The sequence below is a fragment of the Aphelocoma coerulescens genome, chromosome 17, assembly GCF_041296385.1.
Source record: "Aphelocoma coerulescens isolate FSJ_1873_10779 chromosome 17, UR_Acoe_1.0, whole genome shotgun sequence".
Lineage (NCBI taxonomy): Eukaryota > Metazoa > Chordata > Aves > Passeriformes > Corvidae > Aphelocoma > Aphelocoma coerulescens.
In genome coordinates this window covers 7,727,370-7,868,518 of record NC_091030.1, presented here as the reverse complement: position 1 = coordinate 7,868,518, position 141,149 = coordinate 7,727,370, and the positions used below count along the sequence as shown (strand labels likewise).

The 141,149-nt window shown below is 55.1% G+C and overlaps 1 protein-coding gene and 1 long non-coding RNA gene across 2 annotated transcripts; both read right to left on the bottom strand.

Moving 5' to 3' along the window:
* Positions 1-31,766: 31,766 nt before the first annotated feature.
* Positions 31,767-133,012, bottom strand: RXRA (retinoid X receptor alpha). Its single transcript, XM_069031663.1, has 10 exons — positions 132,663-133,012; positions 66,305-66,570; positions 61,334-61,484; positions 60,384-60,563; positions 50,592-50,761; positions 45,583-45,712; positions 42,247-42,379; positions 41,120-41,211; positions 39,449-39,554; positions 31,767-36,159 (listed from the first exon to the last, which is right to left on the bottom strand). Exons 1-10 carry the CDS (start codon positions 132,688-132,690, stop codon positions 36,012-36,014), a joined length of 1,404 nt encoding a protein of 467 aa, XP_068887764.1. The 5' UTR covers positions 132,691-133,012; the 3' UTR covers positions 31,767-36,011.
* A 710-nt stretch (positions 133,013-133,722) lies between these two features.
* Positions 133,723-139,602, bottom strand: LOC138119726 (uncharacterized). Its single transcript, XR_011155596.1, has 4 exons — positions 139,520-139,602; positions 137,029-137,076; positions 135,899-136,425; positions 133,723-135,114 (listed from the first exon to the last, which is right to left on the bottom strand). It is a non-coding gene; the product is annotated as an uncharacterized lncRNA (long non-coding RNA).
* Positions 139,603-141,149: the final 1,547 nt, after the last annotated feature.

The window sequence follows — 141,149 nt, the reverse complement described above, 5'->3', positions numbered from 1 at the left end:
TGCCCTGCAGCTCTGCCAAAGCAGAATTCCTCAAAAGTGATCCAGTCTTATGGTGGGAAGGAACAGGAGTTAGATCTGGCTTTTATTTTCAGCTGTGCTTTGGCTGGGTTTGCTTTTGCCTCTGTCGGTGGGTCAGAGCAAGCCACCATCAGTGAAAAGCCCCCCAAAATCTGTTTACAGTCAAAATTCAGAGGGAAAAAAGTGCATGTCTGGAAAATCCTTCATTTCTTTAGGAGTTAAACCCCTTCTGTTCCAAAGATTAAGTCAAAGCCTTGGTGACTGAGGAAGCAACTGCACCTCTGGAAATCTCCCTGAAAAGGCATCTCAGCATTATTTCCATCAGAAATCCACCCCAGGTCCTGGGATTGCTGCAGGGATTGTCCACCTCCAAGCTCTGGTGGTTTCTCCCTCCCTCCTGGCTCCTGGGTGTTTTGGGATCAGTCAATTCATCTCTTTGTGCTCCTTTCTCGCCTACAGGGACCCTGATCTCCTGTAGCTCTAGAGAACAGGCAGTGGGAGGAGCAGTGCTCTGCCAGGTTCAGCTGCCTGAAACTCGGGATACTGAAATTTAGGGACCATCAGTCTCCTCCAGCTGGGCCTCATCTCCAATATCTCACTGAGAAAAACGTCCAAGGTGTTTAAAAGCAAGAGCCTTTACTAAATTTATAGAGATGCAGATTTTCCTGTGTCTAAAACTGACCAGGGAGCGAATGTTTGATCTGGGTTCAGCCTTCCCCCACTTTATTGGAAGACGCTCACATTCGGGGCTCTGCAGTCTGGATCTAATACACAGCACGGCATTAATAGATGTTGGAAAGGGCTGCTACAAGCTATTACTGAGGCAAAGTAAAAGAAATCAGATGTTTATGTACAATTATGCTTTTGTACAGAGCCGTGGCCGGGAGAGAGCAGAGACAGTAAAAAGGAAAAGTGCCTTTTTCCATTTGGGGACGGCGGCGAGATGGATGGATAAGGATAAGGAGAGAAGGCACCAGGGGCTCAGGTTTCCCTCACATCCCTCTGGCAGAGCAGTGCAGGGAGCAAACAAATCCCAAATCTGCTGACTCTGCCTCGGGGAAGGCAGAAGGGGTTTTGCAGCAGTGCCTCTGTTGAGTTTTGTGTCAGGAGGGGAAGTGCAAGCCCACGGTGACATCTGTGCCCCACCCATGGCACGGGCAGCAGCCCCTGCTCTGCTCCCTGTTGGCTGCAGCAGCAATACATCCATTTTCAGACATTTTGCTCTACTTCTCCATCAACCATCTGGCTCTGTAACCCACCCTGCAGACATCGAGATCTCCAGCAAAGCAGAGAAGGTTCATCTCCACACTGACCCTGGAGTTGGCAACATCTTCCTGTAGCCAAATTTCCCTGGGCACACCTAGAGCAGCTCCATCCAAACCCCCTAACAGAGGTTCCCCAGGCATTTGTGGGGCTGAGCCAAATCCCATCAGGGTGCTGGCCCTGCCCGGTGTCCTTCATGGCACCCAAACCCAGGGACAGAGCCACCCGTGTCCCAGGGGAGCAGGATTGGTGTGTCACTGGGCAGAAGGGGCCATGCCACCAGCAGAAAGGGCCAAGTCACCCAGCAGAAAGGGCCATGCCACCAGCAGAAAGGGCCATGCCACCAGCAGAAAGGGACATTTCATGGTCTGCAGTTGCCCTCTCTACAGCCACAGCTGTAAAAAAAACCCCGCCAGCATCCCCAGAAAATTCCCATCGCCAGCGCCCCGGCCATCCACGCAATCCGTGGGAGGATAAAGGCACGGAGAGGGAGAAGGGGGGCAGAGATAAACAATTTCCTACACAGTTGTGGCTCGAGCCCGCCTTACAAGAAACACATGGTCCCTGACACAATATTTAGCTCTCCTGTAACATGGTCCATTTGGAGGCTGGTGGCTGTGTGGAGAGCTGTAGTAAAACATTCCTTGCTGGTAACACACACACACAGAGACAGAAAAACCCAACCTCAGGAGGAATGATTGGGGTTAACTCCATAAAGGCTGGACAAGGGGACGGCAGGGAGGTTCCTCTGGAGCAGGGATGTGCCTCAGCATCTCCTCAGGAGGAGGAAAACCCAACTCCATTGGTTTGAAACCCTTATCATGATGGGTGGTGACCCCTTGGCTTTGCCCCATTAGACCCAGAGTAGAGTAGTGTTTGGGGCTGGAATTTTTCCCTCACTGCGCTGTTCTCCGCTCAGAAAACACTCCCGGGGAGGATCGCTGTGTTACGCCAAAAAAAAGCCTCATTTCTTTATTATTTTTATTCAACTTTTGTGCTCATTAGCTCAGGAACTTACAGTTGGAGTTGTCACTGGGCTCCTCCTGCCAACATCTTGCAGGGCTTCGCGGGAGTTACATCATTTGGCCTCGGAGGAGCAGCTAAGTGGAAACACATTTGGGTTCGCTCGTGTTGCTCCGGCTCCTTTTCCCTCTCTCCCTGGATTCCTGGAGCAGAGCAGGAGGTCAGGCAGCTCTCAGTGCCCACGGAGCACCCCTTGGGATGCTGCATCCCACGGGCATTGCACTCCCCAAAACCATCCCAAATCCTGCAGTTGTTCCAGAAATGCTCCAATTCTGGGTGAAAGCACGAAAAGCCGGGTATTTAACTCATCCTGGCTCATCCCTTCTGCCTCCTTAGGTTTTCCCTCCGATTTCTCCTGGAGCTGTGTCCTTCCCCTCCCAGCTCGCTCTGAGCCAGCGTGTCCCCATGGCCAGCACTCTCTGCCCTTCCCACTCCGTCTCTTCCTGCTCTGCCCAGACTCAACATTTTTAGTGAGGAATTGCAAACTGTCCCAACCCCAGCCCAGTCCTGCCGTAACCAAGGGCAAATCAGATCCCACAGCAGGAAATTTGTTGGTGATGTAGCCTGAATTTTTTCCTGACCGTGACAGGGCTGTGAAGTGACAATTTTACCTACAATGGCTTCATTTGCTCCTCAATCCATCCAGTAATAAAATTCCAGGGGTGGCTGACACTCAGCCTTGGCCACCAGAACTCCAGATCTTGCGTGATGCTGGTGCTTTTCTAACCCTCAAAGCCATGGAGAAAGGGGATGATGAAGCAAAATGAGGGTCCCAGTTGCAGGCTGGAGTGGATTTTTAATTAGTCACAGCCTGTGGGCTGGCAGCCACTCGTGCTCTGCTGTGCCCAGCCTGCTCAGGGAAGGGGACTCGAGGACTTGCCGGGAGCCAGAGCTGGTTTGGAGCTTCCCACCAGCTTTGCGTGTCGGTGAAATCCCAGCTGCTCCTCTCCCTCGTGCCCCGACGAGCTGCTGAGAAATAGCTCATTATTTATAAGAATAAAGCCAAGAAGCTGTCCCTGCAGAGGCCACCCCAGCGAGCTCCCTGCCACCCAGGTCACCAGCTGGACACAGGGAGCTCCTTGCAAAGGAGCTGCTTTGGAGCAGCCCTCGCCAGCACACCCAGCCCCTCTCCCTGCAGCTGCTTCACGCCACGACACCCACACCAGCCTTTCCTCTGAGCTGGGGACTCGCTGATGGGTTTGAATTAAATTTATGGCCATGGTTCATTTCTTTTCTGTCCGTTGATGCTTAGTCTTGAGGAAGCAATTCCTTGTGAAAATGCCCTGAGCGTGTGTGGGTTTGTCCCGCAGGATGTGGTGGGTGCAGGGCTGCCTGCACTGACTCAGGGCCGTGGGAGCCCCGGGGAGGTGCCGCAGTCCGGGGAGAGGTGCTGATCCTTGGAAGGAGCGGCAGAGTTCCGTGAACACCCCAGGGACACATCCTGCAGCACCTCGACCCCGTCCCTCCCCGCTGACAGCCTGGGGACAAGCGGAGAGGTGGGAAACATCTTCCTCATCATTGTCATTAATGGCAACGACACCCAGGAGCCCCCTGAGCATCCCCGGGCGCGGCTCCGCTGCTCCGGGAGCTCGGGAAAAGGCAGGCGTGAGCACCATCTAGTGATGCCGGTGGCGGGCTCGGGGCTGTCTCCTCCTTGGGGGCCCCCACGGGCCCCAAAACCCCCGCACGAACCGGGCTGTGCAGGGCCGGGTACCCCTGTGCTGGGTTTGGTACCACTGAGCTGGGTTTGGGTCCCGTGAAGGGTTGGGGATCACTCTGCAGGCTGCTGTGCACAGCATTCCACCCCCAGGGAGGGATAAGAGGAGTGCTGGCAACAGGGAAATTAGGGAATCCTATTCCTGGGTAGATCCTGGGTGGTCCAAACCCTCTGGATCAGATCAAGCACTGCAGCTTTCCATCCATCCCTTCAGGCAATGGCCACCCTTTCACATCAGCCCGTGGCACAGCCCTTCCCGGGAGCTCATCCCAAGGCTTCCAGCAGCCTTTTGGCAGCAGAGACTGGGGAACTCTGCAGGATGCTGGAAATTCCTGCCCTGGAAGTGCAGAGGAGGCAGATGGCAGCAGGACCCTGCACTTCCTAGGAAGGGTTTTGGTGTCACAGGTCCTTTTCCTAATGATCCATTTCCCAGCATCATTTAAATGTACGAGAAACTCAGGGTTTTTTTAATAGTATTCATTTGAAACTTGGGAAAATATGAGCTAAGAGAGAGGCAGGGCTTCAGAAAGAAACTGGAAAAGCCAAGCAAAAGTTGTGCTGCAGATACTGAATTTTAGAGATGAGTGTGAAAAGCACAATCCCACTCAGTGAAAGTTTTCAGGGTACTGAGGGAAAATGTGGCCTGTTACATATTGAAAAGAAAATGTTTAAAAGTCAGGGTTTTGCCCAAAAAATCGACCCTGCTTGGGACAGGGATTTCTGATCCTGGAGCTTCTCCAGGCCCAGTTTTGCAAAATCACGTTTTGAGCAATGCAGAGACACCAAACCCCTGCTTTTCTCCCTCACAAGGAGCGAGGTTGTTGGTTTATTTTGTTTTAAAGTCACGGCTTTAAAGAGAAACCTCCTGCTTTCTGGTACCAGCCTGGAATCAGCAATGATGCATTTTGCTACCAAAGCCTCATTCAACAGGATCTGAACTCCTAACACAAAATATTCACCACATTCCTGCTTTTTCCCCCCCAATTCCAGCTGAGGATGTGCCACACACCTTGTCCCACGTGCCTAAAGCACACCAGGGGACAGGCAGGCAATTTGTGGATCGTGGCTATAACACAGATCACTGGAGTTAAAATAACAGGAAGCATTTGGGAAGGGATTTTCAGTCTCACTCTTCAGGGTTTAGGTTGATCTGTTGTTCCTCAAGACAGGGATGAGACTCAATAAGGGCAGAAACAAAATAATTTGGGCTGTGAGAATCCTCCAGCTGCTCCAGAGCAGCAGAATCTGCAAGAGACCCAGATGGGTTTGAGGTCTCTTTTCACCTGGGATTTCCTGGGCAAGGTCTGGTTGTGTCCCTGAGCCCTGCTGCTGAACCCAAGCCTGTTTTTAGGGTGTGCCTGATGCCCTCAGCCTCTTCGAGAGGTGAGGTCTTTGAAAGGACAGCTGCCAGCTCCAGGGATTTCCACTTCCCAGGTGGTTTGGGGGCAGTGGGGGTGGGGAATGGCTCTGTTCAAGCCTCTGAAGGTGAAGGGAATGTGCCAGGGAGGCTCCCCCAGGGCAGGGCTGCTGCCCACAGCCCCCAATCCCGAGCTGTGCTCCCTGTCAGCCCAGCTCCATCTCTCCCTTTTCTTAAGGAATACACAGCCTGTTCCCAGGCTGGGCTGAGGACCAGTTTTCCCCGTATCCAGAGGCCCGCTGGCCCTTTCCTAGGTGAGCTCAGCAAGCACAAATGTCCTCCCTAAACAACAACAGAGAGAGGAGACAGCTGGATTTGAACCCATTCTGGTGCAGGCTCCCTTTCCAGTGAGTCACAAAAGTTCCTTGGCAGCTGCCTGTGTGTATCTAACGGGGATCAGGCTGGGGGCAGTGTGGAGAGCTGAGGATGGAAAATATGTGTTGAATTTACTCCTCTGTCCCACTGCTGATCCGAAGGCTTGGGAGCGCTCCTGCTGGAGCCCTCTGCCACACGCCAGCTCTGCTCCGAGCTCTCTGGGACTCGTTCTCCCTGCATTTCCCTGTCCTTCCATCTTCTCCTACATGCCCCTCTGCATTTTCCTCTAGAACCCAAGACAGGAGCATCCTGAGGGGGGCAAGGAAGTGGCAAGCCAGAGTGCCAGGGGGGACAGCAAGCAGCAGCCTCCAGGCACTCAGCATGACTCACATTGTCCAGGCCCCAAAAAAAGCCTGAGGACTGAGGCTTTTCCATCTTTTTTTCTGTCTGAGCAGCAGCAACTGGCAAAAATTCCCATCTCCTGCCTGCAGCACCCTCCTGTCTCTCTCTCTGAGAGCCCTGGCTGGTGCAAAGTGTGGTAACCCCCACAGACCTTGTCTCAGCCTTGCTGGGTGTTGGACCAGGCTGATGCTCCTACTGTGTCCTGACACTCACCTGCTCCGTGGTTATGGAAACAGGAGCTGGATGTGCACACCCCAGTGGGAAACACCCAGTAGAAAACGCTCCCAGTCCTCTCCAGGCTTTGTTTTGCCTCAATAAAAGTGGCAGGGCCTGGAGGAAGCACCATGTGGAGGCCCAGCTTGGATGTGGTTCCATTGCCCTCATCCCCAGCCCGGGAGTCTCGGTGCTCACCCCAAACACCCACAGCGAAGGGAAGAAGGAGCAGCACAAAGTTCTTGGAAAGAGATTCCCAGGAAATGGACTTGCTGAAATCCTGGAGGAAATGGAGCTCTTGGCATGGAGCAGAGCCGTGGTTTTTTGTAGATCTGTGTTTGGTTGAGAGGAAGAAAAGCCCCTCTAAGGAGCCTCTGCTCTCAAGGCAGAAAGCAGCACCCTGGTTTGAGCAGAGCCTGCAATAAGGAGGGAAATTCTCCCAAAAACATGAGGAGAAGCTGCCAATTCCCATCTGCAGCCCTTCCCCTTCCCTTGTCACGGCATCTGAGCCCTCAGTCCCACCAGCAGCTGTCAGACACTGCTGTCCATGTTTGCCTCCCACTCCCACTTCCAAACACAAACCAGGATAAAAGAAACCTTGGGAAGGGCCCCCCAAACCCCCAGCACCCACAGCCACCAGGCAGATCCTCTCCAGCTCTGCAGCCAAAAATGCTGCTGGTTCTTCTTTTCCCAGCCATTTCTCTGCCTGAAGTGGACACTGAGAAAGGAAAAAGTGAGAAATGAGCAGGGAGTGCTGGGCCTGCAGATGTGTGGGGCTTCCCTGCCAAAATCCCTGCTCTCTCCTTCCCCTGCATCCCAGCTTGAGGAACAATTCCAGGGGCTCCTCGGGGTGGGAGGTCACATTTTCTACTTTTTCTGCTGCAAAGTGGCCAAGGCCAGGTTGGACAGGGCTTGGAGCAACCTGGGATAACGGAAGGTGCCCCTGCCCGTGGAATGGGATGAGCTTTGAGGTCCCTCCCAGTCCAAACCAGTCTGGGATTCTGGGCTGTGTCCATATAAATCCCATTTCTCGTGGCCAGGACCACAGAAGGAGGTCTGAAGGGGCAGGAAGGGCTCATCCCAGCAGGGAGGATCCCTGTGGATGCTCACGCTGGGGGATGTTTGCAGAGCAGTCTCAGCTCTTGTGTGTTATTTTTGCAAGCATCCCCCTCACGGGGTGTGAAGGATCTCTGCCCTCTCTCCGCTCACACTTTTCCCTCAGAAAATAAGTTTGGCTCTCTGCCAAAAAGCTGAAAATTAAAAAACTCATCTTTGAAAGTTAAATTTCTTGTTGATTTTTGGCGTTCAGAGGAAAACTTCAAACCAAAAACATCTCCGCAGAAATCCTGAAGTTGTTATTTTGCCAGAAAAGTTGGCGCTGCTGAAATTCCTCGTGGAAAAAAATAAATATTGAAGAGCCATCCCAGCAATGATGCTGAGCCTGAAGTACCACGAGAGGCTCCCAGGGCTTGATTTCCAGCTCAGGATTTCTTTAGAATGAGAGATTTTCCCTTTGCAAGAAGAAGGACTGAAACAAAAGCAGGGAGGAGCTGCAGTTCTCTAATTTTAGGACACTTTCTCTAATGGATGAGGACTTCTCCCAGGCAGTGAGAGGTCACTGCTGGGGTGGGATGTTGGGTAATGGGGACCACTGGGTTGATTTCAGATTTTCTCAGCAATTTTATGAGTCCTAAATTCCTAAAATTACCTTTCCTACCCCAAACCAACCCAAAGCTGAGCCAGCCCTGCCACCACTCAGCAGCCACACGCTGTGTCAGGAGCCACAAGAGGGCATTAGATTTGTATTTTTCCCTATCCAGAGAAATCCAAGATATTTTCTGGATCACACTCCATTTCCCAGTGCCCAGGTAGGACTGTGGGAATATTTAGTGAATCCTAAAGCCTTAACAAGGCAGCTTGGCTTCCTTTTCACTCCTGCAATTTGGCTTTTTATTGCCTCTGTGGAGCAGGAGGAAAGGCAGGGAGTGGGAAAAGCAGAAATAATGAAAAACACAAACAAACCCAAGCCACAACATTTCCAGTGCCCGCAGGAATTGAATGGATGTGAAAAAAATTGAATAAATGTTAAATAAACCTTTGAATATGGTAAGGGAAGCAGGTACAGGGGGTTTTCTGGGATGCAGGGATTCCTTGTGAGCCTGGATTTCATGGAGATATTTCCTGTCCCGACAGCAGCTGTGCTCAGGCCTGTCTGGTGTCACTCCAAAGTGTCCCCCTGTCCTCAGCTGAGGTCATTCCTCCAGTGAAATGACATTTATAGGACCAGGGCCATGTGCTGGGGGTACCCTTCAAGCATGGAGGGACACTTTTCAACCCTAAAGCGCCATTAGGCCTCCACCCCTTAATTAAAAAAATCATTCAAAGCAGCTGAAAATAAATCAGCAGAGTCCCTTGGTCTTCAAAGTTGAAGTCTTTTTCAGCAACATCAGCCCTGAAACAGGTAAAGAAATTGATGTAGACCAAGGTGTGTAAACATGAACCTGCCAGGGTGGTGTTTAGGGGAGGAAGGTGCTGTTCAAAATGTCACAGCTGCTCTCTGCATCCACACAGGAGGGAGAACATTTGGTCTGCAAGGAGCTGAAAAAAGAGAAAAAAATAAAATCCAAAACTTGAAGCAATTAAAGGAAGATTTATTCCCTTTTTGTTCCGTGCTCTCCTGGGCTGCCTGACACCACTGGGAGTCCAGAGAGAAACTTCCCAGGCCAGGAGGGAAATGCAGATGGAGTCAGGCCTGACTTTGCTTTCCCGGTGTGTGGCAGTGGGTTGGCATTTCAGATGCCAAAGTTTGCTGCTAAAACCACGTCCTAGGGAAGTGTGGCACCAAATCCAAGGCCTGGATTCAGCTCGTGGTGGTGATGCCTTAGGTTTTAATTTTTCTATTTTTCAAATCCTGCACTGCCTGGTGTGTAACTCTGGAGTTCCTTGGAGCCTGTTCATTTCTGCTCTCTGGTGCCAGGCAGACATAACAAAGCCTCTCCAGGCCTGCTCTCCAAGGACACCCAGACCGTCCTAGGCCCAAAAACTATAAACCAAAAGCTTCTGAGAGGGGGGTGAGCTGAGGGGAAATTACCTCATTAACTGAAGCTTTAATTGGAGAATGAACCCTGCTATGCCAATGAACCAAACCTATAAAAGTGTGAAGAACTCGTGCCCTGCCGTCCATCTCGGGGTCCATGTTGAGAACAGCCTCAGGCTCCCCAGGGGTACCTTTGAAAGCCTTTCAAATAAATACCTGCCTTTATTCCCTTACTCCTGTCTCCTCTCTGTTTCTAAGAGGTCTCTTACGGCATCAGTGGCCTCGCAGTGCCTGGTGCAGACACAGCCCTGACCCAGTGTCCCCAACTTCCTCATGGACTGAGGAAGCTCAGGAGCTGAGAACTGTTCCACTGAGCAAACCTCTTAATCCTCAGCTGCAGGAAGGTGGAATATGAGCCCTGTGGGCAGGAGGAGCTCAGCCCCCCGTGTGTCTGCAGGTGTCTGGGAGAGGAACCACTCCAAACCCTCTCGAGCAGCAGCAGCCCTGAAGTGGTGAGGGAGGGCTGGAGCTCTGTCTCCCTTCCTTGGGGGATTTGATGTTCTTCCAGCCCATCCCGAGGCTGCCAGGTTCTGCAGCTCGAGGGGAAGCAACAACAACAACAACAACTCTCATTTATCAAACGAGCCTCGGGTTCCTGCCGCCAGCACGTGGCTGAGACACATCCACTTCCCCAGCTGACATCTGCCATCCCGGGGAAAAACGTGTGGATTCCAGCCCAGGAATACCTCCCACAGCAAAAATACCTCTCACAACCCTGGATGGAGCTGAGGGAACTTAGCTGGGATGGAAAATAAACCCCAGCAAATCCCAGCGGGGAGGGAACATCCCTGGCCAGCCTCTTCCCCTGATCCTTTCCTTTCCCAAAGGCACTCTCATCCTTTAAAACACGTTAAGCACTGGCACCCCCGGTGTCTCCTGTGTTCCTCTCCTCTCTAATATGATTTATTTTGCAGGCCAGATAATAAGGCCATTAATTCTTTGGCTCCTGCTGTGAACAGTTTAATGGAACATGACAAGAAAACAGCGTTTCTTTCGTGGGAGTAATTATTGGCTGATTTTAAGTCTTTACCTACAGCAATAGCCGTGAGGAGAACAGTCCCATTAAAGGCAGGTGGAAACATTAAATCCTTGGAAATGGTGAGTGTTTTTTAACCTGAAAGCAGAAATGACCAGAGCTGGGACAGTCCCCTTAGTGCAGGTGAAATATTTTCCTCAGGTCAGAGTAGCTGCCCTGGCCGTGGCAGAGGATCCACCCTGTGCTGAAGGAGGGGATCAAGGATAACCATTTATTCAAATTTTTCAAGGAGGAGCTTGTTTGTGGGATGCACTCGCCCTGACCATTAGGAAAAAATCTTTAATGGAAGGAGATTAAAGGAGGGAGAACAGTGAAGGAGAATAAGACAGAGGAGGCGTGAGAGCCACGGGCAGATGCAGCCCTGACCTCGGGGCTGCCTCAGACAAATGGTTTCCCTCTGCTTTCCCTGCAGGACCGAGCTGGAAAATCCTCATCAGGCAGGCTGAGTGGATGCAGGTTTGCTGTCGGGGCACTGGTCCCACTGGTTTATTGTGGTGGGGTTGCTCCATTGCTAGGAGACGCTGTGTTGCTGTTGGCACTGGGGGATGTTGGCTGGGTCCGAGCCCACGTGTGCAGGGGGAGGGGACTCATGGGATCTGGATCCTGACTTTCAGGCTGCCTTCAAAATGCTGGAGAAGAACATTCCCTTCTGCTGACACGCGGCCACGGCAGCTCCCAACAGCCCCCCCAGAACCCCACGGGGACCTGAGCACCTGCAGGGCTCCCGAATCCAGGGTGAAGAGCCCTGGAGGGACTGTCCCATCCCTGGGAGTGTTCAAAGCCAGGTTGGATGGGATTTTCAACAACCTGGTCTAGTGGAAGGTGTCCCTGCCCATCAGAACAACATCTTTAAGGTGCCTTCCAACCCAAATCCCCCCCAGATGCCAGGTCTCATCACAGCCCCCTTTCCATGCTCAGAAACCACTGCAATACCAGTGGATTTCCCTTTTTCTCTGCATATCTCACACTAAATATTGCCTGAACCTCCCTGGAACTGCCCAGGCCGAACACAGGCTTTGCCATCACTGTTGGTTGTTTGGATGTCTCCTCCTCCAGCTCCTGGCATCCCAAATTTTGAGGTCCAACCCCTTGCTTTGAATGAGCCACGGGTGAAAAAACCATCCCTGAGGAGCCACATCCCCAATGTCCCCAAGGCCAGGCTCTCCTTGGAGCCAGGGCTGGGCTGCAGCTCTGGAAGTGTGGAGGAGTTCAGGAGTTCAGCCACGGCTGCATGGCTGTGAAACGTCTCCAAGCTGCAAAATCGGCCTGGAAAAGCCACGTCCCAACCCCTGGCTGCTCTTGAAAGTCAAAGTCCCAAGAGCAGATAAAAACCTCAGATCCAACCCCTCTCCAGGAGGGTTTGCACTGAACTCAGCCCCAAGCTGAGACCCAGCACCCCACAGCTCCCACCTCCTCCAGTTTGATGATGTTTTCCCCCAAAAATCAAAGAACTACACCAACCTGAAGCCCAGGCCTCTGCATCCCACTTCTCTGCTTTGCTCCTCAATTTTCCACAGCTCCTGGAAGCCTTTGGAGACACAGAGCAGCTACAAAGTGCATTGTAGGCACACAAAAGCCTGGTCACTGCCTGTGCCGTGCCCTACCTCTTGTCCCTGTCCTTAAAAAGCCCTGGAATGTCCCTAATCAGCCCCTTGTGTGCCCGCCGGATCCCTGGAGAGTAACAAATCTGGGATTCCAGCTTGCACAGATGTCATAAAAGGAGGAAGGAAAAACCGTTCCTCGAAAGTCGCCCTTTGTGGGACAGAAATCCCAGCTCGTCCTGGTTTATGGGGCGCCTTGCTGAGGGTGCTCATGGGGATGCTGGATGGTGCCTGGCTGCATTTTGGGGTGCAGTCCCTCTGCTCTGGGGGTGTGGGACCTGCTCTGGTCCTTGGGGGTTCATTCCAGGTCGTGTTGAGCAGCTCAGAAGGGACCCTCTCCCTAATTCCCAGCAAATTTGCCGCATTCAGGCCATCTCCGAATTTCTGCAAGCCTAGCGTTGAGGCCACCCCTTGCCTGCAGAGCTGCCAAGCCTCCTCCCAAACCTCCTTGCCAACTCCTGCCAAACCTGGCCGAGGCCCAGAGGCCCCAGGGGAAGAGTTTTGAAGAAGTTCCACGCCCAGGTGCAGCTGGAGGGAGCCGGGAGCATCCCGAGAGCGCCTTGGCAGTGCCAACAGAGCCACCGGCGATGCCACACGCACAGCCCTGCTCTGAGGCTGGGCACGGAGATGCTCACACGTGGCCTCAAGCTGCCATCTAGTGTTTTCCACACGGATTCTGCTGCCAGAGCCAGGGAAAAGCAGCCCGGAGCTGGATTTGGCTGCAGCTCCAACAGGACCCCGAGAGCAGCAGGGCAGGAGGGGGCTGCTGGCTGCCAGCACCAGGAATCTCCGATATTGAGGTTATGGAATTGTCCAGATTGGATTTTAGCTCTGCTGGGTTAGTGCCATATTCTGAGGAAGCAGAGCATCCAGAGCTTAAAAGTGTTTATAAAAATCAGCAATTTTAGAAATAGCAAGATTAAATCAGTCCAAACAAAAAAGGTCTGCTCTGATCACGGCAGGCCGAGCGGGGATGGTGTCACATAAACAGGGAAGGGGTGGCCACAGTGCTTGTTGGGAGTCAGATGGAGCTGCCAAAGACAATAATAAGGTTATTTCTGTTATTTCTCCCCTTGAGAATCCCAGGGTTTGGCCCCAAAGCAGATGCAGGTGGCACCTTGGGATGCATCCCCCATGTCCTGCTGGAGCTGCCTCTGGGGTGGGAGAGAGGAGACTGAGCAGAAGGGTCAGCAGCATCCCCAGCACAGGGAATGGGATGGGATGCACAGAGCTGGGGTGGCAACAAAAAGCTCTGGCCACCTTCAGCCCCATCTGGGCTTAACCAGCCTGGCCTGAGGGAGCCACAAAACACAGCAGCTTCGGGCAAACAGCCTCTCCTGCCTCCTTCTGAGCTTCCATTTGTTAAACTCCCTTTCCAAACGGAGACTTCAGGTGGTGAATTCCCCCTGGCCCCTTTGGAGTCCCAGATTACCCGTGCTCAGAAGCCACAGTGGTTTGTTTGTTTTGTAAACCAGGGCCCCTCCTGCTGCTCCAGCACGCCCTCCCTCCCTCCTTCCCTCCCGGCGCTGAAATCCAAGCCCTTCCCACCGAACAGAAGCTCCATTCATTCCCTGGCAGCTCAACCCCTTCCAGAATCCCCCTGGGCAGACTCTGAGGTTGGTGTGGACAGAGGCTCCCAGGTGAGGCTGGCACAGATCTTTTTGGATGGATGCTTTGCCCTCCACCCTGGAATGATGTGGGATCCCTCCATGGGCTCTGCTGCTGCACCCTGCGCTCGGTGGGGACAGAAATGTCACAGCAGCCACCCCTATGTCACCAAATGAGCATGCACCAGGACATGGATGGGCTTGGAGCAACCTGGTCCTGAAGAGCATCGATGTTTTGTGAAAATCAGATTATTTATTATCTCCAGTTCACACTTCAACTTTTCATTGCCCTCGTAAGAATTTCCTGCAGGAGCCAGCAGGTTTGGTGGAATTCTCCTCCTCCTGGCCCTCCCCACCCATCCCATCACCCCCTCCAGGCCTGGCAGCATCAGAGGTGGCTCAGCCTCTCTGGGGCATGACCTGAGCGTTCAGCATGCGAGGCTGAGCCCCACACTATCCCAAATACATCCCAGATGACCAGAGAGTCCAGCAGGGTCCAGCCTTGTGGGGCTGCTGGAGCAGCACCTCAGGATAACCCTTCACTGGGCAGAAAAGTTTGAATTTGGGGGATATTTCTCTTTGAGGCCTCTCCACTGATTTTTTGGTCAATCCTGCTCCTCAGGAAGGTGTAACACCACCTTGCCCTAAAGCAGGTTGCTCCAAGCCCCATCCAACCTGGGCTTGAACACTTGCAGGGATGGGGCAGCCCCAGCTGGTGGATGCAGCAGCATCACCCAGTGACACCCCAACCTCTCAGGGAGGCTCTTTGCACAAATAAAAAAGAAGGGACTGGCTTAAATGAAATGGCTCATCTCACTCTGACAAACTCAACTGCAAGAACCATGTGAGTTCAGCAAAAAAAAATCTGCTCCCTGCACAACACAAACACAAACAACCCCCGGAGCAGATGGGAGCAGCTGGCTGGGAAAATTGGTACTAATTGTTGCTTTGCTGGAGAATTCACAGCCTCAGCTCTGAGCAGCTCCCGGAGCAGGGAGAGCTCCCAGGAACGAGGGGATGAGCTCTGGTTGGGGTTTTGGGAAGGAAGAGAGGCTGGGGGTGATGGGCTGAACCCTAAAAGTGGCAAGGCACAAGGAGGACCTGTAGTGACCCAGGCCAATGGTGCCATCACCACCCAGGTGCCTCTCGGTGGTAAATTTGACTGATTTGATCCTGTTGACACTTGGAACTGCATCTTCTCTGGCAAATATTGGACAAATTCCAACCTTTCCTCTCCTGCCTTGGCCCAGATGGAGAATGGAGACAGCCTCTTTAAATTCCATGGATCAGGCTCCCCAGGGAATGGTCACAGCACAGAGACTGCCAGGATTCAAGGAGCTCTGAGGCACAGGGTGGGGTTGCTGGGATGTCCCTTCCAACTCAGGATATTCCAGGATGCTCTGACTCTCTGATTTAGCCTAGAGGAACCCTCAGCACAGGGTTTCAAGTCCCAGATCATCTTTAAACAGGATTAAAAGGCATTTCCAAAGTTTCTCTCTGTCCCACAGTGAGTATCAACCCCACCAGGCTGTAAATGCTGCAGCAGAGCCGTGCCTGGCTCTGCTCCTCCTGCACCAACCCCTGGCATTTACCGGGAGCCTCTGCCCAACCCTGCCCTTCCCAAAGCTTCACTCAGTTCTCAAAACGCAGAAATCTCTGCCCAATCTGCCCTACTATCCCCCATCCCAGCTTCAGCTTTCCAAGGTGGAAAACCCATGTGAAAGAGGCAGTGAAATCACCCCAGCTCCTGTCACTTTCCAGGAGCTGAGAGCTGAAAAACCTGGAGAAGTTCAGCCTCTCCAGCAGCATTTTCATGCTCAAGTGGAGCCACTGGAGCTCAGGAGAGGGAGATATTATGGCCTAATGCAAACAGCACTGAGAAGACTGAACATAATTAAGGCCCTAATGACAAATGTTGGACTTGGCTTTAAGCTGCCAAAAAAAATCTCCTTCCTAACATCCCTGCAGAGGGATAAAACGCTGAGCAAACCTGGGGAGAAAGAGAGAAGATAGCGCTTTTCATTGCCCAGACTGATTTATGCTCTCCAAACAGCATCACACGCTGTCGCTGACAATTTCATGCTGAGTTACTCCCGCTGCCTCCCCGCCAGAGCGGTACCTGCAGATGGGAAGGAGATTTGGTGTGCCTGCAAAAGAAGAGAGGGAATATTTCTAGCTGACAGCTTGTTTTCTTTGGTCAATGCGTGGAAGGGTTTGAGTTCATTATTTCATGTCTAGGCTTGGTTCCCAGCCACCAAAGGCAGAGCTGGAGTCGGGGGTTAGACAGAAACCCAAAGGCTTTTCCCAAATTTGCCTGAGCAAGTGAGCGAGATGTGCCTGGGGACATGGAAATGAGTTAATTGCTGTAATCTGAGTCCTGGAGAACATTTTAATTGGGTTGCAAAGGCGAATTCAGTGCTTTAAAGCACTTTTGGAGCAAAAAACCTTGAGGTACTGGGCACCCATGGGTGCTCTGCTGGGACTGAGCCCCGAGGGAGGAGATTCAGGAGGGAGTGGGTGAGGAGGAAGATGAAGAAAAGGTGGAGGAAGCACAGGAGCAGCAGCTGGGATGTGGCTGAGGGGCACCTCCAGCTCCCAGCCCTGCCAGGGCTGTGCTCAGGGAGCTCAGCCTGGCCTGGGGTGCAGTGCCCTCACCCTCACCTCACCTGCCTCATATCCATTCATGATTTAGGATTAGTTTTGGCTCCAGCCAGGGAGTCTGGAACTGTAACCCGAGCTGCAATAGCACAGGGCAAGAGCCTGTGTCAAGAACAGCACTGAAGGAATAACATTTTCTTCATGTGGCGATGCAGAAAGCAAAGGTTGGGTTTGAGAGAGGGTTTGAGGGGTCGGCTACTTCCTGTTCAACACCCAACTGATGGGAACTGGTGCGACTCAACTCCTTAAAGGTCTTTTTGGTGCTGTCTCTGCGACACAAAGGCTGCTTGGACAGGGCAATCCCTTGCAAGGAGGAGCTGGAGAACATTTGAATTCTCATTTGCCCTCCTGCCTCCCCCTGGGGGTCTGCAAAGAGCCAGCAAAGCCTTTCAGGGGGCTGAGAGCCAGAAAAGCCTTTTGGGATGCTGAGAGCCAGCAAAGCCTTTCAGGATGCTGAGAGCAGCACGGGCAGGGTGCTCGGGGTGCCTTGTCCAAAGGCCTGCCCTGCATCTCCACAGACATGTCAGAGGATGCTCTTTGCTGTCACCGCTGAAAAATCTTGTAGCGGGTTCAGGACGTCACTCCTGGGCTGTGTAAACAGCTTGGAAAGGTCAGGGCAGGGAAAACACACATTGCCAGGACAGCTGGGCTGCGTGGATGGAATGCAGGAACAGGGAGCTCACGGAGCACTGTCACCTCAGCAGGACAAGGCAGGGACAAGAGCCACAAGATTTGAGCAGTTTGATCCCAGGGACACTTGGAGCCACGTCTTTTGTGGCAAATATTGGACAAATTCCAACCTTTCCTCTCCTGCCTTGGCCTAGATGGAGAGTGGAGACGGCCTCTTTGAATTCCATGGATCGTGGTCCCCAGGGAATGGTCACAGCACAGAGACTGCCAGGATTCAAGGAGCTCTGAGGCACAGGGTGGGGTTGTTGTGCTGCAGGGACAGGTCAGGTCCTGGCACCTGCTGAGCTGAGCTCTCCTGCTGCTTCTGAGGGCTCTGCAAGGTGAGTCTGAGGTTCCAACATGAGCAGACCCAGCTGCTGGGCTCATCCTTCTCCGCTGTTCCTGTTCTTGCTCCTTGGGTCCCCATCCCAAGGATGCTCCTCACATCCCTCCCTCTCAGAGGGTTTTGTGTTGGCCTTTGCTCAAACCCACAACTGTCACTGTGTCCACATTCGCAGCCCTGATGCTTTTGCTTCCCAGGAACATTTGTGTTTTGGTGTTTCCACCAGTTTTGGTGTTTTCCAGTGGTTGGGTGTGAAAATCAGCTGTTGGCAAACCCTTCCTGTGCTGGAGCTGGGCTGGCTCTGCCTCTCCAGTGCCAAGCTCCCCATGGATTCACACCCAAATCTCCCCAAACCACCCAGGAACCAGTGTCAGGCAGACAGGTTAGCTGGAAGTTGCCTGAAAATTGGAATTCTCATGGATGTTAAGCTGGGATCGACATCTCCTGCTCATCCCATTCATCAGCTTCCAAAAATAAACAGTCCCTGCTCAGTATGAGCAAGAAGAGCCCAGCCTGGGATGTGTCTGAGCTGGGACAAATCCATTCCCAACGCTGTCTGTGAGGATTTTGGGACTCAGCAGGACAGTGGAGAGGTCATTTGGAGGCATCCAGGAGGCATTTCCCTTCTCCCAAGGGATCACCAAGGCCCAACCAAGCCCAGGAGAGCAATAAAGAAAAAGTCCATCTGGCCAACACCCTTCTTCTGATTCAGAATGGGAAATAAAACTCCAGAAAAGGAGCTTTTTCTCTGGTTTTTTTTCCTTTTTTTTTTTTTGAGCAGCCAGTAGGGCCTTCATATTTTCCCACTGACATCACCCAGCATGGTTTGAATCTGCAGTGACTGGTAAAGCCTCAAAGGCATAATTGCAGTTGTCTTAGGAAAGTGAAATCATCTGGTGCTCCCAAGATCCCCTCCCCCTCTGCTTTTTTTCCTCTTCTTTTCTTTCTTTACCCCCCCCCCCCCCTTTTAATGTTTCTCACTCAGCTTCCAGATGTTTCCTGAGGAAAAAAAAGAAGGAGAACAAGAGGCAAAGCGAGGCCCAGAGCAGGATGCTGGAGTGGGAAAGGCCACGTGGCAGTGGGAGCTTCCCAGCCAAAGCAGGGGAGTGCTGGGAGGTGCAGCCTGGCTTTGGGGCAGCCCAGGCTGCTGGGACAGGGAGATCTGCCTGGACACTCCCTCATCCCATCCCAATCCCACTGGGAGTTGCCCCAGCCTCTCCAAGGTCCAGGAAGGAGCTGAGCAAGGTGTGCTGAGCACCAACACAGCCCCGGGCACAGGCAGCCTCCACATTTGGGGGAATTCCAGAGCCAGGCAGGACTTCTTGCAACCCTAAAATTCAGAGCTGACCCCGTATCAAAGCGGTGACTCCGACACAGCTTCTCCAGCTCCTTCCCGAGCTCTGAGCACTCTCAGCACTTCGATAAATCCCCATTTCTCTGGATTTCCAATGGTTTTGGGGAGGTAATTCCAGCTGCTCACAGCCCTTGGGGTTAAGGGATGAGTTTGTCCCTCACATGGGGCATTTGCATCAGTCTTAAAGCACCCTAAGAGCTGCAGGCACCCAAAACCCCACAACCCTCACAGAGAAAAGCTCACACCACGGTTTAGGCAAGCCCAGCCTAGGCCTGGTTTCACTTAGGGCTGTAATTTACGGAGCTGGCGTGGAGCAGGGTGACACAAACTCCAAAGGAGATGCCTGGAACTCTGCCTGCCCTGCACCGAGCTCCCTTTTCTTGGAGAAAGGCAAGGAGGAGCCACACCCTGCTGGAAACGCCTCTTCCTGCAGGAGCTCTGCTGAGCTGGGAGCGGAAAAAACGCATTCCCAGAGGTCAGGACTAAACCTGAGGCTGAGGATATCCCTCAGGGATAAACCTGGGGCAGGCTGAGCAATCCCCACCTCCTGCCCTGCCATGGGAGGAGAAGCCACCAAGGAGGTGGCGAGGGGTGGGTTCAGACCCTGAGGAGGGCAGGACCAGCCTTCCCTCCCCACCCAGCAGAGAAATCCCACTTCAGTGCTCCCCTGGAGATTTGGGGTGGCTGTCAGAACCCCATGGGACAGGAATGACCTTCCCTGTGAGCTGGAAGGGCAAAGGATGCTCCTACACGGGGTGCTGCAGCCCCAGGAGGCCACCACGATGACAGCACTGGGCCAGCGGGTCCAGAACAGTTGCCAGGGAACCAGGCAGGTCCAGTTCACCAGAAAGGAATCCAGCAATTCCCAGGAATTCGAGAGCCTGCTGAACCAGTAGCACGAGGGGGTGGGGAGGGACACAGCCAGCCAAGGGTTGTGGAGAGTCTGGGTCAAAAGCATCTCTGAATCAACTTGAAGACCTCAAAATGAAGTCATGTCCACTGTCTTCAGAGCCTCAAGCTCCTGATAGTGAGGGGGCGGTTTCCAGGCTCCTGTTGGGAGCACAAACAGCTCAGCCAAACCTGTTCCAGATGTTCTGCCCTTGCTGGAGAGGAGGAACCATGACTGCAAGCCCCTGGGTGTAGTTCTGGGTTGGTTTAGAACCAGCAGCGAGGGGGATGCCCCATCTCTGCCCAGAACGAAGCTGGAGGGGGGTGAGCTGTGCAAAATCGTTGGGTTTGTGCTTCCCAGCACAGGCAGAGAAGGGGTTAATGGAATCCTATGGGAACACATCCCGTCTGTCGCCCGGGGGGCTCCTGCTTCATCCTCGGGCAGGGTCTGAAGGGTTTCCCCACCCTCAGCACACTGTGCAGCATTCCCGGAGGGACAGAATTCCAGCTCCACCCAGGGCAGGAACCAGACCTGGCCAGAGGAGCCGGAGTAAGGAGGGGAAATTTGGCCTCTGGGGAGAGTGGGGAGGGGAAAGGGGAGGGCAGAGCGTTGGTGGGAGCCTCGAGTGATCGGGGATGAGGGACATGGAATGAGGGATGGGAGATATGGGATGCAGGATACGGGATGGGGGATATGGGATGCGGGATGCAGGATGGGGAATGGGGGATGCGGGATGTGGGATGCAGGATATGGGATATGGGATGGGGGATGCAGGACGGGGAATGGGGGATATGAGATGTGGTATGCAGGATACGGGATGTGGGATGAGGGATGCAGGATGGGGAATGTGGGATATGGGATGTGGGATGCAGGATATGGGATGTGGGATGGGGGATGCAGGATGGGGAATGTGGGAAGCGGATGCAGGGTGTGGGATGTGAGGTGCGGGATGCGGGCCCCAGGATGGGGAATACGGGATGCAGGGTGCGGGATGCGGATGCGAGGGCGGTACCCACGGCCGGCCGTTGCCATGGGGACGTGCGGGCGCAGCCGCGGTGCGCGGGGGATGCGCGGGGGATGCGCGGGGCTCGGGCGCCACCCGGTGGGGCCGCGGGGGCATCGCAGCGGCACCTCCGGGGTCCCCCCGACAACCCCCGAACCCCCCGGGAATGGCTCCGCGGTATCCCGGGCCGAGATATCCCCACAAAATCCCGAGGGATTCCCACGGAATCCCGGACCCCGCCGTTTGCAAGCTGGGCTTTCACGGCAGCTGCTTCCCCACCCAGTGCAAGGGCGGAGCACCAGAGTTCAGAGAATTTTTTCATCTTCCCGGTCTCGCTGAAGCCAGCGGGAATCTGCGGAGCCGGTTTAAAAGCCTTCCTTCCTCGCGTGATCCCGATGTCCTGTTAACAAGCCACAGCCTTCCTCCCACCCACCCCAAAACTGCTTTAATAGGGGCAAGCTGGGACTCGTTAGCACTGGGAAATGAAGGTGGTCACTGGGAACTTCCCGAGAAACCTGTCCATCCCACTGCCTTCTGATCCTGCTTCCCAGCGCTGGTTCCCATAAACTTATCCCTTTCAGCTCATGCAAATCCTGTGCACGCAGCAGGCCCAGGGAGGTTCCCAGGTTGATGTGCTGGATTTTCCTTTTGGGTTGGATTTTTCCCATGGGAAAAAGGAAAATGATCTTAATTCAGCATAGAACCTCTACACACACACACACACACACACACACACTCCTGGCATCAAGGGTGCTGGAACCAAAAGTGTGGGAGAGGGGCTCTGTGCAGCACCAGGCACCAAAATGAAATCCCTCAGCAGAGCAGAGAGAATTTGGGACGTTCAGAGCTGTTGTAGGCAAAGATCCACAGCTGGAATTGTGAAATCTCACCGGTGGGAGAGAACTGGGTGTGCATTAAGGGGAGGGGAATGGCGAATTTTGGAGCTCTCAAGCAGAAGCCGATCTGCAAACAGAGCAGGGGAGTTGTACGTTTGGATAAAAGGAAGTGGAAAATCTCAAAGGATGCAACTCAAAAAGAGCCAAGAGGCAGAGCCCCAGATCAGGAGTGCTCCTGCAAGTGGAATGTTCAGAGCAGGAAAAATGAGGACGAGACCACAAAAAAAAAAAAAAAGAAGAATTCCCGAACTAAATATTTGAGTTTGGCGAGTAGGAGGGGGGTGTGGAAAAAGAGGAACTCCCTCGTGGCTGGAGCAAAAATCTTGGGATCGGAAAGGTCCAGGAGATGCGTGGAAGAGCAGGGGATGCTCCGGGAGCCGGGTGAGCGCACTGGGGGGAGCAAGAGAGCCGGGAACAGCTCAGGTGGGTGACAAATCCAGCACTAGGCCCGCTCCGGGCTGCTCTTTGCTCCCTCCGGCCCGTGACAAGGGACACGGCCGTGTCACACCGCTGGGACTCTCCCCTGTGCCCAGCTCCGGACTCCAAAGCCCTTGTGCTGTTTTCTGCTCACACAGGGAGCTAAAAACGCCTCTCTCTGCCCCGTTCCCCCTCAGACCCTTTGTCCCAGCTCTCTGCTCAGCCCCTCCACCAGCCCTCGCCTTCAGGTGGCTGCCCAGGTGTCCTGGCTGGCCCCAGGGTCCCCGGGCCGAGCACAGGGATGGAGAACTGCTCCAGTGGGACAGACACAGCAGGGCTTGCCCTGCCCAGGTTCAGGGATTCCCAGCCCTCTGAGCCAGGGCTTGCTGTGCTGATGCTCAGGCAGAAGGAGTCCCCAGCCTCTCGGTTCTCTCCTTAGGACCCAGATTTTGGCTCCTCAAAAACCACTTTTCTAAAACTCTATAAATAAATCCCATTCTGCGTGCTTGAGTTAACATTAGCCTGAAAAGCACCCTCCTTATAGCTCATGTCAGGCAAACAAGACAGGCTTGATAAGTGGAGAGAGTGATTTATAAAGGCACCATATGGGAGCTTGTCTAAGAATCATAATTGATTAGTGAGCTGCAGAAATACTGCCGTGGTGCAGACACCGAATCCTTCCGAGGCTTGGCTCCTCCGAGGGGCCTGGCACCCATTCCAACATGAAAATCACCCTCCATCCTCACCCCAGTGGCAGCAAAATTCCCTGAGGGGTTTCTCAGCCCTGTCACACCTTTCAGTGACTCTGGGAGCATCCTGAGAGCTCGAGGATGCACCCGAGAATAGTAGGGGTGGGTGTGAGTGCAGCCGTCCATCTGCCAAGTCCTTGGATTTTCCCGGTGCTCCAGGAGGAACTCCTGGCCTGGGATCTGTCTAGACACTGCAGGCAGGTCGCAGGCCGTGGGGATTCTCATGGCAAGAGCTCCCAGTGCTGACAGACAGTCCCAGGCATGCAGGGAGGGGAGGAAAACACCCTGGATTCCCTCTTCACTGGGGATTTGGGGCTCGGCGAGAGCCAAGAGGATCCCTCAGCACACGGAGTGCTCAGGACACGTTGGATTTGTTCCCCACCACGTTGCAGCTTGCCCAGGGCTGCCCTGAGTCCCAGCATGAAGCTTTGGGTGCTGTCTGTGCATAGAAGGGGTCCTTACAGGCTTGTGGCCTCACCGTGTCGCTGGGCAAGAAGGGAGACATAAAATACTCAATTTAGAGCGCGTGCCAAAAATCCCTGTTTCTAGCAGCAGGCAGCACCCAGTGCCCATTAGCCGAGAGTTGTTGAGTTAATTAGAAATGTATATTTGATACCGGGGCCCCGCACGCCGCTAAGGTTTAATAATTGATTTGTAATTTATTTGCCCATTAATTCTTCCTGTTTCAGAGCCAAGCCAGCAGCTCGTGCAGGCTCGTCCATCATCCCGGGCAGCGGCAGCAGCACAGCAGCTCCTGCTCCCCCTGAGCTGTCGGGGGTGACAGACTGGAGCCTCGTGCAGGCTGTAATTAGTTACTGCCTGCAGAAGCTTTTTATAGGAGCTGCGTGTGCCTCTCGAGGAAGATTAACAAAGGGTTCCTTTCCCGCGGACTCGGGCCGCGTGTCAGCACGAGCAGGGCTCCAGGAGTTATTGATTCCCTTTCCATAAGGTTTGCATTTCCAAGGTAAGTGATTTGGCTCGTACAGGCAGCGGGTCCCAGGGCTCCATCCATCACGGCGCAGCAACGGGGCTGACCCAAGCACCGGCAGCAGGTTCAGCTTTAAACACAGCCTGCAACGCTTTCCCTCACTGCCACCATTTATTATGACAGGGAGAAGGGTTTCCAAGGTGCCCGTTCCCTGTTAATCAGAGGGAAAACATAATTACAGCCCCCAAGACCCCCACTCGTTTCTGCTGTCACGGGATCAGGGGTTCATTCCTCTCTGCTCGCTCCTTTTATTTGCTGTCTGTTTTCTGAAATTTCAGGGCTGTGTCTGAGGTGGAGTTTTCAGAGCCCCCGTTACCTTCCAGAGGGAAACAGAGTTCCCCAGATGCCTGGGAGATCCCAAGGTCCTGGAAAGCAGGGACAGCCTGGATGGACCAGAGGACACCGAGACACCCACGGGCAGCAGGCCAAGCAGGCAAATCTCAGCAGGGTGGGAAAGGCCCTGACAATGACAGTTGGCAAGCAGGAAAATGCTGTGAATAGTCAAAAAGGACATTTCACAGAAGTGTAAACCCCATTTTTAATGAGGAAAACACGGCGCACACTCTCGCTAGGAAGGAGAGCCCTGGGCCTGCCCAGTGCTGACTCCCCTCTCATCCCAGCAAGCCTCATCCTCTTCCACCTCAGGAAACCTCTGGCTGTCAGAACATGCCCTGATAGAGGAATAAGGATGGGGAAAGTGTGTTGGAATGGGGCAGGAATGGCAGCTCCCCACATGGGCATGGCAGAGACAAGACAAAGGCCTCCAGGAAGGTTGGGAGGCCCAGGGAGAATTTTGGCAGGAGGGAAGCCATGGAACAAGCCAATCTTCATGTGTGAAATCCCACATGGAGCCGCTGCTATAAATAAAGTTGATGGATTGATGGTCATAAATCATAACCCCGCTGACACCCCAGAGCTCTCAGAGGCAGCAGGGATGCTCATGGGGCTGGTTCTGGTCCCTTGGCAGAGGCAGGAGAGAGATTAGTCATTCCCTGTGTTTCCCAAAACCACCTCCTCCCTCCCCCATGGGATGAGGGCTCAAAGAGAGGGATGGATTGAATCTCCTTGGGAAGGAGATTTTTTAATCATGAGGGTCCCCAGATTTGCAGAATCAAGCCCTTGTAACCCCAGGAAAGTGGTGCTTTCAGCTTGTTTTGGGCAGAAAAAAATAAGAATCCAAATCCTCTTCCTTTGAGGCTAAACCTCTTATTGACATGGAGCTGAGCTCTGGAGCAGATCAGAGGGAACACAGCTCCCACCACAGCCAGGATTGCCCTCAGCCTCAGGCTGGCCTGGTCCAGAAACGCCCCAGAATAAAAGCCATGGAGCAGGATCAGCCCAGGATCAGCTCCCATCTTCCTGGGGATGGTCCTTTGGGAGCACAGACCCCACCCAGGGCTCTCCGTACAACCTGGTTTAGGGGTGACAACCTGGGGCAGCACAAAAGCACCTGGTTCCTTTGTCTGACCTCTCTGTAACTTCCCTGACTCCAGAATTGCTCCTGATTTACATCCCTGGGAAGATAGAAGAGTTTTCCCTGGATAAAGCCCCTCAGCAAAACCCAACACCCCCAGCACCACCCCCAGCCAGCAGCAGTCTGGAGCTTGCCCCCCCTCCTTCAACCCCTTCAAAACCTTTTCCACAAACACACTTTCCTTAAAATTCCCAATCTTCTGGGCATAAATCCTTCCCCTCCCTTCCTTGCTGCTGGAAGTTCGCTACCGGCCATATATTTTTAGATTTTAAAAATGTCACCCTCAAGTGCTCCGAGCGCACGTAAGGACCGTAAGAAACAAACCCACAGAGACTCGCTGTCAATAACCGGCCTCAGATGGGCTCCCTGCAGCCCTGGCACGGTAAATTACAGCCTTTCCCCCCCGCAAATGATGGCTGGCTGCTTATTATGGGCTTTCATCTTTATTGCCTCGTCAGGTGGAATGGTTGGAGTGACAACAGCAAATAGCCGGCCACAAATTGTGTCTGCTGCCAGCCTTGCTGCTCATCTGCAGGCTGAGGGGCTCAGAGAGCCTCCAGAATCCTGCAGGGATGCTGGGATGGGCTCTCCACAGTCCAGGCAGTCCAGGGGTAATTCCTAAATCCCAGTGTGAGGATGCCCTGGGCAGCTGGCCCTAATTCACCCTCTCACTTACCCCACTACAAATTGTTCTTCGCTGGGAGCGTCCCATATCAGATCCCAGTGAATCCACAGCTGGCTGGATGTACAGATGGCTCTGGAATTGGGGAATGTTTCCTGGAGCTGATCCTTTCACTACCACAAATTGTCCCCCAAGTGTCTCTGCTGCCACCAGGACAGTCTGATGTGTGCCTGGACACGTGGGGCTGCGCCAGGTCAGAGTCAAAAACTGGCTGCACTGAGCTGTTGTGGCTTTGAAACTCGTGGTGAGCACTTCCATGGGGCTGGAAGGAACCTCCTGTCAACGATCCTGTTCCAAGGGGGCCAGGCAGAGAGCTTGGGAAGGCAGAGGAGAGGTGGGAATTTCCAGCAGAGGAAGGTGGCACAGGCAGGTGATGCCCTGGAAAGAAACAAGAAAATCGATCAACACATAAAGACCAGAGCCTTCCAGGCAGGGGTTAATCCCGGGGGGCTTTGGGGACCCACCCCCACCCTGCAGCCAGCAGGAAATCGAGCTCTTTGCCACAAGGAGGGAAACAATCCCGGAGCAGGAACAGACAGGCCGGAGCAAGCTTTTCTCATCCGACCGGAGCCCGACGGGAGGATCCGGTTTCAGGATTAGGAAACGTCCCGGGAGCGCCCAGGAGCCCACGGGCCGAGGTGGCTGCTCGGGCAGGAGCTGGGAGGGGTCACGGAGGGTGATGGACACACGGGAGCAGCCCTGGCACCCTGGCCCTGTCACCTCCCTCTCACCTGGAGTGCGTGGGACGGAACAGCGACGGGGCAGGTGTGGGACGGGGATGGGACAGGGATGGAGCAGAGTCGGGACAAGGACAAAGCAGGGTTGGGACAGGGATGGGGCAAGGTTGGGACAGGGATGGGGCAGGGATGGGGCAGGGCTGGGGCAGGGTTGGGACAGGGATGGGGCAATGTTGGGGCAAGGATCGCGCAGGGGTGCGGCGAGGATGGGACAGGGATGGAGCAGGGATCAGGCAGTGCTGGAGCAGGACTGGGACAAGGATGAAGCAGGGCTGGTGCACGGATGGAACGAGGACGGGACAGGGCTGGAACAGGGATGATGGACTCTGGCTGCACCTGGGGCAGCAGGACAGTGCCGTTCTTCTCTGCTCATCCTGTGGCATTTGGGGATCAGAATTCATTTCCCTGGCAGCCCGGGGCTGAGGAAAGGCTTTTCCCTTGCTCTGGGCTGGTGGCACATTGCAGGGACAAGGTTTCCTCAGTGTGCACTGTGGTGTCACCCCTTCCCAGGCTCTCCCAGGACACTGGAACCCCTTCCCTGCCACGGAGATGAAGCTGCAGCTCCTGCAGCCCCTCCTGGTGACACAGAGTCCTGAGGGTCACACCAGAGATGTGCTCTATCCCTTCCCCTCTCCCTGGCAAGCAGGAAAATGTTTTGGATAGTCGAGAAGGACATTTCACAGAGATGGAAATCCCGTTTTTAATAAAGAAATTATGGCCCGATGTATTAGGAAGGAGAGCCCTGGGCCTGCCCAGTGCTGACTCCTCTCTCATCCCAGCAATCCTCATCCTCTTCCACCTCAGGAAACCTCTGGCTGTCAGAACATGCCCTGATAGAGGAATAAGGATGGGGAAAGTGGGCTGGAATGGGGCAGGAATGGCAATCGCTCTCCATCCACAACCAGAACGAGTGGGAAGCAGCCCCCTGAGTGGGCAGGAAGGAGCTGGGATCCCCAGGAAGAGACTCCAGCCTGCAAAGTTCACCCAGGAGCACCCTCAGAGAGTCACAGAACCCTCCAGGCTGGGGAAGAACTTTGAGATCCAACCAGGAAAGGTCCAGCCTTTCCTTGCTCCAATCCTGACTTGCTGGCCAGCCTTGAGCCAGAAAATTCCCCGTCCATCCTTCGGCTCTCTCCAGCTCTCCAGTGAACTCCCACAAGAACGGGGCTGCTCTTCTTACAAGGCAGGAGGCTTTTATGTTATAAATTAAAAGGCCCAGACAAAATGAACCCTGAGAGCTGAGTCCTCAGGAACCACAATGACTCAAACTCCAGCTTTTCACAAGGAAACGAATCCAACGCCCTGGCTGCTTTAATCATCAGGCTCTCCTACCTTTACCATCACCCCAGCAAACACTTGTGTCTTCATTCAGTGCTCTCCAGCCTGATACCCCCCACAAAAGAAACCCAGCAGAAAGCCTGGCTGACAACTCCAGCGACTTTCCATCTGACCCTCCCCTTGGGTTTTGGGGTGAGTGTTGAGTGAATGAGCTTTAAAAGCATCTTTTCATTTCGCAGAGACTCGCCGAGCCAAGAATCATACCTCACTCTGTCAGAGGAAAAACAAGATGTGGGCTTAGAGCAGTTGGGCTGCGCTGGAGCCCGGTGTGGAAAATCTTCCCTCCAAAGCCAAACAAGGTTTCACTGCCAGTGTTGTAAGGCAGAGAGATGCAAAATTTTTGTGGCCGATATTTCTCACCCGCGCCTTGGGATCTGGGGCTCTTTGGAAATGAAAAACCCTCGGCTGAGGCGATGCTTTAAATGAGGATTTGTTAACCCTTGGTCAGGCTGTGAGGGAAGAGCAGGCACGGGTATCCAGTGAGGGGGAAAGGAGTGAGTTAAAATGAGTTAAAATGAGTTAAAATGAGTAAGGTACAAGGTTTGGGCTGTTGGTCTGCACAACTCGCCTCAGCAGGAAATTTCAGAGTCAGGACAGGAATTTTAGGGTCAGGACAGAAATTCCAGAGCTGAAGCAAGGAGGAAGGAAGGAGATGGAAGCGATTGAGAGCAAAGCATCGTTCAAGGCCAGAAAATCGCTCAGATTTGGGGCACTGTGGAGTGAGAGAGGCAGAGCTTCGCTTCCTCGTCTTCGCAGCCTTGCAGGGTGAAGGCAAAAGAGAATAAACAAAAAACAAAACCCCCTAAAATCAAAACCAAACCCCACAATTGTTTTTTTTTCCTCTACAGATTTTTTTCATTCCAACCCCTGTTCTGGGCAGGGGAACGGGACCTGGGTAGGGGGAGAAGGAATTGGGCAGGGGAGTGGGCATCCCGGGAAGGGGACGGGAATCCCAAGAAGGGGAGGGGGATCCCGGGAAAAGGAGCGGGATGCGGGGCCGGGGAAGGGCATCGCGGGCCGGGAAGGGCATCCCGGGCCGGGGAAGGGCATCGCGGGCAGGGCTCGCTGCGGTCGGGAGATGGCAGCAGCACTTTGCTCTTCGCTCGGACGGGCCAGGCCGGCCCCCGGGGGCTCCCGAGGCGCTGCCCCCAGTCCCGGTGGGATCAGCCCCGCCCCGGGAGCCCTGGAGCTGCTCGGCCGCGCTCACCCACGCTGGCTTCCAGAACAAGAACCGCCCAGCGCTTCCCAGCCCAAAATCCCACCTGGAAACGCCTGGAGCGCAATTCCCACCCCGCCCTGGGGAGCTGGGGATGGAGGGGGAAGCGCTGGGGCATGGGAGAGGATCAGCTGAACTCCCAAATTTTATTTGGAACAGTCTGAACCTGAAATCCAGGTCCTCTGAGCTCTCCCGGTGCTCCCGTCCGCTCCCATTTCCACCCACACAGGGCGAGCCCGGGACGTGCCTGGGGCTGGGTGTCTCCCGGGCTCGGTGGTGCCGTGGGGACATCCATGGAAACGTCACTCGGAAAATGCTGCAGGAGGCCAAGGTGCCCTCCGTGGCCCCGGGGCGGGGGGAGGCGGCCCCGAGGGGGCACGGCGGGACCCCGAGCCCGGCCCCGGGGCCAGCTGGGGTGAAAAGGCTGCTTGAGAGAGGTCAGGAGGAGAAAACCGACCTGCTTTTCTTTGGCAATTATGAAGTGACAAATTACCAGCGAAAGAGCTCATCTGTCTGTATTTGTTTGGAGAGTCCCCTGCTCGCCGCGGACCTGAGGCACGGAGAGGGCCGGGATCACAGCCCTTCTCTTAAGGATTTCCAAACACTCTGCTGACACCCCACTCCATCTCTGTCAGCGCCGGGAATGCTCAGGAATTACGCGGTGCCCTTCCAAAAGCAAACCCTGCACCCCCAACTCAGCATCTCCTACTCTCCATCCCCTCCAGCAGCCGGAGCCCCAGGAATGGCGTTTTGGCAGGGGAAGCTGGAGTCCCCCTCCTGATCCCACGTCTCCAAGGGCTCAGGATTTAAGGAATTGTGGTGCTCCTGATAAAGCAGAGAGCCCCGGAGCCCTTTGTGTGCCGATGTCTCCACGCTGCTCCCAGGGCAAGGGTGAATCCCGCGCACGCCCAGCCCGGAGACACAACAAAAGCCCGGAGCCACGGCATGGGTGAGAGGTTTAATTGCATTACAATCATCTGCTGGTATCAAGGAATCAGGAGGAGAGTCAAAACAGGCACTTTGATCCCTACAGAAGCTGGAAAAACAGCAACGGCTTGGCCAAGGTGCAAAATTCCTCCTCCCTCGCCGGCAGCAGAGGAGGGAGAGCAGAGCCCTTCCCCAGGTTTGGGGGTCTGGGGGTGCCCCCCAAGTAGAAAACACAGCAGGAACCAAACACAAGATTTAAAAAAACCCACCAAAAATCAGCGACCAGCCCGGCTTTGTTTTCCTTTCTGTTATTGGCATCGGTAAAAATAGAAGCAAACCCGTTTTCAAAGCGAAATGCGGTTTTGCAGCCAGCGGGCAGCAGTGACCCGGGCAGCCCACGGAGCATCCCGGCGCTGCCCCGCAGCTCCCAGCCCGCTCCGCCCGGGAGAAGGGGGACAAAAACCCTCGGGAAGGAGCTAAATATTTACTCTCCAAACACCAAGTGCCGCCTGGAGGTTAACGAGACGCACAAGCGCCCTGCGCAGCTGGAGATGGGAGCGCGGCCGGGCCGGTGCTCCCGGCTCCCTGCGGGCTCCCCAAGCGGGGCAGGGAGTGGGAATGGGCAGATTTGGGAAGCAGCAGGTAGATAACCCCTTCCCCTGCCCTCCACAAGCCTCCTGCCGGCGCTTCCCGAATGAAAAAAGATTTCATTTTTCCCAAATGAGCAAACCTGGAAGCGCGCACGGATCGGCGCTTCCCGAATCGAGCCTCTGATCTTCCATCTCCATCCGCCCGGCCCCGCAGCCGCCGGGGGAGGATTTATCCCGGCTGTAAACCCAGCAGCGAGTTCAGTCTCGTTTGGACCTGGCACCAAACCCAGGTTAAGCGCAGGCCAGAGCTAAAGGCTCCCGTTCTCCCACCCCTGCTCCCAGCGCCGCTCCTGCTCCAGGAGGGATTGAGGCTGGAAAACATCGCCCTCATCCCAAGCTGGGATGGCTGCCCAGCCCCCAAACCCCTCTGTCCCCCCAAAACTGAGCCCCCACGCTGCCCTGGTACGGGGAGAGTCCCCACCCGCAGCCCGGTGCCACCCAGGCAGGGACAGGCTGGCACTGGGGTGGCATCGCCGGGCATCCCTGCGCCACAACGGGACCTTGTTTGCTGCAAGGGGGACCCCAGCAGGTGCAAAGAGATCGGGAAATCTCTCAGGGAAAGCACCTGAGGAAAAGGGGGAAAGTCTTGCGGGGAGTTGGGGCTCGGCCGTTGCTCCTTCCTCCCAGCCAGGCTGGATTTCCTTGGATTTGCAGTGCCCTGGAATGGGGACCCTGATGGGGACAGCCCCCCCAGTGAATAACTCAAGACACACCAATAAGAACAGACGAGGACTTGGACTGGGTTCTATTTTAAAATGCTCATATATTTTCTTTTTTTTTTTTCTCCTTTTTTCTTTTTCTCTTTTTTTTTTCTTCTCATTTTTTTCCCACAATTCTAATACAATTGTTCTCAAAATACTGGCGTTTCCAGCAGCAGTTCTTTCTTTTTTTTTTTTCCTTTTCTTTTTTTTTTTTTTTTAACCTTTTTCGTTGTTTTCGAAGTGAATAATAATATACGGTAGTGATTTCACAGTAAAACAGACCTGCGGGAACGCCAGAGATACGTGACAAAAGACACCCCCAGACCAGCCCTCCCCCTCCCTCCCCCTCCCCTCCCATCCCCAAAAAAGATTTTGGAAGTGGGGGGAAAGAAAAAAAAAAATAAAAAGTTCATTCAAAAAAATTATTTCAAAAGAGATTTCATATAAAGCCTTTAAAACACGGTCAGAAGTTTCTCCCTCTTCTCCAGATCCCTGTGGCTGAACACTTACAGAGAGAAAGAGAGAAAAAATAGAGAGAGTTTATAACAATCTCTGTAGAAGCAACAAAACAATCCAGGAAAGAAAATATCCAAGGATACGGTAAGGGATAAAATTACATTTGTACAAAAATAGATTTTAACTTTATTGATGCTTTAGATATTTTTTTCCTTATCTTTTCTCTTTTTTTTTTTTTTTTGTCATTCTAAATGTTAACGTCCTTTTTTTTTTTTTTTTTTAAATCTGTGTATCCCATAGCCAAGGCATCCATCACTAAGTATTGGGAATTGCTAAAGCTATTCTTTACTCCAAACCGCCTGCTTCAAAGAAAAAAAACCAAAACAAAACAAAAAAACAAACAAACAAAAAAGAAGAAAAACCAAACAAAAGAGAATAAAAACAAAACAAAAAGGCATCTTAAAATAGATGCAGTTCCTTTGTCTCGAGGAATAAAAATCCAGATTTGGCATCTGCCAATTTGGAAAGGGATTCGGATACAATGGAAGCAAAACAAGGGAAAAATAAACCAAAACAAAAAAAACGAGAGGAAAAAAAAAACAAAACAACCAAAACCAACCAAACAAACCAGGAAAAAGAATTGACTTAAAACACAAAAAGCCAGGAAAAGTCTGTAATTGCTACAGTTCTCTATGTGTATAGGTGAGTGGGTATTATACAGTGTAGATATCTACAGTACATACATGGATACACACACTCATCGGCACTGATAGGGCAGCACCAGCTCCTGAGCCACGCTCCAGCCTTTTTTTGGGATCAGGAGCCCAAGCCTTTTTTTTGGGATCAGGAGCCCAAGCCTTTTTTTTTGGGATCAGCAGCCCAGCCCAGGGCTCTCCCCGCTGCGGTGGAGGGGTCAGCAAGGCCAGTGGTCAGCGTTTCCCACATCCATCCGCTCCTCACGCCGCTCCTGGGCAGCATTCCAGTGCCAAGGGAAGCTTGGCATTCCCATGGAGGGGTTTGGGATGTGCTGGGTTGGCTCAGGGTGGGATGGAACACGCACAGGCAGCGAGGGACGCCGCGGCGGCTGAAAAGCTGATGTTTGTGCTATCTTTAGAAAATTAAAGATTGTCCCACCAACAAAAAGGAATTAAAATAATAATTACAAACAGATCACCCCGAATCAAAGCAGATTTTCGCAGGAGTACTGGGAGCTGGTTCAATCCAAGTCCAAGCTCCCTAGGGAATAATGTGCCTTCTGTTTTCCTTCAGCTATGGCTCACCTCTCCACACTCAGCGTTATCACGATGAGGAGAACAACAACGACAAAAGAAGCCCGAAGTGAAAAGAATAAAATGAAAGACTCAAACTCATGCAAAGCTCGTTGCTTTAAGGCTGCTCTGGCGGATGTTCCCGGCGCACAAAAGCTTCTCCTTCCCAAGGGAAGGGTTGGGATGAGGATGGAGGGGCTGGGCCGGGCTTCGGGGCTCAGGGAATTCCAACTCCCTCTCACCAGCTGCAAACTGAAATCCCAGGGCAAGGCGCAGCCTTTCCCAAAATCCCCTCCACCACGGGCATGGATTGGGGCTCTGCTGCTCCAGCAGGGAAACTGAGGCACGGGGACACACGTCCTGATTGGGAGCTTGGGGCCTGTGGAGCCTCTCCCTTGGTGTTGTAAGGTCAAACGCTAACAGGGATGGGATGGGATGGGATGGGATGGGATGGGATGGGATGAAATTGGACAGGACGGAATGAAATGGGATGGGATGGGGGACGGGAAGAAATGGGATGGAACATGATGGAACGTGACAGAATGGGATGGGACAGGATGGGACGAAATGAGGCAGGGTAAGACTGGGATGGGATGGGATGGGATGGGATGGGATGGGATGGGATGGGATGGGATGGGATGGGATGGGATGGGATGGGATCTCCCACTGTGCCACCTTCCAGCCCCCACAGCACCCAAGAGCCCTTTCTGAGCCTCCGCCAGGGACAAAGTGTCACCCACCAGCGACCAGCGGGTTGATCCCAGGGCAATATCCACCGACTTTCCCAAAGCTTTTCCTCTCTGGCAAGCAAATGCCAGGCTCCTTTCTGCTGGGAGAGCCGGGCTGGGGGCCGGGGGCTGCCTGAGGGCTGGGTGGGCTCGGGGCTCTGGGAACTGACACCTCCCCTGGGGCTGCGCCAGCCTCCCGCTGGCAGGGAACAGCCTGCTCATGTTTCCTGGCACCCCTGCCAGATCTCATTCCTCCTGCCTCGTTTTCTTGGCAAATTCTTGCAGGGTGAAGCTGTTTAATAATATTTTCAGCGGCTTGCAGGCTGCTGGGGAAACAGAGCCAAGGCGCTGTGCCCGCCTCTGCCGATGCGCCACGTCGGGCCAGCCCCAGGGCAGGGTATCCCCTGAAATCCTGAGGGATTTTTAATTTTGGAGCTGCAGGGGATGGAGCTGGGCACTCCAGCTGCCAGCTGGGATTGACACCAGGAGGGTGGCAACGGTGTCCCCTCCAGAATAGGGGTGTGAAGGAGGTGGTGGGCGCTGCTCCATCCCTCTCCAGGAACAAAGGAGGAGTTTTCAACCAGCTGTAAAAAATGGGGAGCAAGAAGAGGATCCTGGGGATCTCAACCTTTGCTCTTTAAAGCACGGGATGTGGAAGCGGTGGGGAAGCCCTCAGCCACAGGCACCTTATTCTGGGCTCCCAGCACGGTGTATTTAGGACAATCCGTCCTGCCAAGGGGGGAAAACCCTCCCCAGCATCCCTCTCCACTCCCTCTGCTCTGTTCTTTCTCCAACTCGTGTTTTTGGTGGGGCACTGGAGACACCTGATGAGGGTGAAACGGGGAGGGGAAGGGGAATCGCTCCCTGGCTGGCCTCTGGCCACACACTCCCTGGGGAATCCCATCCCACAGGGTGTGGACACATTCCTGGGACCCTAATCCCCAAAAACCTGCCCAGCTCCCCGCTGTCACACTGAGACTCAAGGAAAGGGTTGTGCAACAGCCAAGGTGCTTTTGGTGTTCCCAGGATCCCGGGCAGGACAGGGATGGTGCTGCCATATCCCCCACCCAGCCGAGCCCTCCCAGGCCTGCATCCAGGGGAGGGGGAGCCCTGTTCTTGCTTCACCACTAATTAACAGCTGCAATTAACCAGCCTGGCCGAGCACTCCCACTAATTGTTGCCTTGCAGTGTTGTGCAGGGCTGAAACAACAGGAGCGGCCTTGTGGGTGAGCCGAAACCCCGGAGTGGGGTCACGCTGGGATACACTGGGATATACTGGGGCAGTGCTGGGATATACTGGGATGCTGTGCTGAGAGCAGAGGTCCCAGCAAGCCCCCAGGAGCTGGGCAAGAGCGATGGGGAGTCCCCTGGCAGCCTTAAAGCAAGCGCTGCAGCTGGCTCATGTCCACACGGGCACCTCCCATGGGGTGGGCAGCGATGCCCGGCCGCCCTCCGGGATGGCCACAAGGGCATTTCCTGTGCCACGGCCGTTCGGGGGGGATTCAGCTCAATCCCAAATCCTCAGCTCGGAAGGGGAAGGAGAAGGCTCTGTGCAGCCACGGGTGACTCACTCAGGGGGCACGGCCGGGCCGCCTCTCCCTCCGCAGAGTAACTACCGACACTACTAAGAATAGTTAGAAACCAAAAATAGAATTTTTTTCTTTTTTTTTTTTTTTCTTTTTTTTGGCTTTTTTTTTTTTTTTTTTCTTCTTCTTCTCTTTTTCAAAAACTCCATCCTCTGAAAATAGCCCAGCTGCAATCCGAGTCCAACCACTCCCCTCGGCTCGGCCAAACCCCACTGCCCCGAGGGCCGGCACCGTCCTTATCCCCAGGGAAGCAGCGGGGACGGAGGGGGTGACGCCAGTGGCTCATCCCAAACCTCATGGCACGGCGAGGGCAGGGGTTGGCAAAGCTCTCTCCGCTCCCACTTCTCTACAAGTAGCACAGGGAACCAGCGAGCAGGTCTGGAGATGCAGCAGTGACAGCGAACGGACAGGGGGTCAGGCGACGAGGAGGCCAGGACGGCGGGGTGTCCCCCGGATCAGACGGTGCCTCCGGCGCTGGGGGCAGCAGGGAGGGACGGGCTGGGGCGGAGGAAAGCGGAGGAAGGGCCCCGAGGGAGCCCGGCCGGGCGAGGGACTGACCCAGCAGAGTTCTCTCTAAGTCATTTGGTGCGGCGCTTCCAGCATTTCCATCAAGAAGGTGTCGATGGGCGTGTCGCCTATTAGCTTGAAGAAGAAGAGGTGCTCCAGGCATTTCAGGCCGATGGACCGCAGGGCTGGGAGGCGGAGCAGGAGCTTGGCAAACCTGGGGGACAAGAGAGGCGACAAGGTCAGACACCCCCGGCTGCAGCCCTGCCTCTGTCCCCAGGGCTGGGGAGGGGTGGGAGGCAGACACAGCCTCTGCTACCACCGAACCGTGGGGCTGCACCCGGGGCTGGGCAGGGAAATCATTGCTGATGGCTCAGCAAGGACGAGCTGGGAACTGAGCTGCAAGAGTGAAACGAGAAACGAAAGGTCAGCCCCGGACTGGGGGACACCCCGAGATGCTGGAGGGGTCCCCACGCTGCAGCCATCGAGAGGAGGCACCACAGGATCAGCCTTGGCACTGGCGGTGCTGCAAGCAGCTCCAGCAGCTCAAGTTTTGGTCAGGGAAAAGGGCAAACAGCCGGGAAGGGGCTGGAAGAGATGCTCAGTGGGGTGAGCTGGCACTTGGCTGGGCAATGCCCCTTTCCTGCAGGCTCTGTGCACCTCCTGAGCAGCTCCAGCAGCCCTCACTTGGGGTTCTGACCATCACCAGCTGAGCCCTGGGGCTGCTGGCGAGGCAGGAACCCGGCTGCCAGCCAGGGGTGAAGCCAAGGGCTGTGACACAAGAGTTGGAAGGAGCACTCCAAACCACCTGGGACAGTGGGTGCTCCCCTTCCCCGGGCCCAGGGCTCTGAGGAGGGCAAACAAAACCCTTTCTCCACACCCTGCCCTGCCTGGAGGAGATGGTTTCAGGTCCCACAGGCAGGAGGACAGGCAGGAGGGCTGGGGAGAGCTGGCAGCTCTGCAGGAGCCAGCCAGGATGGAGACAAGTCATCCACAGCCATCCACACCAGGGAAGAGCTGCTGGGTGTTGGGCTCCGAGGCTGGCAAGAGGCTGTGGAGTCAGGAGAAAGCCACCAGCTCCTGCAAGGCTGCTTTGGAGCACCCCAGGTGCCAGTGGATGTCACCTCCTTGTGCGAGTGCTGCCAGCACAGGGAAAGAGCCCTGTAACAGCCACAGCAGGGTTATTTGCTTTTCCTGCTGCAAAATCAGGGCTTGAACATCATGAAAAGGGACAGGCAGAAGGGGACCCTGCAGAAAACACACACACAGACAGGCACAAGCACACAGATACTCTACATGCACACACAATTCCCTCTCCCCATTTTTTTTTTTAAATTTTTTTTTTCTGCTGAGCTGGCGAGAACGGCGGGAGCAGAGCCAGGAAAAACAAATCAGTCCTACCATCCCATTCAGGAAGTTTCACTTTAAACCGAACCAGATGATGGCTCCAGCCCTCGGATATGTTTAACTGTGAGATAACCAGCCCGGAGCATGCCATGCCAGGGCTGGGAGGGGGGGGAAAAGAGCCGTGATCCCTGATTCCCTGTGGCTGCTGGGTGTCACGTAGGCACCCAGCCCTCCCTGCAGAGCAGCAGGGGCTCCATGGGGGGAGCAGGGCTGGGTTTTTCCTGGGAATACCTCTCTGTGTGGAGAAATTCCCTTTTGGTGTTTGCAGGGTGCTCCCAAGCTCCTGCTGGATGGGGACTCGGAGGAAGCCCCGCACCCAAGGGCACCTGAAAAGGTGGGAGTTCCAGAAATCCCACAGCACGGTGAAGGAAAAGGCACCAGGCTCAAGCAGGGCTTTGCTCAACCACAGGGAGAGAACTTGTTTGCAGCCCCAGCTGGTGATCACATCGTGCCATGAGGCCAGGGGGATGCAGAGAGTTTGGGAGAAGTTTGGGGAGCTCTTGTGCAACTCCCAGCCCGTGAGTTCACCCTCCCGAGCCACCTGGGGTGGTGCCACCACTGCCCTGCACCACTGAGGGACGGAGGGAGGGCAGCAGGGCCCAGTCACGGCTCTCAGGACATCCCTGAGATGTCACTGAGTCACTCAGGTCACCAGGGATGGGTGTGAGCATCACACAAGGTCCCCAGCCCACGGTCACTCAAAACCAGTGGGAGATTAAACTCCAGAGCCCCTGGCAGATCTTTTGGACCTAAAACACTCCCTCAAACACCACTGAGCACTGAGGCAGAGCCCTGGGGAACTGGTGTGGACTGGTGGCTCAGACTGTGCTCAGGCATGGTGGTTTGGAGGGGGCTTGGGGCATGAAGAGAGGGGCTGTCCCTGTGCCACCTCCTGCCCACTCCCAGTGTGTGCCAGGGCTGCAGATCCTGCACAATGTGCTCATCCCACCAAGGGAATAACCCAGGAGAGCTGCTGGCCATGATTCCCAAGGCAGCTGTCCTGTGCCAGCAACAGCTCTGCTGCAACACCACGGCAGCCCAAATCCAGGCTCTGGCTCTGGATTTGCTCCAGAAATGCAATTTCTTAAAGCTTTCAGGAAGAGGCAGCTTGAGAGCTGGCCTGGGGTGCACACAGACCCCCTGGGAGAGGAGAGGTGACAGGCCTGCTCTGTGCCCCATGCTCATCCCTCAATTCCCCTGCTCCCCACAAACCAAACGCACCCCACGGCACCTCCACCCTCGCTCTCCCTGCCTCAAGCCACCCAGGAACATCCCAGGAACCCCTTAACAACACATCCTTCTTCATCTGCCAGCACTCTGGGACCTGAAGCGGGGGAAAAAACAAATCCAGCGTCACTTCTGAGGGCACGCTCTGCGCTCACCGCTGTGAAAGCATCCTTGTCATTTACCATCCGCACGCACGAGGCTGGGAACGCAGGTGAGATGCAAATCCCAGCTGCCTGGGCTGTTTTTGCCCAACATTCATGCACCAGTAGCAGCTTCCAGTGCTTTGCCTGGTTTCTCAAGAAGCTGTCAGGAACTGAACTGGCAGTTGCCAGCTCCAGGCTGTAACTGGGGAAATGCGCCCACTCAGCTCCGCAGCAGTCCAGGAACGCATTCCTAATTCCCCCTCCCATTCCCAGCTGGATTGGGGGAGGCAGGGAGGGGAGAAAAAGAGTATCAATTGAGGCTTTCACTTCCCAGCAGTGATGCTCCTCTGCCACCGAAAATTAACTCCATGTGAGTCCTGGTTTTGCTGCGGTTTCGCTCGCCGCGGTTTCCAAAAGGGAAATGATACCCCTTTCCCACATGGGCTCATCCCACTGCTGGGGCTGTGGGAGCTGGGCCTCCTCAGGTCTGCCCACCTGGCTGCATTTACTGGCAAGGGAATATGAAGCTCTGTGCACTGCACATGGGGTTTGTTTTTAGGGATGCTCACAGCTGGGGCGGGTGGAAAGGAGGGGTTTATCTGCAGGGAATGTCTGTGGGGACGGAGAGCCCAGAACAGAGGGACCCAAGGACACCCTGGGAGCTGCAGCACCCATTGCAGGGGGTTTGCAGGGGGTGAGGGTACAGGAGGAGGGGCACAGGGAGCTCACCTGCCGGGCTGGTCGGGGTATTTGTGTTTGCAGTAAGCCTCTAGGGACGCGTACACCTTCTCCCGCAGCGCCTCCACCTCCGCCGGGTTCGAGAGGCCCTTCGAGTCTGAAAGGCCACACAAAAGCCATCAGTCAAACACCTCCAGGCTTTCCAGGCAGGCCAGAACCCCTCTGTGTGCTCCCTGCATCCCTCCCAGCCCCACCAAAGTGGGGATGCAGGCTCTGAGCTCTGGGGATTTGGGGAGCACTCAAAAGTTTGCCCTGCGACTACAGACTTTTCCCCAGCTCACACCCCAACCCCAAATGTTTTGGCTCATTCCAGTGGTGCCAGACCCTCATTTAAAGGGTTTAATTCCTCCTCCAGCCCTGGGCTTGTGAGATTTCTCCCTCCAGCACTGTGGTGGGGCTGAGTGAGAAGCCCCTGCTTCGGCACAGCCCCCGGGACACAGCGAGGATCTGTTTTTAGTAGGGTGAAAGGGACGGTGCAGAAATCGATATCCCCAAGCACATGTGCCATGGGAACCTCTCCAGATTCCCCTTCTTTGACCATATACGGCTAATCCCAAATTACAGACAATAAATTACTGCTGATTACAAGGAGGGGGGGGACTAAAAAAGAAGAAAAACAAACCCAAGAAAATGTAATAAACCCTGCTGGAACAGCCTGGCCTGGCTTTGGTGGGAAAACCCAGGGAAGGAGCTGTGCTTGGGCACAAACAGTGCTCTGTGAGGGCAGGGAGGGAAGGGGTTGGTGGTGGATGTGGAGGTTTGTTCTTGGCTGCCATCTGGTTTTGCTCTGGGCTGATCCACTTTAAAATAGAGATCCCCTCCAGAGAGCTGTGCAGGTATGAGCAGGCTGCCTCCTGCTGCACAGGGATTTGCTCCCTGGAATGCTGGAGAAAAGCCCTGGCACTGACCCTTCTTCTTCCCTCGAGCAGCTGGGGCCGAGGGGGAAAAGGGAGCAGCGTGAAGCCTCCCGGAGTCTGTGAAACCACAGTCAAAACCTGAAGTTTTTGTGTATTTTATGAGCACATTTCATGTCTTTCAGCCTCTCCAGGTCTGCAAAGGGCTTTTCCAGAAATGCAGGTAATAAAAGCCCTCGGATGATGAGGTTGGGAAGCAGAGACAATCATCTCCATGCTCTGGTGCTGCTCTAATCTGCATTTTTCTCTTTAAAAAAGATCTAGATTCCATTTCGTTCCAATTCAGGGACAACTCCCTTAAGCACCAGAACTTTCTCTTCACAGTCACTCTGAAAGGGGGAGAGCTGACAGGACAAGGGGGAATGGCTGTAAACTGAAAGAGCAGAGCGCAGGGTTAGATGGAGTTTTGGGAAGAAATTCTTCCCTGTGAGGGTAGGGAGGCCCTGCACAGGTTGCCCAGAGAAGCTGTGGATGCCTGGCAGTGTCCAAGGCCAGGCTGGATAGGGCTTGGAGCAACCTGGGATAGGGGAAGGTGTCCCTGCCCCTGGCAGGAGGTTTGGAACAAGATGAGCTTTAAGATCCTTTCCAAACCAAACCATCTTCCACTCCTGCCTCTCTTCTTTCCTGCCCTGCCCTTGGCATCTGGGTGCCCTCTGCTATTTCCAGTGGGGCTCTTTAGGGAAGAAAAGGATCCCAAAGGACAGAACAGCAGCCAAGAGGGGCCAGGAGGGCAGAGCCAGGCACGTACCGGGGTTGAAGAGGACAATGGCTCGCAGGCAGCCCAGCTCTGTCTTGTCCATCAGCATGTCCCTCATTTTGGACACTAGTTCTGTCAGTACTCTGCAAAAGGACACAGAAAGCACAGAGTCAGCACGAAAAAAACCCCAGGAATGAAAAGCCCCAGGTGTCAGAGCTGGAGTGAGAAGCTCCGGTCACGTTTAACGAAGTCGGGGATGGCGCTGGCTTGTACCAGCTGAGGATGTGGCCTCATTTTCCTCCTCCATCGAAAATAGCTCATTAGGAACATCAATAGTTCCTGTGAGATACAACAGGGACCATAAAAACCGCCTCCATCCATTCACTGAGAGGCTCTGGCACCTGAGAAAGCTGCCTAAAAATAAAAAATAACAATAAAAACCCACCCCAACAGGTATCTAAAAGTAATTTCCTCCGCCGGTAATTTTTATTGCTCCCTTTGCTCTTACTGCAGGTGTCGGTCTTGAAATATTTTCCACTGATTGCCCAGTTTTTCATCTTGGATCCTGCAGCAAAGTCATGATCTTGCACTTATGACCTCACAGGAACAAATGATGTCACCCAGGTCCGAAGAACAATTTCCTCACAGAGCAGAGCAGCAAAGGTGATTTGGTTTCGACTCGAGATGAGTCTCGGGGAGAGAAATCAGCATTTCAGCAGCGTCTGGAGTCACGCTGTGGGTCAAACACCCGGCAAGCCTGGCTTTAAAACACTTTCCCAAAGCCTGAGATTAAAGAGCCCCCGGGACACGCCTGTGGAACCCGCTGAGTACTGCTGGGGCCTTTCCATTGTGCAAATAAAATCGCGTCTTGGTCCAATTAAAGATGAAAAGGAGCGAAGGAGTGGCCTCCTCGTAACATTAGAAGGCATCTGGACCCCATGAAAGGGGCTTTGATTTGCACCGGGCAGCCTCCTCCCCGTTTGGGGCTGTTGGGTTTTGCAGGTTTGAGAGGAGGGATTTGATGCTGTGTTTTTCATGGACATCATGGGGTGGACACCCTCATCCCGGGCTCCTCCAGCAGGAATGGAGGCAGCTTGAGGTGCAGACAGGGATGGGGATGTCCAGGCAAGGCGGTTTAGGATGCAATCCCATCCCTCCAGCCCTCCAGCCCAGCCCACCTGTCGAAGATGGCCCCGACGCCGGCGCTGTGGGCGCTGTTCCGGTGCACGTGCAGCCCCGTGGCCAGGAGGATCCCGTCCTTCACGGCTATGGAGCGGTGGGAGAAGGAGGCAATTAGGAGCTCGTTCCAGCCTGGGGAGGAGAAAACGACCGAGGCTGCAGGTTAGAGCCATGGGATCCTCAGGAAGTTTGGGAATCGGCGACGTCACCGGAGGAGGAATCCGCCTTTGCTGAGGGAACGTGGCTGGATATGGGGAAGGAGGGGGGAGACAGCTTTTCCTTGGATGTCAGGGAAGGAAAAAACCATCTAGAACCCGATGCACTAAAAATAAAGGTAATAAGGGGAGCAGTTTCCTCTGCAAACAGCTCTGCCTGAACACCCCGGGGGTGTGGAGCCCTGAGCTCCCCTCTGCCCTCAGCCGCTGCCTCCCAGCACTTCCAGCCCTATCAGCACGAGCTATCAGCTCACCAGGCCCCTCCCCAGGCCACGGAAGTTCCTTCACCATCCCTGAGCCCTGTGAAAGGGCCCATGGAATCTCTGGCTTTGTGGGTTTGTTGCTTCTGCCATGAAAATACTGGGAGGGGTTGGGTCTGCTCTCTGCACAGTCCCACGTCTGTGACTGCTTCCACAGCTGCTTGGAAAACAGATTTTAGTCTTGTTAGCTGGACAGGCTGCTTTGGGATGTAGGAGGGACATCCTCTGAGCCCAGACCTACAGGGAAGGGAAGGGAGAGGCGACCTCCACGTCCTCCAGCTCCCCTTCCCAATCCAGCACCTTTTCAATTCCTAAATCCATCACAGGCTGAGCTCAAGGATTCCTGAAACAAAGCCCCAACGAGAGGAAACGCTGCCAAGTTTGAAGGGTGGAAATTCGGGTCACTTTCAACCAGGAGCAGCATCTTCAGTCAGATAAGAAGGGTCTTCTGCAACACCTGAACATGTTCTGGAGTTCTGCTCCAGAAACCTCAGGATATTTGGCTTTGGGGGTTTTTTCCCAGGCTGGAAAAGCAACACAACAATATCCTTCACCTCTTCTGCCACAGGAACATGTCTTGTCCCGCTGCCTGCAACAAACACAAGGCCCATGTGTGCTGTATTTACCTCCTGCTGCAGCCGTGGGCTGTGCCATTAGAAATGTTGACAAGGAATAAAGTTCACTCTTTCCTAAGTGGCCACAGGATGTTTCCACCCCAGCCACGGGAACATTTCTTTGGCTATTTACTGGGTGAGGCCTGGCACTTTCACAGGGATTGCAACACCATGAAACCCAAGGAGGATGGAGGAGAAGACGTGGGACTGCAGCAGGAGCCTGCAGAAACCCTGCTCCCAGCAGGAAGAGGAATTCCCAGAGCCAGATCCATGGGAAGCTGTCACACACAGCAGCTCCACCAACAGAAACCCGAGCTGGCTCTCAACACTCACTCCAAGCTGGGCTTATTCCAGTGAAGGAGCACTGGGATCCATCAGCATCCTTCATCTGGATTATTCCCATGCAGAGCTGGGATGCTTCAGCTGAAATGGGGAAGATTTTCCTACCTTGGCTTTCACCAGAACATCCCCAAAGAGCCTCCAAGACAGAGGCAAGCAGGGAGAATTCAGTATAACCACAGGCAGCAAATGGGAATTAAGAGACCAAACAAGCCTGTCCTGAGAGTTCTGCATTTCAGCCCAAGCTCTGGGGTGGCAGAGCAGAATTCTGTGACTCCTGTGACTCCTTTCTCACCACACAGGGTGGCTCTGGCTCCTCTGGGATAGGGAAGGCACTCTGGCAGCACAGTGGCCCTCGTGTCAATCCACCTCCCTGCCAAGTTTCCCCAGCAGCCCTACAAAAGCAGCTGCCGAGATGTAACGCTCAGCATCCTTTGCCAAGCTGAGAAAACACCAGGTTATTCCTGTCTCAGCTTGGAAACAAGAAAACCCGTGGAAAACAGGCTTAAATAGTCAGGTTTCCTTCCCTTCCAAACAGCTCAGAGAGGGAATATTTTTAAATGATTCAGGATTTGAGGAAAGCTGCGGCCAGCCCAGCCAGCACTGCTCCTCCAGAGCTGTGTGCTCCACTTGTTTTGCCTCCCAGGATGCCCGACTGAGGCTCTTAGCTGGATTTTAGTACTTCAATATTTCATGGGCAGCTGTTCTCAGCAGGCCACTCAATAATACATAGAGCCACTGGTTAGAGGACTTGGGGAAGGTTATCTGAGGCCCTGGCAGAGATGCTTGGAGCAGGGAGCTCCAGGGAGCTGCTCCAGGTGCTCAGCAGTCTCAGGGTTGGAGCCACCACGAAATTTGGGGTCTGCAGCCCCTCTCCTGCTGTCCATGGAGTGAGTCACAAGCAGGGAACACAGGTCAGGAAATCTCCAGGTCCAGTTTTAATCAGCTGCCTGCTAAAGAGAGAGAGGAAAACCTGGAACTGCCGTGGTGGGTTTGGGTTCCACTTCCCGAAAGGAAAAGGCTTTGTCTGAATCCAGCTCTCTGCAGGAAGCCCTCAAAGATCCCTACAGAGAGGCTTCCCTGCTCATCCACTCTCACAAGAGCCTCTAGAAATCCTCTTCAAATCCACACTTTGCATACTCCAAAGGGCCCAGAGCCAGCTCTGGCAAAATCCATGGAAAAGGCAGAGGAGCCTCTTCACCAAAGCGCTGCAGGAAGAGCACAGGACCTGGACAAAAGCGAATTTTGGGGAAACAAAAGGAACTTTACCAAGCACTTTAAAGTGCCTGGCTTACAAAGAGCTTCATGCCTCAAACACATCCTCCCTGAGCTCTGCTCTGATTTCTTGCCCTCCACGATCTTTGTACACCAGCAGGAGCTTGAATTCACTCAACAGGGGAAGACCCTTCCTGCAGCCAACTGCTTTCACCTCCCAAACCCTGCTCCTGCAGCCCCCCTGCCGCACAAGGAAATTTAAAATAAGCCCTGAGAGTTCTATTTTCATCTTGGTGGGTGGGAGAAGAAGTGAGATGTGTTTTTCTCCCCTTTCTGCTTTCAATTATGATCAAACATTTCAGTTTGATGCAATTTCACAGGGGCCTGAGCCTGCTTGGTCTTTCACACCTCAGTTTGGGAGGAAGGCAGAGTTTAATTCCTTGGGTTTAAGTCACCCAGCACCCATCTCTGAGTTCCTCATGGATCAGAAACGAAGCTGGGCCATTTCTCAGCTGATTGGCCACATTCTGGATCCCATTCAGCAACACATCCTATGGGGCTTTTAAAATCCTATTTAAAAACTGAATGATCAGAGTCTGCTACTCAGAATCAAACATTTTCAAGCTGCCAGGACCTAAATCTGAGGGTACAACCCGTCCCAGGGACATGCAGATGGGGACAGATGCACTCACCTGCTCTGAGCAAGATGACCTGGTCATCCAGGGGCAGCTCGGAGAAGTGGGGGATCCTCTTGGCCCACTCCACCAGGGTGAAGAGCTGTTTGTCTGCTGCCTGGCAGATGTTCGTCACTGGGTCATTGGGCTGCCAAAAAAAAAAGATGGAAAAGCTTGGAAAAGGCAAAGCAAGGCAAAGAGAGGCTGGAGGAGCAGCCTGCCTGCCACCCCCGAGGTGGATGTTATCAGTCACAGGCAGAGGAAGTGATTTGGCTGCTCCACCACGAGGGTTGTAATAGTTTTTAGCAAGCCCCAAAATGGGAATTGGGAGTTCTGAGACTCCAAATCCATCACCCTGACTGATGAATGCAAGCAGCTCCAGCCTGGGCAAGGACAGACTCCAGCATCTCCCAGCTCGATAAACCAGCACCAGAGGGGGCATTACAGGAAAAAAAAAAATAAAAAGAGAAAACCCCTTTCCTTTGAAATATTATCCAGTAACAAAAACCATCTGCTCTCAAGGAGGACAGTCAGCCTAAACACACCAAATCCCTGTTTAAAGGACCTGCTCACAGCTCAAGTGGATTTGTGATTAGGAACTGGAAGAGCCAGTCTAAGCCTGGTCCAAGTGTGTCTGTAGGGTTTACCTCCCTGGACAGGGATGTATGGGCCCTTCCCATCTCCTGCTGTAATCCCTGCTGATATCCAGCAGCTTGGATTGTACAATCAGCTTCTTTCCATGTCCTTAAAAGAGCAGTTTCCAAACTGGAGCAGGAGTGTTTACCTCACCCCTGGCTGGCAGGAGGAAGGGGGTTGAATTCAGAGGAAGAGCAGACACGAATGTCAGTGTAACCTGTGGCACAGCCCCCTCCCAGGCTGGGCACACCGGGACCACGCTGCCAAGTCACCCTCGTGCCCCTCAGAGCCGTGCCCCACACCCCTGCCCAATCCCCTGGCAGCAAACCCAAGGCTCTGTGCCTCAGTGGCCAACATCTCCCATTCTCCAGGCTTAAAATAACCGGGATTTGGCAAGCTCAGGGCACCTGCCTCGGAAGTATTTCCACCTGTCGCGTGCAGAGATGGATGGGCATGGGCTGGCACCGGGCACCGCCACAGGGATGTGCCCCCCTTGCCCAGCCCCTCTCCAGCAGCTCCCCCAGGGGTGCAAGGGCAGGGCAGTCTCACTCCCAGGGAGCTGGGGCTCTTCCCTGAGGAAGGAGATGTGAGCAGGGACTGGGCTTTTCTCCTGGGAGAAGGAGACCAGACGGGATTTCCCCTGGACAACGGGAAAGCCCCAAACTGCATGTGAGGAGGAGCTTTGCAGGGTTCAGTGTTTCACTGGAAGCACAGGGAATGCTGGCACTCAGAGGCAGGAAGGGGGACACCAGAGGCCCTGAACATCCCCATCCTCGAGTTATCCCAGTCTGCTCGGCCAGGTGGAGAATCCTGCCATCCCGGCAAGGTGGGATAGGGATGGAGCCCTCCAGGCCCCACCATGACTTATGGGAGACCCCCCTGCTCCAGCAGAACCCAACCCTTGCAGCAACAAGAGCCTGCAGAGCCCCACAAAAGGGGTATTTTAAGGTAAATTAGATGGTTTTGGCAAAGCTTTCATCAGGGCTGGCTCCTGGGAAGGTTGTCACCATGTGCTGGGCTCCAGGTGCCCCAGCCCTGGCTGTCCCTGCGTGGGCAGCACAGGCTGTACCCAACCTCTGGTTCTCCAAAGGCTCAGTGAGGGGCCCAGCAGAAGTTAACCCTTGCAGCAACAAGAGCCTGCAGAGCCTCACAAAAGGCATAATTTAGGTAAATTAGATGGTTTTGGCAAAGCTTTCATCAGGGCTGGCTCCTGGAAAGGTTGTCACCACGTGCTGGGCTCCAGGTGCCCCAGCCCTGGCTGTCCCTGCGTGGGCAGCACAGGCTGTATCCAACCTCTGGTACTCCAAAGCCTCAGCTTCAGTTCCACCTCAGATGGCAATTCCTGGAACCACCACGGCTCTTCCTGGCAGAACTTGATCACCAGAGCGTGAGAAGCAGCTGGAAGTGTCCAGAGGGCCCTGCCTGGCTGCAGGAGGGGGGTGGCAGGGCTGGAAACCCTCCCTGTGCAAGGAAAGCAAATCCCCTCCTGCAGTAAATAGCAAGGGCACGGTGCCGGGGTGTGACAGAGCCAAAGGGCACCTGATCCTCCTGGAAAAGGGGAGCTTGGAGGCATCTTCCAGAAAATGGTGACTTGAAACCAGACATTCAAAGGCCAATTAAGAGCTACTGGGGAGGACAGCTCTCAGTTACAGGCACTGCCTTTCAGGGGCCAGGAGCCCATCCCAGGTGGTGCTTACAGGGCAGGAGCCCGAATTCCCAAGGCATGGGGCAGAGGCAAAGCCACCCCACTGCCCAGGGACAGGGACATGGCACAAGGTGACAGCCACAGACACGAGAGTGGAGTGACAGGACAAGGAAGGGATTTGAGCTAAAAGACAGTGGGGTTAGATCAGGTATTAGGGAGAAATTTTTCCTGTGAGGGTGGGGAGGCCCTGGTCCAGGGTGCCCAGAGAAGCTGTGGCTGCTCCTGGATCTCTGGAAGTGTCCAAGGCCAGGTTGGACGGGGCTTGGAGCAGCCTGGGACAGTGGAAAGTGCCCATGGAAGAGAGTTGGAATTCAATGATCTTTGCAGATCCCTTCCAAGCCAAACCATTCTGTGAGTCTCTGAATGTATGACTCTATTTCTCCACCCAGGCTGGGCCTGGAATGCCACCCCTTGGATCTTCTGAGCAACCTGGGCTAGTGGAAGGTGCCCCTGCCCATGGAAGTAGATGGTTTTAAGGTCCCTCCCAACCCAACCCATTCTATGTGGGAGACAAGGGTGTTTATTCCTGAATCACCCTGCCACCTCCACCCTGGCCTGCCATGGCCAGCTGGAAACGTCCCTGCAGGTCACCAGCAGTGCTCAGTGCAGCTGGACTGAGGTGCAGAGGCACAAATCAAAGCACACAGCACACGAGGCCAACAGCAAACAGCTCCTGTTATCCCCCCGTGTTTATCAGGGCCTCAATTTGCTGCCTTTCCATCACCTGGGCTCTGAGGGAGGGCCAGGAGGGCCGAAGCTCCTCCGTCTCCCCTCTCCTCATCCGTGGCCTCGTCACCACCATCACCGGGAGCTGCTGATCTCATCCATCTGCTAAACCTGCTACAAATGTCACCTCATTGTCAGCAGAAACCGCTTGACAATAACAGGGCATTCCAACAAGCCTCCTGCTTCTATTTAGATGCAACACACATCCTTGTTCACAGTAATGCGTGTTGAATTATGCAGGAACCGGCTTTCAATTTGCTACAAGAGGCTGAGGAGACACGGTGCCAGACGAAGCCATTTATTTCAGCTCGCTCTCTGGGGTTTGTTTTCAAGTCAGCACAACGCTGGCTCCAGCTCCCCTGAAGGATTTTGAATCCTGAGAGCAGGCAGAGCCTCTCTGAGCCCCTCACTGACTCCTCCAGAAAAGCCCTTTACAGCCTCACGGTGATGGGATCCTCCTCTCAAATGCAGGTGAGCATTTGTACCTGTTTCTGTACCTGATTCTGCAGAGTTTCACTGAGGGATTGGCTCTGCCCATACCAGGAAGCCTTGAATGTCCCAGACCCACCTAAGGAATCCTAGGAAAAGCTGGTAAAGGCCAAAAAGAGCATCCAAAACCACCACTTAGACTTCTCCTAACCTCCAGATCGCTCACAGGACTTTGTTGGAAGTGACCCTAAAGATGATCTATTTCCAACCCCCTGACATGGGAAGGCACTTCTGACTCAAACCCTCCAAGGCTCATATAGAGAGAGAGATAAAGCATTGTTGTAACAGGAAATAAATACTGCAGAGCCCTCTCACTTGCTCAGAGCTGCTGCATTTCATCTGCTCAGCCTCACAGCCACCCAGCAGGAATTGCACAGGGATATTTCAGTGGATGAGCCTGCTCTCCTGGCTCAGCTAGCCCAAACCTGGCGGAGCTCAACCTCAGTGCCCCTCAAAGGACTGTGTGGCCGCCAGGAGATGCTCCCCACTCCAGCCTCAGCTGCTGTTTTTCTGAGGAATTCCTCTATTCCCACTGATTTCATGGGAAAAGGGGCTATTGAAGAGTGGGGACTGCACCCTAAATACTGCCTGAACTGCACCCTAAATACTGCCTAGGCTGCAGAGGGCCTGTCCTAGAAATGGAATTGCAGAGGATGGTTTGGCTGTCACATTTTCTGCTTTGCAGGGAGATTCCTCCCTGTTGGTAAGGGAATCTCATAGCAAAGGGCCTGAAACACTTTCCCTCACCCTCCATAGAATCCCAGACTGGTTTGGGTTGGGAGGGACCTCAAGACCACTTCAGTCCAACGCCTTACCACGGGCAGGGACACCTTCCACCAGCCCAGGTTGCTCCAAGCCCCGTCCCATTTCCCTGTCATGCCTCTCTTGTGCACACACCATTCTGGCACAGCCCAGATGCTCCAAGCAGGCCCAGTTATAACACAAGTTTCTAAGTGGGGAAAGAACTTGAAAGCCAACTTCTAGGCAAATTTCTCCAGGTCTTCTCTCCTCAGAGGCAAGCAGCTGCATAATTCTCCATCTGAGAAGTCACACCCTCACTGCACAGCCCTTATCCCTCTGCACTTCAGCCACACAGGTCTGTCTGTTGCCTCAGCTAGACTCCGAGCTCTTCAGAGCATGGAGTGTCTTCCTTCCTTTCAGCACCCAGGGCTGTTAATTACAGTAAAATCTTCTCTGTGAGCCCTTTTCATTATTCCTTACAACATCCCCTCCTTCCCTGTGGCTGTGGGACAGAAGACACCAAACGCTGGTGGGCTGCTGGCTCTGCTTTCCTGGTGCTGAGCTGACACACGGAGCCAACAGCAGAGCCAGGAATTGCATTTCTGAGCTGCTTTTAATCCCACAGAACAACCCCTCTCTGCCCCAGCTGTCCTCATGGTCACTCCTGATGTCCCACAGCCACCCCTTCTGTCCCAAACGCAAGGCTGGGGATGGGACAGAGCTGCCTCACCGAGCTGGGTGTCAGGCCCATGTTTGCCTCGATGTACGTCTCTGTCTTTGGCTCCACAGCGAGTTCAGCTTCCAGGATCTTTTCCACAGGCATGTCCTCATTGGCGCTGCTTGTGGACTCCACCTCGTTCTCGTTGCGGTCCTTCCCCCGCTGCCTCTCCTCCTGCACGGCTGCGAGTGACACAGAAGGGACAGTGTCAGTGTCAGTGCCACCCCCAGGCTCCACAGGTGGCCAGGAAACCCCAAGGCATCCTGCAGGATCAGCCCGCTCCGGTGTCTGCTGTGGTCAGACTGGGATATCCCAGGGAATGGGAGGTCTGGGGAAGGCACCAAGCAGCCCCAGCCTGGGAGATGGGCTCTGTGTGTGCTCCCTCAGGAGCATGGAGAGGGATGATCCTGCCTGGACAGGGCCTCTGCTGGGAAAGGCCCTTCTCTGCAGAGGCACAGATCCTGGAAACAAAAAGGTTACAGACAAATGATGAAAGGAAGCAACACTTCGGAGCACTGCCGGCGAGGGAAAGCGACGGGTGAAGTGAAAGAATCAGGGAATCCCAAAGAAAAGAGAAACAGCTCAGTTTAAAGCAGAAATCCAGAGTTCAGCCACCTTTGAGGCTGGCAGGGCTGAATTTCCCTGGAGGCCATGTCATGCCCCTCTCCAGCTCCCTGGCCCAGCTCCCGTGGGACAGCAGCTCCATGCAAACCTCCATCCTGCCTCGGGCTCGGGGCAAGCCCCAAACAGACAGGAGAGACCTGTCCCAAATCCTGTGGGGTGGGGATGATCTCGCCAGCAGCCTGTCACATGCTGCTGAGTTATGTCTGAGCAGCTCAGAGATGAAAAACACTTATTAGATGCTAATAACATTATTATTATTAACCTCCCTTGGAAACCTGCACATGCTTTTCCTACACCTGGAAAGCAGCTTTGTGCAGCTGCAGTAGGAACTCTCTCCATCACCTTGTCACAGACCCTAAATCCCACACTTTTCCACACATCAGTGTTTCCCTAGAGCACATTTTAGCCCACTCTGCTTGAGAACAGCCCCAAGCATCTCTGGCCATGAGAGACAACGCTCTGAACTCCCCCAGCTCTTTGCTGAGGACTGAATGAGGCACTCCAGTACTGTAAAAACCCTGCTACTTATTGCCAATTACCCCAGCACTCCCTGCCTGCTGCATTTGAAGCTGGTTATGGGATGTTCAGGCAGAGCAGCAGGGGCACAGGTATTGCTTGGGGAGCTGTCTGTGGCACAAGGAGGCTTTTCAGACCATCAGTGGGACCAGCTCTATGCCAAGTGCAAAACCAAACCCTGCAATATGAAACTCCAGGTAAACTCAGATTTGTGTTGTGGCTTTTGTCCATCTGGAGTGGATTCTTGCTCTTTTTCAAGCCATCATAAAAACCCCTGCTTTAATTTCACCCCCTAACCCCACTGCTGCTTTTCCAATCATCAGAAAAGGAGAAGTTTTTGCTTAATGCCAACCCTTCTTCAGCAGCACAGATGCACCAGGATTCCTCTGGGCACACTAGGAGAGATGAAACACCTACTAAATAACACGAAAGCCTGAGAGAAAGGCAAACCCTCAACAAATAGGATCTTATAAAAAGACTTAAATGCCAAAGTGCTGATGCAGAGCTGCAGCAGCTCTCGAGGATGAAGGCGCAAAGTTGGGATCACTGGGGTCACTCCACCAGGGTGTCAGCCCCAAAAACACACCCCCATGCTGGACACTGGGATTCGTGGAAAAGCACTGCAGAGGTCTGGGCAGGCAGGGGCTACTTAAAGCCTTCAATCTGCACATCTCAACCTCATCAGTGCCACGCTCCTGGCCTGAAGAATCTGACACACTCCAGGGGTTGTAGGAGAGAGGATCCTACAGGGCACCTCGACAGCCCCTGCCTGTGATCAGGCTGAACCCAGCTGACACAAACCATGCAAAAAGAGACAGCTGGGCAGAGATTACACACGTAAGGAGTTGTTTCTATTGATCCGAGCTCGGAGCTGCAGCACCAGAAAATCGGTGCTGCAGCTCCCTGCAGAGCTGGTCAGGGGACAGCTGACTCATCCCAGCTCAGCCCCACGCACACCCGGCCCTCGCCCCGGCCCAGCTGGCTGCCAGCAGCAGTGACACCCCGGGCAGAGCAGATGGCACAGTCCCACCCAGCAGCCAAAGATAAACCAGCCCTCGCTGGGGAGTGTTATCTGCTCTGCTACACCCGTGCTCCCAAGCCCAGGCAGCCTCCTCCAATGGCAGGACAAGCGTGGAATCCCTTTGCCATCGCCTCCATCCATCCATCCATCCCTCCATCCATCCATCCCTCCATCCATCCATCCCTCCATCCATCCATCCCTCCATCCATCCCTCTATCCATCCATCCCTCCATCCATCCCTCCATCCATCCATCCCTCCATCCATCCATCCATCCATCCATCCATCCATCCCTCCATCCATCCCTCCATCCATCCATCCCTCCATCCATCCCTCTATCCATCCATCCCTCCATCCATCCCTCCATCCATCCATCCCTCCATCCATCCATCCATCCATCCATCCATCCATCCATCCCTCCATCCATCCCTCCATCCATCCATCCCTCCATCCATCCATCCATCCATCCATCCATCCATCCATCCATCCATCCATCCATCCATCCATCCATCCATCCATCCATCCATCCATCCCTCCATCCATCCCTCCATCCCTCCATCCCTCCATCCCTCCATCCATCCCTCCATCCATCCATCCATCCATCCATCCATCCATCCATCCATCCATCCATCCATCCATCCATCCATCCCATTCCCTGCAGAAAAGCAGTTTCCCAGTGCTGAGCTGGAGACCCCATTATCCTCCCTTCCCTCTGGGATGATGCCTCATGCACAGGTCTTCCCCAAGGAGTGCACCTGCAGGAGCAGGTGAAGCTCAGCTGCTCCTGGCTCTCTCCACACCACCAGGAGTTTGTGAACACAACCCATCCTTCCCTTGGGATGATGCAGGACACCTGCCCAGCCCTGGTGGATGGATGCAGCTTTTGGGGATGCCTGCCAGGCTGTTGCCTCAGTTGCTGATCCTATTTTCTCTCCCTCCAGGCAGCTCCAGGAATGAGGTGGGAACAGCTTCACTCCTCATGTGCACAACAGAACTGCTCCTGCAGCAGCTCTGGGGCACACAAGAAATCCCCTCCCAAAATCATCTCGATGCCACCTCCTTCTTCCAGGTGTGGCACTCCCTAAGCCCCTCTTCAGGATCCAGAGGTTGAGTTCCAACCTTGTGTCTCCACTTTCCTAATTCCAGGTTCACCCTGAGAGCCCCAGGGCTGGAGAGCCCCACACGTTGTCCTGAAAGCTGCAGGGATTTGCAGCCAGCACTCCAGACTCATGGATCCTGTGGGCTCCAAGACTTGGACTTCCCTGCAGGTGCTGCCATCCTGGCTTCAGAAGCTCAGCAGAGCTGAGAGGACATCCAAGGAGCAGCCGAAAGTGTCTCAGAGCTGTCACCCACAGTCACAGGTTTTTAGGAGAGTCCTCCATGTCCCCAGTCTCCACAGGCACAAGCCCAGTGGAAAATGTCTGGATTTCCTGCCACCAGCTGCTGAGGACCTGACGAGCTGCTGCTCCTTCTTAGCAGAGATGCTGAGGGACACATCACCATCCCAGGAAAAGAATGGGGACTGTGTTCCTTGAGATGTAGGAAAAAACAGCACGTGGGACAGAGGGAAGGAAGAAGAACAAGTGGGTTTTTACCCATGAAATCTGGCCAAGTCTCCAGCAGTGAGCAGACCCCTCACCACACAGACCTAGGACCTCATCTCTGGAGTCCACTCCCCACTCCCACTGGGGATTAGTCAAATAAACCACGGTGGAGATGACAAAAATACATTTTTCAAGTGGATCTGGTCCGGGAACTGGGTTCCCTTTACGGGTTTGGTTTTTATTTATGTTTTTAAGAAGAGGAACACAAAGGTGGCAGCTGCACAGCAGCTCGTCTGGTGGCACCAAAATGGGAATAACCTTGTTCTTCTCAGCTTCCCAACAACACCGATATTTCTGGTCCTGAGGGTGGCACAGCTTTTGATCAACTGCGTGGGTCCATCCACCTCAAACACAGAGGCTGAGCCAGGAATTTGCCTCACTGCATCCCAGAAAAGCCTCTCCTGCAAGGCAGAGCACTCCCAAGCCGTGGCCACCCCGTGTTTCCAGAGCTGAGCTTCCCAGCCCTCTCCTCCGTGCTGACAGCTGTGCCAATGCTTTTATTTTTCATCAAGGAGCCTTGGACGGCTGAGAGCTCTTCCAGGCTGATTTTTCTAAACATAAGGGAAGCATTTGAACCTTGCAGTCCACTTGAGGAGAAAAAAAGATGCAGTCAGGGAGCTTGGAGAGGCAGCCCCACCTCCTCCAGCTATGTCTGAGCCGAGCCAAGGACAGAAGCCTGTGTTTTCCATGGCACCTGATGAAGAGCCTCTCCTGTTATTCTGCCTGATTTGGTCTGTGCTTGCCTCAGGCCAGTTGCTGTCATGTTTCATCTTGAGCTTCTCCAGCCCATCTGCACTTCCCCAGGCCATGGTACAGCAAGACATGGAGCCCCATGTGTCCAAACCACTCCTTGGTGACCTCTTGCATCTTTAAAATCCAAAATGTCTCGTCCTGTGGGTTGCAGATGAGCCTCAGCTACCCAAGTCCGAGGGCTGATGAGCCAAAATGCCAGATCTGTCCTCTGCAGGTGTCCACGTCACACTGGACACCCTGGCTGTGCTCGTGGGGCAGCATCTGATGGCTAAAAAAGCAGCTTTGAGTCCACTGCAAAGTGCCACCCAAGCCAGTTCAGGTGCCCAAACCAACCCCTGTGGGAGGCCACGCTCACGGGCACTGCACTTCTGTGCCAAAGGAATGTCAGGGAGGGGAGGGAGAGGCCCAAAGGAAAAGATTTTCCACAGGGAAATGGTGCTTCTGAGAGGGCAGGAGCAGCACAGGTTTGTTTATTCGCTGGGAGAGACCTGGAGGCTCCAGGAGCTCCAGTGACACTCACCTGGTGTCAATACAGAGCTTTTTGGGATGAAAATCCATCCCTCCAGGAGCAACAGGGTGGGGTTGTGACTTTTCACGGGGAAAGGATAATTCACTGCCCCCAAAAATGGGGTTTTCTCAGAGGGACAGACCACGTGCCCTGCAAGCACAGGGGGAAGGACCAAGAGAGCCCCAAACCCGCTCAGTTTTGGTTTTCCCCCAACCTGCAGGTGGGTGGCTCGTTATTTACGAGGTGCTGGGTGGGGGTTATTGGGGATTTCCGTTCTCTCACACTGGAATTTGCTGGGCTCTGCTGCCTTTCATGAAGCCAAGTCTTTGCTGTGCATCACCAGCATCTTGAAGCGTTTATGCCCCAGGTACCTGTTTATATCCAAAATGCCAAGACAGCTGAGGAAATGAATTCAGACAGTGTTTCTTCTGCTTTGCTTTCGTGTGTCACCTTTTTATTTCCTCTTTCAGAGGTGCAGCTTTCTGCTACTGTAAACAACCTCAAAAGCTGTGACACATGAAATAAATGGTGGGGTGGTTTTTTTTTTTCCCTCCAACATTTTCAACCGAATGCCGTAATTTGTTTAAGGAATGCAAAATACCACCGTGGTAATTAAAAAGTGTAACTTCAGAGTGTTAAAAAGTGGATTGAAACCTTGGAACAGCTCCAGAAAACAACAGCAAAAAACCCCTGGCTCACTTCACTCTCTGGACACTGAAGTATAAGCAAACAGCAGCTAAAGGAGAGAAAACCAGAAGCCAAACCTATTTTCTCAACCTAAGAGCATCTTTAAAAACAAAAAAAACCCCCAAACCCAGCATCATTTAACCAGCTGGTTTAAAGAGCAGCACTTTAAAAGGATATAAGAAACAAGCTCATTAAGCTGGGATACATTTTCCATTCCAAAATCACTCCTAAAAATAACTGTGCTCTTGACCTCTGCCCCTTCACTAGGCTGTGGCCACTTGCCTGCTTTCACATTCACTTGGATGCTGGGTTGGAAACCTGAATTCCTGCTCTTTCTCCCCAAACTCCTCGTGCTCCTGAGGGATGGTGTGGGAGCAGGGATGGCTCCAGCTCCAGGGGCATGCACAGCCATGGCAGGGGATCAGGCACAAGTCACTCCATGTGGGAATCTTCAGTCCCTCTGGACTAAGTGATGGAGCAGCTCCCTGGAGCAGCTCCCTGGAGACATAGGAAGGTCTCTGGGCCGTGCAGATGCTGCAAGTCCAACCCTTCCTAGGTTAAACCCCTCAGCTCAGCAAGTGAAAGGGGGAAAACCAACCCCCAAATATGGGAGGAGGAAGAATTAACTCAGGCTGTGAAGTTTAACGAAGTTCTGAAATCAGAGTCCAGGCATGCAGCTGGACAGATGTCCTGGATGCTCCGAGCAGGGCTCTGGATCTCGGCACGGCAGCTGCAGCCACGCCGTACCTGCACCTGGATTTAGGAATGACTTTGGGATCAGCTCCGCAGCCTGAGCTGCAGGTGCTGCAGGAGAGCAGCTCTCTGCTCTCCAGATGGGCTCTGAGATGCACCAACACCCATCTCACCCAGCTGGCACCAAACCCCAGCCTGCAGCCCGAAACGTGGAAGCCCTGCTCCCAACCTGGGCAGCCCAGCAGGTCCTGCGGAGCCGGCCTGGCTCTCCCCAGGAGCCCCTCACATCCGGGGGAAGGCTCCAGGAGCCGGTTCCCAACGGCTGCTCCCTGTGAGGCGGCCAAGGGAGCATGAGAAAGGGCTCCTCGCTGGTATTTCCTGCTCCCTGTGCGATCCCGAGGCGCTGCCAGCGCTGCCGGGGCCGGCACCTCGTCCCACGGGCCAGCCGGCGCTGCCCCGCGCCCCCACCCGCCCTGTCACCTCTGCTGTCACCCCTCTGGCACACAAGAGCCCCCCATCCCAAGCCTCCTGGAGTTTACTCCCACCTCTTCACAAGACCTCTGCCTCCCTCGAGGCAGTTTCCACTTTCTCCCTCCCAAACGCGAGGCTGCTGATGCACAGACACCTCAGACCCTAACGAGGAACAGATCGAGCAGGGAGAGCTCAGCTCCTGCACGCAAAGAGCCACCCCCACAACAATAATCCTTGCATTAGTCAAGATCCCTGATGGTAATCTTAATTTTGTTGACTATCCGGTATTTAGTGGGAGACAGAGCACAAAAAACCAAAGCCTTACACAGCTGGCAGAAATTCACAGGGGGAAAAACATTCCCAGTTGCTTGTTTATTATCCCAGAGAGCGTGAGGCTCATTCACCGTGAACATCGGCATCTCTCGGACGTGTTTTTAATGAGAACAGCCAGAAGAGATGCACACAGCAGGAGGAGGAACCCTCTGCTCCTGCAGGCTTTCCCCACTTTAAGCCAAGGTTTGTGGCCCTGAAGGATCCCTGGCCCCCAGCAGGGCCAGCCTGGGTATGCTGCTGCTTCTGCCCAGGCTGGGCACAAGGTCCATCCCTCCGGGTCTGCTCTTGGCATCTCCATCTTCACCTGGAGACCCCTCAGCTGTCAGGATCAAACCCTTCCAGACCTCCATCAGCTGCCCTGCTGATTTTCCTTCTCTAATCCAACTTCTCAGCTAAGTAAGGACCCCTTCCCTCTCACCCTCTGGCCCAGGTCTTTGGATACGATGGTGGCTCTCACTCCTCCTCCTCCCAGCACCACTCCCCAGCCCTGCCTCTCACCACAGCTCCAGCGCTCACTTTAGAGCTTTTTGCTGTACTTCCACCACATCCCAGTACCTCTGGGCTACAGGAGAGATGCTTCCCAGCAGGAATCTGCTGTGCCTTCACGCAGCTATAAATTAGGTCTCCAGAGCAAGATGTTTTTTAGGGAAATGAGGCTCATTACCCTGGCTCTTTTACTTAAAAGATACAAGAGTTTATGCTAGAGGATAAAAAGGCAGCTAGGTTGTGAGTATTTAGGCAAAAGGAATTAGCAATGCAGGATTTAGCCCAAAACTCTTCCCCAAAAATAGAGGTGGGAGCAGGAGTGGTGTAAGGACAATTCCTGGCAGCAGCAGCAGTCAGCTGGGATGGGTGCAGCAGGAAGAGACCTTTTTTCTGACAAATCAGGTGGATATCCCACGTGAAACTCCAGAGCTGCTCAAAACCAGAGCTCGGCAAGATCCAACTTCTGACTTTCAGCTTTAGGACAACTGAGACATTTCTGTGAGACCCTGAATTTTTAGATTTATAACGAGAGACAGGGGAGTTATTCCAGCTTTCTGTGCATGGGGATTAGGCCCAAATCATCTCATGATGAGTGTCAAATCACCAGCTCCTGCCCTTCCCCAGCACTGCCCTCACCAGATCCATCAGCACTGCCTGAGCGCACTCCTGGAGTTACCAAGATCCCATCTGTCACACTTTTAAATAATTGTCTGATCATTATGAATTCATTTGCTATTCATTGTGATAATGTTAATCAAGACGAATTAATAGAGTCCTCACACTGTACGTGCTCCCTGGGGACTTCCACCACCATTTAGAAATTAATTAATGGACCTGTAATTTTTAGCGGCACTGCCCATGCAATCACCACTAATGGCAGGCACGGAGCAGGTACCTGCTCACAGGGTGGCAGGGCAGAGTTCCAGCATTCCTGCTGCTCCTCCCAGCCCTACACACCTTGTTCTGGGGGGCTGAAAGGTAAGGGGGGGCTCCAGCTGCCTGGGGAAGGCTCTGGAGGCAGTGCCAGGGGAAGGGGATGCTCTGTATTTCTCCTGCTGGACACATAGAAGAGTTCTTGGCTTCTTTTTAGTCACCCATGGCTCAGGTTTTGGCTCAGACTTTCCTCACCCCGCTGCACATCGCCCATGGGATCCAGTATTCCCCACTGCTCTGCATCCAAGGCAATACCAGCCCCCACTCCTGCACTGCCCTGAATGCCTCAATCTCTCCAATTAACGCTACAGCTCTGCTGGGGCAGGAAGATTCGTTTTGAGCACCAAAGGGTTAAGCTTAGCAGGGCTAAGGAGGTCCCCTGGGTGCCCTGGCAGTCTCCCCACACCTCCAGCACAGACAGCTGTGACACTTGGTGACTTTGGTCCTTGGGTAACCCCATAAACCGAGCGTGGCAGCGTTTGCCCAACACTCAGAGCAGCTCCAGCGCTGCCCCGTTTAATCAACACTCCAGACAGGGCTGAGTGCTCTTCAAAGGGTCCCAGGCTGGAGCTGCGGGCCAGGGCCAGAGCTGGGGTGGCTTTATCAGCCTGTCAGGGAGGCAAGTGTGGCTCTGAAGATGTAAGGGGAGAAAGCAGCACGGAGCCGGGGTCACTCTCACGTCATGTCTGCTAAAAGCCTGCTCTGCCGGCAGATCAGAGCAGATGCAGTCAGCATTTAGAAAGATCATTTAAAAGAGGCACAGCCGGGGAAGTTTAGATCCTAAATTTAAATTCCACTAAGGGAAGAGCTATCTTGAGAGCCTGAATTTCTTTCTTCTTCCCAACGAGAAAAAAAATGCAGGATTGGATGAGGTGCTGAAGCCGTGGCACAGGATGCCCAGAGAAGCTGGGGCTGCCTCACCCCTGGAAGTGTCCAAGGCCAGGCTGGAGTGGAAAGTGTCCCTTACCCACGGCCCATCCATCATCTGAGCACTGCCCTGGGACTCAGCGCTGCTCCGGAGCCCACGAGAGGCTCTGGCTGTGGCGCAGAAGCAAAATACAAACGAGATTTTTGTCACCGCCACGCAGACACCGCCTCTGGTGCCCACCACGCTTCCTCCTAGGGAAGAAAAGACCCCTGCAGCACCCGTGGGTGCTCTGGCCAGGCTGGGCCTTACCTTCTCTCTTCATGCCCATGGCCAGACACTTCTGGTAGCGGCAGTACTGGCAGCGGTTGCGCTGGCGCTTGTCGATCAGGCAGTCCTTGTTGTCCCGGCACGTGTAGGTCAGGTCCTTCCGCACTGTGCGCTTGAAGAAGCCTTTGCAGCCCTCGCAGCTGTAAACCCCGTAATGTTTACCTGGGGGGGGATAAAATTCAGGTTTAAAGCTGGCCCCAGCTCCCCTCTCTGCCACCAGCTCTCCCAAGGCCTCTCCCAGCTGTGTTTGCAGGGAGCAGAGGTTTCCTGGAGCGGGAGCTCCATAGAATCAGGATGCCCTCCGTGGGCCACATCCAGCCTTACATCCAGGGAAAGGCCATTTCTTGGCCGTACAGCAGGGCTGGGTTAGTGCAGCAGTGGAACAGGGTGGCCCCTGTACCCCTCTGAGCTCTCTGAACCCCCCACACCAGACACACGACCCCAGCCTGCTCTGTACCCTGTTCCCACCCTCCCTTTCCAGCCTGGAGCACAGAAGGGGTCCCGAAGGACTCACAAACCAGGCAACCAGAGCTCTGCTGGAGCAGGAAGCTTTTAGAAAAGGAGAAGAATAAAGGGAATTAGCACATCTTTATCTCCCAGGAGTGAAGACACTCCATGTCAGGAGCATCTTTTTATGTGGCACTGTGTGACAGCACCAGTGTGCATCAAAGGATGGGGAGAGGGAGGACACCCCCGATGCCTTGCTCGCCAATAGGGTCAGAATGCAACCCCACTGCTAAACAGGGACCTGGGGTCTCCTGGCTCAGCCAGACCAGGACTCCATCCCCTGCCACATCCCATCCCAAAGGAGAGCTCCCACCAGCACTCCCCGTGCTGCCAGGAGCCAGGGAGCCAATGCCAACCCTCTGCCAGGGCACCCACACCCCGAGCCCTCTGCCCTGAGCTCCTCCTGGGGCGGGTGCCAGCCTCACCTGAAGATCTGTCCCCACAGATGGCACATATGTGCTTGGTGAAGGAGGCCATCGTTCCTGAGGGGTGTGCTGGCACTTTGAGGACTCCATTGAGCCCCAGGGGTGGCTTAATGTCTTCTGTGCTGGTGACGGAGTTCATGGGCGAGTTGAGCTGTGGAGGCACAAGCACAGGGCTCAGCTGGGACCAGCGCCACGGGGACACGGGGGACAAGCTCCCAGGGGGGACCAGCACTGCTCCAAACACCCACCACAAAGCTGAACCAAGAGGATTTGAGCACAAGGAGCACAAGCACTCATCTGCCCTGGCACGGGAGCCGGGGTGGCTCTGAACTGGCAGCAGGGTGACAGAAGGACATGGCCAGTCCCCCAAGCACCACCAGCAGCCACGCAGGGCTGACCCTGCCCATCCAAGGAGGATGTTTTTCCACTATTTAAGTGGAAGGCAAGTTGCCCCAGCACAGCCCCCACAGCCAGGGATCAGCGGCCACCCCAGCTCCACCCCACCACGGGACACAGGGACAAAGATCTGCAGTGGTGGCTCGTGGGAGAGCTGCTGGCTGGGAGCGAGCCCCTGCATGGATGACGAAGGCCAGGACACTCTTGTTTAGCTCTGCAATTCACAGAGATCCTTTTAGTATTATCTCTCCAAAGGAAAGCTCCATGGCAAATAAACAGATTCCAGATGCAGCAGGGCCTGGCTTTCCAGAGCTGGTGTGGGTGGGACACGTCTCTGCCACTTCCAAATGCTTCTCCTTCCTTCCCTTGGCCCCCAACAAGCAGAGGATTGGGTGGAAGCTGGTGCTGGCACCGTGGCACTGGTGTGGAGTGAAGCATTCCTGGGCTGAAGCCTCCACTGGGCTGTTACACCCTTGTGTGCAAGGAGAAACTGAGGCCCAGAGCTGTAGGATCTGGAGACAAGCTCACCCATCCAGGAGGGTCTGGGGGGCCTGGATTTGGTCAGCTCTGGATGCAGAGCCAGCTGGGATCACTGTGGGTGTCCCCAAGGGAATCAGCCTGCCAGGGACTGTCACAGAGCCACCATCCCTGCCAACCTCCAAAGCCAGGCTGGACACACAGGACTTGTGCCTCAGTTTGTTGCCTTTCTCCGCCCTAACAGAGATCCTCAGCGATTGCACTTGCCACAGATTAACCCAGGGAAGTCCCAGGGCTTGTGATCTGTCAATTAGAGCAGTGCAGCCGCTCCTCTGGCTTTCAAGTCCCCAGGCTGGTGGGGAGTATTTGGCAGGCAGATGACTGACAGCCCCACAACAGAGCCGAGTAAACCCACCCTGGAGAAAAGGGATGGATCTGCCTCCCTCTGCTGCCCTGACTGTGCCAGCTGATGAATCAAAGGCAGCTGGCACCTGGTGATGCACTCCTGGCTTTAACTGCTGTTGGATAGAGCAGAGGGGGGGGACGAGCAGGTCCCCAGGCAGGAGCATCTCTTTTTGAGTCCCACATGGTCTCTGCGAGCAGGGGCTGCCAGTCAGGGTGACCTGCCCCAGGAATTCCTCCCCGAGCACTCTCTGGGAAGCAGAGCCAGTTCCAGGTGCAGCTGGTGGCGACGGCTCACGTCACGCTGCATCCCTGGCTGTGGGACTGAGGCCAGAGGCCACGGCTGCCTGATGAAGATAAAGCCTTTCACCATCACTTCCCCCAGCCCCAGTGGCCCACAGAGCCCACCCTGAGAGCATCAGGGGGATGACAGGCAGAGCAAGACCCACCCAGGAGGGTGGGGGTCCCGCCAACCTCCCCAGCCCAGAGCATCAGCTGCTCAGAGCTGGGTCAGCCCAGGCTGGGAAGGGGAAAGTCATCGGTTCCTCTCCCAGCGCTGGCCCCAAACCTCAGCACAGGCACCCCGGGGTTCCCACACAGCCCTGGCGCCTGCCCCAGCCCTTCCCCTCCGGGAGCACGTGCAGGGAGGGGACAGAGGAGGGACAGCAGCCCCTGGCCTTGACACAGCACTTCTGCTCCGGGACAGCACGGCTCCAGCTCAGCAGTGAGCCCAGGCACGGGGTGGGGAACCAGGGCTCTGCTCCCCCACTGACGCCGGCACCTCTCGGCTCCTTCCCTTCCCTCTCCAGCTCATCGCACCCCGGACCGAATCCTGGCCCTTCTGGCAAGCAGAACGTTATTCCTCCTCCTCCCACCCCAAAAAACATCCCAGCCTTTCCCCGGTCCCCCAGGCGCCCTTACAAAGAGCACTGTGCCAAGGCAGACAGCGGCTCTGCAAAAGCCTAATCCCACGTCTGATCTCTCCCCACTCGCCCCCGGGCGCCCCGAGCTGCTGCCAGCGATGCCTGGGGCTCCACACAGCCCTGCAAACTGCATGGAAAGTCCTTCCCTCGCAGCTCTCGCTGAAAATCCTGCGCTTTTTTCCCTGTTTTTCCATCATTTTTAGGTAGGAGGGTTTAAGTAATCTGTTAAATCCCAGGGCTGCTGGGTGCAGCCCCCCCAGGCTGGCTGGGACCCTGCTCACCACTGCCTCGCACCCCTCATCCCTGGGCCAGCTCAGCACCAGCATCCCCTTCCCATGGATGCTGGGATGCCATGGCAGGATCCCTGCCACATTCCCTGATTTTGGGGCTGTGTTTGCAAACCACACAAGACCCTGGGAAGCTCCCAGAGCTGCAGGGAGAGCATCCTCCAGCACTATCACCGAGGGCTGCTGGGGTCCTCCCCTCCGCAGAACCACACGGGGTAGGGCGAGCCCCCCGTTTTTTGGGATCCTGGCAGCTCCCTCCCACCCTGGCGGAGCTGGGGCGGAGGGGACCCACCCTGGGGACCTCGCACACCGCGTGCTCTTCTGCTCTGCTGCCTCTCCGGAGGCGACGAGGCGTGGCCTGATGGCAAGTGGCATCTGCCATCTGATGCAAACCACCTTCCATCAGTGCCATCCCTGCCCGGCGACGGGGGCCACACGCCTCATTACCCCGGCACTCTGCTGGCCAGGGCAGGGGGGCTGTGCTCCCCACCAAGCATTGGCCTCGCTGCGCCCCTCCTCCTCCTCATCCTCATCCTCATCCTCATTGTCCTCCTCGTCCTCCCCCCACGCTCTGCTGGCCCAGGTAGGCGCCTCTGCCCGCTGCAGGGACGGGGACAGGGACCTAATGTGGCCAGACAGGGAACAGATGGCAGGAGCCATTAGGCTGAAGCCCTCCCAAGTGTCACCTCGAGGAAAACCACTTAGGACAAGTCCCTGAACAAAGGACGGGCACTCTGAGGGCTGGAGCCACCAGGATGGAGCCACTGAGGGCTGGAGCAACTGAAGGCTGGAGCCACAAGGATGGAGCCACTGAGGGCTGGAGCCACAAGGATGGAGCCACTGAGGGCTGGAGCAACTGAAGGCTGGAGCCACAAGGATGGAGCCACCAGGGATGGAGCCCCCTGGGCTGGAACCACCAGGATGGAGCCACCAGGGATGGAGCCCCCTGGGCTGGAACCACCAGGATGGAGCCACCAGGGATGGAGCTCCCAGGGCTGGAACCACCAGGATGGAGCCACCAGGATGGAGCCAGCAGGGATGGAGCCACCAGGGCTGGAACCACCGAGGGCAGGAGCCACCAGGGCTGAAGCCAGCTCGCTCCCACCACCATGCCACCACACTCTCACTTCCCCTTCTGCCCTGGAGCTCTGCTTCGTTTCAGTTCCCCCGCTGGCCGCTCCCAAACTGCACCTTACAATCGCCCTTTCCCCGCCACCTCCCTGGCTTGTGGCTCCCCTCAAGGTTGCCTCATATCCCCCTTCCCACTCCTTCCCCACCATTTTGGCGCCGGGGCTGCTAATTTTGCTCTGGCTGCCTGTTCCCAGGGGCAGTTTCAGTTCCTCTTCCCTCGGCCCTGGGAGGGGAGGGGATGTGTCCCCCCCGCTGGTGTCCCGCAGTGGGGAGTGGGGTGTGCAGGTCCCTGCACATGTGGGGGGGCCACAGGTTGAATCCTGCACGGGATTCAAGCTCATCCAAAGGCAAAACTTCTTCCTCTCTGCTCAGCACAGGGATGCTGGATCCTGGGGGTCCCCAGGGCTGGCAGTCAGCACAGCCCCATGTAGTAAAAGGACCTGTTATCTCTGGGAATAAATCAGGCCAATATTTAAAAATAAAGGTGCTGGCAGGTGCTTGACTCCCAGAGAGGGCCTGGAATAAATAAACCCACAGCGAGTGGCAGGTGGTGGCCAATTCCTTAATCTGCCCTTTTACTAAACATATCCCGTGCGAGGAGCCAGCAACAGGTGGCAGGGGCTGGCCAGCACCCCGATCTGGCTATTTTTAAAAAGAGCTTATCTCGCCCTGCTTGGAGGGGTTTTTACATAATCTTCAGCCACTGAAGGCCAGGCCTTGCCCTGTGAGGAGAAAGGGGCAGCGGGCAGAGGACCCCTGGGGTTGTACGAGTGACGGGACAAGGGGAAAGGGCCTCGAGCTGAGACTGGCTGTTAGGGGTAATTTCTTCATGGAAAGGGCTGTCAGGCTTTGGAACAGGCTTCAGGGAAGTAGTGGAATCACCACTGGAAGTGCCAAAGGTGTGTGGATGTGGCACTTGGGGACATGGGTTTGTGGTGGGCTTGGATGATCCTAGAGGGCTTTTCCAACCAGAACAACTCCATGATCCTATGGGGACCACGCGCTGGCCCTGCAGGGAATGTGCTGCTTCCCAGGAAGAAGAATCCCAGACAGTCCTAGGGTGGCTCTGGCTCCTGCCACAGCTACAGTAGCCCCCAGGTGACCCAGGGATGGTCACTACTCCCCTTCCACCCCATCCTGGGGACAAAAGGCGATGGATGGCCACGTTCCAGCTGCGCTGGTCCCTCCTGGCCCATCCTTCAGCCCCCCAAAGGAGCAGGACGCCTCCAGCTTTGTTTCCCCCTCGAGTTCCTGCTTTGTGCCTCCCCTTGGCGCTTGTCTGGATGAGGAACCCCCCGAGGTGGCTCCTCCCTGCCCAAACAGGCAGCAGAGAGCCCTCACTGCCGTGCCCTTACCTGCGGGCTGCTGGTGCCGAATCCCAGGCTGGGCGTGGAGGGGACGGACATCGAGTGCGGGCCCATGGGGGAGCTGATGACGGAGAACGGGGGGCCCATGCCATTGATGGGCGAGCTCAGGGTGCTGATGGGCGAGTGCAGCTGGCCCGGCGAGCCCAGCGAGGAGCCGATGCCCGGCCCGATGGACGGGTGCAGGGAGGGGGTGGCCATGGGCCCCCGGCTCGTGGGGGAGTTCAGGGATGTGGAATTCACTTGGTTGGAGAAATCTGGAAGAGAAGGAGGAGAGGAACGGCATTGAGTCACCCACGTGGGACAGAGCCCTGAGCTGCAGCCCCCCTGCTACTCCCCCAAAATTCCCAGTGCAGCTCCATCTTTCCAAACCACCTTCTCCTGGAGTATCCAGGCAGGCATTAAGACACATGCTGAGAGCATTTCCACCTCGTTAAGAGCATTTCCACCTCAAGCCAGGCATCAGTGCCCTCCTCCACCACCTCCCTGACACAGCTCTAAGCTCTGCCAGGGGCTCAGCGTGGCTGCTCCAGCTGATTCCCTCCATGCCACAGGATAATTTGGATTTATCACCAGGCCAGGCCGTGCGTGGGGAACAGAGAGCAGCACCCACAGGCTGTGGAGGTGGCTCAGTCTGTGCATCACACACATGGCGGGGGTGCGTGTCCCTCCAAAGGGAATGGAGGTTCAGAGGTTGGATTTGAGGATTTTGGAGGTCTTTTCCAACCTGAATGACTCCGTGATTCTGGAACACTCTGCTCTGGAGCGGGAGCAGCTCTGCAGGCAGCAGGACAGGCTGTGTGTGCCTGTCCCGGGGGAGCAGAGGAGGGGGGTGGGAAGGGGGGCTTATAAATAGCCTCCGATTCTCCCGAGAGGAGACATGGAGCCATTCCTGGCACATTTCCTCCTCATCCTGTCACGCTGCTTGCAAAACAATCCCCAGCGAGGAAGGGGCTGGCTCTGGCCCCCGGGGAGGGGCGGGCGGAAGGCAGCAGGGATCGGGGGGGTGGGGGGGCCCCCCAAAACCCACCTGGACCCCCCAGCTCACACCAGGGATCCAGAGAGGAGGAAGCACCAGCACGGCCACCTGGGTGCTCATGGTGGGTCTGCCTTTGGCTGCAGACCCCAAAGTGAAGTAAAGTCTGGAAAATTCCATCTTTGGTCGCCTGCATCTGTCAGGATCAGCTGTCTCCCCAGGATTTTGGAGCAATTAGCACACGAATGTCACACAGAGGGAAACGCTGAACCCACAGCAGCCCAGCCCCACAGCAACCTTCCCTGGAGATCCCCAATCCTGGCGGGGAAACCCCAGCAGGAGGAAGAGAAGGTTCAGCAAGGCAGCGATGCTGCTCTCGCAGAGATGTGGAACCAGCACCCCACTGCTGCTTCCAGAGTCCCATCACTGCTCCCAGCATCCCACTGATGTATCCAGCACCCCACTGCTGCTTCCAGAGTCCCATCACTGCTCCCAGCATCCCACTGATGTATCCAGCACCCCACTGCCGCTTCCAGAGTCCCATCACTGCTCCCAGCATCCCACTGATGTATCCAGCACCCCATTGCTGCTCCCAGCATCCCATCCCTACCTCCAGAATCCCACTACTGCATGCAGAATCCCACTGCTGCATCCAGAGTCCTACTGCTGCCTCCAGCATCCCACCTCTGCCCCCAGCATCCCCAGAATCCCACCTCTTCCCCCAGAATCCCTCAGGCACCCCCAGACCGTGGCAGAGAGGAGCCCCCCTGTCCCTGGGGCCAGGCCTGGCCGGGCTCTCACAGGATGTTGACACAAACCAAGCGCCGGCCACTCCGTTGTCACCCATGGCTGAGTGACGTGAGGGAGGCACAACAGGAACCCCAGGAAATTCCTTGAGGATTCCAGGCCTGCTCCTGGGGTTTGGCACAGCACTTCCCAAGGCTGGTTTTGGGGTCTTTATAGAGCAGCAGGGCTCTGGAGAGCCCCCAGTGGGGTCCAGGAGCTCGTTCTGGAGCAGGACCCCACAAACACCCAGGAGGTGATGGAGGGACACCTGCAAAGGATGCAGCGGGTCCCTGGTCAGGGGAAACAGGCCCTTGAGCTGTGCAAAGGGAAGGCAGCAGAGCACAGTCCTTCCTTTGAAAAGACCCGGAATATTTAAGGCAGGAGAGGTCACAGGCGGGTCACTGGCGACCGGCCCGCAACAGAAAGCAACGCACGTGTGAGGCCGGCACCCCTCCCAAAATCCCAATCCCTGGGCACCTCAGGAGCTCCCTGCATATCCCACGTCACCACATCAGCTCCCCTCAGCCTATTCCCACACTGATGTGTTCCCCAGCACCCAGCAAGGAGCTGGGAGGGAATAATTCAGGCAACGACAAAAAGGAAAAGAGAGGAGAGGGATAATCACAAACAGGGAAATATGGGCAGGCACGGCCACATTTGGGTGGGTTTGCACCCAAACCCCTCAGCCACACACTCAGAAATCTGAACCAGATCTGGATTTTTCAGAGCATCACGACTCAAAGCCTGGTTCAAAGCAACTTCTTGGACACTGGGAGGTTTCCACTCCTCATCCAAACACTCCCTGCTCCAAAACCCCGCTGGGAGAGCGGCAGCAATGGGAAACATTTACATCCAGCAAGCAAATGTGGGTTTTTAAACTTAGCAAAATCCAGAGTCCACTTGAGGCAACTCAGCCAGGATGCTGCCAGTCCCTGGCTCGAGGGAAGAGGAGTTTGGGGAAAATATAACTCGAAGTGGAGAGATGGGCATCAAGAGTGGGATGTGAGGAGTCTGCCCTCTTCCCCCACTGCAAGTATCCTAAAGGACCTTGACTGCAAAAAGAATGCCACCAAAAAAAAAAAAATTTAAAAAAGAAAAAGGCCTAAATTGAGGAAATATCCTTAACAGAAACAAATAAATTCCCAAACTGATGAGCACCACTTGGACTGCAGCAAACAGAGGAGGCATTTTCCCAATGGCATTTTCAGCTCAAGCAGTGTGAGACTGTTCCTTCTCCTCGAGGAGTTTTGCCATTTAAAGCTGCTGTGTGTGTGACTATCTCTTGACCAAAATAAACTCCGTGTCTGTTTCTAAATTAAAAAAAATTTGAAAAAATAAAAGTTCTGAAAGCATTTCCCCTCTGTCACACCCATCAAGTGCAGCTATTTTCTCTGTGTGTCCTTTGTTTAAGCACAACGACCTCTGTCTATCCCCGAAGATGCCCCATGGCAGTTGGGAGATCAGAAACCAGAGCTCGTCAGCAGCTGAAGAATTTGCAGTGAAGCTCTTTTTCTTCCTCCAAACTACGAGCCCGCCAGCCACAGAGTTTGGACGGGGATTTTTCCCAAGGAATATGACATTTAGGGCAGGGCCACATGATCCATGTGCAAGGGATGTGCCCTGTGAGCACTCCCAGCTCTGCTCCACGGCACAGCAATCATCCCACGGACGCCAGAGCCAGCAGGGCACCCTGACTTTTGTTTTTCTGGTGCTCATCCCTGCCTTTCCAAGATGTCTTTGGGATGGATTCCCACCTCACAGAGCAGCAGCAGCCCCAAAACCAGACACTGATGGCACAGGGAGGGCACAGACTGATGTCATCCCCACCAAAGTCACACAAGACATTGAAAGCAAGGCTGGGAACAGATCCTGGCAATTCTAAAATCCAGGGTAGCATCTCAACTGCTGGATCACCCTTCCCTCAGACAGAACTCTCCTGGCATTATCATCATTATAATAGCAATTCAAACAAGAATATTATCAAAAATCTTCTATAATGGGGAAAAAAAACCCACCTTCAGAAAACATTTGTACCCAACATCCCTGGGCAGCTCCACTGCTATTTCCATCCCCTTGGCATTCAGCACAAACCTCCAGCTCAGACCAGCCAACATCCACGGCTGGATGCCTCCCAGACGGGCAGGTCAGACCCTCCAGGAGCACCCGGAATGCCACCAGCCCTGGCCACCCTTGCCTGTGGCATTTTGTCACTCCAGTGCCACTCCAAGTGCTGCTGCCTGGCCAGGGCACGTCTGCAGCAGCTGCAGCAGCTTTTGCTGATCCGGCACTATCACGGAGGGCTGTGATTTTAACATTTCTAGACCACAAAATGTCCCAGAGCAGAAACAATTCCAACAGTGCAGAGGCGCTTTTTTTCCCAGGATAGCTCATTTGTACCGGAATAAAGTGTACCAGCAAAAGCTTTCACCAGAATAATCTTCATTTATGCCTAAGAGGCTTTGCCAGTAAAACTACAGTGACCCAGCTCTGCTGGAAAACCTTTTCTGGCGTATCCTGGGAGTTTACTCAGCAGCTCGGTGGCTCCGCACTCGGATTCTGAGAGAGGGGAAGTTAAAAAAAAAACCAAGTTATTTCAAGGCACAAACAGACTCTCTGAGCTGTGTTTTTCTGCAGCTGAGGAGAGCTGCACACACAGGATACAATTCACTGGGATCAGAGGGGTTTGCAGCACACCAGGGCTCGAGGAGCTGTCACTGTAGGACCACCCCAAGAGCCTGCCCCTGACAGCGGCTGAGATTTGGAAAGTCACTCACAACCCCCTGCTTCCGCTTTCCTTTTTCTCCTCTCAGCACCTCTTCCTCCTTAATCAGAAAGCAAATCAATTCTGGGTATTAAACAGCAGGAAATTCTAAATTTGGGTTGCCACTCCCTTCCTTAAGTCAGCCCTTGGCGTTGGGGCTTTGCAGTGCTGTGGGGCCACACCAGGAGGGGATCAGGACCAGCAGCACACATCAGGATTCTGCAAACATCCTCCTCCTCCTCCTCTGCTCTCCAGCATCCCTTTGGTGGTGCCCAGGTTCCAAACCCTCACCCCCGAATGCTCGTGGATCAGGTAAAAGCAGCACCCCACGTTCCTGCGTCGGTGACTCTACACCGAAATGAACTCGGCGGTGAGAACCAGCGTCCTTTTGCTTTCACTCCTCAAAAGCACTTCAGGAATCTCACGTGCTTTCCAGACAAGGAACCCCAAATGATGCAGGTTTCCCTTTCCCTTCCTCTCACCTTCCTCACAGCAAACCAGGGCATGACTGGCGAACAGCAGGAGAACGCCAGGATCCGGGCAGGACACGAGGGCTGGCCCGTGGTTTTCATGTGAGAATCACCACGGTAATGCTGTGACCACAAGAGGTCAGGTCCTCGCTTTTGTCCTGATCACAAACTCGGGGATGGATTTAAATAGCCCCTGGCCTAGAATCTTGAGTAAGTTTGCTCTCAATTTACAGCAGCACAGCTGAGAACCGAAGGGAGGATGGAGCAAGAGCTGCCTCTTCCCCCTCCAGTGGTGGCTGCTGCCATGGACCCAGCAGTGCCCGACCTGGGCACACTCAGGGGGGTGACCTGAGTGTGCAGTGTGGTTGTTATCCCAAAAACTCATCCATGGATCCAAGGAATAAACAGCATCCCGTGGCAAATCCAAGCACATTAAGCTGCATTTAAAGCACTTTGCCCAGCCAGGACAGGCAACTGATCCTCTCAAACCACCTGGGTTCCAAGCACACAGTCAGGGAATCCCTGGGAATGGGCACCCCAAGCTGTCAGAAGAAGCTGTCCATTATCCATAATTCCCTTCTGAGTATCTTTTCCACAGCCATGGGCAAAGGGATGTAGGACCATGGGAATGCAGCACTGGACAAGTGTGCTGAGTATTTCTGATTTCACCAAAAAGTAATTGGAATTGTTTTTTCTTTTCACATTTCTGGACTCAAGTACAAAGACAAACCCAAGAACATCCCTCTGAGACCCCCCCAAACCCTGCACAAGGGGCAGCACACAGAAATCTGTCTTTTTGCAGGCATTCCAAAACCACCACGTGCCATTTCTCTTCAGGAACCTGCTCTGAGATTTGGGAGAGTTTCTCCAGCCACACTCAGAACCTTCCCCAGGTGATGCCGTGGTGGTTCAAGCTGCTCGAGGACAGTGAGAAACTCAGTTTCAGCTGCAATCTGCACAGGGTGGGTTCCTCCTCCCAGCAGCTTTCACTTTGACCAAACTAAAACCTCAAAGCCACAGAGCTTCTCACCTCTGGCTCCGTGCTCCCCCCGAAACCTTCCCGCAGCACCACTCGGCACCTCCACCAACCCCAGCCAGCAGCAGAGGTGCTTTTTGGGTTTTCATTGCAGCAGCAGGGGTTTTCTTTGGCTGGAGGAATTCCACAGCATCCCTCTGCGTGCTGCCAGGCGTGGGTGCTGCCTCCTGCCAGCATTTCACCTGACAGGTCGATGGGCCCTGGCGTGAGATTAAGGCACCCTCGAGCAGCTTTCCGCCCGCACTCCGCACGCCAGCCTCTCCCTCCCCAACCAGAATTCCCGCTGCACCACTCAGGAAACCTCTGCTCTCTTCCCACGAGGTGAAGGGGAAGAGCAAAAGCATCCCACTGCTGAGCCATGGGGGCTCCCCAAAGCGGGACCCACCCCAAACCTTGCAGCAGCACTCTGAGGAGGTGGCAGCGTCCCTGTCCCACAGCTGGCTCACCTCTGTCCCTGCAGCTCCAACAGCGGCTCTCCCTCCTTCTCCTATTTTTTCCTCTGGATTTTTCTGGAGAAAACCCCACTTTTTGGCAATCTGGCTCAAAGCACCACAGGGACACTTTTGGGAGACACTCACCCCTAACTCACCCCATCACCTGCTGGACCCAGGGTGCCCAGGGGTCTGGAGACCCCCTGGCACAGGATCCACACCAAAACTGGGATACCTGCTCCTGATGCTTCAGAGCTGCCATGGAGCAGGGGGCACACAGACCCCACCCCAGGGCTGACCAAGTGTGCTCAGCACCAGCACAGGGGCTTATTCTAGACTTTTTTCCCTTAAAACCCCATCCCACCCTCTCAGGAGGCCGCTAAAATCACACCCAGCTCCTGGAGCAGTGGCAGAGCTGGAAGCCTGCAGGGGCTACCCCATCCCCAAGGGGGAAGGACTGAAAAGGGGAATTTTCCAGAAGCTGCTGTCCCTGCGCGCTGCCCTGTCACTGGAGGAAACGCCTCTTCCTCCTGCCTTCCCGGCTTCCTGCCCCACATGGACCCCATCCCAAACCATCTCCCCATCCCAAACCACCTCCCTATCCCATGGAGGACCCCCACCCATGTCCCAAGCAGACAGAACAGCCTCCAAACCGCTCCAGCAGGACCTGGAGGGGCAGGCAGAGAAGGGCAAAGCAGGAAGGGTGAGGAGCGGGACATATGGGAAGTGTGAGGAGAGCAGGGAAGCCCAGGGGGAGGGGAGAGGGCAGCTCTCCCCCACCCTGGCAGCGCTGGGCGGAGGGGGAGGGTGCACCCAGGCAAACAAGGATTCTGCTGATAAAGCAAATGTGACTCAATCACACGCTTGTGCAAAGATGTCACAACAGTGCTGAGAAATTACAGGCTCCTATTTCATCCCTCGAGGGCCGGCGCTGGCCCCGCTCTCACAATGCTCTCTGTTCTGCTGTCAGCGGCGCAGCGAGTGCCCCTAATTTACTGGCTGGGAACCCGCTGCAGGGCCAGCCCATAATAGGGGCAGTGTAGTGCTGCTGCCAGGGCTCCTGGGCTGCCAGGGGGTGGCTGATCAAGGGCTCGACGTGGCAGCTCTGTCAGCAGCAGCAGAAGCGGCTCAGAGCAGGGCTGTTCCCCTCCCGGCACTTACAGGGTGTGGGAGAGGGGATTGATGGCCCCAGCCCCAAATCTGGCAGAGCTGGGATTTCCCAGGCAAAGCTTGCTTGGGGTTGTATCTCTCCAACTTCTTGGGTGTGCTCATGTACCCTAAAAGGGAAGTTTGGGGGACCCCAGTGCCAAGGAACAAGGGCTGAGCCACCACCCCTGCCGCCGACCTTCCCCAAGGACAGCCTGGAGCAGGCCGTGCTGAAAGGGGACTGGACCTGCTGGCCCCTTTCCAGCTTCCAAACAGCACCAAGGAAGCCAAAAGCAGCAGGAGAAGATGCCAGCAGAGGGGAAGATGCTCCCTCTACTCTGCAAAAACAGAGGGCTGCTCACGGGGGTCCTTCCCTGATGGGCATCACCAGCATGGGGATGTGGTGAAGGTGGCATCCAGGCACTTCCCAAAGTCTGTCCAGGCTGCCCAGGGAGCTCTGCTCGGAGCTGCTCATCCTCCCTGCAGCTGCTGACCTTCGCAGCCTTGGGCTCCATCCTGTTCCCCGAAAAGAGCACGGTGAGAGCTGAAGCACAGTGGTCCCGCAGGTTGCTGGAGCTCATTATGGCCTTTTAATTATGTTCAATTGCAGTTTTATGGGCTTACGGGCAAATTGGAAGTGATCTAATTGCCCTTGAGGGGGTGCTGGGCTCTGAGCTATGAAAATTCAAGCAGGATCCAGCAAGATGCAGGGGGAGCTCGGAAGCTTTAGGCTCATTCCAGCAGAAAGAGGAGAAGCTTCCACTCATCCTGGAGATTCCCCCAGGACATCCCAGTAAGGAGCCACACACGTGGCACGTGCCAGGCCCACCAGAGAACCCGGATCAGGCGCTGCCCCACTGCCCCAGCTCATCCCAGCCACTGTCCCCAACATCTGGGGACATCCCCACGCTGGGCTCCAGGGAGGAGGGATGTGGAGAGGAGATGGGGCTCAGACCTGCAGCCAAGCTCTCTGCTCCTGGGGATCCTGCTCCCTTGAGCCCCAAAATATCCCTCTGCAAAGCAGGCAGGGCAAGAAGTAGCCAAAAGGATGCCAAGTGCTCTGGGAAACAGGAGCTCCAAACCCCCAGCTTCCCATATTCTCCCTCCAGCAGATCCAGGATGAGCTAAATCCTAAAGACCACGAGCAGGAGCAGCCCAGCAGCTCTCCCAGCCACTGGCTTTGAGATCTATGAGCTACAACATGTTCCTCATTCATTAATGAGTCCTGGAGGTGCAGGATGTGGCATCCACCCTTGTTCAGCACCTCCCCATTGCCTCCTGCTCCCATCTGTGGTCATCAAGGAGAGCAACCATCGGCCCACACGACTTGTAGAGATCCTACAGGATGGGCCAAGCTCCATGCTCGGGGGCTGAGACAGCAGCAGGAGGTGAGAGGAGGAGGAGGAGGAAGACACAGCCGTGAATTTCCTCCGTCTGGCTCCCAGAAACAACGGCCCACAAAGCACCGGGCAGACGGATTATATTACGGTGCTGTGCGTGCACATTAATCCAGATTTGAGATAATTACAGTCATTCACTTGGCATAATGGGCTTTAATTGATCCAACGGGGCCGGGGCTGGTGCTCGCCGCCAGTGTGCAGCTGGCAGCCCAAGACACCAAAGCTGCGCCACCACTGACCAGCAAAACCAACGCCGCTTCCTGGCTTCCCAGAAAACCAGTTGCCCAGAAAATCAGTTTGTGGTGGTTCTCCTTAGGGGATGCTGGAGGATCCATGAGGCAAGGCCACACGGACTTTTCCATCTCTCAGTTGAGACCCAGCAAGCCTGGCATGGGCACCGAGGTGTCACCCGGTCAGGAGACATCTCGTGAGCATCCAGGTGGGATGAGCCACCCCTCCAGACGGCTTCGCTGCTGGGAACTGGGCAGGGGCAGCCCATGGGAATGCTGGTTTCCAAGTCTCCTTGGAGAAATGCCTGCCTCTCAGAACTATGCCTGGTGGGAAGTCGGTCAACAGATCCCTGAAGGTCCCTTCCCAGCAGTGTTTTTGTGCTTTAATGGTCACAGAGCTGGAAACACAGATGGGCAAAGGAACTCAGAGTCCCAAAACAGCCACCCCTTCCCACCTCAGCTCCTCCTCCACATCTCCACCGATGCCTGGAGAACGCTCCGGAGCGAGCCAGCTCCCTCAGGGACAAACCACCCACTTTGTGCCCCTCAGCTGCAGGTCCAGGAGGAAGAAGGAGCCTGAGGACTGGGTGCCTACACAGCAAGGTGCATGATGAGACAGGGAAGGCAGAGCCAGGTTCCCTTCCATAAAAGCAAGTTCCCTCTGGAAACCAGATGCCATGCACTTTTATCCAAGAGAAAGAAACTCTCCTCGAGTCTTACATGATGTGTTGGGGTTCAGTGTCCCACTCAGGGCAGGAGGGGAGGTTTAAGCCCCCTCAACTCTGGCTGTGTGGCCAGAGGGATGGGCAGGAAGGCTGGGTGGGTTGTTCCCCCTTCCCAGGCCAGAGAGGAGGCTTGGGAAAGCATTTCCCTCCCTCAGGCAGGCAGCAGCAAGGGATGGGCTGCCTGCAAGCTGCCTTTGGGTTTAAGTTTCTGGTTCGAGTCCAAAGCTAATTAGGCTGCGCCAAGTCCAATCAGATAGCCTCGGCTAATTGAGCTCGGCACGGACGGGTCAATGTCCAGCAGGGCCCGGCGTTCCAGGAGTTCTGGCAGCCCACAGATAACTGCCCGGGCCTGGGAAGGGGAAGGACCCCTCACAAAAATGTTCCCTTCGTGTACAGGCAGCGTTCTCTGCCAGAGCTGAGCACAGCCTGGGTTAACCCCTCAGACACCGCCAGCGTCGTCTCCCAACCCCAATGGATGAGGAGGCCCCAAAGGCAACGCTGGGCAGGGATAAAAGGGAGCGAGTGAGGTATGAAATTGGGTGACTTCACCATGCTCTGGTGTCACCTCTCCTGGTGTCACCCCAAGAACAGGCTTGGTGAGCCATGGCACAGACCACACACCACAGAGCAGAACCCCCACAGCACCCAGCAAGGGCAAACCACATCAACTCCAGCCACACAACTCCTGGAAATGTGACACTAAGGACCCTGGAGCTGGGTGCTCCATGCTCTCCACACAGCTCCTCCAAAGCTGGGGTAGATGTGTCTGCAGCAGACTGCAGCCTCCAGGCTAGGAGAGAGGGGTTTGTCCGAGCTCTGGGAGCCAGCAGGGCTGTGGGACGGGGTCAGCAGCACTTCCCAGATGTGCCTGGGCATTGCAGCCAAGCACTGGGACCAGGGAGAACATAAGGAAGATGAGGGGCTCCGAGGAAGGCTCTGAGGAAGTCCTTCCGCGGGTGGTTCTCAGCCCTGCTGAGCAGCTCCCCCAGCTCCTAACTTCTACATTCCAGCCAGGAAAACGACAACATCCAGCTTCCCAGAAACCACAAACTTCCTTTTTGCCTCTAATCCTGCCCGTACTTCCAGGCTGAGCACCATCCAGCCGGGCAGAGAGATGGCAGCCTCGATCCCTGCGCCGGGAACACCGAGAGAATCCCCACATCCGCTCCCTCCACCCCCGGCTGCTGGGAAAGGCTGCTCCTCTTCAGCTGACAAATGGATGAGACGTTTCATTAATAAACCCCAGCTTCTCCTCACACTTCTGATTACAATCTCTCTGTTTGGATCTGTGCTCATGTTACACGTTCGTCTCAATTATATATTCCCTTCTCCTTAAATCCCCACTTATCTCCTTTACCACGTAAATCAAAGAGTGGGCTCTGGTTTGGGGATTTTTTTGTTGTTTTTTTTTTCCTTTGCATAACTTTCCCTGCTCCAGCAGCACTTAGAAAATAAACAGGAATTTAAACTGCAGCATGTCCTGGTAGACTCCGAGCTCATCTTCCAGCAAGGAGGGTGACATTGGTCCTGCTCGCCACCACTTGCTTCCAGCCCCACTGTGTTCACAAAGCACTTTTATTTATTTTTTTACTCAGCCATATCCTTACTGGGGCATCCCTGGGAATATCTTCCCCCCACAAATCCCTCGTTCCAGCTGGAGCAGAACATGAGACACCGACCAAAGCAGCAGCACAGGGCCAGCCCAGCCTGGCTCCCCCCGCACTGCCCCACATCCCTCTGGCAATTAAGGCAATTGCTTGCATGGAAACCTAATTATATTAGGGAAGTATTTAGTAATTTTTAACTGTTGGGCTGGTGGCTCGGCTCCCTCCCCCTCCCACATTCCAGCAGCGCCGGGCAGGAGCTGCAGCACTGGATTCTCCCCCTTTGCCACCACTGCTTTGAAGAGCAAGGGTGAGGAAGAGGAGCAAGGTGGTGTGATGGGCTCGGGTGGCGGCCTGGAGACTCGGGATGAGCTGGAGAGTCCCCAGCAGTTTGCCTGCCAGGTTTGCATGGGATGGCTGGGAATGCCCAGCCCTGGCACATGGTGGCCTCTTGATGCCACCATGAGAAAGATGCTCCAAGGTCCCCTCACAGGGCTCAGCCCTGTGTGTGATGCCCATCTCTGCTGAAAATTCAACACTCCAGCCACAAGGTTTTGGGTGCCCTGGTTGTGTCTCCATCCTCCTCCACTCTTGTACACAAAACTTGGGTGGGTGAGAGCAGAGCAGAGGCACCACTGCACCGAGCCCCACCAGGCACCCAAAAATAACACTCCTGGCCCTGTTTGTCCACAGGCAGCAGAGCAGGAGCCCACCACGAATTGAGTTCCACCACGGATTGAGTTCCACCACGGATTGAGTGCACCATGGGGAGCTGTGCACCATGGAGAGCATCACAGGGGCCTCATGCTGGATCATCTCCATGGGCCACCCACTCTCAGCCCCAGCAGGACCACGAGGCTCCCCCAGCCCAGCCCTGACTCCCCCAATTCCCCTTTCCCAGCCCTGGAAAGGCCGGCGGTGCCTTTAAGAGGCCGGAGGGGAACGTGATGGCCGCTTTTCCGAAGGCCCATTAATTTGCCAGCATCACATGCTCTGCAGCTGCAGCCTGGCAGTGATTTATCCTCCTCTGAAGTTCATCAGAGGGAAAAGTACTTCCCAGGCTCAGCCTATCCCCCTTCCCCTCTCTCTGCTCCTCTCTCTGGTGCAAGCTGCCCGTGTCCAGAGCCCGGCGAAAATCCCGCTGCCCCATCCATCACCCCGAGTGTCACCCCCTGCCCTCGCCACCCAGCCCAGGCACTCTCCTTCTCCCCGGCATCTGCCAGCAAAAGAAAACTTCCTCTGCCTTCCTCGCCTCAGTGACCCACCGACGAGAAAGTCATTAATTAATAAGGGGCAGCACTGCTCCGGCTCCTCTGTGGCCTGCAGAGCCCCCTCCTCCCCATCCCCAGGCCCTGTAGCCAAAATAAACGTCAGGGAGGAGGCGGGCGTCCCCTCCTCCTGCCGCCACCCCCCTGCACGCCGCCGTCCTCCGGGGAGGTTCAAAAGTTCAAGATTTTCACATTTCCCTAACGTTATTTCAGGAAATTGCTGGAGAAAGGAAAGCCGGCGCTGCCGAAAAAGCGATCCGCGGGTGGATCCAATAACACACAGCATCCAGAGGCAGCGCCGGGTGTGCGCCAGGCGTGGCTCAGAGGGAGCCCCAGCCCGCTGTTTATTTTTTGGAGCATCTTTGCACACCACTGGCTTTTCCTAAAGCGAACCCACAGCCACTCCAAAGCAGCCCCGGAGGTGGCAGACACCAGGATAAGCTGCCACAAAGTCCTTGGGTCACTCCCCAGAGCTCAGAGCACCAGCACATACCAAATTCTAGCAGCTGGTTTTGGGGTGATGCTGCCCAGTCGGTTCAGAGCATTCCCAAGAACATCCCTTGGAGCAGAGAATGTGGGTGCCACGGTCCTGCGTGCCCAAGGAACGACGGCGTGGCCCCAGATGTGTGCAGGGCTCCCTGCAAACACCGCCCTGACGCGTGTTTGGGTTCCCTCCTTCCTTCCTTCCTCTCGAAACCCTTCGGATTTCACATTTGCACAAACCTCAAAAGCGACCCGAGCCGCGCCTGGGTTTGCATTAAACCAGGCTCAGCGACAGCCTTCGCTGCAGGTTCGTGGGAAAGGTTCGTGAAACTACTGAAACTCCTGGCAAACCTGAATTTGGGGTTACAATGAAACATGAAACTCGGCTGCTTTCATGTGGTTTGGGGTTTTTTGTTGCAAAACATTCGGTGCAGCAGCTCCGGCCAAGAGCGCGACAGCCGAGCGCACGGCGGCGTGTCCATAGGAGCGAGGAATTTGGATACACCCCGGCAGCAGCGTTCCCTGGCAAATGATTAACCGGGATTGGGAGCCACCTCATCAGCCTGGGGGCTGGATCAGCACCACCAGCACGGGGCAGAGCTCTTGGCACTGGCAGGGACCCAAGCTCCGATGGATCCGTGGTCATGGAAGAGCCTGGACGTGCCATAGCACGTGGAATTGTGCCCCAGGCAGGTGCTGGCAGCTCCCTGTGGGAGCAAGAGATTCCAACCACGGTGCTCCTGAGGGCCTCTCATCCCAGCAGGGCACTGCACACCTTCTCCCTGCCCAGGGCAAGCCCAGCTGATGGCAAAGAGGGGGTGGGAATCCTTCATTCCCCAGTGTTGCTTCACTCCATCCAGGCAGTGAGGGGGTGGGATTGGTTTGCTCCGGGGTTTTTTAAGTTTGAGGAGTTCTTGGGGTGTTTGGAGTTGGATCTTCTGCTTTGAGCCCACTTTCTCCACGCTGGCCCCACTAATTCCAACTGGAAAGTGGTGATGGAGACAACACCTTGAAAATGAGCAGTGTGAGTATCCCAGATCACTGATTTCCTTGGAGGAACAGGAGTTCTTCCCAAGTATCCATCACTCTCAGCCTCCATTAACCCCTGGCTCTCCAACAGCTCCTCAAGGTCTGGGTGTCACCCAGGCCACCACAGGCAGGGAAGAACCACATTGGATCAGGATCTGCATTTTCCCACCCATCCCTGAGGCTCTTCATGGCCCTGTGGCCAGCAGGGAGCTGGGACAGGGCAGGCACAGAGCCAGGCTGTGACAGAGCTCCAGGCACCGGGCACTGCCTCCGAGAGAAACCACATCCCAAAGGAGAGAACAGGACACCCAGCCAGGTCAACCGGAATCCAGGGCTGATTAAGGAAGTTTATATTAATTAGAGAAATGTGTTAACACCCTGGGAAAGCCACCAAGCCTGAAACGCTGTGCAGACACCTCCTGCTCCCCTGGAACAGCTCAGTCCCTTGTCACCCCAGCCTTCTTCACTGCAGTGACCTCTGCCAGGTATCACCCCCCCTCACTCCTGCCTCTTTATTTACACCCCTGGACAACTTCTCCCCCTCTCTCACACAGTTTAAAGCTGCCCACCTTAAAACAAATTCCCAAGACATCCCAAATTAGGGTTTATGGCTGCACAGAACCCAGGTGACACCAGGGCCAAGAAGCAGCGCTGGGATGTTGGGTCACTTTCCGAACCCAGCCCAGGCTAGGAAGGGATTAAGCTCATTCATATCTCCACTATAAATAATAATAATCATAATAATGTCATTTTTGCAGTGTGGTTCTTTCAATAGGGGATGATGAATGTATTTGTAACGAGCGGCGGTAAAGATTTTCAAGCCATCGAATTAGGCGGCCGTTTCCTGTCCAGACATGCCCAAGTCCCTTTGGAAAAGGAAATGTGGCCTCCAATGCTCCCTCTTTGCTGTGGGAATGCCACTCTGGATCCTGAAGATTAACCAGAAACTCAACCTCCCCACGGGCACCCTTTGGAATCCCCGATTTCTGATATCCCGGAGCTGCCTCGCGCTGGAGGAGCACCCAGAGGGAGCAGGAATCCCACAAGCTCTGCTCCAAAAGGAACCAAAATCCCCAGGGAGGTGCTGGTGTGCAGAGCCATCCTGGCTGCCCACTGTGGATGGTGCCAGGGAGACTCAAACACGATGGGGTGGAGAAAGGGGCAGTGCAAGGGACGGGGCAGCTCATCCCAGTGCCTGCCACCCCTGCTGATGTATTTTTCTGTTCGTGCCCGGCATTCCCAGAAAACACTAACTTCATTATTGATTTCTGCTCGTTTGTCATTTTTATAACCTGGCCAGCACTTCTCCTGAGGGCTGTGACTAATTCCACTTCCCCAGGCTGCAAGGGGCGAGAGCCTTTAACTCTTTCAGGATGGACTCCGGCAGGGCACCCACAGAAATCCCAAATGTTCAGTACTTCATCCATGGCAGTGGGGACAGCTGCCCTCCCCAGCTGAGCCACCAGCCTGGGAAAATCCCCAGTGCTGGGAAGGTTGATGGAATCAGCAAGCCTTCCCTCCTTCCAGGCACTTCCCAGCAAAGCCTCGGGATGGAACTCCCAGAGGAGAAGGTCCATCGAGTTAAACGCAGCAGATGCTGCTTCCAAGGGGTGGGATACGGGGAGCACCGACCACGACATCTGCAATTATGGAAAGCCAGATAAAGAAAATCAAATCTCATGCTTCAGGGCATGGGCTGATGAGTCCAAGGGTCAGGAAGGAATTTCTCTCCCCTTACACAGCAGTGCACAATTGGGTCAGTGCATTAGCGGGTGCCACAAGCCCGGGATTGTTTTTCCCTCTCCTTTTGGAAGCCCTTGGCACAGGAGCTGTGTCTGAGGGAGACGATGCCTCTCCCATCACCCACATTCCTACAGCTCAGAATTCCTATTCCCAGGTGAAAGATGCACAAGGACCTTGTTCCAGGCCATCCCTCTGCTCTGTGGTGCTCCCTGCCCCTCTCAGCCTTAATTATTTCTACCCTAATCACCTAAATTAGCACAAACCCTCCCCCCCAAGAAAGGTCCTTTTCTTCCCCGGTGTGTGAAAAATGCTGTGTACACCTCGGGTGCTATTTAAACAATGAGCAGGAATAATAAAAGCAGCAATGTTGGCTTAGGAAATAATGCACTAGAAAAGGGGATGAATGGAGAGGACAGAGCAAAAATCCCCGGATGGTTTTGTTCCCAGAGGTTGGGAAGTGTTTGTGGTAACAGCGGTTGCTCTCACTTCACGCCTCATCCAGCATCCTTTCCCTTCCTTGAGCAACTTCCCTGTGCTAAAACTCGCTCAGCTGGGAGGATCTAACCACAGGGAAGAGGGTTCAGTTTCAAATTAAAACAAAGCGAGCAAACAAACACAAATCTGGTCTGGAGCACGTGTCCATCTGCATCGGCCCTTGCTAAGCCAGGCTTTGCCAAGCCGCACGCTTCCTAATCCTGACGAACAGTTGTTGGCCTTTCCCACTGCCAAGCAGCTCTCCAGCAGCCATTCCCTGTCACACAGGGTGGCATTTCCCAACGTGATCTGCACTGGGCACATTCCACACCTGCCAGAGCCAGCAGCTCTCCCCAGACCCCGTGAAACCACACTTCACAAATCCTGTCCAAGGGGGTTGCTTGGGATTTTATCAAACAAGACCTGTGATCAGTGCAATCTGAAGCATGAAATTAATGCACCCAACTGCCCTCACTGTGACCAGCTACCCAGCAGGGAATTTGGGGGGTCTGTAGCTCCAGGCTGGGGCATGGCATTCCTGCCCTCCTGCTGGCAGGAACCCACAGATGAGCCGAAGCCCCCTGGCCAGCATCACCTGCCTGACTCTGCTACCTCACTGTCAAGCTCACTTTGGAATTCAGTGCAAGATGAGCCGTGCCAGAAAGGTGTAAATCAGACAGAGGGTGGGTGTCGAGCTCCAAACCCACCCCAACCCACAAACCTCACAGCACCACGTGGGCACATCCACGGGCAGGGAGTCACGTCTGCACAGGGAAGGCTGGAAAGCTGGAATTAAAGGTATGAAATGGGACTGAACGGGATTTGGCGTGCCCAGACTTGGTCCCTACAACCCAGAGACACGAAAGCAGGAGCAGAAGGTTGGGATGGGGCAATGGGAGTGGGAGAACAGTTTGCAAGGGAATGTCTGAAGGAGCCTGTGGTAGCTTGCTTGGGGAAAGGGGAAAAAAATAAAGGAGGAATGAAACAAAAGAAAGAAAAGGAGAGAAAAGCAGCTGTGGAAGGGGCTGGGGCCAGGCTCTGTGAGGGCTGCGTGTGGCAGCATCTCCAGCAGCACGGAGAGCGTTCCCTCCCCGCTGGGCAGGGCTGGAAAACCAAACCAAAGGAAGCAGTGGACGGTGCCAGGAGCCAGCAGCAGGGAAGGATCAGTGCAGAACGACAGCACAGAGCTGGGGACAGCCCTGAGGCCAAGGGGAGAGGAGGGGGCTGCGCTGGGAGCTGGGCTCTGTCCTTGGCATCATCTGGTGCCCTCGGGTCTGGTATTTCAGTGCCCAGTGGGTTTCCCGAGGTGATGGCGACATGAAGCCTCACCTGCCTGCATCCACCTCCCCATCCCCGTGACTCAGCAAAGCTCCAGGAATGCCCAATACCCCCAACTCACAGCAAGCCAGGAAATTTTGGCCACCATGGAGACATCCTCCCCCAAAACCATCGTGTTCCAGAGCCCCTGTGAGAGCAGGGAGGAGGAAACATCCCTTCCCCTCCAGCCCCATCCAGCAGAACAGCTTGGAGCAAGCTGGGAACATCACCCGTGCTGGGAACAAAGCAGTGGTTGTGTCCTGGGCACTGGGAGAGTTGGGAGGGGAGTTTCTTTTTTTAAGTAGAAAGGCTTGGGGGGGTTGTTTTTTCCTTTTTTTTTTTTTTTCTCTTTGTGGGTTTGGGTTTTTTTCCGTGTTAACCAAAAATGTCAATGAAACCAGGACTGTTCCCAGAAAAAGGACTTACACAGATGAATTAATTTCATGTTAGGGGGAAGTAACAATGGAGATTCTCAACAGATCCCATGTCAACAGCTGTTTTCTTTAAAAAAAACCCAAGTTTTGTTTGAAACAATTTCTTGTTTCTGCTCCTTTGCAGCGATTTGAAATTCTGCAAAGGCTGAAATCAAACCAAACAGAAAGATTGGGAACGAATCCTGAGAGAACTTCACTAAACCCACCCAACATCTTCCCAAACACTCCCAGGCCTGGGTTCCCGAGAAGGGTTTGTTCAATAGGACAGGAACTGGACAGGGAGGAGGTGACACATCCCCGTGTCCCAGCAAGGCCACCCCAGGGCAGAACCTGGCTCTAGGACCCCAAATCCAAGTGAGCCCGAAGCACCAAAAGGTAACACTGGATTTCTGAGCTCCAGAACATTAAAAACATCCCCCAAAAGAGAAGGAAGAAGCAGAGGCTGAGCCATGAGTCAGGGCTGCAGCACTGTGAGGAAGTGTCCAGGGTCAGCCTGGAAGGACTGGGCTCCGGGGCTCCACCCAGCATCGCAGGAATGGTGTTTTCCTTCATTCCCCAGCACCTCTCCTCCTCCACCCCGGGTCCTGCAGGAACCCTCAGCTCTGCCATTTGCCTCAATCTGCTTCAAATTACTCACAACAATGCTGGGCCCCGAGTGGACACGTAAAGTGTCTCAAATTTATTGTAATTTTAAGCTGTCCCTAAAACTGCCCAGACATTGCTGGAATATTTCCTCCTCCTTTAAGACCCTCCAACGACTCTGCAAGCAGCGAGAGGGACCCGAGGACAGGCAGCAGGAGATGAGTGGAGCCAGCTGGCCGTGCTGGGGGCATGGGAAGGGAGCACTGGGGGTCCCCGAGGTGATGCTGAGCCCGGGGCAATGTCCCCTGGGCCGGGCAGGGACAGATGGGGCCGAGCGGCCGCTGAACCCGCACTCGGCTCCTGCTCCGGCGAGGGAACAGCCCAGGCCAGAGGGGCTTTGGCTGGGGCAGGACCACCCTGCACAGCTGAAAGCCCACCAAGGGCAGCCCCTCGCTGTCCCTGAGCTCCCCACACAGAGCTGGCTTTTCCCAGGGCAGGAACTGGGATATGTGGGGTGGCTGTGCTGGCAGGGTGACATCGCTGCCACCAGCATCTGCTGCCTTCCACATCACAGAATCCGTTTTGGGTTGGGAGGGAACCTTAAGTTCATCCAGTTCCACCTCCTCCATGGGTAAGGAACACCTTCCACTACCCCAGGTTGCTCCAAGCCTCATCCAACCTGGCCTTGGACACTTCCAGGGATGGGGAGGCCACAGCTTCTCTGGACACCCTGTGGCCATCCTCTGAGTAAAGAATTCCTTCCCAATACCTCCTCTAAGTCTCCTCTCCTGCAGCTTCGAGCCATCCCTGCCAGCATCCCTGCTGGCAGCACCCGCTGCTCCCTGCATCCCTGCTGGCATCCCTGCAGCCAGGCAGGCACTGAGCCTCTGCCTGCAGCCAGCCTAATGTTGTCACACAAATTGCACCTGGGAAACTGTTACAAGAATTAATTGATCATATAAGTACAGTAATTGGAACTTGCAAAGCATAGATAATTACCTTTTATTAGTTCCTGTAGATAATCCATTATGCACTGATTAGGCCTAAGTAAGGATCTCACAGCCCTGGTTTGATTAATGGCAGATTATGGATATTAAACTCAAGCAGGAATAGATAACTTACTGTTTTCCTTCTTGCCTTAGGAGTACATCACCCTAGGAGTTATGGCCAGGAGTTTTTTGAGGTGCTGGGGAAGGAGGAGGTCAGGCATGTCTGAAATTCCCACCTGACCTGACTGTGGTCCCTCTCCTATGGTGGGTACCCAGTGCCTCAAGATCCCCCAGCCCACATTTATCAGCCTGCTTCCCTCCAACAGCCACGTGTCCTGCAAGGCCTGACCAGCTCCAAACCTGGAGAAACAACTGCCATCATTTTTTAACCCAAACCTCTCCCCTCATCTCAGATGCTCTCATTTCCATGGATGCTTCAGCCATATATTTATTTTCCACAATCCTCTACCCAGGACAATATTGATCTGCATTTCCTGCCTACAACTGCTGCCTGAGGTCCTTCCTGCCCCGCTGCCACATTCAGTGGGGCTGTCCCCACATTGAAACCACGGTTTTCCCTGAGAGGGATCCTCAGTGGGATCTCCTGTAGGACCGGGGTTCTGCTGCGAGGACCATCACTCCCTGTTTGCAGAGTGAAGAGCACAGGATGGGGGGAAACCGGACAAAATCTGCCTGCAGGCTACAGGAGGCTTTATTTAAGAGGAATAAATAAAAAATAAGGCTGTGATTATCTCAGGCCACTCTCCAGCTGCCACCCAGAGACAGAACGGGGAGGGGGGGAGCGTTTTTCAAATGAATAAACAAACGCGAGCGGATGTGACATGCCGAGGCACAGGGACGGATTCCTCCTCTCTTCCTGGCCAGATAACCCTGCTATCAGCACGGTGGAGGGGATTAGGAGAGAGGAGGAAGGGAGGAAAACAGCAAATCTGGGCAAAAAGGGGGAAAAAACACCCCTTGGAGAAGCCACAGGAGCGAGGAGGCTGCGTCCAGCGCCAGCCTATTCATCCTGCACGCTCCGCGCTGCCAGGGCTGGGGATGAATGGGATTTACTGCCCATTAAAATAAAGCCCTTTCTGTAGTTTATAAACAATGTCGCTGCTCGGTGGGAGGTTGGACATTTTAGTTCATTAAGCAGCAAATAATCTCTGTCACTTTTATTTTTAAGTTTATTTACATGGAGGGTTGGGCTTTTTTATCCCTTCCTCCTCCTCCTCCTTCTCTTCCCCTCAGCCAGGAGCCAAAATCTTCTCCAGACCCTGAGCTTGCTCCTCCTGTGGCCGCTGGCCAAGCCACGGAAATAATCCTGCTTATGTATCAAAAATGTTCCTTACAGGAAGAAGAAATTTATATCTGCCTAAACCCCAGGCGTGGGTGAGCGGGGTGCCGGGGCAGTGCTGCTGGGCACAGAGGGAGGCTCAGCAGCCATCCCGGGAATAGAACTGAGCCCTGGGGGAAAGCCAGAGACATCAGCAGCGACTGCCAGGTCCCAGCGTGGCCTGGGACACCGGCAGGGACAGGGACACTGTGATCAGAGCCCATTGTGCCAGGCAGGAGAGCGAGCAGCCCCTTCCCTTGGCATTACGGTAACACTGCGTGTCTGCCTGGAAATGCCACCCTGTCTGGGAGCCTTCCCCTGTGCAGGGGGACACCTTGCAGGGAGGGGAGGGTGACAGGGTGACACAGCTCCAGCGAATCCCTCGTGGCACCTCCAGCTGCGTGTGCCTGCGAGCACTGGCCCTTTTCCAGAGGCTGGCGGAGGCAGCAGGAGCTGCTCTCGGCCAGGACTCCCCAGCCCCTGGCTCCACACCAAGGCTCTGCCAGCAAACTCCTCCAGCAGCAGAGGGAAACCTGCAGGATGCTGAGGATGCTGCCACCAACTGTTCCTCGAGCCTACGGATGCCCTACCCTAAAAACAGCCCCGGCATGGCACCGTGGTGCAGCCAGGAGCTGGCTGAGGGTCCGTGGTGCCCTCTCCACCTCCAGCACAAGGCACAACTGTGAGGGAACAAGGACATGCAGGAGGGGCAACACCCAGTTTAGCCTCCAGCGGCCGTAAAGATGCTCTGATGGATTTTTGCACGGGGATGTGAGCTCCCTGCCCAGCCTGGGTCAGGGATGCCCTCCTGAACCGTGTTCCCACCACGCTGCTAAGTGCCTCCCGCATCCTTCCCTGCTTCCTCTGTCGGACACCGCCGTGCTTGGCTGATCCCCCCCCCCAGCGACTCAGCCCCGCTCCCTGATGGGCAGGAGGAATCCCTGCTCGTGTTATCTCGGTCCTAAAGCACTTGAGCAGACGGCAACCGTGTGAGCCATTATATCATTCACGCGCTATCAAAAGCTCACACAGTGGCACTTAATTACAGCCCCGGAAGCGCAGGCTTCCTTAATAAATCAAAGAAATAAAGTCAGAGATGATGCACTGAACAGAGGGGGTGGGGTGGGGGGAATAAAGAGCTTACAGTTTCCCACTGTGTGTCCCCTTTAGATAACAGATGCTCTCTTCTTAACCTCTCACTTCATCAGATCAGCTCCAGCTGTGTTTGGATCAAGTGCGCGGCCTGGCCCGCGTCCAGCCTGCCTGTTTCCCTGCTCCAATGCCAGCTCCATCCCTCCGGCTCCGGGGCTGGCTGCGCCGGGGTGGCAGAAGGAGGGGAGCCCTGCCGAGCCAGGCCCTGTTTCATTAAGCACATTTGACTCCGTTCCTGCTTTCAGCCACCCAACTCCTTCACCAGAGCATCCCTGGGACTCTGGGAGGGCTGAACACCAGCCCTAGCAGCATCCTGAGGGTGTCCCTGGCCGGGCTCCCGGGAAGGGTGTGGGCAGCCTGGGAGCCGCTCGTGTCACCGCAGCGACGCTCGGGGGATGTTTGTCCTTGCAGCCCCCACGCCAGTGTGACAGCCAGCGAGCAGCACTGTCAGCAAACAGCTCCCAGAGGCCATAAATCACAGGAGAAGCCCCCCGGGATGCCCTCTGCTCCTGCCCCAGCGCGCACCACCCACCTCCCTGTTTATTTGGAAGCGTCGCCTCCTCGCTCCGCTGGCGCGCAGCCGGGAGCGCCGTGATGGATGGGGCTGCCCCGGCACTCGCAGGAGATCCCTCCCAGCACAGCCTCTGCACCAGAAGCCCCCCCGTGCCGGGCTCCCCATGCCTGCAGCCCCGGGAATGGGAATGCCTCGGTGCCAGGAATGCCCGGGTGCTCTTACCCCGCCTGCAAACGTGCGGTGCAGCCCAGGAGCCGAGCGGAGATAAAGCTGCTGAGAAATCCCGCTGCTCCTAATCCCCCAATAGCACAAAAATAACAGAGAATTATCTCATCAGGCTTTAACCCACTAATTACCCTGGGGATGGCTTAATAAGGAAGGGACACCCACCTGCCAGAGGCAGCCTGAGCTTGCCTGCTGGCCAGTTACACAACAGCATGCTGGGCATCCTTCAGCCCTCCTGGACCAGCCCATGCAGGGACAGGGAAGCAGGAACAGCCCTGTTCCCAACCTGGGGGATGTCTGAGGGAGCTCAAATTCCCACAAGACACCACTGCTTCCCCAGAGCGCAACATGTCACTGCCCCGAACATCCTTGTGGACCTAGAGGGGAGGAGGCAAGGAAAAGCTGTCTGCTCCCAAACTCCCCAAAACAGCCCCAAAATCTCAGTGGCTTGGTGGAGGGAAGGACCTGCTCACAGGCTCTCCACCCCACCCTCCCCTCTCCAGCTCAGCTGATGAGAGATCATCCCACATTCTCCTTGCCAGCCCTCCGGGGCACATCCCGATGCTTCAAAGGACAGTGTGGGAGCAGGCTCTGAGATGGGTTTACACCCTGTCTCAGCCACCAACTTGACCTGCAGGTGCCAGGGGCTGTTCCCAACCCCCCCTGCAAGAGCAACATCTCCTCACCACAAGAGCCCAAATCACGAGCAGCTTCAGCAAATCTTAGCCAGGGCTCCCCATGAGCCCACGTGTCCCGCTCGGTGAGCGGAGCTGGAGCGTGAAAAGCGAGCTGGGTGGAGGGGAGCGCTTGGGTTACAGCTGGGAGCAGCCACGGCGGGGCTGGAGAGGGCTCTGACAGCTCCTGGCTGCTCCCTGGGCAGCGATATCTCCAGATCTCTTACAAATAAATATCATTGCTCATTATCTCGGCATTAAAGTTACATGCTGGGCGAGATGGGCACTGAGCTTTCTCTCGCTAATCTAAAACGGATGCCAGCGCTTCCATTATTAATCTCCCAGGTCCCTGCTGCTCCACTGCTGCCAGCTCTGCCACGGCCACCCCAGCTCCCCACAGGACAGGGGACAGTGGAGCAGCTCGACAGCCTCTCTGTGCTTGTTCACACGTGGCCTGGCAGCTTCACACCCCGGCTCCTGGGAGGGGTAAAGCCTCCTCCAGTGCCAGGGCTGGGAGCTTCCTCAGGTTTGGCTTTTCCACGTGCCACAGATGAGCAAGGGGCAGTGGGGACAGTGGAGGTTCCCCACTCCATGGCAGCACAGGGTGCAAGGACCCACAAGAACATCCAGGAGAGTTCTCCTCAAACCTTCACCTCGACAAGGCTGGTGGCTGCAGACCTGCTAAGTGAGGGCAGAGAAGATCCCTGCAAAAAAACCTCCTGGCACAAGCAAAACCGAGACCAAAACCCCTTGGTGGTTGTGTTCACCCCAAGAGCAGCAGCCCGGGGTGCCACAGACCGGATCACGAGCTGGGAGCACGTGCCTTGCAAGGCACCGAGCGGGTTTGACGCCCACATCCTGCCGCATCCCGGGCTCCTGCTCCAGCCTGGCATGGAGCTGAGCAGCTACAGGATGTGGCAGGGCACTGCCCCGCTGCCCACACACATCAGAGTGGCAGCAGCCGCTTCCTGCGACGCCAGAGGACCGTGAGTCACCGGCACGGAGCTGCACAACTCGTCCTGGCCCTCTCTGCAGCTGCAGGGGCACAGCTGCAACACAGAGCCCAGCAGCAGCTCCAGGGCAGGTGTGGGTGGCACAGCCACGGGAGATGGGCTTGTCCCTGCTGCTGACAGCACACGGCAGCCCCCATGCCCAGAGAGATCACACCAGACTGCTAAATATTGGTCTTATGTAGAGAGAGTCACCCAAAGTCCCAATACAGAAAGTTCCCTTCCCCTGACCACCCACAGGTGGACCAGGGGAGAACCAGAAGCAGCTTTTCCCATTTCCCTAGGGTCAGTGCTCGAGGCATCCCCCCAGTCGCTGCTCCCAGCACCACGAAATCACACACCAGAGCCCCGAGACACGGCGAGGTGACAGCACCCATCGCCCTGGCTGCTCCCTTCCCTCCATTTCTCCTTTTTAAGAGAACAATTAAACTTCAGCCCTTTTATTATTTATACCAGACTCTGACCTAGCATCCTCCTGGCTTCTGATCCTTCCCGTCACACCTCACCAGCCCCCAGCCATGCTCCCACCATCCCCACGGGGTGAGGGTTCCTTGTGCCAAGCTCTCTCTTGCCAAGGGGGACGTTTCCTGCCTGCCCTGACGTCAGGCAGCCGCGTCAGGGAAATGAATGTGGATTTCAACATCCTTTGGTTCATCAGCTGCTCCTTTCGACATCCCTACGGTAAACCCCCAAAAAAAGCACACCCCGTCACTCCCCCGCATTCCTCCTTCTGCTCACTTGGCTTCATCCAGGAGAGCGTTTGTCACCTCCAAAGAAATATTTATTAACCAAGCTGCAGGTGTCTGGGGCTTCCCACCTCCTTTGCTCTCAGCTGCGCTGACACCGGAGCTGTGCCGAGCTCCCAGATGTCAGCTGCGAGCAGCTCCGGGAGTGTTCCCGCCGCCTGCTCGAGCCCAGGATCCAAAGAGCTGCTCCAATCTTCCCACTAAGCCCAGCAGAAAACACTCTGGATACCTGGCAGCACCAGTGGATCCAGGGGACGATGGAGGAAAAGGTGGTGGTGGCGAGAGGGAGCTTCCTCGGGCTTTTGCTCTTGGTAAAGCCATGGATAGAGCACAGGGACGCAAAGTCCAATGCCAAGGGTCACTCCTGCAGGGCTGACCCTCCCCAGCTCTGCTACTGCAAATGTGGGATAAAGACTTCCTGAGCAACAGAGGAAGGGGAGGAAAAAGAGGGAAAAAGAGGAGAGAGTCCCAAGCAGACTGCCTGCAGCACAGGGCGGTTCAGCTGTGGGAATGGAAACCTTCCCAAGCCACATCCCTGGGCACCCCTGATCCCCAGCCAAGGGACAGCGGGAGCCATGACGGAAGGGAAAGCAGGAACCCGAGATTTAGTGGTCCACCACAACGGGGAAGATGCTTATGCCAAGGACGGCGTGTAGAAGGGACACAGGGGTCCCTGTCCCCTCTGGGGACAGCCCAAGGCCACCACGCCGCCCTTGACACACAAAGCAAAGGGATTTGGGCACCTCCAATGCCCTTGGGGACACCGCTGGGCTCCTGTCCAGCACAGCCTCCCGCCCAGGGTGATGATAAATCCGAGATTGGGAAAGGCTCAGACGCTGCCACAGACACGGGGAGCATTTTCACAGTCTGGCCTCTCCCCCTCCATCCCCTGTCACCGCTGTCACCGCGTCCCCTTGCTCCCTCCTACCCCTTTCGAATTAGCAGCCATCGACCTCCTCTCCCTTTGGAGCTGACATTAATCCGGCGATGTTTGTTTAACAACAGTTCCCATTGATCTGTAGCCTGATCCTCCGAGTCAATACAGGCTTTTGCCAGGGTCTGGAGGGCAGGATCTGGCTCTGGAGTGGCCCGGCAAGAGCAAGGCTGTGCAGGCTGATAGGATCAGATGCTGTCAGTGCTGCTCTGGGACCCATTAGCTTTAATTAGCTGATGATGCTGTAGAGGCCACATAAAACAATGAAGGGGATTGATCCCTCGTGTAACACTATTGACAGTGGAGCTGCATCTGGGATCAGTTTGGTGCCGGATGCATCTGTAGGGTCTATAAAACCAAGGCCTGTTTTCTTTTTCTGGTTTTGGTTGGGGTTTGTTTTTTAGCTTTAAATTTAAAATCCCATCATGGTAGGGCTGCCAGGTTAAAAGCAAGAGAGGAAAAAAAAAAAAAAAAGGGAAAAAAGCCAGGGAGCAGGGGAGCCCTGTCTGGTTAGGGCACATCTAAGCACTTCCACCTCCCTCCCTGCCAAAGACCCTCCTGTGGATTGCACGCGCTGGTCATTAGGTCATTAAGGCACTGCTTCCAGGTCACTGTCATTATCCCACTTGGAAAACAAGCCATCAGCTCTCCGTGTCCTTTGCTCTGGAGGGCACATCAGTCCTTGAACCACCTGCGTTCTGCAAAGCCCTTCCCTCTGTGCAGGGTCACCCATCACACTTGCAAAGCTCCAAAGCTCTCCAGTGTCACCCATCACACCCGCACAGCCCTTCCCAATCCAGTGTCACCCATCACACCTGCACAGCCCTTCCCAATCCAGTGTCACCCATCACACCTGCAATGCTCCAAAGCTCTCCAGTGTCACCCACCACACCCGCACAGCCCTTCCCAATCCAGTGTCACCCATCACACCTGCACAGCCATTACCTCTCCAGTGTCACCCATCACACCTGTACAGCCCTTCCCAATCCAGTGTCACCCACCACACCTGCACAGCCCTTCCCAATCCAGTGTTACCCACACCTGCAGCAAGGAACCAGGGTGCCCCAAGGAGCACAGAGGGAACCCCAAAACACCAGGATGTCGCAGGGAACTCTTTCATTTTCAACTGCCCTGCTGCAGTCAGAGACACTGAGGTTGGAAAAGACCTGAAGATCATCCAGCTGGGCATCTCCACGTGCCCACACCACGTGGGGATTTCTCCTGGGGGGCTGAGATGCTGGCAGGCAAATGTCTTTATGCCCCAGGTACTCCCTTACAAACGAAGAAATCCCAGTGGCATGAGCCCACAGGCATTACCAGCAAGCAGAGTGCAGCGAGAACCTCCCCAGACACCTCCCAGAGCACTGGGGAATCACAGAGGTTTCACCTCCCACAAACTCCATCCTCGAGCCTCCAGCATCGGGCAGATGCAGCAGCACATCCCTGCTGAGCTACAGTTCAGGGACGCCAGTCCAGAAACAGATCCAGGACATGAAAACTCCCCTGAGCAGGTGGTGAGTTTTCCAAAAGGGTGCCAAGAGGATGATCTGCACAGGGAGCACAGGAGTACCACAGCAGAGCTGAGGACCACAGGAAAGCATCCCTGATTGCAACAGAGCATCCCTGGCCACAGCAGAGCATTCCTGACAACAGGAAAGCATCCCTGATTGAACAGAGCATTCCTGATGATAGCAAAGCATTCCTGACCACAGGAAAGCATCCCTGACCACAGGAAAGCATCCCTGATGACAGGAAAGCATCCTTGACCACAGCACAGCATCCCTGCAGAGGTCAATCCCTGAGGGTCCCTGGAGCCCTCTCTCCCCACAGCAGCTACAAAAACTCCCTCAAAACTCTCCAAAAAGGGGAGGCAGAGAAAACTCAGCCCCTCAGCCCCCTGGGGCAGGCAGTTTGAAGGCTGAGTGCAGTGTCAGGGCATGGAATATCCAGGCAGGCAAGGCACGGAGCGGGCAGGGAGGCGGGCAGGGTGCTGGGGCCAGCGTGCCGTGCCGGGGGGAGCGCATGCCAGCCCTGCCGGCCCTGCCGGCTGACACCCCGGCCTAACACTTTCCAGATGTGGCTGCAGGAAGACAGAAGCAGAGCTGTTCCCTGCTGAGGAAGCTGGAAACGCTCGGAGATAATGTGGAATTCCTGAACGGGAGCCAGCGCCGGGCCGGGGCTGGGGCGCAGGGACAGCCAGGGAGAGGCAGCGCGCCGGGGCCGGCACGAAACTCCTCTCTCCTTTGTGTGTGTGTGTGTGTGTGTGTGTGTGTGTGTGTGTTTTATTTCGGGAACTGTGCATGTAAAAGCCCTTAATTTATACGCCGTGTGGGCTGCCGGCTGTACCCAACAAATGGAACATTTTCTCCATCCCCTTGTGAGTGTGATAAACAGCCGCTGCGCACAGAGGGAACAGAGCCTTTTTCTTCCCCGTGATAAATAGGCTCCCAGCTTCTTGGCTTGCAGATTATTATTTTTTCCTCTTCTCCAAAAGGGAGGCCTCGGCCCCCTCGCCAGGTAGCCGGCCCAGCAGCAGGCAGGACAGCGGTGGGTGCAGCTGGGCCCTGCCTGGCTCACTCTGTGACCTCTTCCTCCCCGAGCAGGGATGGAGGTGGCACAATCCTGTGAGCAAACCCTGCCACCAGACACCTACAGGGACCAGTCCCTGTCACACACCGGGCACAGATGGGCACCCAGCCACTCCTTTCCCACTGTAGTTCCCTCTCTAGGGTGCTAGAGACACTGAGGTTGGAAAAGACCTGAACGTCATGCAGCTGGGCATCTCCACATGCCCACACCACGTGGGGATTTCTCCTGGGGGACTGAGATGCTGGCACAGTGGCACCCACAGCCCCAGCAAGCACTTCCTTCAGGAGCACCCATTTTGTGCCCAAACTCTGCCCAGTTCCTGGCTGAAAGAAACTTCAGACAGCTGAAGCCCAGGATGAATAAACTTTCATCCAAAATCAGGGGTTTTTTTCCCATTTCTGGCCCAGGCAGATATCTTGGACAAACAGCATTTCCTGTGGTATTTCAACACTTTTTTCACACCAATCTTTTCTCAGAGAGAGCAATCTCAAAAGGCTTCCAGGGACATGGATGGGATTTGGAGCAGGCACCAGAGGAGAACAACCACAGGGAACCAGGAAAGTCTCTTGGAGCATCACTCAGGTTCAGCTTAGCTGGCATGAGGGGCCAAAACGGGGCTGGCACAGGCACGGGTGACACGGGGCAGGGACAGGGACCATGCAGCAAAGCACTGATGAATTCAACCAGGAGCCCTGCACATCTCCACGTTGGCAGCCCGTGGAAATTGGGGTACCCAAGTGGAGTGATGGCTCTTCTCATTTGTAATCCAGCGGATGGGGAGCTCAGCCCATCGTTCCAGCAGCTTGGTTTGTAAAATGTTTCCAAAAAAAGGGGGGATGTTGCTTGAGGTAACTTTGGGTGCAGCACTGGGGAGACCTTGGCACTGTGGTTTTGCCACCCGTTTCCTTATGGCATTCCCTGGGCATCAGTGGGAAATGGATGGCTCAAGGACTTGGTAGAGGATGGGGCAAGGTCAGCTCAAGGGATGCTCCGGGGTCCTCCACACAGGCAGCTGGTGATGTCTTGGTCCGAAACTCCTCTTGTGACCTTGGGTGACAGCTCAGGGGTCTCCTGTGCACTCTGAGAAAACATTTCTGAGTGCTTCCCCCAGCCTGTCCCCCAGTGTGGCAGAAAGTCATGACAGAATAGGCTAAAGAAGGCAATTTCCCCCAAACAGCTCCTTGGTGATCATGAAGGGGCTTCAGTCAGTAACATCCGAACACCCCCAGGAGCCCTCTGGAGAGCTGGAGCCGAGCAGGGAGACCCTGAGAAGCAGTCTGGGAACAGGGACCATCCCTTGCCCTCCCCACCTGTGCATCCAGGGATCTTTACACCGACACCTACATGGATCCTGTCCCCATCACCCCAAGGCTGAGCAGCACCCAGTGCCCAGACCTCCCCAGCTCCTCTGGGGATGCCTATTCCATATGGATTTTCCCACCACTTACATCCTTATTTCCTCCAAGGACAGGCCATGGGGAATGGCTGCTCCTCAGCTGTGCCTCCCACCCTCCCCTTGGCCACGTGGGTGGGCAGGGGCGAGGGGAGGCCAACGAGCAGCACCACGGCAGAGCTTCCCATTAACGATTTTCCCGACAGATCCCATGGCTCCCCTTTTAACCTCTGCTAGCGAGCTAAAGTCCTTGAATTATCCACCCCAGCGCACCCCCACCTCCCTGCAGCTCTGCCGAGCCCCCAGAGCCCCCACAGGAATGGCTGCACAGCCCCCCAGCCCAGCCCTGCCAGCATCCCTGGACGTGGACAGGCAGCAGAGCTGATGCTGATGGGCATGAAGGTCAGCGGACAGGGAAGGTCGGCTCCGGCAGCGCCCTGCGGGCAGCAGCGCCCGCTCCCTGCCCTGCCCGCACCGCCGTGGCCCTTCCCAGACCCATCCCGGGGGGCTGGCAGGGCACAGCTCAAATAAAAACCTTGGAAATGCATGGCTGGGGGAACGGGAGAGGAAAGCGCAGCCCCGGCTGTGCTCACCCAGAGCAGCACTGCTGGTGCCTCGCTCCCTCCCCTGCTGTCACTGCCACTGCGAAAGCCAAACGGGTTGGTTGGCAGCTGCTCTCCCACCGCTCTCCAGAGACTGTCTGAGTCTCTGGCAAGCTCTGGGAGCAATGGGATGACCCAGGATCCTGTTTGCCACAACAGGGCGTGATTCACAATGATTTGGTGCATCCAGCATGGGCAGTGACCTCCCAGCCAGCTACAGCTGTCCCATTCCATACTTCCCCCATTCACTGCTGGGGGAAACTGAGGCACAGAATGACCCTACCATGGCTAAAAACCAACTGGACAACAACCCACGTTACCACACTGCCCATAACCCCCACAGCAATCCCACCCCTGAGTGGCTGCACCCTGCTCAGCAGCATGAGCTCAGCGAGATAAGCCACGTCCCCAGTGCTGTCCCCGACCACTGCAGACCCCCAGAGCTGTGCCCAAGTGTCTCCTGTGCTCTCCCCCGTGTTCCTGTCAGTGCAGAGAGGGTGCCAGGCTCAGGAGTGCCACACAGTCCCCATCCCTGCCTGCCTGGCTGCACGTGGGCACGCACGCGTGCAAAAAAGCCGCCCGTAATCCCCCTCACATCTGCTCTTCCCCGCACAGGAGCCAACCCGGCATCCACCGAACACGGAAATCCCTCAGTTCCTCACACAGCAAAGGCTGGGATGGCATGAACTCCTCCCCAGCCCAGCTCCAGGATTCCCAGCACCCAAAGAAGGAGACACAACGGCACAGCTGGACTTGGCTGGATGGAGGAGAGGAAAGCCACATATCCACGGACACAGAGGTGGGAAGGAGCCTGCATGCAAGCGGGATGAAAATCCCCGCCTTGCTGCTCTAGCCTTCCATCTCCCCACTTTTAAAGGTGGGTTCAGCCACTCCCCTGTCTCTGGAAGCAAAACATAGCCCTGAGGAGAAGCACAAAGCCACCACGTGTCCCATCCCTGCTCTGACACCTCCTCCAGCCAGCGTGTGAGCGATGGGGGCTCCAGCCCAGGCTGTCGCTTGTGATTTGTGGCGTTAATATTCCAGGGGAGGGACACGAAGGGGTGACAGTGGCAGGGGAGAGTCAGCTCTCAGAGGGTCATAGCTGAAGGCAAAGCAGTAACACTGATGGATCCCAGGATCCAGGGTGGCAAAGGGTGGAGGAGGAGGAGAGGAGAGAAGAAAGCAGGTGAGGAAGGGTGGCTAACAGCAGAAATGCAAAATTCTGCCTTTACATGAGCTTGTTACAGTTTAGGGATGGAGCATCAGCATCCCAGAGAGGAACCAGGATCCAGGATGGCAGGAGAGCTCCTGAAGGATTGCTTACAACGCTGGGAGCATCTCCCTGGCAGCGGCCACCAAAGCTGCACTGATCCAGCCCCAGCCACAGGCATCACCTGCTGAGCCTGTCCTGGCTGCCCCACTGCTCCCACCCCGTAATGCCCCGCCAGCCCAGCCCGAGCAGAGCCGACTCGACAGCCGGAACCCTTTTTAAGACCTGCAGCCCTTGAGAGGCTTAAGGACAAGAATATCTCGATTATCCGCGCCCACAGCCCTCGAGCAGCCCCGGCTTAAAGGCTGGGAATTACCGGCGGGGCCACCAAGGACCCCTCGGTGGCATTCCCCACCACGGCCGGCTGGGCCTCTGCTTCCAGGGGATGACAAATCCCCACAAACCCCACCACTAATCACCGCCCCATCTCCTCCCCGGCACTTTTCACACCTCCCATCAGCAGCCAGGCATGTGCGGCTGGCAGCGAGCCACAGCCCCGGCCCGCCGCGGAGCCGAGACGGGAACGTTTTGCTGGGAAAAGGGCAATTTAATTATCCTGTTCTTCTGTTTCATGACAACACAGGAACATGCTGCTCAGACACGGAAAGTGCCATGCAGGCAAACAGCAATCCTGCCTGGAGCTTCCCGGAGACGGCTCCTGGCTTCCTGCTGGAAAAGAACGAGCAGCAAGGGCAAGCAATGATGGAGTTAAAATAAAGCCCCAAACCTCCAGGTTTTTCAAGAGTCCAAAGAAGCAGGGAAAAATGTTTTTGTTGTCCAGCTGCAGCGCTTCTTCCGAGCTCAAAGCGAGCTCTGAGTGTCATCTGGGGGCTGTTTGGCCACGCCGGTCTATTTTTACAGGGGAAAATGGTATGTTGAAGGGGAAGGTTGAGCAGAAGAGGAAGAGGTATTAAAAATACTGCAGCCCTCTGTGGGGAGATCAAACTTCACTGAATTCAGCCAGACTTCACAAACCATGTCTGACCTTCCAAAGCACCACTTAGCAGAAAATTTACTACTAAAATATATGAAATAATAGAAAATACATTCAAAACCACCCCTTAAACTCAGCCTTAGCCATGGACAAGGGGTGAAGGCAGGAGTCTGGTGTCTGTCCCGGTGGGGGGGTGCAGTTGGGGCCGTGCAGAGAGGCAGTGCTGGCCCTGCTCTGTCCCCCACGAGGCACACAGGGACAGAGAATGCTGCCAGGACCAGCTCCTGTCCCACGGTGTGGGCAGTAGAATCCCGGGATCCTGGCTGGGCTGGGAGAGGAGCAGCACTTGTGCCTGGTGTTTGTTGTGACAGCAGCTCCATTAGCACCCAGGAGCCAAGCAGCCTTCCCAAGGACACGGCACAGACACTCTAATTAGTACTTTAACCCTAATTAGTACGTTAATGAAACTCGTTGGCTGGGAGAGAGCAGGTGTGAGAGGATGGAGGGGGAGCTGCAGCGTCCTCTGGCTGAGCCAGCTCTGTCCCAGCTCCCCAGGTGCCTCTGCCACAAGAGCTGCAGGGACAGCAAATCAGTGGGAGAAGGAATAAAGGGACTTCCCACGTGGAAAAGTCACATAAGGAGGGAGAGGGAGAAAACAAATTGGTGTGGGGCACATGAATGTGCCAGCTCAATCCCTGCAGCCACCCAAAAGCCTGGCACTAGGAAGTTCCCACGCCCCGGTGAAACTCGGTGACAATCCCAGCGATGAGCTGGCATGTCCTGGGCACAAGAAATTACCTGGCAGCCTGGCTCACAAACAGGTGACAAACAGCGAGCTCTCTGCCCACCCAGCAGGGCTGGCAGTGGCACTTTGGGGACACCAGCCAGCGGGCTGTGCCGCAGAGCCGTAGTCCTGCACAGGAGCCCCGGGAGCTTCCCCCCAGGGTCCCCTCAAGCAGCAATTTGCACCCTCACGGGTCCTCTGGTTTCATCTTCCCTCCCTTTCCCCCCTCCAGGAGCAGAAGGCTCAGAAGCTGCCAGCCCTGCAGGTCAGGAGCGATGTCAGACAGCGGAGCCACTCCGGCAGCACCCGATGTGACAGAGGACGCCCCGTGGCCAACGCCTGACACCAGGCTGGGTGACAAAAGGCATTTCTCTGCTCGGAGAAATCTGTCCCCCCGCGCCTGTTGGGGAGCAGCCAGAGCTCTGCTGTTTGCAGGGCCAGCCAGCCGTGCTTCGTCAGCTCCATCCAGCCTCTCCTCTCTCTCCTCCTGCTGCCGGGGAAGGATGGGTTAAGCTGCCCCTGCACTGCCCCGGCCCCAGGCAGGGGCTCAGCGGGGCAGCCACGGTCAGCCCCTGGTACCTCGAGGCCTGGGCCGGCTGGGGCACGGCTCAACCAGCTCTGATGGACGCTCAGGACAGCTCTGATGGATGCTCAGGACAGCTCTGATGGATGCTCAGGACAGCCACAGCAGGGAATGCCCTGCCTGGGCACACCTGCCCTCGCTGTGACAGCGGGGTCCACATGGGGACAGGCCCTGTGACCGCCAGCTGACCCCCCTGTGCTGGCTCGGGGTCAGAGTGACCCCACACCTGAGCTGGTGGCCAGGGGCGCCGCCAGTGCAGCTCCACCTGCTCCCTGCCCTGCATCCACACGGGCCCTTCCCGACCCCACAACAGCTCCAGCGTTACTGGGGCCACCCCCACGCACAGGCTGAAGCAAAACCACTCCAAAGTGCACCTCCCACCCCTCCACCTCCTCTCCCTCAGCGTTTGCAGATGGGCTTTAACCATCCCCCAGCCCGGAGCTGCCTCCAGCTCTGCTGTACGACCCACGGCCACGCTCGTCCCTACAAGTGTCTGAATGGGAAACGAGCAACAGGAGTCCAGACTTCAAGGCTGTCGGCTTTAGATGTCATTTGGGTTGTTTTTTCTTAATCAGATCCATTGTCAACCCACAAAAATGTGCCTCTGACACCCTGGGGATGCGTATTCCTGACGCTGTCTCAGGAGCAGCACAAATGCAGATGATTCAGCTCCAAAATTATCGGCAGTGGGATGCAAGCCTGCAAGCAGATCCCTGGCTATTCCTGGGCAAAAGCTCAAAGCCGCCCTTGCTTCTCTCTCCTCCTCCTGAAATCAGCAGAGAATATATTCCACAGACCCTTATTTTTCGCTGTGAACACACTCTTGTCTCTCCCAGCCCTGCGGGAAGGGAATGGAGCTGGAGCTCCCAAGGTGGCTGCCCCGCTCCTGGGCCATGGCTTTGCTGGCTGGCATCCTGGTGTGCCAGCAGTGTCAGGAAGGACAAACACGACCCCATTGGCCTTTCCCATCTGCCAGGAGCGTTTGTCCCGACTCCTGCCGGGCTCGGGCGGCGGCGCGGTGCTGCCGCTGCTATTTTCTCCTTGTTTTCCTAGACATTGACACTTCCTCCCTGCACCCACAGGATGGTTTCCAGGCTTTAATTCTCTTCCCTATGGCAACAAAAACCCAGCCAGGAAACCTCAACCCACTCGCCCAACTCTCTGGCAGGGGAGGGAGGTGGGGGAAGCTCCAGCCCCTCCAGGCTGGTCACTCCAGCTCCACACAAAACCATTGGAAAGCAAAACTTTGGTGACAATTACAAAGCAAGCTCGCTACAGGCGTGGCTCACCTGGGTGCAAGGTGGCCAGGAGTGTCACCAGACCCCAGGTGAGCAGGGGGACACCAGAAGGATGGGATTTGAAGAAATCCCTGTTGCATCTCCACCCCAGCCCAGCTGGGGCTGGATCCTCTTGGATACTGGGCTGGAGCACTGGACTGATCCAACCTGCAGCTCCCCTGCTCCAACAGCATCCCAGGGATGCTGCTCCATGCACACAATGCTCCTAAAATACCCAATTTGTTCATCAGGGAAAGGCCAGAGCAAGGAGTGGGTGTTGAAGAGGAAACAGGGAGGAAGGATGAGAGAGCAAACAAATCATATCAGCTCAAATCAAAGCAGGCCACGGAAATGATTACGCTTAAGCTTTTCACGCCTGGTTAATTTTTTTATTATTCAAACAAATTCCTGTTTTTGTTTTGCCTCCTTGAAGGAAGAAGCAGAGGGGAGAGAGCTCCTTCAGCAATCCCAGATAATAACCACTGGGAAAAAAAAGCTTCCTGATCAAACAGTGGGAGACAATTAGCATGAGCCAAGGTGCAGGAGCATCTTTAACCTACCCTGCCTTGTCAAAACAAAAACAGAAACACTTTGTGGGGAAGAGGGCTGAAATGAGGGATTTATATGGGGTGGGAAGGCTGCGCACCCCGGCACTGCATCGTGCACTTAGCTGCCACAGCAAAAGACATTGTGGGATTTCCGGGGAAAACTGGGCCAGGGATGGGATCCAAGGATGCCCAGCGAGTCTGAGCAGTGAGGACACCCTGCAGCAGGCAGGATGTGACCCTGAGGAGGCCGCTGGGCTCACAGCCCCGTTCCCATCTCTGTTTTCAGTTGTGTCTCTGCTCAGGACTTTACTGTCTTTGCTTTTTCCCAGCGCTCACACAAAGCCACCCACCCGCCTTAGAAGGATTTTCTCCCTCCAGGACAATTCTCCAAGGCCAACAGAAGGATGAAGCCCTTCCAAACCCACCAAGCAGCAGCTGAGATGCTTCTCCAGCTGCTCAGCCCGAGGAGGAGCAGCCTCTCCCCCTCTCCAGCCGCTGCTCCTTTATCTGCGCCGTCAGAGAAAACACCCGCGCTGCAAATCCAACTGTGCGTCATTCAGCTCTCATTTTGATTGTTAAAAATTCATTAATGAGAGCAGATTGGTATTATATCGCTGCCTTAATTAAAGAGGGCTACGGAACAGCATTTTAAATAGCAATGTCATTTTCTAATTGACACAGCTACATTATAAAGAAAAATACTTAAACAGAACTTGAAACCGAGCCGGTTTCTTCTGATGGCAGAGCTCATTTTGGCTTCAATTTTTAATCTGCTCATAAAATATTTACGGGCAAGGGAAGGGATAATGTTTCTCCAGGTGTACAGTTCCTCTCCTCCGGCCCAGGCCCCCGCGAGGCTGGCAAGGGAGGAAGGCTCCAGCGTCCAGGGAAGCTGCTGCTCCATCCTCCTCATGCAGGATCCCATGGCTGCATCCCTTCCTAAGCCCCAGGAGATTGGGAGACCCCAAGCCCCGCTCAAGTCACTGTCCCACCTGCATCCTTGCAGCTAAATCCCACTGGATACGAGTGGAAAATGTGCTTTTTTTGCTGCTTTTCTTGGGCTGAGCATTTCTTCCCCACCAAGGGCAGAGGGATGACAGGGACGAGAACATCTGTGCCTGAGGCGGGTTCCAGAACTGGCTGGGTCCCTGTAGGCTTGGTGGGGAGGCACAGGGCTGTGGGATGGGGATGCAGGACAGCTCAGGCCAAAAGCATCCCGTGTCAGGCCACGTCCAGACACCGGATCTCCCCCTCTCCCACGCAGACACTCAACACCTTCCCCCCCTTTTTCATGTGTTTCATACACAAACTTCCTATGGCCAACAGCTAATTCCATGCATTTAGGAGCACAGATTCCCCATGTTTTCCATTTAGGAAAAAATCTGGTCACCACTTCAAGCAAATCAGGGAAGAAAGCAGCTCCGTACGCCTGGACACGAATTCCTTGGCGAGGCGGTGCGCCCCCCTCTCCCCACCCCGCACGCAGCAGTCTGGGAAAGCAGCCCCTGCTCACGCCAGCGGGAGATTTTTCCACCAGCATTAGTGGAAATCAGTGGCATTAGTCCACGCCTGCGTTTCGCCAGCCAGCCAGAGTGAACTCATCGCAAAGCCGCCCGCACGCCAAGTCCATTGAAACCGGTAGCACTGCACTTTGGCCACCGCGCGCAGAACAAGCACGAGGGCAGGGTGAGCCAGAGGACAGGTTGCTCAGAGGCTTAAACTTTGGATCTAACTCTCACTAGCATTCCAGATGACCTTCCAGATCCTAGAGACACCCTCCGCCCTGCCTCAGTTTCCCTTCTTGCCCGCTCCCATTTTCCAGGCGCTTTTACGGCATCCCCGGCCTGAGGGGTGCAGGGACTGGGGGGATGCTCCGCCTCCACCCAACCCTGGGGGTTTGGAGCATCCCTCACACTCTGCCTGTTCACAACAACTTCCAAAAGCAAAACATCAGCAGCCCACAGGGTGCCTTGGGCATGGCTGTGCTGTTTTTCAAAGGGGAAAAGATTTGGAAAATCAACAAGAGGGGAAACATCAACTTCTTGGTGCTTCCTTCTCGGAGGGCTGCTCACCTCCACACCCCATGCATGCCCATGGGGAAGCAAAAATCAGGAGCTGTCACTACACAGGAGTTGCCCAGAGAGGTGGCAACACACCCACCCCGCTGCTGGAGGCCAGCCCAACCCTTTTCCCATCCAAGCATCCCACTGCCACCGTCCTTCCCATGTCCCCAGCTCCCGTGGCTTCCCCTCCTGTCGCGAGAGGGTGAGGCTGTCCAGCTGGCTCGTGGAGGATCTGGCCAGGCTGTTTAATCAGGGAGAGCGATTCGGCCGCAATTTCTTCTGATAAAGTATTACAGATGCTACATTTCGAGCCATCTGGCAGCAGCCCGCGCTTCCTGCCTCTGCTTCTCGCGCTCTCAGGAGGAGAGGGGAGAGAGGGATCAAGAATGAAAGGCAGGATGGAGGGAGGGATGTACAGGGGTAGAAAGGGGAGCAGGGCAGGAATTCCCAACTCCCATCCCTCCCAAAGCCACACTGCCCATCCCACAGGCCCTGCTCAGCAAAGGATGGGACAAGTGAGGAGCACATCAATGTCCCCAGAAAGAGCAGGGCAAGTGGGGCTGGAGCTGCTAAAAGCCAGGGCAAGGACAGAGCCCTCAGACCATCCTCCTCAGCTGGAAAACCCTCCTGGAAGGGTGAAACCCCCTTCTCCCTGCCTGCCCCATGCTTCAGCCCCAGCACAGGCAGCAATGAGGCTCCCCAAACCCTTGACTCCAGTGACAACATCGGGAAAATCATCCACATCCGTGCTCACCAGAGCGAGGCAAGCCCAAAACCAAACAGATCCGAGTCCATCCAGCCCCACACCAGTGAGTAATTTACCCTGAGCCGAGCAATCCGGCGGCGCAGGGGGAGGCTCTGCAAACAAGAGGCAGCTCCCTCGGATTTAGCCGAGCCTGAGCAGAACCGCATTAAAAATAACTGAAGGGAAGGGCTCGCACTTCATTACTCGCGACAGAACTGGGTCTTGGTCACACCAAGGATCTGCTGGAGAGCCCTCACGGCCCTGCCTGGCACTGCTCAGGTGTGAAGCCAAAGTGGTGGGAGCAGGGGGATGCAGGGGGCTTTATTTCCCACTTCTCCCCGAGCTGCTGTTGCAAACTGCACAAACCCCCTGTGCCCAGCATTCCCTGCATCCCTGCTCCCAGCAGCGCATCTCTCCACCCGCATCCCGGGGAGATGGGGACGGCGCTCCAGGAGGGCTGGGCAGCACCCGTGAGGCAGCAGAGATGCTCCTGGCTTGCAAAAACACGGGAGATGCTTTGGCAGAGGGCTCCTGGGATGTGTGGGATCAAACCCCTGAAGTTTCTTTGCGAGCCACAGAGAGTTAAAGGCTGGCCAAGGCCCCGCAGCACGAGCTTTATGCATATGTAGCCAACGTAATACAATTATACATTAATCTATAACTAACAGCCACGGTAATACAACATTACAGTAGGTAGATTATCCCATCTCCTGTCATTTATTATTGTTATTTGTAATCCATTAGTGTCCAGAGCTGGACTGGGGTCAGAGTGCAGTGTCCTGGCACGCTTTCGCTCGTCCTGGCAGGAGCAGGAGGATGGAAGACCCTCTTGCAATGGGGCCAAATCCTGCCCCACAATGAGTCCTGGGCAGAGATCTGCCTCCCTGTTGGCACCAGGACAGTTTTCAGAGCTTGGGTTCCCAATGGGATACATCCACCAACACTGGATAAAGCCAGCATGGCTTTGCCCACCATTCCCTGCCCCGAAACGCTGGGGCCAAACGGGATGAGGCGCTCAGCAGCTATCTGGGAGGGGAATCTGGCAGCCCTGGGGCCAGACCACTGCTACACCATCACCACAGAGCCACTCCAGTTGCCTTTGAGGAGAGGGAACAAACCCCAACTGGTTCTGTGCAGCCACCAATTAATCTTGATCGACACCACCCTCCGGAGTGAGTCATCCACCCCAAGTCAATTTACATTTTTATTAAATCACACAGGGAAATTAGGAGCGTTACTACTTCTCTCCGATCCAACACGGGTTCTGTGTTCCCCCACCACTCACCGTGTGGGAAAACATCCCGGCATCTCCGGTTCAACCGTTTCTTCCCGGCGCTCCCCATCCCAAAGCAGCCCTTTTTGCATAGCCTGGAACTAAATCGGGCTGGTCTTTGCGGGAGGGAAACCTGATCCCTCGAGGGAAACTGACAGCTGGAGATGCTGCTGCCCAGGGAGGGAGGACTGGGTGCATTGCTGGACACCCCATGCGTGCCACAGGCAGTGATCCAGACCCTCGAGGGACCTCCTGGATTCGACCAGCTCTGTTTGTGTCACTCGTGCCACGGCCACAACCCCAGCACGGAGCTGGATCCACCCCAGGAAGTTCCCTGGGAGGGAAAGGCAGCTCCATGTGCACCGCAGCAGCCGGGGGATCAATGTGCATTTCCATCCCTCCTTAAACCCACCCCATGCTGCCATGTCTGCTGCACACAGGATTATATCATCCTGCAACGCAGGCAGCTAAATTCAACTGCCACTTATTTATGGTTCCCACATGATGCAAGCGGATCTGCGGGAGAGCAGGGAACGGAGCTTCGGAGAAGGGATAAAACGCAGCGTGCGCTCAAGTCAGACCAAAGGGCTTCCCCCGGAGCAGCACGTGAATGCTGTGGCTGCTCAGTGGGCTAAAACAAGAGGAAGGGTCTCCTGACACTGCCTGAATTAATATTTGCTTGAAGAGAAAGCCCAAAAGCTCCCACTGGGATCACGACTCCGTCCTGCTGGGGACTGGGATGGAGAGTGCTTGCTCAGAAGAGCACTTAAGGGGACTGCATCAGAAAATTATTTCCCAAGGATGAATGCTCCCACGATGGAAGTATTTCCCAAGGACGAATGCTGATTGTTTGCAAAGTCTGATCAATTTGGGCCGTATTTCCTGCAGAAGGAGCAAGAGGAAGGAGGTGAATTTCCATCTTGTGATTAAATTCCAAAAAATCCTGTCTTTTTCTCCCAAACCAGCACAAAAGCATGGTTTGAAATCTCTGCGCTTCCTGCCAGCAGGGAAGACTCCAAGTTTCAACCACACTCTTTGCAATTCAATTAGCTGCATCCCTGGCAAGGGCTGAAATCCCAAAATCCGAGAAATGTGCTCAGGGATGCTCATGGCACAGGAACATCATGGCACAGGGACATCACGGCACAGGGACATCATGGCACAGGGATGTGATGGCACAGGGATCTCATGGCACAGGGATGCTCACGACAGAGGGATGCTCACAACAGAGGGATGCTCACAACAGAGGGATGCTCGTGGCACAGGGATGTCACGGCACAGGGATGTGATGGCACAGGGATCTCATGGCACAGGGATCTCATGGCACAGGGATGCTCACGACAGAGGGATGCTCGTGGCACAGGGATGTGATGGCACAGGGATCTCATGGCACAGGGATGCTCACGACAGAGGGATGCTCGTGGCACAGGGATGTCACGGCACAGGGACCTCATGGCACAGGGATCTCATGGCACAGGGATGCTCACGACAGAGGGATGCTCGTGGCACAGGGATGCTCCGAGCCAGCAGAGCCCTCTGGGAGCACGCCGCTGCCGAGCCCCAAACCCCCCACACAGCCCATTCCGTCACCTCCGCAGGATCTGCTGGCTCAGCACGGCAGTGCCTGCCCCCACCCCACGGCTGAGGGAGCAGCCACGAGCAGAGAGAGACAGGAGAGGGAATCCCCTCTCCAGCGCCGTGCTGAGCCCGCCGCATCCCCCTCCCATTCCCGGCAGGCGCGCTCCTCCTCGGGGGGCAGCCACGATGCAACTTCGGATTTCCCAGGCTGCCTGCAAAGGGCCTTTCGCGCATTCCTGCCGTGCCTGCAGCGCTTCTGAAGTCCTGTTTTTCCACTCCAGCAGCCCCCCCTTCCTTGTTTTCCTTCTCCGGCTGCTGACCCAGATTTCATAATGAATGAATCCATGCAGCGCTCTTCAGACTTTAATTATTTTTTCACTTTTTCTCATCATACATTATGCATCAATAATAAAAAAAGAAAACCAACAAAAACCCCTCAAAAACCAACCCACCCCAGCACAATTAATGTAAGGATGAATGGTTCACTCCTGCCTAATCGCAAACGGGCCTGGAAATTGCAGCGCTTATTTTAGACCTTGTGTTAATGTCAGAATGAAAACAAACAGGTTTTAGGAGGCTGCAGTGCCTCAGACAGCAATGCCAACTCATGGATTTCTTCAGAAAAGAACCAGCCATAAAAAACCAACCACAGAAGTTGGGGGTTTAGGGTATTTATAGTGAGAACTGGCCACGTAGCTGCCCCTTCTTCCCCTGCTCCTGCCCACAAGTGAAAACTGCACGGTTCAAGCATGAGGGCAGTGGGATGCAGGAGGGAAATGGGAACCAGGAGGGCAGTGGGACGCAGGAGAGGAAAGAGATGCAGGATGGCAATGAGACGAACAATTGGCAATGGGATGAAGGATGGCAGTGGGATGCAAGAAGGAAATGGGATGCAGGACAGGAATGGGAGCCAGGATGGCAGTGAGATGCAGGAGGTAAAAGGGATGCAGGAGGGCAATGGGATGAAGGATGGCAGTGGGACACAGGATGGCAATGGGACGAACAATGACAACGGGATGCAGGAGGGCAAGAGGATGATAGATGGCAATGCCATGCTGAAGGGGAATGGGATGCAGGAGGGCAGCAGGATGCAGGAGAGCAATGGGGGCCAGGATGGCAATGGGATGCAGGAAGGCAGTGGGACATGGGATGGTAGTGGGATGCAGGACGGCAGTGGGATGCAGGAAGGCAGTGGGACATGGGATGGTAGTGGGATGCAGGACGGCAGTGGGATGCAGGAGGGCAGTGGGATGCAGGAGGGCAGTGGGATGCAGGAGGGCAGTGGGACATGGGATGGCAGTGGGACAAGGAGGGCAGTGGGATGCAGGAGGGCAGTGGGATGCAGGAAAGCAATGGGATTTAGCACACTGCCCAACAGGGCAGGCTCAGCCCCACAGCCGCAGCCCCACTAGGCCCAGCTCCCACAGGTGCCATTCCCATGGGCCACGCTGCCGGGGCAGGGAATGCCGGGCAGGGAATGCCCCCACACCACACCTGCCTCCCCAGCCCGAGCACTCTGCAAACACCCAGAACAAACCCTGCGCTCCAGAGGCTGAGGAAGGTTTTATCCTTCCTATGCAGGGCTGAGCAGCACAGAGACCTCTCCCTCCCCACTCTCAGCTCAGCCCTGGTGCTTCCCAAAGGGTGTCACGAAATGGAGCATCCCCCACGGCTGCAGGGACGCTCCTGTCCTGCAGACACAGAGCTGATTAACACCCCAATACCACAACAGCCACAACAGCCGATTTCTGGCACAAACACAGCGATCTCCTCTCAGCAAAGAGGTGCCAGTGGATGAGGTGCTTAAGCACAAACCTAATTCCTGCCCTCCTCACTGCTCCTCATGCCTGCTGCCAGCGAAAGGCTGGACTTCCCTGTGCCTCCTCTGCTCCTGGCTGTTCCTGCCAGCCCAGAGCGCAGCCAGAGCGGTGCTGCCTCCAGTGAGCAGCTGCCCAGGGGACCAGGAGCTGGAAATGACACCAAAGGCTGGAAAACCGAGGGGATGACACGAAACAGGACCTGCTGGAAGAGGCAGAGAGGAGCACAGAGCAGGGCAGCCACAGCACAAGCAGGACCAAAGGAAGCTTCCACTGGATCCCACCTGGAGCTTGGGTGACTGCATGAGGGAGCACCCCACCAGCTCTTCCTGGCAGAGCTGGGCAAAGGGGTGGCAGGAACAAAGCTCCCTCATTCCCCAGGACCACAGGGACTTGGGTGGAAGCCTCCCAGCTCACAACCAGCAGGATGAAGTTGCTTTTTCCAAGGGATAAAATTTTAATCCCTCCACCTCCCAGGCCTCAGGGAAGTCCCTGAGCCAACCCCGGGGTGGGCTTGGGGGAAACACTCAGGGGCTCTGCCAGCTGCACCCACACCTTCTCCCTGGCTGAAGACCAACTCTGGACCAATTTTGACCTTTCCAGCTGAAATTCCAGCCCTGCCACAGGCACAGGCTGCGCTGTCCTGATTTACGGATGGTCGGGATCTGCCCATCTTACGTGCCAAGCTCTTCCTGCAGCCCTGCCTACGCAAGTCCCTTCAGAAAAAAAACCACCCAAAAAACAACACAGGCAAACACAAAAGGCCCTAATTTGATCATATTCCTCTGAACTAAAAGCACCTTTGACCTAAATTTCCACCGCGGGTTGGAATTCACCCTCAGCTGGCAGTGGATTACGGGAGAACAGAGCCCTGTGCGCACGGAGAGATCCAGGACCCTGCTGCCAGCCAGCCCCGGGACTCTGCCTCCTTTCCCAGCAGAGGGGAAGGAGGGCAGGAACCTCCAGCGCATCCTACCCAGGCCTAAAAGCGCCTGGGTGTCTCAATTTATGTAAAGTGGAGCTAATTTCACATTATCATATGATATTAGAGCAGCCTACCTCTCTCCTGCAGCCCATGTGCAAAATCGCTATGAGGAGCATATGGAAAAACATCTCCAAGCACAAACATCCACCTACGGCGTGAGCTGTCGAAAGTCACAGAGCCATCCAAGAGAGGGGGATCACAAAAGAGCTTTCAACCAAAAGCAAACAGTCTTGTGTATGTTTTTTTCCTCCCCAAAACACCCAGAGACTGAAGCTTTCCCTAAACACATGCCTTGCATTTTTGCTCCTTCTGGCAGTTTAAAGGCAGCTCATGGCGTTTGATGGTTTTGTTATCGAGGTAACAGCCAGAATTATTCCTGCTCTGTCATTAGGAGCAGCTTTCCATCCCCTCTGAGCCAGCCAGGCTCCCACAGGCGAGGAGAGGCTCTGACAGAGGCAGGAGGGCTTGGTGGGTGCTCAGGGAGCCCGAGCTGACCACAAGCTGCCCCTGCATCCTCTGACTTTGTCAACACCTTTGCAAGAAATTTCCTGGAGAGGAGGGAGAAAGGAGATTACAGAGTGCTGACAAGCTCATGGGATGTTTTTGAGATGCCCTGCAAGCTGTCAGGCTCTGATGAGCCTCCTCCAGAGGCTGCACGGAGAGCAGGGATCCCATGGCACAGTCCCTGCTGGGCTGCCAGGATGAGACCGTCAGGTCACGCTGGGCTGAGTCACCTGAACCTACCCGTTCTCATCCATCATTCTGGCACGAGGAACAAGTAATCCTCGGGGAAAGCTGGTTTTTGGAGGCTGCTGAATTGTTCTTGGCACTGCTTGGGAGAGCTTCGATTCGCTAGAAAACCCCAAGCATTTTAATATCACCAGAATATTTGCTCACAGGATGACGAGTCCTGCCACGAAATGGGATCCAGCCTCTGCGTCCCCCCATCCCAGGAACACTTCCCCTCTGCCTTTGCCAGGTCGAGGGGGAAGGATGCTGAGAGCAGCCAGGCCACCTCCTGCACAGGGTGACATGGCCATGGGGGCTGGGGACACAAGACCCACCTCGCCTGGCCAGGAACTCCATCAGGAGCTGGACCAGCCCTGAGCCATCAGGGTGGGATGAGCAACCACGCTGTGGGGGTCCCCAGCCTGCCCAAGCACCACCATATCCAGGTGCCATCACACCAGGGGGTTAATCCTCACTTTGTCCCCACGCCACTCTGCTGTGCCCTTTCCAGGTGCCAGCCAGGAGCAGCTCCAGCCACCTCCCAAAGTGTTGACCTTGGCTGTGGGCAGCCACATCTCTTCCTTGGGGCCACCTCAGAGCCTGTTTTTCCTTGGCCCAGGGAAAAACGCCTAATTATTGCTTTTTTTTGCCTTTCCTTTCGTCTATTTTAAGATCACAGGCCTAAAATTAGCTCTGCTCGCACAATGGGGCTCTGAGATTTAATCCCTTCCCCAAAAGCTGACAAAATAAGTTGATGTTTGAGTCATTCCTACAAACTCCTCAGCCGCCAAAAGAAGTAAAAAACAAACAAACAGAAAGTGCACGGGGGCCAAACCACTGCGTCCAGAGGGATTTAAAAGCAGCTGCACCTGCACCAAACCATCTCCTGCACCCAGCCAGGGGCTGGAGCACCCAGAGGGCTCCTCTCCCTCTGCAAACCCTCCACTGTGCTGTGGGTGCCACAGACGCTGCTCAGACGCTGCTGCAGCTTCTGGGGAGCACAGTGAAGAGCCAGCAGACACAAGACTGCCTGCGTGGGTGGTGGTTACCAGGAACATCGTGGCTACGGCTGCCTCCCCCTAAAACGCTCACGGGGACGGAGCAGGCAGAGAGAGAGATGCTCAGGGCTCAAAGTCTGTGGGGTGCAGGGAGCTTAGACAAAAAAAAAAACAGAGAGGGATGTACAGTGGGATCTGACCCTGCTGTGCCTGAAGCCCCTGGTGAGTGTTCACCACATCATCAGGAGCAGAATTAGCCCTGGCTCGAGTCACAGCCCCGGTACTGATGCACCTCAAGTGCGGGTGTGAGGCTCCTCCACACCTCAGGCTGTGAGGTGGGGTAATCGCACAGACCGCGCTCACAGCAAAACAATTAGTTAATATCTGTAAAGTGCCCTGGAGTTAATTAATTGCCATTAACTCATTAGCCAGATTTTGACCTCCTAAGCCCAGCTTTAAGCCCTGCCCCGCTAGGCAGGGGCTGGTATGCTCAGCCAGCGCTGTGTGTGCCCAAGCGGCTGCCCCAGTGCCCAGGCAGCACTACCTGTGCCCCTCGGGGTGCTCCTGCACGGCTGCACGAGGCCATCCAGCCGTGCCATCCTGCTCACCCTCCCAGGGGTGGTTTTGGGGCTGTCCCTGCAGGGATGCAGCCACCACGCTGAGCGCTGTGCGTGCCGGAGCTGCACCGGCCCACCAGGGGCTGGAGCAACAGAAGCAAATTCCCATCTGGCACTGGATTACCTGCCATATGCTTCCCATGGGAACGTGCCTGCCTGCAGCTCGGCACGAGGGGGGAGCTCACCTTCCCTTGCACCCCAGCCCTCCCTGCCCATCCCCGCTGTGCTGGTACCTGCCCAAAAGCAGCAAGGTAAAAATCAACATGGTGAGAGGGGACATCCATGTCCCCTCCCTGTGTGTGCAGACCCCGGGGCATGTCCCCCTCCCCAGTAAGTGACGTCCCTCCCAGCATCACCTGAGGCTGCACGAACGCTGCTGGGTGGATGCAACACCCGAGGGCTGCAGCTGCATCCCTTCCACGTCCCCTTCTCCATCCTCAGGACAACATTGGATCAAAGCACTGCGTGGGAGTTGGGAGCCACAGCTGCTCCCCCAGAGCCCACAGCCCCTGTCCATTCTGCCAGATCCTGTGGCACTTCCAGGGCTCAGACCCCGAAGGTCTTTCAGGGATGCTGCAGGCAACAGCCAGCATGTGATGCTGGTCCCCGCTGGAAAATCACCTGCCAACCCTCTGCAGGAAACCCCAGCATTTGATTTCACGCCAAAGAGAGCCCTGCTGTGCCAGCAGCAAGTCCCATAAGCAGCAAAACCCCTTCCCTTCACAAAAACACCCCGCTCACTGTCACGCACAGCCACCCTTCCCAAGTGGCTTTCCAGGTTCGATCCCAGATTGGCCATGGAGCAAAACCCACAGCAGCAAGGTGTGCAGAGCCCAGGCCTGACCACCCCACAACAACTCCCCTGGACACCTACAGTGGGCAGAGCCCAGCTCTGGCCACCCCACACCAACTCCCCAAGACACTCACGATGGACAGAGTCCAGCTCTGGCCACCCCACGCCAGCTCTCCAGGCCGCCCGCTGCGGGCCGGCAGCAGCCCCGGCACGCGAGACCACGGCCTCGGGAGCAGCCAACAACAACAAACTCGTCTGTGAGCCACAAAGGGAAAAACTCGGCGAGGAAACAATATTCAGCTCGACTCTTCCCGAGCCCGTACTGTAAATAACGCCGCGCACGGGTTTGTTTTATTTGTTTTAATTATGAAAACACAGCCCGGATTGTCCTGCTGGCTTGGGCAGGCTCCGTCCCCGAGCAGGGGAAGCGAGTGACACCCCGCAGAGCCGCTGTGGCCGGCAACCCTACAATAAACAACGGGCCCACCGCGCCTCGGCCCTGCCCTGCAGAGCTCTGAGCCGAGCACAGCCTCAGCAGAACCTTATCACCCTGCCAGGCTGAGCCCAGCCTGTGGCCAGGGGCCAGCCCAGGTGGCACGCAGAGGCCAGCGGTGCCAGAGTCCTGCGGCAGCTCCACAGCTGGGAGGGAGGGAAACAAGCCCCCAGAGAAAGGAATATTGCACAGTTCAATGGCTGTTTCCAAGGCAATGGTGTCTGGGTCAGTCCTGCATGTTGGGGCTACAGGCCTTCCCAAGATATTCATCCCTTCCTTATTTTCCACAACTATCTCAACAGCAGACTGTCTCGCCCGTGTCTCCACCGCTGCTGCCATTGTCCTGACACACCGCTGCCATTGCCCCACGCTCCTGCTGGGCGACTGGGCCAAGCAGGAGGCAGCTTCTGAAATGGTTTTCTTTGCGTCACAACAAACCTCTCCTTCTCTCGCTTCCTCCTCCTGGTCCAGTCTGGGATGGAGGGTCCAGCCCTCACCTCCCGTCACATCCATCTCAGTGCACGGCCAGGCCAGGAGAAAGCCAAGCAACCCAAAGCCGAGACAAGCTTCAGACACAACCAAGTTAAAAATACATATTTTTCAGACTAAAGTTCAGTCCCCAAATGGTAAGAGAATCCAGGAAAAATGCGGCAGGCCCGGCTGGTGGCCGGCTTCCAGCACGAGCACCTCCCTTCGGAGGAATCCAGTGAGGAGTCTCGACTAATCCACCCAGGACACACCAGCATTTCTTCCTCATATTATTGGGTTGGGTGGTTTTTTTTTTCCTCTTTTTCGTTTTTTCCATCTGCTCAGCAGATTTGGCATTTGCTGGGAAGGCGCCACAGCCACAGGGAAGGAGCTGGGGTGTCGTGTCGAGGGGGATGGAGGGACCCTCTGGAACGTGGCGTGCTCCTGGCACCAGCCCAGGGACTGCAGGTAGGAGTGGCTGGAAAAGAAGGGACCAGTGCAAGAGTCGGGAGCACGGCGCACGCGCTCGGCACTCACACTGAACAAACACACAACGTTAGCCCCGTGCCTCAGTTTCCCTGCCCTCATAGATGTGCTGGGGGGCAACACAGGCACTTTAGGGGAACGAGGCCATCGAGGTGGCACTGCCAGCACCCAGTAAGATGGGTGCCCAGGCACCTCCTCCAACCCCAGTGAGGACTCAGGTCTCCTCCAGAGACCATCCTACCCCACCACTGCCTCCACAACCTGCTCTGCACCCGCTTCCTTGCAATTCCCAAACTGCACCCCAAACCCCCCCCTCACCTCACTCTCTACCCCTGCCTCTTCCCAGCTCTTCCCCTGATAAGCTCCCACATGTTTCCCAGGAGGATTTTTGCCCAGGGCAGATCCACCACCCCACTGAAGGCACATTCCCGCAGCTCCACACGGGGGGTTCCCTTGTGCTGACTGCAGCAGCAGGATGGGGGACAGGACACACAAGGCCTTGCCCTCCATATCAGTTCCCTACTGCTGGGAAGGAGAGGAGCTGGGGGCTTGCACCTCATCCTCGGGGGCTCAGCACCAGCCTCTCCCCAGCCCCTGACCCAGGAGGAGCCACCATTTCGGGTCAGCAGCAGGCACTGCTCTCCCTCCCGGTGAGATGCCCCCTGAGGAATTTGCACCTCATTCCTTGACACCCGTTTTAATTATAGGTATCAATTTGGCTTCTGTCTTTCACAAGAGCCGTGAGCTAATTTCCTGCTCCCCTTTCTCTGCGAGGGGTTTGTGAGCCACTGGATCCCTCCCCACACAAGCAGAGGGCGGTGGGCTCTGCCAAAGCCCTCCCCAAGGGCCGAGGCAGAAACTCCCAGCATGGAAACTGTCCACTGTGACATCCCAGAGTGATCTTCAGAATGTCAGCCCTGGTTCCCTGCTGCCACCAAGAAGAGTCTACAGGCAGCAGTGACACTGAGATATGACAGGTGTTATCTCTAAAGCCATGTGGCTCGAGCTCCCGGCACACAAGGATGCTCCATGCTCGCCCACCAGCCCGCACAAGCTCCTCCAACAGCAAAATCCTGATGATGTCTCCAAAATCCTCCTCCAACAGCACATCCCGATGCTGCAGCATCCCGCCAGGCTCTGCAGGGAGCAGGTACACCCCAATGCCAGCTTGGTTTTCCTCCCCAGCTGCTCCATCACACCACTGCCCCATCCACCCATCCCTTCCTGATGGAGTTCCCTTTGCAGAGTTGTGGGTTTGAGTGTTGCTGTTGTTGTATTTTGAAACATAAACTCATTAATTTCAGCCTAATGAGGACTTTATTGGCTGGGGATTATCATTATTCAGCTCAAGGAGATACAAATAAACATTCACGAGCTCTGCAGTCTATGAAAGGATCCTGATCCTACTGATGGCTCCCACCCCAGCACCCACCTCTCCATCTGCTCCTGGCCAGACAGGTCATCCCACTGCCATCCACCTTTACCCTCCCATTCCTAGATTTCCCTGTCCCCAGCCCACGGGCTGGGAACCCCACAGGGCTCAGGGAAGGGACCCTGGGCTCACAGCAGCCACACCACACCACTCTGTTTGCTTTAATTTTTAATCAAGTCACGAGATGGGGCGGATGCTGCTGGAAATAAATCATCAACCACAACAGCAATAAAAGCACCCCAGCGGCCTCAGCTCGGACGTGGCGAGCACAGGACCAGCGGCCAAGCCACCACTGTCCCATCACTGACAGGGTGAGAGAGCAGCTCCTGTGCCAAGCAGGTTGTCACCGAGGAAACGGTGACAGGGCTGCACCAGGAAAGGAAAGGCAGAAGCTGCTGCAGCCAGTCAGGCCAGCTGCTCAGCCCCGCATCCCTGGGAAAAGGGATCCAGGATTGCGGCAGTCCCTGCGATCCCTGCCCTGGGGACACACATCCCTCCTCACTCAGGGCTGCATCTCCCCTTTCCAGCCTCCTCCCGTCCCAGAGCCAAGGGGAAAAGTGGAGAGAAAATCTGTGCAAGTCTCTCCCACGCAGGGTGCCAGCAGAGCTCCTCTGCAGGGATTGAGCAACGTGGGGATGAGCCAGCAGCATCTCCCCAGCCCTCACACCACTGCCCTCACCCTGCACCATGGCACGCAGCCCCCAGCAGCTCCTGCAAGCCCACCCAAGTGGATCCCAGGAAATAAAACTCCTCCCTGCCCAGAGGATTCCTCTGCAGCAGGCAGGATCTGGCCAGGCTGGAGCCCCGAGTCGTTGCCTCCACACCGGGGTCCCTCCAGCCCCCGCCCAGCTCGCAGCAGAGGGATGTTCTCCCTTTCTTCTCCAGCAGGATTAGACACACTTCTTTTCTCTCATTGCTTTTCAAAAGAGAGCCTTTTTATCACTGCTGATCCCTGGGGGAAATCTTTCTTTCTCTCTCTCTCTTTCTCTCTCTCTCACGCTTTTATAGCTGGGACAGTGGGAAAGGAAGTTTTCCTTCATCTCAATCTCCGTGCTGACAGGCACGGGCACAGCGCAGCCCCCCGGGACCCTGTGTGCCCCCAGTTGAAAATCCCCAGCAGCTCCCAGCACCACGGGCCCGGAGAACGCCCAGCAAAAACCCTCTCTGAGCCATTTCGAAACCCACACTTGCGAAATCCTCATAAAAACCCCGGGCAGAACCCAGCAGCAAACCCAGCTCAAGGCAGCTACAGGTGCTCTGCCCTCTCCTACCTGCTCCCTGCTCTCTGGAGGCTCCCATTACATTTTCCAGCGTTTCTTAAATGGATTTTTTTTTTTTTTCCCCCCTCCCTCCTCCCTCTTCCTGACTGCTGCAGAACAGATCGAGCCAAGGAGAGGAAACCAAAGCCAGGAGCTGGCAGGGCTTTAGACACGCACGGCGCTTTTAATGGAGCGCTCGCATGCGGACGGGGAGAACATGCCCGAGTGTGCGTGGGATCACGGCATGAGCAGCTCGACACAGAAACAAGTAAAGCCAGCGATCCCTGAAGTGCTGTCAAAAGCTCCAAGTACCCAAAAAGTGAACTCGTGTTCTTTTCTACCCTCTGAGCTCTCTCCGTTACCGAAATCAGGACCCGGGCCGGTCGCAGATGGGGTGTTTTTTTAATTATCGACCATGTTGCAATGTTTTCTCTTTTATTTTTAGGAGGCCCTCTAAAACTATAGAGGAAATTATCCAAAAGAAGTTTGTTCAAACGGCCTGTCAGTTTGAGGAAGTGAAATTAAACCAGAAAAAAAAAAAAAAAAGAAACCCCAGCCCTGAATCCTAATAAATCACACATCCACACACACAAAATTGGAGAACTCTGGGCATGCCTCCAAAGCCAAGTAAATGGATGATAAACAAAACAAACCTAGTTCTGCCCGGTAATAAAGGCTTCCACAGTGGGAATTTCTCACCCGGGAATCACTTCCACCTAGGGCACAGCTGGTGGCACATGGGGAGCTTCCCCACCCTCCCACTGAGCTGCGCCTGCAGGGGCAGCCAGCGATGCCATCCCATGCTGAGCTGCTCTCCACGGACACAAATCCCACCCTGCATGAAAATTTCCCTCTGTAAATCCCTCTGGGAGCACGCCCTGGCCCCGTCCCCGCTGAGGACGGGTCGATCACCCCGTGACACAGAGAGGTGGCTGCTTGGTTGTGCTGCTGTCACCAGCACAGACACCATTCCAGCACTGGGCTGGCAGTGGGGACCTGCTCAGGGCTCACAGACCCACCCAGAGCAAACACAACTCATGCCTTGGAGGGGGAAAAAAAAACTGCAAAACAAAAGCAAGGGAAAAGGCAAATGGAAGAAGGATGAAGATGCTGAAATAAATCCCACCAGGCACTCAGGTGGCTAAAGCAGGAGGCAAAATCAGAGTGTGGGACAGCAAAAACGGCAGGGCCAAGGCCCCTTTCAACCTCCAGATGCAGCTTCCCATAGGTGAAGATGTTGCAGAGTGATGCCCATCCCTCCCCACCCACAGGGTTCATCCTTTGAGGCCACACAGCGTGAGAGACAGCAGGGCAGGGACACCAGCTGTGTCCCGAGGAGGACAGTGCAGGGACCCCAGCACAGCCCCTACATGCCCAAAGCAGCATTTTGGGGGGCCACAGCTGGACAAAGAGCTGAGGATATGACAGCAAGGCCGGTGGAGGGCCGGGCACGTGCAGGGATGACTCCAGGACCAGCTGGCACAGTCCTCATGACCACCCTGGCACGGCCACCAGTGAGCCCCCGCTGCAGGGAGCTGACCCCAGGTGGGCAGCCCATGCTCTCCCCCATTCTCTCTTTACCTTCCAGCAGACATTGCCACGAAACAGTTAAAGGTTTCTAAGCTGGGCTCTCCAGAGGACTCCAGTTAAAAGTCCACCGGGCATTTTCCCATGGTGGACTTTACCCTGGCGCGCGGCCGCGATAACGCACCCGGAGGTGCCAGCCTGAGAGGGACCAGCCACCAGCCCTGGCACAGCAGGGCGGGGTGGCACCAAGGCTGGCAACCCCTGAAAAACCCTCAGGACCCTGCACAGGACAGAAATCTGCAAACCAGCCCCGAGAGCAGCATTTTAGGGTTTGGCAGTGTGAGGAGCATTCCAGGAGCAGTGCTGTGCTACGGGGCTCTGTGTTCCTGACACAAGGGCTCACACACCCCCTGCAGGAATGATGTGCCTGCCCCCAAGGAGCCCATTCCAGCATCTCCAGCCCAGAACACGCTCAAATTCCCCCCTGGCAGAGCCCAGGGATGTCTCTCCCCATTCCTGAGGGAGAGGCAGAGACAAGTGGCACTGCTGTCCCTGCTGGGAACAGCCACCTGGCTCTCCTCTCCAAGGTTGTCTGCAAATCCTCTCTCACCAGGACAGCATATACCATTTTTTAAAAGCTGGGTGACGTAACCAACCCGTATTTATAATGCTGAAAACATCCCAAAGCTCCATCTCTTCCAGTTCCCAAGCACACAGTGTTCTCTTAATAAAATAATTGCAATGATGAATAGCTCCTTATAATGTTCTTCTTCTGCAGCTACTGACTGGGCCAAGAGCTGCGATGGAAAGTCCTTCTCCTCAATGAACCCTCAAGGTACATTCAGGATTTTACCTCCTCAAAGCAAAAAGGGCTGAAAAATTGGGGAAGTGCTGCCAGTGCTGTTCCAAGCCATCTCACCAGGCAGAGAACACCGAAATCCCTCTCCTCCAGCTCAGCCCCATTATTGTCTTAATAGTAAAGTCAGCAAATCACTGCAGGTCAATCCCAGTCCTTGGTTAAGCTGACGCAATCTTGAGCCCGCTCGATGCAATCAATGCCGAGCTCCAGATCCTGCCACAGGGTCCACAAAAACCCACCCTGACAAAAGCTCCTCTGCCCAAGGGTCCGTGGGAGCCCCAAAACCAGCACTGGGAGCTCTTTCCCTGCACTTTGGAAATCAGGCTGCGGATTTAATCCCTCGCTGCAAGTCCTCATGTGCCCGTGACTTCCACACTGACAATTACAGGGCAGCTCAATGCACTGGGGTTGGCTTTTTGGTTGTTTTTTTTCTCTTTGGCAGAGTCACTTCTACCTTACTAATTTGTAAAGGTGCTTTGATTCAGGAGCGCACTGGCTCTGCCTTCCCTTCCCACGCAAAGCTGGCTTTTACTCCCAGCCAGGGCCAGGCTCTCTGGGTGTTTTCCCAGAGTCTGTGCTCCCAAAGACTCACAACTGAGCAGCCAAGGAAGAGCCCTGGGAGTCGGTGGCAGAGAGGGACCTGGGATCAGCCCTCATCCAGCAGCTCGGGGGACTTCCCAGAGCCTGGGAGAACTGGCAGGACCGGCTGCTCCCACCCTGCAGGCACATCCCTACACCCAGCTCCAGGCTCACCCCTTCCTACCCAGTACTTTTCCGCCCCAACGTGTTCTGTTCTCCTTCCACAGGGCTGGTTTGGGGTCCCCACATTTTGGGCAGGACTAGAGCATCCCTCTGCTCTCAGGGATGAGCCAGCATGAGCTTCACCCCCCATGGCACTGCTTCCCAGGCTGTATCCTAAGGTTTGCCTGCTTGTACACCCCTGAGAAGAGCGTTGGGGCTCCCCCAACACCATTCCTGGGGTGCTGCTGAGCTCCAGCAAGCTGTCCCCAGGGCAGGCTGCACCTTCCTGCACCTTCCAGCATCCAGGGGCAAATGCAACTGCTCCAAGAAAGAGACCTGGAGGATTCCTGGACCAGCCCCACATCCCCTGCACTGCCCCAGGTTCTGGGAAGGCGCCAGGAGAGGAGGAGCCTCCCCGTGTGTGTGTGGGTGGGGGCTCCAGATGGGCACCTTGCTGTTTGTTACCTGCCACCCAGGGCCTGCTGCAAGAAATCCCTGCCCTGCAACATTTCCTGCACACACCTAGAGGCTGTGAAACCTCGCCAGACGTGGTTTTCCTCTCCTGCCCAGCCTCACCTCCCATGGCCCAACACCAGGACAACTGGAAGAGTGCCTGGGTGCCCGCAGGGAGCAGCACCCAGCACCCCTCAGCCATCCCAGGCGGGAAAACACGGTGGGAAAAGCGAGTGCCCGAGCCCAGCAAAGCCCCATGGCCCCTGATTTCCACAGACCAAACCTGCCCCACAGGTGAGGCCCAAAAAGGGAGCAACCTGCCGGAAGGGAATTGCTGGTTTTCCCCCTTGGGAGAGGAGGGTGACACCCCGAAGCAGAGCTACACCGGGGCTCCAAGGCACGGCAGCACCGCTACCAAAACACAGCTCCAAACACTGCCAAAAACCTCTTAGCCAACAAATCCCAGCCCTACAAACAGCAGAGGAGCGTGCTGGCAGGGTGTAATTCGGGGTGCCAGCATCAGCCACCCCAAATTGCCATCGGGGGCCTGCTCCCAGTAAGCCCCAGCTCAGAACCGCTGTTTGAAGTCTCCCACATTTGCACACTACAGGTACCCGCTGGCCTGGGGCCAGGCTATCTCCAGCTGGGATCAGCTAAGCCTTCCTAAGTGCTTAAATAGGGGCCTGCAGGTAATTGTCCCAGGAGCCTTAACTCTTCCTGGAGCCCCTCTGATGTTCTGGGCCCTGACGAGGAGCACAGCGTAGAAAACCAGCAAGGATAGCAACGGAGAGGATGCGGATTTAGGGCAGCACAGGTCGCTCCATCCTGCCCTTCGAGTCCTATTCCCAACTGCTTCCAGGGATCTGCCAGAGCATCCTATAAATAAATACCACGGCAGGGGCTGGGGAGAGCAGGCTGTAAAGCACGAGGCATTAGCACCCAGGCTGGCACGGCTGGCTCACAGCGTGCCCAAGCAGCCAGCCACGATTTGCTTAGGGGTGCAGAAAGTTTTGCATTGCCCCGGCAGGAAGGGAGCCTGGGTGGCCTCTGTAGGTACAGGAAACCCCTTTCTATCACGCACATCACTCTGCTTCCTCTGGATTTCTTTAACCTTTCACTCTTGGCCTGATTTATGCTTTCACACTGATTTTTGCACACGTGCATTTCCCTCCTCTTCGCCGCTCTGGTGCCGCGGCTCCACACCAGCAAAAAAGCTGGCAGGCCTTTGGCATCCGGCTGCCCAGAGCCAGAATAATCCCTGCAGGGAAACCTCCTGCTCTGCCTCACTCCAGAGGAGCTGGGGTTTTTGCAGGAGGAGGGGAAAATGCTGTGTCCTGTGTTGTTGTGCTCTGGGGCTGAGCAGCCAACACGCAGCTCCAGCCCACCCATGGGATCCATGCTGGGCTGCGTGTGATGGGGAGGCACTGGAGCAGCTAATCTGGGACCCCAGGGACACATCCCAGCAAAGCAGAGATGAAGATTCTGCTGCAGAGGCATTGGGTGGTGAGCCCCAGGCTCCAGCACAGCCCAGGGCTGATTTTTCCTGGCAGACAAGGAAAAGAATCCATGAGCAACTCAGTCCTGAGCCCTCCAAAGCATCCAAGCAGGACGCAGCAGGCAGCAACCCATCCACAAAGGGCATCCCCAGCACCACAAGCACGTGGAGCAGTGCCCAGTGATGCCATCAGAGGCAGGAGGACATGAGGACAACAGGGACACAGCCTTAATGTCACCTAAAGGGCCTCTTGGGTGGGAAGAGGATCGGCTTGTTCCCAGTCTCCACAGGGATCCTGGCACAAAATGAGCAAAACATTGGACTGTGTTGGGAAATGCATTGGCTTCCTGGGAGTGGAGGGGGAAGCTGAGGCCACAACAACTCCAAGGCACTGTCGGAGCAGGGACAGCAGCACAGAGCCCAGGGGAAAGCCTGGGGAGGAATCTCAGCTGAAGTCAATTCTCCAGGCCCAAACTGGGGGCATTTTAATCCATTCAGCTGGATAAATACAGAGTGTGGGAGCAGGTGGCCCTGGTGTCACCAGCCATCACCAGGGAGGAGGGATGACAGAGCCAGTGCACCAACCTGGTTTTCCATCCCTGCTGTGCTGTCCTAAACCCCACAAAACAGCCTGCTCAATTGCATCCTTACAGGAAAAATGGGAAAACTCCGAAGTGGGAGCAAGCCAGGAAAGCATCTCTTCACTCCATCTGCATGGGACATGGGAGGCCACCCTGAGAGCCACCAGCTCGCAGGGCTCCCCCAGCCTGGCACGGCCACCAAAAAGGAAATGAAGTCGCAAAGGTTATCGCTTTGGTGTTTGACTGAGCATAAAAATCCCGCTCTGAAAACAAAAACAAGGAAGAGGAGGACAGGGAGAGCAGCCAGGGAGGAGAGGGGCAGCGATGCACAGCCCCAGAAAAATGGGAGAGGCGGGTGCAGGGGCTCATCCCACACCAACACACATCTCCACGGCAGGAGAGTTTCCCAGGAAAATAAATGCAAAGTCTGTTATAAAAGTTTATCAGCGAGGAAGAGCGAGCGCGCCTGACTACAGGATAGAGATGTCATTATTTTCATGCATCTGCCTTACCCAATTTTATTTAGTTGCTTTCTGCACCATTTCATGCTCATTCTGCTGCTGAGCTAGACAATTGCTTTATAACTCTAGGGTGCAATTTCACTGTCTGTGAGCCACACGCATGCACGCGGGGGCTGCGCCGGGATGGAGCGGGGAGCTGCACCTCCCTCCCTCTCCCCACACCCTGAGGTTTGGGAGCTCGCCTGGAGAGGAGTTTTCTTCATAAATTTGAGGGGAAAAAAAAATTAAATTAAAATGCTAAGCTGCTATCTTTAATATATTCCGGGAGTGGGGGGGGGGGGAGCAGCCCCAGTAAGCAGCGGCTCCCCATTAAGGCTGAGCAGGATGAACTGGAGGGCAATCTGCTCTCTCACGCTACGTGAATGCAGAGAGACGGAGCCCGGCAGGCTGCAGGGCAGGAACGCTGTGAATCACGCTGGATTTTTATGATCAATTGAAAGTCACACTTGAACAAGTGCAGGTCAGCAGGGAGGGTTGGTCATGCAGGTGCAGAGCTCCGAGACAGCGGCTTTCAACTCGCTCGAGTCACCTGGTCCCTCACAGGCCGTGGGTACCCTCCTTGGTACTCCTATTTCCCAATCCCCCACTAAACATCTCCCTCAGGGCTGCTGTAGGGTGTGAGGGGTCTCCAGAAGCAGCCCCAGCAGTGTTGGGAAGCAGTGTGGGATCATGGATTTCCCCACCACAACACGCACGAGCATCCCCAGCATGAGCCAGCACCTGCTCCACGCTGTCAGACACCACGGCTCCTCCACACCAGGCAGAGCCACGGCTCCCCAGGCCTGATAAAATCACTCATCTCACACAAATGGGGCAGTAAAAAGAAGAGGTGGGGGCAGAAGGGGAGTCCAGTTTAGTCTGGTAAGGATGACCAGCGCAGAAAGGGCGTTTCTTATTCTTTGATCTCCCTTTTCCCAGAGCTCCCACCTGCACACAGGTCTTTGGGAGCAGGGCAGGGAAGCTGCAGCACTGGCAAACCACCCTCACCCATCCCTCACATCCCCAGGAGCAGCCAAACAGCTCCTCCAGCTTGATCTGATGCCCTTGGCTCTGCTGCTGCCTCTCTGATCCAATTCTTCTCTGCCACCACTCACCCGCCCAGCTCCTGCATCCCATCCCGTGCCACCTCCGTGTCTCAGGGCGAATTTTGGCTGGAAGCTCACCCCCTCTCCTGCCACCTCCATGCCTCAGGCTGGGTTTTGGCTGGAAGCTCACCCCCTCTTGCACTTCTCCTTCCGCTCTTGCCTCACCACTGCCATTGCCTCACTGCGACTCCGGAATGGGCACATAGGAGACGCGCTGCCCACAACAAAATCGTCTCGCAGCAGCCCACAGAGTTCACAGCAAATTAAAAAAAAAACAAAGAAAAAGAAAAAAAAATAGAAAGAAAGAAAACAACTGTCCTCCAGCACTCACTTGTCAGCCAGAAATGGAAAAACAATAATCTAATGTTTCTGCCTTCCCGCCCAGCTGAAATGAGACGGGGCATCCCTCCCTAATCCGCTCCTGGCAGCACAAAGGATCTGCTCCAGGAGCTGAGGGGGCTGTAAATCTCAGGGGGCTCCTTCAGCTCCCCCTCCCTGGATTTTTTTCCTTTTTTTTCCCAGGTCTGTAAAGCTGAAGAAAGCCAAAACTCCACAAAAGAGGAGCCCATGAAAAGTAACAACCAGCTGGGAATCCCATTAACATTTTATTGGTCCCCAATACTGCTATTGCCCCTTTTATCTCTTGGCTCTGCAGTGATCCTGCAGCTGATTGGATCCAGGGAAAGGCTCAGGGCTCAGACAAGACCCAAACCCAACTACACCACCAACCTCCACTCAAGGCCCATCCAAGATAACAAATCTTTGACCAAAAAATCAAATCCCCCAGGCTTTGGAAGAAGCAGCAATGACCACAGTGCGAGGGATTATCTCCTGATAGAGCAGAAGGGGATGCCACCCCTCATCCTGCTGCTTAATTAACCGAATCTTTAGGATGTTTCTTCCTTGCCCTGTGCTTTGGGAGCACCTGGCTCGCCCACAAACCCCACCTGGGAGCTTTTCTTTGCTCCTGGGCCAAAAAGCAGCTTGTGGGGAAGGGGGGTTTTGGACCCTGCAAAGCCCAGGAGAGCTCAGTGGAGCTGTGATCCCAGACAGATCAGCTCTGCGGGGCTGGAAGCCGCCGGCCCAGCCGAGGTTTCACAACCACCCCACGCCCTCGCTCCGGGCCCCGTTCCCAGCTCAGACGCTCCCGCGTGCCTCAGTTTCCCACCCTGTATCTGTCTCATCTGGGCAGACGAGGAGTTTTGAAGGCAAGATCCATCCCCTCCTGATGAGCAGAGGCAGGAGCTGGCACGGGCACGGCTGCAACCAGAATTACAGCCCCAAGGTGCAACCTTGGAACTTTTATTGTGGATCGCAGTAAGAGAAAAGGGAAACAGAGGGGGGAGGAAAAAGAAGCCCAAGCGTTTCGTGCTTACAAATGGTCTGTTTGAACAGGATTATTTTTTAACTCCACGTTAAACAAAATTTCAAAGGAGAGGAGCTGCATTTGGGCTTAATTTGAGCCCTTTCTTCCCTTTCTCACAAGGGAATTGCTCCCTGTTTATCTCGGAAAACACCCTCCATTTTGTAAAGCTCCCTCTCCTCTAAATAAAAACTCAGGTTGTTTCCTTGACTTTGCTTTGCTTTTTCGAAGCCAAACCTTGTCAGAAAAGGCAAGTTCTCACAGCCAGTTTCCATCTCAACAATAGAGCATTTTCCCAGGCTAAATTGCTTCTGTCTGAAAATCTTCTGGCAGTTTGAGCTGGCTGGCATGTGTGGGGATCCTTCTGTAGGGTTTTTTAAATCCTTATTTGCAATATTATTTCATCTGCTTTGCGCTGCCTTGATGTTCGAGCAGCCTTTGGAGAGACACAACCGCTCCTCCCTCCTCCTCCTCCTCTGTCCTCCCTCCAGGCACACGCTTCCCTTTGAGGAGGAGGAGAGGGGAGAAATAAAATAAAAGACAAGCAAAGAGGAAAATGTCAGAAAGCTGCTTTTTGTGTGCGTGTCAAACGTTCAAAGTTATTCCAGAGTCTAGTCTTTAAATGTAATAAAATACAGCAACTCCTGACAAAATCAATTGAAATAAAACCACCCAGGCTGCCTCCCCTATTGCTTTGTAGCTCGACTGACTTGGAGAGCCCACCTGGGCCTTTTAGGAAGCAATTAGGGAAGTGCTGGGATGGATCCCGCGCCGGCTGCGTGCGCGTTCCACCGAGCATCCCTGCACAGCGCTGGGCATCCCTGCACGGTGCTGGGCATCCCTGACACTTCTGAGCACCCCTCCACAGTGCCCAGATCCTTCCACACCCCCAGCACCCCTCCACACCACAGGTCAGAGCGAGGAGAGCCCCAGTTCCTTCCCCCACCACGAGAGGTGACGACGGCTCCGACACGGGGATCAAAGCCAGAGAAGGATTAATTAGAGCCCAATTAGGTTGCCTAGCTCGAAGGAAAGGTCCCTGCAGCACTTGGCCAGCAGGGGTTTGAGGGATCCCAGGTTTTGGCTCAGTGGAGGAGCCCAGCTGGGGCACAGGGATCCCTCCGTGTCCCCACACCGTCACCCGTTAAGCCCCTTGCCAAGAGCCACCACCTCTTGCTGTCTCACTCCCAGGATATTTATAGCAGGAATGATTCGGGGATTTCAGGCAGCTTGGGAGCCTTAGGGAATACTCTGAGCACACACAACCCCCGGGAAAAGGCACCAGGATGCTCACAGGAACACGCAGCCTGTGGATGAGGCAGGACCAAAGCACACCCCAAAGCCCTGGAGCACCCACAGCTCCTCTGTTTGTTTCTTTCCTTAATCATCCTGCAAAAAAAAACCCTAAAAAATCCAAAATCCAGCCGGGTGCCATACGGCAAGCGACCCCTGCTCCCAGAAAACAATACTCAACAAAAAGGTTTTTAACCCATTTCTTAATAAATATTTCTTTTCGCCTCAAAGATGTGGGTGGGACGAAGCCAGGGTGTATTTTCCAGTGAAATGTTTTGATTCCCCCCTTGTTGTTTTTTTTTTTTTTCCCCTCAACAGGAGCAAAACGCCAATAATAATATTTGCAATGAATAACTCAAATTCTGCGGCTTTCTCCCCCACTCTCTTTTAAATAAATAAAATGCCCTAAATTTGAGAAACACAAACGCTCCTTCCAACACAGCAGGACGATGTGGAATAAACTCGGGGACGCTCCGAGGATTTATTTCACTGTCACAGCCCGGATTCTGGAAAAGGCAAAAATTCCTTCCTGGCTTGTTTTGCATATGTCAGCGAGGAGAGGTCGAGCCCTCCACGAGGCTCCAGCAAGAGACACCAGGACACACCAGGACACAACCAGACTTTACCTCCTGCTCCTACCAGCCCCTGCTCCAGCCCAGCAGAGGATTCCCCCCTTCCTCACTGGGATGCTCCGATGCTTCCTACATCTCTCAGAAGTTCTCCTCCCTGCGGAATTTCACATCAGCTGTGACTTTCTGAGGGGATAAAGAGCAGAACTGAGCATCTCAACCCACACAGAGGCTCCCACCGAGGAGTTCTGTGCAGCATCCAGGTTCATCCCAGCCACACGCCCAGGGGATGCGGGATGAAGGTGCCTGAAGGATGCTCACAGTCCCCCACGGAGCAGCCCCCAAGGCCCTGGGCTGTCCCTGCTGGACACGGCGGGTTGTTTTGCTGTTTTCCTCGGAGGCGTTCCCGCTCCGGCCCCGGCAGGGCCGAGCACGGCACGGACAGTCCTCACCCCACATCCTGAGCAGCTGCAGCCGGCCCTGGCACGGCTGCAGGGTGGGAAGAGGGACTCACTGAGGTTACAACCTGCTGGAGTGACCTCCGGAGGGAAGTGCCGGCCTCGGACACCCATTAACTGTTTCTTCCCTCACAAAGCTGAGCCTTGAGGGAGAGCTCCCCGAGCCCACCACCCCTCTTTTCCTCCCCAGAGATACCCAGGGAATGGGCAAAGGGAAAACAAAGCACTAAGAGGATTGTTAAAGTCAGAGAACAAGCAGCCACCTGAAGAACTGAGTCCTTGGTTTGTACATCAGTGCCCCGTGAAAGCCTGACCTCGGCCCATGCACCCCACCAGAGGTGATCCCCACAGCCTCAAAAGCACTTGCAGCACAGATTTTTCTACATTTTTCCTCCTCTTGGAGACCCAACATAACAGAGAGGAACAAAAGCAGGACAGCCCTGAGAAAGCTAAGCCTAGTAAAGGCAGGACTCTAACTCCAGATGGCTCTAAGGCAGCATCTGCTGGACCCTGAGGTGTTTTAAGCCTCAGCAGGGCTGTGAAGGTACCCGTGCCCACAGCTCCCGTGCCAGGCTGCAGGTTGTCCTGGCAGTGGGATGGCAGACGGGTGACAGCAGCCAGCCTGGGAGATGCCCAGGGACGTGCTGTCCTCACGGGGAGCCTCTGGCTGGCATCTGCCAGCAGCTCTCCAGAGAAGCAGGAAAATGAGATACTACTATTAAAAGTGCCCAGTGCTGGACACACTTCCAGCCATGACATCAGTGGGGTTATCTGAGTCTAACCATGGGCAGGACTTGGCCAGGAACCACCACCAGGTTGGCCTTGTTGGGCCAAACTGAGCTGAGATTTTGATGGGGATGCAGGAACAGAGTCAGATTTTGGCCGTGTTTCTGCTGTTCCCCAGCTCAGGCCTGTACTGGCGTGCAGGGAAACAAACCCCACAACCCGGGCTGTTTTTGTCCCCTTGGTTTGCCAACAGCAGCTCCCAAAAATGACATGGAATAGGGGTGGTGAAACACCCTGGGACTCTGCAAAGTCAGGACCTGGTGGGCTTTGGACCATTCCACCTCTGAAGAGTGGCTCTTCCAGCTCTCTCTGGTTTCACTGGGAAGGTCTCAGTTCACATTCTCCTCAATCCTACAAACTGCTCACAAGCTTTTAGACACAACCTGCCTGCACTGCCCAGAGCAGGACCACAATCTATCCCTCCAAAACCTGCAGCACCCTTTGCAGCCAAAGGGATTTTTCCCAATAATCCATGACCAAAGACCAGTGGATAAAGTTTAGGAGTCTCTCCTGCAGCAGCACAATCCCAGACCACACACCCCAAACAGCTCCCACAAGCAGATGGATTTTCTCCTGAAACAAGGATGAGAAGTTTTAACCTCCCCCAGCGTGGCTGTCCTGGGGGCTGCCCTGTTTTCCCTGGGGATGCTCCTGGCGTGCTGCACACATTTCTAGATGAGCAGATAGATCAGTTGTTTTCCACTTGCACCAGCATGAAAACCCTTCCCCGAGCCAGCAGTGACACAGACTCTTCCCCTCCTACCCCTTCAAACCAACCTGACTAATAACACAACGGATTTTTTAGCATTTACAGCACAACAGGAGAGCTCAGGACTGACAGAAAATACAGTTAACATATGCAGAGGCCTGAGCCTGCCCAGATCAAGAGGCTTGGACTGTTTTCCACAGGAGCATCCAAGGAAATGTGAATCCCCCAAACAGCGGCCCCTAAGGTTAAACCACCCCAGTGTGGCCAGAGAGGCACCTTCAACTGGGATAAGCCCCAACAGCTGCACTGGACCCAACCAAAAGGAGCTGGTTTGATTCAGAATCAGGGCCTGCTCTGGGACACACTGCAGGTGAGATGCTTTTGGCCCCAGCAGCATCTCCCACCTCCCAGCCCAGCCACTGCGGGCACTGTGAAACTGTGATTTTTGAGGGCACAGAGATGCCACCTACTGCTCTGCCAGCCCACAGGGCCAAGGTCTCCCTGCCAAAGCCCCCAGACCACCACAGCCCTGGAAACCCTCTCAGCAGGCTGGGTTTGCTGGAGATCCTGGGATGGTTGTATTTATTCTGCTCGTTGAAAGGAACAACTGAAACTGCAATCCGTAAACAAAACAAGCAAAAAAAACACATTAAAAAAAAAAAAAAAAGAAGAGAAAGAACGAAACAAAACACACCACCGAAGGCTGGAGAGGCTGAGCAGAGATTTAAAGCCCTGAGAAGGGATGGTCTCGCTGGCCATGGCTCGCTCGGCCGGAGGCTGGAAGCCACGGGGCTGAGCGGGGACAGGGATGGCAGCATTCGCCCCTCTTCCCCCTCGCCCGGACTTGGCGCCAGGCGACTTCGCTCAAACTTTTCTTCCCCCCACCCCGAGCACTGAGCTCTGCAATATCACTTCTCCTGGAAGCGAGACGCAGGCGGCATTCGCCCTTACAAGCCAGGACTTGACTCAGTCACCGAAACGATGGCAAACTCCGGCTGGAAATAGGTTTTAAAACGCAGCTAAAAGGAGGAGGGGGGGGGGGGGGGGAAATAAGAACAAAAAGGGTCCCAACCGCGGCGGGTCTAGGAGCCGGCGATGCGAGCGGAGAGGCCGGCGCGGGGTCCCCGCGGGCGCTGCCTCCCCGTGCCCGGCTGCGCGCCCCGGATGCCGCGGGGAGAGAGGAAAAAAAGGAGAAAAGTCAAAAATTAAAGAAAAAAATAAATCGAGGGGAAAGGCAAGAGGGGGAAGCACAGGCTGCGCGCTGCCGAGCCCCGAGCAGAGCCGGCCCCGGGCGGGGAGGGGGCTCTCCCGGCTGCCGCTGCCCCGTTCGAAAGCGCCGCTGGGGCCGCTGCCCGACCGGCCCGGCGGGGCTCGGTCCGGCCCGGCCCGGCTCGGCTCGGCTCCCCGCCCGGGGCCCGCCGTTCCCCCGGCTGCGCCACGCAAAAACAACAGCAAACCAAAACAAAAATACCAACTCCAAGGCAGGGGCCGGGGGCAGGGGCCGGGGCCGGCCCGCCCGCCCCGCGCTCGCCGCGGCGCTCCCCGGGGAAGGGGCGAGCGCATCCCCCGCCCGCCGCCCCCCGGTGCGCGCTGCTGGAAGGGGCAGCGGAGCCGGGAGGGGGGGGGGGGCGGCAGGACGGGCGCTGATTTTATCGTCCTGAAGCACCCCCCACCCCCCGCGGTAGGAACGGAGAATCTCTCGGAACAGAACTCACCCAGCGGCAGGAAGTGTTTGGTGTCCATGGCTGGTGCTTAACTCATGCCAAGGGGCTCGGCGAGAGCGGCGGCGAAAACACACAGGCAGGGCGGGCGGAGGGGAGGGAAATCAGCGCGGGGGGAGAGGGGAGGAGGGGAAAAAAAAAAAAAACAAAAAAAAAAAACACCCACGGGGAGGAGGAGGAGGAGGAGGAGGAGGGAGGAAGGGAGAAGGAGGAGGAGGCAGCGGGGAGGCTGCAGCCCCGCAGCGGCCCCGCAGCGGCGGCCCCGCGCAGCCGAGGCCGCGGAGTTGTGGCAAACTCCAACAATGTAACTCCGCCGCTCGGCTCCGCCGGGCGCGCCCGGCTCCGCGCCGGGGCCCGCGCAGGGGGGAGCGGGAGCGCCGCGCCCGCCCCGCAGCGCCCGCCCGAGCCGTGCCGAGCGAGCCGAGCCGAGCCGAGCGGAGCCCGAGCGCAGCCCGAGCCGTACCGAGCCCGCCCGAGCCGAGCCGAGCCGAGCAGCGCCGCCCCGCGCCCGCCCCGCCGGCCCGCGGAGAGCGCTGCGCTGGTGGTTGGTGGTGTTCGATGGTTTGTTGTGGGGTTTTTTTGGTGGTTTTTTTTTTTTTTTTTTCTTAAAGTGATGAGGAAAGGGGAGGAAAATAGAGTGGGGAGAGAGGAGAAAAAAAAAAAGAAAAAAAAAAAAGGGAAAGCAAAAGGGAGGAGGAGAAGAGGAGAAAGAAAAGAGGGGGGAAAAAAGAGGTGGGGAGGAGGGGAAATTGGAGATGGGGAGGAAGGGGAGAAGATGAGGAAAGGAGAGGGGGAAGAGGGAAAGGGGAAAAGGAGAGGGAAAAGAGAGGAGGAAAGGAGAGGGGAAAGAGAGAAGGAAAGGAGAGGGAAAAGAGAGAAGGAAAGGAGAGGGGGGAAAGAGAGAAGGAAAGAAGAGGGGAAAGAGAAGAAAAAGAGGAGAGGGAAAAGAGACGGAAAAGGAGAGGCAAAAAGATGGGGAAAGAGAAGGAAAAAGGAAGGGGGAAAGAGGGGAAGAAGGAAGGAAGGGGAAAGAGGTGAGGAAAGGGGGGGGAAGGAGGCGCGTAGCGCTGCAGTGGCAGCCTCGGCAGGGGGAGAAGAGGGGGTTCCTCGAGTGATGCTGAGCAATGCCAGCTGTGCCCAGCCCCGGAGCAGCCAGCGAGCCCCTGAGCCCTGTTGCCTGTCCCCGGGGTGTGTCACACGGCGGGCAGCGCTCAAAGCACGATTTATTTCATTTCCCATCCGTGAGGCACAACAAACAACTCTCTGTGAATTTGTGTGTGTGTGTGTGTGTGTGTGTGTGCGGCTCCTCTGCAAACTCTCACCTCCTCAGCACCGCGGGTACCACCCTGGCAGCACCACTGGCTGCCTCCCAGAGCCCCGGCCCCCCTTGCCAGGCAGGCCTCCAGGTTTAATAAATGATACTCAGCCCTGTAAGAATGTGTATTAGTGGCTTGATGGACCAGAGCGACTCCACTATGCATGAAGCATATTAAACATCGTATCGACCCTCGCTTTCCACGGCCGTAACATGCATAACAAACAGGCTGGGGCCACGCTGCAGCTGCTCACACACGCTGGGGAGCAACGCTGGGCACTGAGCGAGGCTGGAGTGACACCAGGGACAGCTGCTGGGGGGGTTCTGCTGGCACAGGTAGCTCCCAGCGCAGAGCCCAGCTCTCCTGCAGTGAATGGGGCTGGGGGAAATTGCAGCTGGGACGATCAGGGTTGTCCCAGACACTCTGCCATCACCTCCCTGTGTGGCAGATCCGTGGAACGCTCCCCGGCCTTATCTGCCCTGATTTATTCTTTAATTGGCAAAGTGTCTCATGCCATAAATATTAGCGAGCGAGCGGCTCCTCCTATAAAAGTGAGGCCTCTTATCTGCCATCGCCGTATCCCTGCGTGCCCTTATCGCTCCATCTTGTGCCTGTCACTGTAGGATCTCAAGCCACACAAGAGAGGCTCTGGAAAGGCCCCAACCCCTGGATTTCTCCTACATCTCTTCTGTTGTAGGAGAACAGAGGACCCTGCCCTTCCTCCGGGGCAGACCCACATGGGGATGGTTGGATGAGGGGGACACAGCTGGCAGCACCCCACAATCCCAGCGTGGACCAGTTTGGGACCTTTTCACCACACGCATCACAGTCCATCTGCTTTAGAATGAAACATCCAAATCCATTGCAATCCACCCGAAGAATAAAAACACCAAAAGGACCCATCTTGTGTCAGGCAAGCGGCTGCAAACTGACACTCAGGTGGAGCTGCAGGAGGTAAAACAAAATAAAGCGTCTTGGATCCTTTTAATCCTCTGCTCCTGTAATTTCAGCATGTCCAAACAGATTTTGGTGTGTGTTTATAACTGGTAACTTCATTTGCTTGTGGGCTGGGACCTTAAATGCCAAGTTTCATCTCCAAGTCCGTTTTTAAGAGTGAGTTACATCAGCTCCTGGGAGAGAAGAGGAGAAAGGAAATACGCAAGGATATAAAAGAAAGTTGGGGGTTGTCAGAAAAAGCAGGTTCAAAGTGTTCAGAGAGTGCAAAAATCACGGATTTTGTGGATAGCTGTGTACAGACTGACAGCTCAAAGGTAGAAATCAGTTTCCTGATACACAAACTAAAGCTCATCTGTCTGATAAGGGCAAACACATCTTGGGGCAGAGCTGGGCTCTCACCTGCCCGTCACCCCCAGTGGGTTCCCGAATCCCCCAAGGCCTTCAGGGCTTTGAGTGTGTCCATCACCAACACACAGGGTGGGGATGTGGCCCCAAACCCCCATCCCAAAGCACGCTCAGCTCCATGGCTGCAGCAGATCCCGGGGTTATGTGAGCCAGGGCTGCAAATCCACCTTTGCAGACTCCAACACGTGAAATTACCATAACCAAGACATTTCACGCTCCTCTCCCATCAAGCTGTTTAGAGCAAATTAAATTTCTCCCTAACCAGACTGTAACAGTTCATGTTAGATGTGGATCTAAATGTTAATTGCAGTGACAATAACAGGTCTGATCCTGCAATCCTTATTTGGGTAAAACCTCCCACAGAAGCCAAAGGAATTTTGCCCCAGAGAAGGCAGCTGGATGCAGTCCCACATTTCCAGTCTCTTGAAGATGCCAGAAGGTAAGCCAGGATATTCCTGTGATGTTACAAACCTTCTCTTTCCCCTCCCTTCCACCTCCCCTGAGTTCTTTAATGCACTATTAATTTAATAAGCTCCCTAATGCTGTGCTCACCTTCAGCCTCGCACTTCCCAGGAAGGACTTCAATCATCATGGGGGGGCAGAGTCAGATGATTTTGGCAGCTCATTGCCTGGTACATCTGGTTGGCACAGGGATGCTTGAAGGTCCTGTGCTGGCTGGGAGAGCTGCCTTGGGAAACTGCTGCTCTTGTCCTCGGCACCCTTGGGTGATGCAAACACCCTCTAGCCTGGGATCCTGAGGAAGGCAGGCTGATAAAACAGGATAATTTGGGAGTGCCTGGCCTCATCTGGGCAGCTCTCAGTCCCAGCACTCAATTCTGGCTGAATTTGGCAGAGAGAGACGCTATGTTCATCAGATAAAGTCAATTAGGCAAAGGCTTCTCCTTCCATCTCCACACTCGCACCCCATTGCCATCCCTTTGGGGCAAAGGGATGTAGGTGCACGTGGGCCTCAGCAGGAGACAGGCAATGAGATGTTTGGGGAGCTGAGACTGCATTCAGAACTGGGCACTTGGGCACAGTGAGTGGATTTGGAAATCACAAGCCTCTACGATTTTTTTCTGAAAAAAAAAAATTAGAAATTCCAGCTTATCTTGTCCCTAACCAGAATTATCTGACGGGACACAAAAGCAAAACCTGCTGTGCTTCCCCTACTGTTTAATGCCCTCCTGCACAGTTAGAAAAAAAACTTAAATCTATTTTTCCTGCCTGGCTGCATTCTGTTACAAATTAAAGAAAGAATAAATGCAAAATCTGAATGAGAAAGAGCAGAAGAAGCTCATGGGCTTAGGCCAGGCTCCATCTCCACCTGCACATTGAGGCTGTGACAGGCACCCAGAAGTGCCATGATGTGGGAGCAAGGGTGGCTGTGGCCAACTGGCCTGGGGCTTGTGGCCACAGACTCCCCCCTGAGCAGGCAGTGTGGGACTCCAGGGATCCGAGAACCAAATCCAGCCAAGGACAGACACCTTCCACTCATGCAGAATTTGTGGGGCTTTCCCAGGCTTGTCCTCACCACCAGTAACCTGCTGTCCCCGAAGTCACTGCAGGTTCCAGGACCAGGATCTGTATTCCCCGTGTCTCCCAGCAGAATTACAGGAGAAAAGTCCCTCCAACTGTGCAGCTTCCTGCCTGGGTCTGTAGGTCTTCAGGACAGCACCTACCTCATGTCCTCAGGGGCAAGAGGAGCTCACAGGTTGCTTTTCTTCCCACTAGGAAGGAGAGGGAGACACAACAAGATTTTTGGGGACAGGTCAGAAACTCTGGAGCCTGAAAGTGGAGTTAGTCCCTGAACAGAGCCTTGCCAGGGCTCCCAGCATCCCTCAGACACATCCAAACCCATCCAGCTGCTGAGCAGGGTTCCTGCTCCTCAGCGAGACCCTGCACACACAAACCAGCCGAGCTCCAGGACAAGGCATTTCTGTCAGTGCTGCAGATTCAGACAGCCTTGTTTTGTTTCCCAGCAGCATCTAACAGGCTGATGATGTTTGTTTATGAAGTGAGATGCACATGATTTATTTGATCTGCTGGAGAGCCTCATTCCCATGCCGAGGACAGGCAGGGATGCTGCACTCTCCCCTCTTTTGGGGACTGCTCGGATCAAATCCTCTCTCGCACAGGCAGAGCTGCACTCTCAGCTGCTTCAGAACTGGACATTAAACGCTTATTAGAGACCTCCAAACTCCCAGCCATGGAGCTGCATTTGTTCTTGTCTGTCTCTGCATATAGAACAAGCATTAATAGAGCGTTCAGGCTCTTAAAACAGGTTTGGGGTAAAGATCTCAGGGCACCTGGGCTCTGGTCTTGAATAATCCTAAGGGAGGTTTCATCCTCTCCTCATGCTCTCCTGGTGGATTGGGTTTGGCATGTCTCACCTGGCTTGCAGGGACAGTGGTTTAATGAACTGCTTTGCAAAATGACTTTACAAATGGAGAGTCTACTCCTGCCTTTTTTAACACCTGGAGATCTCTTTATTCCAGCTCATCACCCAGACCAGGGCCCGGCTGCCAAAGAAGCCAGCAAAGAAAGCATTAAGGGATGGAAGATGAAACGCAGCACATGAGCCGTGAGATTTACAGCTCTTGGAGGAAAGCACGTGGAGCATCACCCATCCTGCCAGTGGGACAGGAGCCAAACCCTCACCTGATGGGAGCCAGCAGCAGTGCAGGAAGCCAGGCAGTGCCTGGGCAGCAGCTGAAGCTCATCCCACACTGCTCAGACCCCACCTGATTTACACCAGGGCTCGAGGATGTGACTCAGTCACTCCGAGCTCCTCTGCTGGCCTTCCCCTGGTCCCTGCATACAAACCACTTTGCAAATGAAGTGTGAAGATAATATGCTTTATCATGGGCATTTATTACCCATGATTGTTGTATAAATCTCCCTCCATTCACATACATATACATAAGGTGTATATAAATATGCAGTATCCAGCAGTACCCAGAGCCTTTTTGATGATGTCAATGTAGCCCCCATAAAGATAGTGGGAAATGATTCATAATATTTATATGACAGACATGATATGAACTGTAATAGCCTGTTGGGATTGAGAATGTCCATAGGTCTCTGTCAGCCACAAATGTGATTTAAATATTATATATGTGGCAACTGTAGCATTAGTAATATGATAGCTGTTATTGATAGTGGTCATAAAATGCAGTAGTTTTGCACTGAAGAATGTGAAAAATAATCTAGTGGTTTTCCTAATGGTCTTCCCAGCAATGCACTGAAAGGAAGTGTACTTTCAATGCCTCCTTTTTTCAATGCCTCCTCCTCTCCTCCCCCCACCCCAAATTACCATCACATTCTCTCAGATTACTGCCAGGGCCATATTTTACTCTGCTGATGTCAGGTTGTGGCATCTCATCCCCCTGGGGCTGTCTGGGGAGGGCAAAGGGTCCCTGCAGAGCCCCGGGGCTGTTGTCAGGCTGCGTGTGCTGGTGCTTCCTCTGAGAACACGGAGCAGGAGGAGGGCAAGGAGCAGCAGGAGAGGGGCTCAGGGGAGTGGTGCCACTCTGGGTGTGAAGTCTGGACCATGGCAAAGGGTCCTCAGCCAGAATAAATCAGCACAGCCCTGCAAGAACAATGCAGCCCCACTGATTTATGCTCACCGGGCTTCCCGAGGGGGGTTCTGGCCCTCAGAAGTGGGAGTGGGGCATCTGAATCCGCTTCCTTCCCCTTCCTGGCCTTCCACACCCAAAGCCTGCCCCAGCCAGGGGTCTGCTGGAGGACTGGAACAGCAGCAGGAGGGTGGATAAAGGCGCCTTGAACCTTCCATGCATACCAGCATTTACTGGGCTGGAGCACAGGAAAGCTGGGACAGCTGGGGGTGACACCACTGACCCCAAGGGATTCACTCTTTAGCCACCACACACCTCCTCAAAAGGCTCCTCCGGGCACAGCACAGGGGCTAGTGTGAGCTGAGGGACCCTGGCCACAAAACCACCCCCAACATCCTTCCATTGCTTCCAAAGCAGCAAAGGTCCCTTCCCTGCTGGCTGCCAGCCTGCCTTTATCCCCCCAGTCTCTGTCCCAAGAGCAAATGAGAGGGGAAACCCCCTTAAATCCATGATAAACCAGTGCCTGCCACAGCCATAAATTACACCAACCCCTGGATTTTCCCCATCAGCAGAACCAAGTGAGAGTGACACTTGCCAGGGTGGGCAGCTCAGCTCAGGGTTCCTTGGATGCCACAGCCTGGTCTCACCCAGTGGGGTTTTGGAGGGGGATTCAAGAACCCAGATCACATCCAGAAATGATGCCTGGTGTCCATCCAGAGAGCTGCTTTTAAAGGGAGCCTCTAAGAGGGATCAGGTGTTGCTCAAAGGAGCGAACTCAGGGTGCTGCACCTGCTCGTGTCAAGGGGCAGGAGCAGCCTGAGAGGCAGGTATTGTGATGCTGGCTCCATCCTTCCACATCACAGGGAATAAATCAAGGCAGTGATATGTGCTCCAAACACAGCAGACCTCAGGGCGAAGCATTGATCAGCTCCCTCGTGTGTAGCCTTAAAAAATAAATTAATTAGAGTTCCGTTAGCGGGGCTTTGCAGAGGGCCCCGCGCGTGCTCGGCACTGACGAGGGGTACAGAGCTGCAGGCTGCCCTCTCCCACCCCTCTCCAAAGGGATTTCATTCCCCAGGATTACATTTAAATATTTTAAAGCTAACAGGATGCACACATTTCCATCTAATCCAAAGCACTCAGCTCTCCACGGACAGAGCTGGGAGCAAGGGAGAGTTTGCACACAAATGGGTGAAGCTGGGGCTGATTTTCCCCAAAAAAGTAGAGGGGAACAGCAACCCACCCTCACCATCAACCACATGTCCAGCCCTCCCTTCCAGATGATCTCTTCCCATACATTTGTAACTCTGACAACACATTTCATAAAAGAAAACAGAAGTCTGTTTGAAAGTGAGTCCAGGTGGAATTTAATGACAGTTTTCTCCATCATTTGCATTGCAAGGGACCTGATCTTCCTCTTCCCCACCCCGGTGGGAGCCAGGCATTGCTCCAGGGAAAACCATGGGCCTATTTCTGCTGTCGTTTCCACGAACATAAATCAGGAGTTTACTCAGTTGAAATAAGTGGAGCTGCACCAGTGTAAAACCAGTGTGAGCTCAGAGTTACAGTGCTATAAAAGCAGTGTGAGGTTAGAATCAGCCTCGGTATTTATGGAGATGGTTTGAGGAAAGCCTGGGGAAATTAGTAAAATTGGGGACGAACAAAGAGAGAAAAAAAAAAACAAAGGCATGTGATTTCCTGATGATTTGGAACATTAAATCCTCAAGGCCAGCACTCATATTCCTTCCTCCACTGCGATGCCTGTTCTGCTGAGCACTCCTGCCAGAAGAGTCTCTCTGTATTATTCCTCTTCTGGGTGACGCAGCTGCGAGATGCTCGCTATGGAAATGCCATATAAAAATAAATTGAATCGAATTAGGGAAACAACTAAAGTAATTTCTTCTCTGTCCTCACATTAATCCATTTAGGTTGATTCTCCGGGTGCTCCAAAGGGGATTTGCATTACTATCCTGTCAGCAGCCACAGTCCCTTCCTCTCCGCTCAAACAAACCTCGGCACCTCCTAATTTGATGTCTTTTTATTATTCTCCCCCTCTGCCTGCCCCTGCATGGAGACTTCAAGGAGATTTTTTCCAGGGTGATTGGCTTCCCTGGCAGGTTGGATTAAGGCACGATTTGCTCTCAATTGCGACGTTTTAATGAGATTCATTTTTTGGGGAGTGGAGGGGATGCGAATTAAGAGAAGGGCAAAAAAACCCCATCTTG

What these genes read in the sequence shown, in the direction of transcription:
- RXRA (XM_069031663.1), bottom strand. Translation starts at nt 132,690, where the DNA reads ATGGACACCAAACACTTCCTGCCGCTGG. An exon ending in CAAACACTTCCTGCCGCTGG is followed by an intron (nt 66,571 to 132,662) that starts GTGAGTTCTGTT and finishes CTTCTCTTCCAG; the next exon opens with ATTTCTCCAACCAAGTGAAT. An exon ending in TCGGCACCAGCAGCCCGCAG is followed by an intron (nt 61,485 to 66,304) that starts GTAAGGGCACGG and finishes GTGCCTCCACAG; the next exon opens with CTCAACTCGCCCATGAACTC.